Consider the following 144179-nt stretch of genomic DNA (forward strand, 5'->3'; position numbering starts at 1 on the left):
ATCAGGTGTCAGTCAGTTCAGACCGCCAGGCCCTCCTCAAAGGCATCCTTTTCCACCAAGGCAGTCTGAGCTCCCAGAGCAAAGTAGCTGCCTGAAGTCCCGTCCCTCCTAGCTTGCCTGTCCTTCATAGCACTGATGGTCTGAGGTGACAGTGTCACTCTCTTGCATGTTTCATCTCTTCTTCCTGTCCTGCTCACTGTCAGGTTCAGGTTAGAGTCCCAGAACAATGCTGTACCAGACGTGAGATGATGTGCAATCCCTCCCCCGTCAGAACCCCACCTCTAAAGGGGAGCGTGAGGTACCCGGCATTCCACATGCAGTTCCCACTCAGCTGGGCTGCTTTCTCGCATGCTCCGAAAATATCCCCAGCTTGTTCATGCTCGTGGCTCACTCCCTAGCCGAGCCAACGCCTCCTTTTGGAAAAGGGCTGGGTCTTATACCTCTCCCTCCTCACAACCCAATGCTAGGTAGGTTTTGGGAAATCACTATTTACCATGGAAGAAATTAGGAAACAAGCTAATAAAGTGGTTTAAAAAAAGAAAAAGAAACAGTATTCCAGGCTCCTTAGGGGTTAGGTTTATATAGTCTTCACTCTTTAATGCTTTGGCTATAGCAGATGCTCAATAAAAGACCTGGGTTGCCCTAAAAGGAGCTCTCCTCAGGTCTTGATACTTATAACAGAACATTAATCTTCACAAGCTCTCAGACAGCTTCCCCCAACCTTAGTAAAGTGAGGTTATATAAGTCAGTCAGAAGGTGAAGCACAAAGACTATGTTGACAATTTGAAGTGCCACAGAAATAGATAATTTTAATGGATACAGTATTTCTATAGAAATGAAATACTATGATTGAGATAGAGGCCAGGGGTTTCAGTTGGAACATAGTGAAATTTAATTTGGATCAATGAGAGAGGTCTACAAGTCAATTACCTCTCATTTCACTACTGCGCAGTAAATGAAAGTTTAGGGCCGATAGCACAAGTACCTTGGAAAGGAACATTTTACGATTCATCCATTCATCCATCACCATCACCACCACCACAAATATTCTATATAAAATGCTTTCATATTTATTAGCTCACAGGGCTTAATTCACTCTCCATTTAAAGTTCATTGTGAGTTAAGCACATCAGTGGGTTTAGCTCCATTATCATTCCCATTTTACAGCCGAGAAAAAGGAATCTTAGTGAATTTGTGCATCATGGCCAGAGTCACTCTAGTAAAGGCAGGGCCTGAATTTGAAATGAGATTTTTTTTAACCCTCCCATGACCTTTGCACAAAACCATATTTACTCAAGGAACCAAGGGAAAAAGGGGTGGTGTAAAGATCTTGGGAAAAGAATAGAAGGCTAGCCACCAGGATCCAGGTAACTCAGAGGCCTCTGTGTGTGTCTCTAAAGAGGTGATTCCACCCCTTGTGAGTGCCCCTAAAACAGGAAAGTGCCTAAGAGCTAAGGTTTCAGACTCTGCCCAGGGACTGTGAAGGGAAATGTTTTCTCGGCACAGTGGAGGGAGGCAATTTTTCAGAGCACTAATGGCAGCCCCGGAACCTGATGACAGAAGCATAGGGAGTTATTCGAAAACCTCCTTAGCAAGATGTCTCTTCCCTGGTTTTTTGGAAACCAAAACATTTCTCTTTCAGACCCATCCAACATAGAGCAGAACTTCTGTTGCAATGGCCTCAGTTCAGCAGTGATGGGAGAAATCTCTCCAAGAGTATCAAATTTTTGCTAAGAACCTCTGATACCCCACCTCGGCCAGAGGGACACAGAACCCTTGTTTGGTGGGAGACAGCACATTACATAGTAAACAAAAGACCTGAGGAGCTATGATAAAAAGTGACTTTGAGCAGGGGGAGGGGTAGGTAGACAGGAGGACTTCTTCATGTTGGGGAGGATGGTCAAGGAAGACTTCCAGGAGGAGGTGACACTTGCATGAAGTCCTGGCTAGCTAGAGGAAGCTAGTCATGCAAAGACCTAGGGGCCTAGCACTTCAGTGCAACTCCAAAGTCCTGAGGGAGGAAGTCCAAAGTACTGGTTTTTTACAGTAACAGTATGAAGGTCAGTGTATGGGAGGCCAGGTTAACAGGGGAGAGCAGGCAATGAGATCAGAAGTTGGCAAGACAGGTGAGTAAGCTGTGTAGGGCTCAGTAAAGAGTTGGGTTTTTATTCTGAGTATTCCTGGAAGCCACAGGAAGGTTTTACAGAAAGGAGTGACAGGAGCTGATTTACATTTTTTCAAGCTCTCTCCAGCTGCCTTGTAGGGAATGCATAGTAGAAGGGCCAGGGGGGCTGAGTAGCACCTGCTGAGTAAGAGATGAAAGTGGTTTAAGCTCAAATGGTAGAAATGAAAATAGAGCGAAGTGGAAAGATTCAGGTAACAGAGTGCTGGTAAATGTTTAATGTGCGGCTCTCAGGGTAAAAAAGTCCTCCTTGCTGATTTCCGTGGTGTAAATACTCCCACCATGGCTGATTTCCATGTGATATCAATGATGGCAAAACTGGAGAGACTTGTGCACAATTGACTTTCAAATGCTGCCAGGAGCCCACTGGAGCACACCTAAGCTCTTGACAGACCTTGCGAGTGAACAGGCCGTGGGGTGAGGGAAATGAAAGAATGAAAGGTGACTTTCAGAATTTGGGCTCATGTCATGGGAAGAATGAAGAAGTCCCTTCCTGAGTCACTGGCCTTTGTCCATTCCCCAGCCCCTGATTTCCTGGAAGGAAAGGCTGGAGGCTACTGGAACAAAGTAGCTCCACCATATTCTGGGTTCCCTGAGAGCTGACCCAGGCCTCCTGCTCCATGTTTTGAGCCCAACACTCAGCCTGGTGCACAGGTGGGACTAATAACAGGCAGATGCCAGAAATGGTGACCGACCTCACCTTCTTCATCTGCAAAATGGTACCATAACATGCTTCTAGGGAAACTATGAGAACCAAATGGGATATAATGTCTCAGGTGCCAGAGTTAGGAGCTAAGGGTCCCACAAACATCATGATTCTCACACGAACCCCGTGATGTGCTGACTCCCCTATTTGACAGCTGAAGAAATGAAGCTCAGACCTCTGAAGCCACGTTTTCACATGCACATGTGCACTCACCTAATTGGAGTCAGGGTCGGGATTCAGACAGCCCTGGGCAGTCAGACCAAACTCTCTGCTGCTGGGACCCCCCCAGCCAAGGGCAAGTCAGATTCTGCTCTCTTGCCAGGAACAGTGGCTGCCACACAGAGTCAGTTGGACCCAACAGCCACCCCTGCTCTGTCAATTCTTCAGGTAAAGCAGCAAAAAATAAAAAAAAAAAAAATCGAGTAGGCAAAAGTGGGGAAGCAGACCTCTCCTTCTTCTACCAGTCAGGCGAGCAGAGGCCCACCCAGAGCAGAGGCACATACGCTTGCACCGGCTAGGATAAAAGATTCAGAGGGAGAGAAAGTGCAGGGATGGAGGCAGGCTGCCCTGGTGGTTGACAAAAGCCATGATTGTGCTCAGCACAAAGGCCGGTGTGTTTCCCTGATGGAGACAGGCTGACTTGTCCCTGACTGATAAGTGGATGTTTTTTACCCCTTTGCAAGGTCAACATTTTTCCCCTGGGTTGACAGAGACTTATGAGCCCGGGCTATGGGGTCAGAGTTCTGAGTGTGGACTCTGCTCTTGCGACTCATGGACTGTGAGTGCCTCCCATAAGCTAGCTTCCTGCACCTCTACTTTCTCATCTGTAAAATGGGGGCACAACAGAGCCCTTGCTTCAGAGTCGTGGTGAAGACAGAGGGTCCACACACCTGCCTAAAAGGAGAGTTGGGGTGCAAACCACATCAAGAGTTACTCCCTCACACCCTAATGCTGAAAGCACGCAGTCAGTAGATGAGTAGGAAGGAAAAAAGGAGAGAAAAATCCCATCAAATCACTTCTGAATGTTATGCTAGTATAAATGACACATTAGTTTTCTCAGCCTGTGCGGCTACAAATTGTCAGATGCCAAAGGAAGCCTAATGGTTCTGGTAAAACACAGCCCTTCCTGCAACCAGCAGGCAGGGGCCTTCCACCAGGAGGAGCCCAGCCAAACCTCTGGGTGGGGGCGCCAGCAGAACGCCTGCTTTGCCTTGCAACTGCTCCCCTTCCAGCAGCCTCTGCTATTCATGCAGAAAGGATACATGTTCTGAAGTCATTGTTGTCGGGGAATTTGCTGGGTTTTGGTGCTCAGATGCGCCGTGGTAAACACCAATCAGCCTGAGGAGAGGATGACTCGCATTACAAAAGGATGCCTGACTTCAGCAGGCATGGATGCCACTTACTTTCTGTGCCAGGCACACATTTGATGGTCACACAATCTGTAACGTAGTTCTGATTATTAATTCCATTTTATAACTGAAGAAACTGAGACCAGAGAGACTGAGGAAGCACCAGGATCAGCACAACAAGCAACTAGTAGAGCTGGGATTTGACTTCAGGCAGCTCAACACCAGGAAGCAAATCCTCACGCTGCCTTTCCAGCTCCTGTGGTGCTTGGCTGGTTTATTCCCAGGTTATAGTCCAAGTTTCAAGGCAAAAAGCTCAGACTGACTGAGAGGACACAAACCAAATGGAGCAGAGGCCAGAAAGTCAGTCTGGTCTCAGTTCCAAAGAGACAAGAGGAAGTGATTCTTTAGGTGGTCAGTTTCCAGGTCTTACTCGTACCCTGACTTGTTAGCCACTAATCAACAAGTAAGGTATGAACCAACATCTGTATTACAGCTATTGCTCAGAATGGAGGCAATCTTTGAACAGAGCCAGGATAAGCATGTGTCTAGGAGAGTTCCCCCTGACGAGACTCTCTCCTTTTATTGATGGAGCCAACTGTCGAGCCCCATTATAGCTCAGCTCCACTCAGGTGAAAACAAGGGCCCAATTACCATACCTTCTATCTTTTTTTCTTTCAAAATAAGTTAAACAAAACTTGAAGTTTCATATGAAATTTCTAGAAAACCATTTTGTTGGCCCATCAAAATCTACTCGGGGCCTGGTTGTGACCACAAAGAAGCAGTGTCTGATTTCTGGTGTTCCTTTATAGCTTCTTAGAACACTTCACACCATTGCTTCATTTTGCTTGGATAGCCAATGTTATTGTTCCCCCATTTCACAGATGGATAAACTGAGATTAAGAATTTAGAAATCATTGAATAGTAGAGACCATGAAGATATGGTCTGTTTGCTGTCCCAGTTTAGAATCCTACGCCACTCACACACCTCCAGTGCCAGTGAGCTCTCTCCAGCAACCTGGACCATTTTTAAATTGCTAGCCTTGAGAAGATTACCTGAAATTTGACCTGCCTGTCACACTCCAGAACTCTGAAAGTATATCCAATCCCCCTTCCATGTGACCAGCTTTGGACCCACCAACCTGACAAAGTGACCATGACAGGAGAACAAAGGCAGTAAGATCACTGTTTGGGAGTTAACATACATGTTCTCACTGAGTCTCTAGGAAAACACAACAGAGTAGACTTCCCCATCCCTGAGTAACTTTGGGGTAGAGCTGCTGAATACCATCTCCAAGTCACAATCAGTAACCGATGGGGAGGTGAGTCATAGTGAGGTCTGCCTGATTTCCTCATCATCTATGCATCTATCCACTCATTTATCCATTCATCTATATACCCATCCAACCACCCACCCACCCATCCATCCATTCATCTATCATCCATCCACCCATCCACCCATCCATCCATTCATCCATCCACCCATCCATCCATTCATCCGTCTGTCCATACGTCCATCTGTCCATCCATCCATCTATCCATCCATCCATCCATCCATCCATCCATCCATCCATCCATCCATCCATCCGTCTGTCCATCCATCTGTCTGTCCATCCATCCATCCATCCATCCATCCATCCATCCATCCATCCATCCATCCATCCATCCATCCAGTAAATATTTCTTAACAACCTACTATGTATCCGGCTCCACTCTGGATACAATAAATCCCCTGAACTCTTTCATCTGATTTTTATGTGGTCTTTCTCCTACCCTGACTTTTTGGTATGAACCAACATCTCTATTACAATTGTTGCTCAGAATGGAGGCAATCTTTGAACAAGCCTGGATAAACGTGTCTAGAAAAGTCTCCCCTGGACTAGACTCACTCCTTTTATTGATGGAGCCTAGGCTCTTATCAGTTTTCCTGGCAGCCTTCCCACAAACAATTTTTCCACCAAAACCATGAAAATTGTTTTCACAGCTGCTGTTACTAAACCATGTCTGGTCTTGGGATATTGGGCGTAAGATCTAAGAAAAACTGAACTATACCTACATCTATTAAGTAGACTCAACATGTTAAACATCTTATGAACATTTTAAAATTTGTACTACTACTTCCATTTTCCAGTAATAAAAATTAGGCTCAGAGAGGTTAAGTAACTTGACTTTGATTATCCATCCAGTCAGTCATAGATCAGGGATATGAACCTGTTTATGGCTGTGTGAGCCCTGAGCCCAGAGCTTATGGTTTTTCCAATTCACAGTCATACCTGTTCAGCTTTCTCTCTTTTGAACAGGACTGTTGCTTTAGACTATTGTCTTTGATCTAATATCCTGGTGACTCTTTCCACCTTTCTTAACACAAAGAATGATCCGTCTAAGTCAGCTATAGTTCCTGAGCCCATCAACGCTGAGCTTGGCAAACACCATTGACTACCTAACTGGGCTTGTGGCGGAAAGTAAACAGAATGACAGCTCTAACAAAAACAAGCACCAGAACCAACGAAGAGATCCCAGCCACCTTCTGAGTAAAGAACTGCTGCCGAGCAGGGGAAAACCTCGCAGCATATACACAGTCCAAGAGGACTCAGCTAAACCCCAATGTGGGCCTGTCTAGTAAAAATATCTTTGAATATGACTGCCCTGGGTTGGGGCTGAACCCCTATCTTAGGCCAGGAGCCAGGACCCAGGACCCAGGAGATGTGTACATCCATAGCAGGAGAGACCAAAGACAGCCTTCAACCTGGCATCCCATGGCCCAGTCTCACCTTGTACCCTGAGTATTTTTTTTTTACATAAGAACTGGGGTACAGGCCAGATGTGTGTCTCTGTTTCACCAGAGACAGAGTGGGGAACAGAATAGGCCGACTGACGAAATACACTGCTGAGGGGAGCAGCGAATGAGACAGGAGAGGTCTGCTTCGCCATGTGGGATTTTTGCCTGCCAGCCAGGATCAAACCCACACTGCAGAGGCTGTGGACAGCTTTACAGTGTGGCGCTCAACCACCTGTGCCACCAGGGAGGCCCTGCCCTGAGTATTTTTTAACACTAGACTCTGTTGGAAATCTTTCCCTGGCTGTCCATCACCTTCAACAGAAAATCCCATCCTCACTTTGGGCTATGAGAGACCACTCAAGCACAGGTTTTCTTGCCTACCTCCCACCACCCCCAGTTAACAGCCCTACTCTAGAATTTACCTTTTTTCTAGGTAGGTTCCCAGGAACCCTACTCTTAAAAGATAGCCTAAGTGTTCTGAGAAATCAGTGAGCCTAGGAAATGCTGCAAACAATTACATGATCTTGAAAAATCACAATAAAGAGTAACTTGTTGCCTAGGGCTGAGAATTCCTTTCATAAAGAGATCAATTTCATTTCAAGTCTCAATTTCTTATTGGTTAACAGACCCCCCTTATCTGAATAACACTCATTAACATCCCAAGGGAACGACTTTTGGATTAGCTGATGATGTCACCAACTTCCTACTGTTCCTTTCATGCTTTAGGGTACAGAATTACTCTATACCCGCCAACAAATACCTTATTCTTCTTTTACCACCTACAAAACTCTTATTCTTACTTCAAAGCCTGGTTCAACTTACAACTCCTTTGAAAAATATTCCTGTCAACTCCAGGCTTGTTTTGTTCTTGCATGAATGATATGCTCTTATCACAGAGCTTGTTACAAGTCTCTCCCCATGACAGGAACCAAGCCTGATTTTTCTCTAAAAGTCAGTGTTTGGCACAGTTTCTGGAAAAGTGACTCAAGTCTGTGTGTGATAGGACATAGAAGTCCATGAAAAAGCATGACAGAGGATGAGTCACATTCATTATAGGTACACACATCACCTGCAGAGCACCACCAGGTCCCGGCCGCCATGACTGGAGGAAACCCTCTCCCCTTAGCAAAGCAACATGATCAAGGCAATAACTGCCACTCTCTAAAAGAGTCAGTGGGTCACTTCAGGAAGATTCAAAATAGATGCCATCCTGCTACCTCGCTTGGCGTTGCTAGGAAACAGCTACTTTGCTACAAGGCAGGTTGATTAACATTTCGAAAAAGACACAAACTAAGAAATGGCTGCATCTCCTCACCCTGCCCAAACCAGCCATGAGCACTTTGGCTTCAATTTCTTATTGTGCTGGGTGGAAAGGCAACATTGGAAGTGAGGAATAAAGACATACAGAATCTTCTCCAAGGTCTCTGGGCCACTTCTGAAGTGTGACAGTGAGTCTGTAAAGCACTGAGGCCACAAAGGAAAACACTTAATCTCACTCCAGTGTTTCACTGAGGGTCTGTGCACTTCTTGGCCTAGAAGGAGCCTGGAGGAGACACAGTCTATGCAGAAAGAAGGGAGCTCTCACTACCTTTTGCCCCCTCCCCGACTGACTCTTGATTACAGAAACCCAGCCTCATTACAGAAACCCAGTCACTCATGGAGTGACTCATCCCGCCTAGAAGATTGGCAGAGGCATCCCAGGGCTTTGAAAGAGTATGAAGGATCACCAGACTATTATGGGATGAAGTCCTACAGGGAGCAGACTACTGGTTCCCTTCCAAGGGGGCCAGCATAGGAAGCTCTTACTCCAAGAAGCCCTCTTTGCTGACTCCCTGTCTAAACTCCAGGGCAGTGTGCGAGGTGTTGCCAGTTTACAGAGGAGGACCCAGAGCTCAGAGTGGTCACACTAAGAGCAATTATCAGGCTAGGACTTGAGCCCAAGGCTGACTCACTTATGAGTTGAAATAAACAGGAAGCATACAAATGCAATTTTTAAATTTGGGGTTATTTTCCTCTTTCGATTTGGAAGAGTGACTTGTGGGATGGGAGGGGCGCATGGCTGGGTCTACAGAGCCCCACATGGGAAGTCACGGGATCTGCCCATGACTAAAGAGCAGTGTTACCTTGAACAAACCCTTCTCTTCTGCTCTACCTCTAGCTTCCGGTCTGTTAAATAGGGACAGAAAGAGCCATCTTTTATGCTTGCCTCCCTGAGTAGTGGATGATAAATAGAATAAGAGCTTTAAAAAGAATACATACTATGCAATACTCAGTGTAGAGGATGTGCTGAGACAGAATTGGCTGGTTGAGTGCTTGTAAGCGATTACTGCAGCGCACTGAGGAGCCCAGAGAGCTGGGATCTAGGTCCCAACTGGTTTCCACCACTTTGAACAAATGACTTAATCTCTCTAAGCCTCATTACCTCCATCTGTAAAATGGGGGATTATAATGCCCCATTGGTAATATTGCTATGAAGATGCAATAAGTTAAGGTTTGTAAAGACCCAGGCTCAAGAGAGATTCAACATATTTGAGTTTCCCTCTACCCTTCTGCCCTCTCTCTTGAGCCACTGAAAGGCAGAGGGGTCTGCTAGCTGCCTGTCACTACTGCTGGCCGGCTGCCCAGGAGGCCCCAGCTGCTGGGATTGGCCAGTGTGCACGATGGCACTTACTCAATGGTGCCCAGCAGGATGAGACAAACTGTAATTTCCAAGGCTGAGCCCTAGCCCCACTCAGGGGCACAGCATGGAGCCACCTTGAGAAATCCACTTTCAAGGCACAGTCTCCCCAGACCCCAAGGAAATGCAACAGCTGAGAGAACAAGGAGGTTACCAAGTTAATCGTTCCCCGATTAAAGCAACTGGCCTCACATCAGCCAGGCCAGTCTTTGTAAAGTTCAAGTTCTGTCAGTAGGTAAGGTGATTCTCACACCTCACATCTGCACAGCACCTTACAATTTACCAAAGGCCTCTGCAAACAAGTATTCATTCAATAAATCTTTGCAGTGTACAGGAATCAGCAGGCTAGATGTTTTTTCACAAGACCTTATTTAATTGGTGAGGGCAGTCTGGGGGGAGCAGGTGTGTACCAGATGTTTTATGGTGACTACACACCACTTCCACCTTGTAAGAGAAACTGTGCCAGTCCCAGCCAGCCGTGTTTGTACCATGTGACCTGCAGCAGCCATGTTTTTATCATGTGACCATGTCCCATTAAGATCACCGCTGATTGAACCAAGGGTGGCATTGGTCATGGGACATCAGCCTGGGTCTCCACCTGGGCTGTCCGGGAACCTGCCATTTGTCTCACTTAGATTCCTCCGCTGAGGAGTTGGAACTGGAATTGGGAAGCGAGAGACAGACAGGTAACTAGCAGAGGAGAGAAAAATGAGGTGTTACTAAGTTACTGTCAGGTTATTGAGGCCAGGATGGGGGCCTTGTCAAGTCAAAGCTGGATGGGATGAAAATCTATGGAGAAGCAAAGGAAATGGGTGAACAGTGAGGAAAACAGAAATAGGGCCTCCCAGGGACAGAAGGGCCTTTCCTGACCTGGGGCCAGCCTGGTTCTCAGAACACCAGCTCTGCTGTCTCTGCACTGGACCTCACTACTTTTCAGACCATGAGGCTGTGTAACTCCCCACTGAGTCTCAGTGGAGAGAAGAGGTGGTACTGGAAGGACAAAACTGTGCAATCTGTTTCTCATCGGTCTCTTCCCCTGGAATGTGAGATCTGAGCGGGTGGGGACAGCATTATCTTGTTTACTGTTGTCTCCACAGCCTAGAGGATGGCTTGCTGCAGAAGGGATGCTTGAAATTGTTTGTCAGATGAGCACTGAATGAATTCATCAGTCCCAGAGCTTTCCGGTCAGGATGAGAACCAAAGGGTTTGCATAACCTCACCCACAGACAGCAGTAAGTGCTGCTTCACTGGAGATTCCAGATGCTTCTGGGGAAAAGCTTTTACTTCCTTCTCCCTTGGGAATTGTTTGTGGGAACTAGATGAGGTCACCTTGGGTTCAACACCTGGTCAGCACTAGGAGTATGAGACAGCTTTGGCACTGGCTGGCCCCTGACCACCACCTAGACAGCAGATGCAGTGGTTCCACCCACAGCATCCCTAACAAGTGACCTTTGCCGCTGCCCAAATTACCTGTGTCGAGAGCAAATGGCCCACTGTCATCCCTACTACCCCAGAGCCACCCCGGCAGGTGGATAGCTGACTAAACTAACTAACTCCATTTGCCTTGGTCCTGGCCTTAGGTCTCACAGTCTCACACAGCTGCCTAAAGTGTCGTGAGAAAAGCATGAAATAAAAATGCTCCGGAATGGGGTCTAGGGAGACATGAATTTCAAATTTGCTCAGCGACTTTGAACCGGTCACTTAGCATCCATGAAAGCAAAAGGTCTGAAGTCTTTGGTCAGACATAGGTCCATGTCCCGGCTGAATCATGGGCAAGTAACTTTAGCTCAGCTCCTCAAGCCTCAAAGAGAATAACATCACCCAGCTGAGAGTAAAACTGGCCTGCCAGGAGCATTCAAATTGGCTGCTGGTTCAAGGCAGGCAGGGCGGTCTGGTTTTCTCAGTTTACTTGTGAGCCATAGGCCCAGGCTGAATCTTGAAGTGGGAGATGATAGAGCCCAGATTGCAGCCCCTTCTGACATCTCACACATATCACAGTGACACAGCGTGGGCTCTGAGTGCAGGGAAGATCTGTATGAGCTGGTTTTCCCCAAGACTTCAACTCTAGTATCAGCAGAGAGGCAGGAGACCAAGTGAGAGAGAGGGAAGGGGCTGTCCTTGCCATTCCATTCCATCATCCAGCAGGGAGAAGCACGCAGTCGCATCAGGAACAGGATGCAGGTGCCCACGTGGGTAACAAGGGACAAATCACTCATATTATCTGAGTTTCCGTTTCCTCATCTGAAGACCAGAAGGGGATACTGGCTCTACCTCCAGCAAGCCATTGCAAATCGAGACCAAAGATGATATTAGGGGCCTCCCTGCTGGCCTAGGGGTTGAATCTCAGTGCTATCACCACGATGGCTTACTGCAGAGAACTGAGTTCATCCCCAGCCAGGGAGCTAACACACATGGAGCAGCAGACCTCTCCTGACTCGCCCGCTGTTCCCCTCAGCAGTGTTTTTCAGTGAATCTGCCTGTTCTGCTCCCCGCTCTGTTTCTGGTGAATCCTCTCACCCTCCCCTCCCCGCCCCCCACACCTATGGCCTATATCCCAGTTCTTCTATGCAAAAATGAATAAATAAAATAAAATAAAAAGAGATGGCATTAGCTCAGAAAAATCTTGGTAAATTGAAAAGCGCTATTCTTTTGGAAAATGTCACCTTACCTCAAAGTCTGGAGGCAGCTCTGTGCCCTCCTCACCCTGTGCCAAGGTAAGGGGTTTATAACAAAGCCAGCGGCTGCCCGCACCCCTCTGCATATCCCTCTGTCTTGTGTCTATTAACACCAAACAGTGGAATCCTTCCCTCAACCCTGGGAAACATATGCTTATTCCCATTTTACAGATCAAGAGCGGAGCACCGGGAGACACTGTCACGTGGTGGCTGAGTGATTGCTGAGTGATTGCTCTCACCCCAGGAAAGAAATCATGGGTGGAAGAAAAGAAAGAGGGACAAAAAATGGAAGGAAGCCAATATCAAAAGTGAAGGAGTGGTGAGGAGCCAGGGGGTTGGTAATAGAGAGCAAAAAATATATATGCACCCGCTCATGTTGGGGGCCGGAGGGGATGCTGCTAGGAAGCTGACAAGATACACCCCGCGGTGAGGTGTGAGGTTTAAGGTACCCGGACCCCTCCCCTGGGCCTGAGGAGAAAGTGACAGGTCAGCAGAGTCATTCAGCTGAGCTACAAAAGCCTTCTGCCAGGGTGGTGAAAAATATTAAAGGAGACTTCCTCGGGCTTTAGAAATTGCTGAAATACAGAGGCCGCAATGGAAGATGAAGTGTCCTACAAAGGGAGCTCCGAATGGAATCAATTTCCCTGGGCCGACTTTTATGTCCTATTATAAGAAATTGAAAAATTATTTCTGTGGGAATGTCGCTTTGCCAGTCTTCCTCTCCAGAAGATATTGGGAAGGAAAATGGCCTCCAATAAAGGGGCCTCGGGCCTTGTCCTCCATCATTGGAGTTGATCCTCTGCTTTGTGACTTGGGGACCAGGGAGCAGGGTCCGGGAGAGTCTGGAGGCTAGAGGGGAAGGTCATGAAACAAGACAAATGTGACAGCCCCAGGGACCACCAGCTCCCGACTGCCAGACACACACGCCACCGACTAGAAACTGATATGCTTGAGGCTGGCCAGACAGGCCAGAGTGGAATGTCAGGCTTCCCTGGGCAGGACGCCACATGGCAGAGGGGACTCGCAGCTGCTGCCTGGCCACACGTGTTTGCTTCTAGGGTCGCAGCATGAAAGGCCTGCCCACTCATCGTTCCTCTCCTCACACCCGCGTCTTGGCCTCCCATGAACTTCTCACCTCTCTATAAGCCTGACAGGCCTTTCTTCCATGCCTTGGTGTCTCAGCTGGAGCTTTCCTCTCTCTGCTTTGCTCTAGGTCAGACTGCAAACTCCTCATTCTTCAAGAGCTGGCTCATATGTGCCTCCTTAGGAAGCCATCCTGAACTTGCTCCCCTGGTTTATTAGTTCTCTGCCCCCTGATACAACAGCCTGAATAAACAGGGGCCTCCAAGGCCAAAGCCCTCACCCCCAGTACCTACGACTATATTACTTTCTGTTGCAGAAGGGACTTTGCAGAAGTCAGTCATGACTAAATTAAGGATCTCAAGATGTATTTTGCCAGTGGGCCAAGGTCATCCAAGGGTCCTTATCAAGAAGGAGGCAGGAGGGCAAAACTTAGTAGTAGGAGATGTGAAGCAAGAGGTAGACGTGACAGCAGGAAGCAGCCACAGACTAGGGATTGCAGGTAGCCTCTAGATGACAAAGACCAGACAGTGGTTCTCTTTCCAGAGCCTCCAGAAGGAAACTGCCCTGCCCATGCCTGGACTTCGGTCCAGTGAGATGAATGTGGATTTCTTACCTCCAGAACTATAAAGTGAGTACATTTGTGTGGCTGTAAGCCACTCAGTTTGTGGCAACGTGTTACAGCAGGTATAGGAAGCGAATACACTGGCAGGCTTCCTCCTGCCTTCTCTGAGCCCCCCAGAACTAACTCCATGTCCATTCCCCCTGGAGCTCACGTTCCTCGCCTATCGAAGTGCACTCATTACAAACTCACTCACTCCACCCCACTTCTGAAAGTGCTATGTCCCCATTTTACAGATGAAGAAAGTAAAGCCCAGAGAGATTAGGCAACTTATCAAAAGAAAATAGCATAGGGGGAAGGTGACAGAACTGAGTTTGAACCCAGGACACACAGTACGGTAATTATGTCTGAGTGGTGGTCTTTTCCACCAAAAAAATGGGGTTACAAGGTAGATGTTGGATTGTCCCTGGGTCCCGTGTCCTGGTCCAGCCCTTGTCTGACTGAGCCTCCAACAACCACGGAATAAGTCAGCCTCTGAATCGAGGTTTTCCAGGTCCTAGCTGAGTTATTTTTGTGCAGGAAGCCCTGTTCTACATCATGTGACAGATGTAGAAAATGAAAGTTCTGCCCCTGAAAACTAAAACTTCTAATACAACTAGGTTATTTGTACCAACATTGTAAAGTGCTTTATTGTACAATTTCTATGTGCTTTCTTTGTGTACAGCACAATAAGGTGGAAGGACTCAAGAAACTTCTGGGTGAGTTCCCTCAGGTGCATTCACCTCAATTTCTTCATCTATAGAATGGACTCTATCATCCCCTGGCAGAAGCGAGCAGGTGAGAATAAGTGAGGATATGCACTCAGAACAGAATGTGGGGAACAAGCTCCTCTTCCAAGCCTTGAACAAGATCGGGCAGCACACTGGGCAGGGGGTGGGGGCCTTACTCCCCATTACAGAGGAGGCTACAGACCCCACAGAGTCTACGGGACCTAAGTGCTATCCAAGTGGGGTCACAGTGTAGATGTGGCAAAGGCCATCTTGCGCTAGGGTGGAGGGACCATGTCCCAGGGAAGCCAGTCTCGACGGTCACAGGCAGATCTGACCTGGCGGGACCATGGTGAGGGCAGGGCTATGCACAGGAACCCAGGACAGACGGCCCCAGGGAAGGGGATCTGAGAACAGGGCAAAGGCCATTTGGTCCTATGAGACCTGACAGCTGCATTGAGTAGGAGGGAGGAACAGGGTGGATGCCCGTGAGCACGGTGGGGCCACACGGGAACGGGGCTTAGGAAGACTAGCATGCTCCTCCAGGACCACAGCAGAAAGTCGAAAGGACTCCCAGCCATAGCTGCACAGAGGAATCATTTGGGGACTTGGTGAGTTTTTGAAATCCTGATGCCCAGGCTGCATTCAGGTCCAGTTCACTAAAGACTCCATGGGTGGGGCCCACCATAGGTATTTGTCCAAACCCCAGGTATTTGCAAAGTCCAGGCCAGGCTGAAGCTCTCCTCTAGGCCTTGTATCCAGATCCAGCATGCCGGGCTGCAGTTGTCAGGATTCCCCTTTGGCTGATTACCTTCAGCCTTTGCCTGTGCTGTTCAAACTCCCCTGTCCCCTGCTCAGGCCCTGCAATCTTGCAGCTCTGCCTGAATACAGCGCTGCACTTCCTGTCTTTGGCCTGTGCTAGGCCTTTGGCAGGGTATCAGCACTGCTGTTTGAGGATTCAGTTCTAAAGGCCTCAGCTCCTGTATGTGCTGCAAGGAGTCTCATTCCTTGCAGGGTAGTGCGGTGGCCCTACCCTGGGAGCCCCAGAACTTGATGGGACTGAGGAGGGGTGGGCTCGGCCCTAGTGCTCCCAGCTCACCTCCATCATCACTAAGGCTTCTCTGCAGAGGTGACCCCAAGCATAAGTGGTCTGGGGACAAGGGACAGGAATGGGATGCTTCTTCCTACTGGCCCTGAAGAAAGAAAGAAATAGCACATATTCCAGCCTGCCCCTGCATAGGCATTTTATATGGAACCCAATTAATTTATTCTGAAGCAAATATTTGAAATCCTCCCATTTTACAAACGAGAACACGGAGGCTCAGGGAGGTTTGAAGTGACTTAGCCTGAGTTTTTTCAAAAAGGAAATGTGACAGTTGGCTGTCGTTGCTAGGGTCTGAGCCTTAATTCCCAGGCCTCAGTTCCCTCCTTTAGAATGGGACTCACAGTCTCTTTCATAGGGTACTTATGAGCATGAAAATCTAATTCTATTTAAATACCCAAATCTGTAACATCATCCCATACCTCACCATGTTTTAAATTAAAGAGGTTGACAGTAAATCAAGAAACAACTAAAAAAAAAATTTAGAATGATAGCCTACATAAAGGAGCAAATCAAATGTTTAGAATTCAGCCGATGCTTGATAAAAATAGCCCCGATTGCCTTTTTACAACAGGACGCCATACTAATGTGTTTGTGGTTTGAAGAAACAGTGAGTAAATTTCAAAAGGAAAAAAATGAATCAAGACCAGATTCTTTTTTCCCATCTCCACTTTCTTCTCTTTGCTCTCTGAAAAAACTAATGAGCTCATTACCAATGCTAATTAGCTCTTGTCCTGGCACCCAATCAACAAGACAATGTCTCATGTTAGCCACCTGAGGTCCTCTGGGTAAATGGTGAGGTATGGGATGATGTTACCGATTTGGGTATTTAAATAGAATTAGATTTTCATGCTCATAAGTACCCTATGAAAAAAGACTGTGAGTCCCATTCTAAAGGAGGGAACTGAGGCCTGCTTCCCCAGGGGGCCTCCCTCCTGGAGGGCAGAGAACACCCTGAGGTCCTGTGCACCTCAGACAATGCGCTACAGCTTTCTGAGACATGCTGCGTATCCTTCCTCACCACCAAGCTTCCCTTCCTGTTTTCAGTCCGTCTTCCATCAGTGAGGCGTATCAAACCCGCGGAGGGTTTATATAGTTACTTGGCACTGAGGACGCACTTAGTAGCTGCTGAATGAACATGTTTAAATTGACAGTCATGGGTCCCTTAACAAGGGGGGTACTGGAATACGTCCTAAGAAATGCGAGGCTGGAGGTTTTCATTGTGAGACTGTCATTGAGTGTCATTCTATAGACCTACATGGCAAAGGCTCCTTCACACCCAGGCTATATTTATAAATGGATCCATTGCTGTCCATCAATGACTGAAACATCGTTATGTTATGGTTATGCGGCACACGACCATAGATGGCCTTAGTCTTCCAATTTCCAGATTAAGTACGCCTGAGTTTTTTCATCCGTGACTCACAAGGGTGACAAGAAGGGCTGCTCAGCTTATGAGGTTCCATGGACCTGACACAGAGGAAGAAACATCTCTTCCCAAGAGGTGGTGGAGGTGGTGCACACAGGTCAGCACTTAGCAGAGGGGAGTGGGTTAATTAAGCCGGGGAATGAAAAGGACAGGAACCTTGGAGAAGGTCTCTACCTGCATGACTGCCCTGGCTGAGCTGCCTGCAACCAGAGTGCACTCAGGAACAGATGGCTTGATGTCTTAACAGCTGCATCAGACCCCCACAGAGAGGGGCTTGTGAGTGCCCCCACTGGCAGACTGTCTCTAGTCTTTGAAAATGAAAACTTCTTGACCAATACTCAAGAGTGCAGGTCACTCAGAGTCTCAAAATCTTTCTCTACTTACTCCCATTCCCCTTTAGCCCTTCCTTTGGACCCTTCTAGAATGGCAGAATTTCATTTTTCCAAGAAAAACCATTGGCCCAAGGCAGGAAGCAGAGTAGATAGGCCACCTTCACAACTCTACCTACATTTTCGACTAAATTACCAAGACAAATATGTCAGGAAACAGAACTTGGCTGGAATGGCTGGGTAATTCATTTTATTTACCATCTAAACGCACTTGAGAGCTGAGACAGATTCATTCAAGTTGCGGCTTCTTAGTCAGATACAATTCACAGTAGAAATCGCTGCCATCCAAAGCTTCCATAACTTCCAAAGGGTAATGGATTTTTTTCAGCCCATCCTTCTTCCCTGCTCATATTTGCTTGAGAATTCCAAATGGATTCTATTTACTGTAATTACTGTTCTAACTGCAGCTCACTTGCAATGCATCAGGTTAATGTTAACAAGATACCCAACTGATGCTGGTAATGTGTATTCATTGTTCAAGCTCTTACCCACCCCCTTTGGTGTTGTCTCAATTCTATTTTCTGAACCCAAAGGGGAGGAAGCAAAGCCAAGTAAGGGGTGTTTTTTTTTTTTTTTCTGCTTCATTCTTCTCTAATGCCACGGGCTTTTTTCTCAATGGATATTCATTGTTCTTGGGTTATCCTACTCTTGTATTTACAGGGCATTATTACAAATAGTATGCTTTACTTAAATACTGATTTACATGCCTGCCTCAAATTTTTTAAGGTATTTGTATCATTAAATTTCCTACTAATATTTGAGTTAAGATCAACAAAGATCCTGACTAATATGCAAGACATATTTCTCCCATGTAGCTCTATGGCCTAGTCTCCATCTCTCAATTATTGGGTACCTTCTATTCATAATTTGGGTCTCTGGAGAAATCAGAGTGAGGAAGACTAAGTTCCACCACTTATTAGCTGTAAGAATTTAAGCGAGTTTCTTTCTCGGAAACTTTAACAGTTTCCTCAGCTGTTAAAGGACAAAACTAATACAAAATTAATCATATGTTGTGAAGGTCCTTACACATTGTACGTGTTTAAAAATTATGTTATTATATGGAGGGGCAAGTGTCCCATACCAGGCAAGCTTATTGTTGATTTGGGCAAAAAGATAAAGGATCTTGGAGCTTCCTATAGATTTGACAGGACTTTAATGCTGAAGCAGGGGACTGGACACACAGACCATCAGGCAGGGGAGCTGGGAGGCAGGAAGCAACAGAGCCTCTAAGTCTCTAAGCCTCCTGGCCACCCTCCCACATCCCACGGCCCCATCTCCATGCTCTCTCCCCGCCTTCTTCCTGATTTCTCTCCCTATCCCCCACCCCATCACCAACCTCTTCACCCAGGGCTCTGTATTTATGTATGCACATGCCTGTGCCCTCTGCCTTCTCCGCCCTGTGTCCATAATCATAGGTGCGAGTGCCCCATGCTTGGGCTCCCAAGTGCTTTTTTTTTTTTTTTAAAGATTTATGTATTTATTTATACAAGCACTGGGTACAGTCAGAAGTGCGGGAGGGTGAGAGAATTCACCAGAGCCAGAGCGGGGAGCAGAGCGACCGAAGTACACCGCTGAGTGGAGCAGCGGGCGGCAGGAGAGGTCTGCGCGCCATGTAGGACCCTCGCCGGCAGCCAGGGATCGAACTGGCACTGCAGAGGCTGCAGGCAACTTGGCAACCCAGCACTCAACCGCTGTGCCACCAGGGGAGGCCCTCCCAAGTGCTTTTGACAATAACTCATGTGTGGGTAATGAAACCTAGGGGGGAAAGCAAAACCACAGGTGGCAGCCGTGGAGGCTAGTGGTGGAAGGTGAAAAAGAGTCTGAGTAACTCCATTTTCCTTATATATACCTTGTCAAGAATTCTAACCGCGCAGTCACTCTAAGGCTCCAGCACCCACATATGAGGGTACTTTAATGGGGTCTACTTAGGACTTCCAAATGGATTTACAGAGTTGGAACGGTTTGAAGAATGAATCCTCACTACTCACAGTGGTTCACAAACCAACAAATCAGCATTATCTAGGAACTTACTGAAGTGCAGACTCTCAGATCCTTTAGTGTGGAGGGGAAATACAACTCCAAGGAGTTGATAGAAAAAGAGGAGATATTCCCAATAAAACCCCAAATCCTTTCTGACTTATTATGCAAGCAGCTGTAATCCCCCAGAGAACATTCTACCCTCCTCCCAATAGTGACACTCATTAAGCATGATGTAAACAAATGTCAAGTGTTGATTCAGGTATACAAAGACCTGCACCAGTTTGACATAACCCAGTGTAGGGTAAGCGAAAAAGTATCAGGCTTTTCACCGTTCTGCATTAGCGTTGATGATGGATCCCTGCGATCCTGCGTGCATGCCTGATGGCGGACACCTGGAGTAGGGTGTGGGGCATGCATAGGTGGGCACACCTAGGCAGAGACGGGGCTTTTAAGGGTGGCGTCTTGGGAACGGAACCAGGAGAAGGAACCAGGAGAGAACCAGCAGAGCAGCAAAAGGAGAAGGAGACCACAAGAGAAGGCCAGAGAGCCCAGAAAGTGAAGATTTGCCAGAGGCTGGGAGGCCTGCCAGCCTCCCGGCCCCCTTGCATCCTTGCCTGCCATGGACCTGGTGAAAGCTCAATAAAAGCCTGAAAAGCAACTGAGGGCTCAGGACTCTCCTTTACCCATCCGCTCAGATCATAGAGATCCTGCTCTGGGCCTTCCTGGCACTCCACTCAGGCAGCTAATCAAACTAGCAGTAAGTCTCTTCTTTTTCCACCTAGGTTACCAAATCTATAAAATGGGTTAACAAAACCTCCCTCCAGGGTTGTTTGAAAGTGCAAGCAGATGCCACGTGCTTAGCATGACTGGAATTCATAGGCACCCACTGCAGCTGTAGCAGCAGCAGCAGCAGCAGTGGCCTCAGCAATAATGTGTGTGTATGGGGAGGGGAGAGGTAGGACTTGGAGTTGCCACCATTTCTGCTATGTCTGCCAAAGGAACTCCCACGGCCCCGTTCCTAGAGCTAAATCCTCAGAGTCCGTCACCTCCTGTCATTGGGGGAGGCAAAGGAGAAGTGGAGTCAGAATAAAATAATTCAGCTTTTCTTCCTGTCTCCTGTTAACTTTCCTAGGAAAGCTACTTAACCACGGACAATATCACTTTCTTCATCTATGAAATGGACATAATACTATTTCCCCTCACTGCCCCAAGGTTGACATGAAGAGCTCATGAAATAAAGCACCTGAAAGTGACTTGCAAGCAGAGGATGTCAGTGGAATAAATGTGAAAGATCCCTGTGATCCTGCTTCCTCCAAAGGCCCGAGTCCTGATGTCGTGACAGTTCTCAGCTGCTTGGGCTCATGCTTCTTTCTCTCCCTTCCCACCCAGCCACCTGCCCCTGTGGCTGCTCCATCACCATGCAGATCCCCTTCGATCTCTATCCCCAGTTTCATTCTCTCCCTTTTATGATGAATTTTCTATCCCTAAGGATGAGTCTCTCTGAGAAACTGATTTCTCCTCCAACATCAAAGGTGGCATTATCATGAGGTGAGGGGGTGCTTTAGCGCCGATAAACTCCACTAGTCCCTACTCCCCCCGCCCCCGCTGCCAGCAACAATGGAGCCTCTCTGGGGTGCTACAGAGAGAGTCTAGGGCTACCTGGTTCCAAAAACTCATGGCATCCACCCCATTTTCTGAACAACTATTTAAGGAACTCCTAATAACCTAGGTGTGAGGACAAGGGAAGAAGGATGACTTTGATTCATCGCTTCCCCATGATGAACTTAAAGATAATGACAGAACAACTGAATGACTAATTTAGAGCTGGGTTCTTGTTCCCACTAATGGAGATGCAGGGGTGTAGGGTAAGTGATTATCAGGCTTTTCTGCCCTCCTGCCATTAGAATTGATGATGGATCCCTGCAGTCCTGCATGCATGCCTGATGGCGGGCACCTGGAGTAGGGTGTGGGTGTACGTAAGTGGGTATACTTGGGCTGAGACTGGGCTTATAAGGGCAGCGTCACAGGGACACCAGCAGAAGAATGAAGAGAAAGAACAAGACCACAAGAGAACGCCAGAGAGCCCAGGAAGAGTGAAGATTCGCCTCCAGGCTCCCCAGAGCTCCTACCTGCCATGTATCTGGTAAACTCAATAAAAGCCTGAAAAAGCCACTGAAGGCTCCAAACTCTCCTTTACCCATCTGCTAGGATCATAGAGATCCTGCATCTGTGCCCTTCTTGCCCCTACAAGGGGGTTGGAAGCCAACCTCAGTACCTCCCCCAAGGAGGCACTCACTCTCATTTGGCACCACTCTGTGGGCTGGTGGGGCCTGCAGATACCCATGCTTTCCAGATGTCTGTGTGACCTTTGCCAAGTTACTTCTCTGCTCCCTGTATTCCTTTCAGCCCGTTTCCCTCTCTATAAAGAGGAATTTAGCTCATGGTTGTTGCGAGGCTTCAGTGAAGTAAAATATGTGAAAAGGACCTGGAAGAATGTGGCATATATCAGCTGTTTAGTTACTGCTATTGTCCTCCCTTCCCAGGCCACCTGGACAAAGGCATGAGCTTTTGGTACCCAGCCACTATCATCAGTCTTTAAGAGAATCATTTATGTAGTAAATATTCATTGGCTATCTCTGATGTTCTGGTGCAAAGCTAAGGAGAAGGTGTTGAGCAATAGTCCCATGTCTCCAGTCTCACAGAAGCTGTGTTCTAACACCATAAACTAGTTGTCTCCTAAAGGACTCTTCCAACATCATGGAATCTGATGGTATTTGAAAATGGAGGCTTTGGGAAGCAATTAAGTTTATACATCATCAGGGTGGGACCTTCATGATGAGATTAGAGGCCTTAAAAGAGGAGCAGAAAAAGATCTTTCTGCACACATAGATGAATTGCTGCATGAGGACAACATGACAGTGACGACCTGCAAGCAAGAGAGAGAGTCTTTACCTAAAACTAAAGTAGTCAGCACCTTAGCCTTGGGCTTCCCCGCCTCTAGTACTGTGAGAAATAAGTGTCTGTTGCTTAGCTCAAGCTAATAGAGTGGCTGTAAGGGCAGGAATAGACACAGGGCAGGTTTTCTATGATCCACCAGACCGGGTAAAGGAGGAGTCAGAGTCCTGGAGTCCTCAGTGGTTTTTCGCAGGCTTTTATTGGGGTTTACCAGGTACTCGGCAGGCAGGGGCGCTGCGGGGCCGGGAGGCTGGCAGGCCTCCCAGCCCCCAGCAAGTCTTCACTCTATCTGGGCTCTCCGGCCTTCTCTCACATTCTCTCTGCTCTTCTCATGGCTCTGCTTCTCTCTTGGCTTCTGCTGGCGTCCCCGTGACGCCGCCCTTAAAAGCCCAGTCTCAGCCCAGGTGAATCCCATCTACCTATGCCCACACCCTACTCCAGGTGCCCGCCATCTGGCATGCATTCAGGACCGCAAGGATCCATCATCTATCCTGATGGTGGGAGGGCAAAAAAGCCTGACATTTTTCCTTACTCTACAGTGGCTTTGGTTATTTATCTTCTATAGGCACATTTCCTCGCTGGGAAAATGGGGATAATTACCACCCAAACTACAGACCGAAGTGAGGATTAGAAGAAATTATAATAGAACATACTTAGCACAAGGACTTGTACAATAGAGGGTGGTCACTGTTCCAGTCTGCCCACTAGAGCTGTAAATCAGAGGGCACTCGAGCCAGCAGGATCTGCCAGACCCTCCCTGTGTCAAGGAAACCAACTGAGAGGAGAAGGGCTTGTTGGGACCATGCAGTGAGGGAGCACCTGCTCTGGGGTCCCTCGCTCCTGCTGCAGGTCCTGTCCCTTCCACTGCCCGGCAGAGTGTTCTCCTCCCTCCTTGTCACTCATCTCAACATTGTGCGCGTCCCTGACGCTCAACACACCCACTTACATTGTCACCTCTCTCACATGGTGAGTGGCTCCTGTGTGAGGTTGCTAGGAGATGAGGAGCCACTACTGAATTCCACACCTGGAAACGTTCTTAAATTAGATGTTGGAATTCTTCTCTTTGAAAAAACCCCAATTAGAAAAAAATATGCTCACCCATGTTTGCCCTGAGAAATGCTGTGGGAGGAGTTAGAACTAGAGTTTGAAGCACATTTATAATAAAAACTTGACACTGTCATTGACTTTGTTATTGGTGGTTGAGCTGGGTTTCCTCATTCATTCATTCATTCATTCATTCAACAATATATATTTAGCATCCTCCATGCACCAAGTGCTGTGGGTTTCTCAGCGAAAAAGACACTGCTTCCTGGGCTTTTTGATCCAGCAGGGGAGACAAACAACATACAAGTAAATAAATAACATGCTTTTAGATACCGACAGTGTCATAAAAAAATTAAGCCACGGAAGGGAAGAGAAGGCTGAAGGAATTGTCTTGAGTGGCCAGGGAATCATCCTTTCGTGTCATTCTGGGAGAGATTATTGCTGTTGCTGACTGATAACTGGGCCCTCACTTTATAGACATGGAAATGTGACCCAGAACCACACAGCACACAGATGGGAGAATCCAGAGAAGCATTCATTTTCTCTCCACCACAGGTGTGACGGTGCTAAGGCCACAGTAACATCCACATCTGGACCCGTATTTGGATGGGTCAGGAAAGATCAGCTTCTCTGTCACATCCAATCACACCACCTGCTGTCATTCTGTGCTGGGCCCTGGCTGATCTCCGGGGCTATAGTGATGAAGAAGAAGGGGTCCTTGCCCTCAGGGGGCTTCTAGTCTAGAGAAAACCAGCAGGCAAGGTCACAGGTAATGGCATCTCATGTTAGAAGGCTCATGTCCAACCAGGGCCTGCAGAATGGGGCTTCCTCTCCAGCATACACTAAGCAAAAGTTCTTCAGTCTCCTGGATTTTCATCTCTAATCAATGAACATGAATTAGATGCTCACTGCAGGTTGACCACTGCCAGGGATCACCTGTGCCAGTCTTTAGCACATAAGCCCCTCGAGTACAACTTCCAATCACCTTTACCAACACCCCACTCCATGCCACCAACTCTTGCCTGTAACAGCCTTCTGCTTCTGCCCTTGACTCAGGCCAAAACACCCCTTGGTGTATGTTCAACACAGCAGCCAGAGTGATCCTTTTAAAACAGAGGCATCTGGGCATTTCTCTGCTCAGAAGCCTCCAAGAGTGCCCTACTCATTTTAATATAAAGCCTTCCATAGCCCACAAGGCCTTACATGATCTGCTCTGTCTCCTTTCTAGGACTCTGTCCCTGCTCACTGCTCTTCTCCTCACTCCCTTTCTTCAACCACACTCACTCCCTGCTCTTCTTCACATGTGTCAGCTGTTATAGTTGCTAATCTCTCTTTCTGGAATGCTCTTCCTGCAGATATCACAAAATGTGTCTTTATTCAAATCTCACTCAATTTTAATTTGCAGCCTTCACCCCACCCCCATCTCATTTTTTATTCCTTGTTTTTTCTCCCTCTCATTTAGCACCTTTTCATATATGGTATCATTTACTCAGTGATCTAGCTTACTGCCTGTCATCGACTGTCCTTGATAGTTGATCTAGGTCTCCTCATTCATTCAATCATCATTCATTCATTCATTCATCCACTCATTCACCAATGCACATGCAACACCTTCCATGTACCAAGCACTATTCCAAGTGCCATGGGTTTATCAGTAAATGACACAGACAAAAAACTCTGTTTTTAGAATGTAAGCTCTAAGAAGACAGAGGCAGTTATATGATTGAGTCTCTTGGGCATACAGAGTTGAGTTACCTGTTGAGTAACTAAACATCTAGACAAATCACCCTCCCCATCCCAAGCCTGTTTCCCTCCTGACATCCTTTTTTCTCCATTAATGGCATGATCACCTTCCTTGTTCCCCTGACTCCCTGCAATTGTTCAACCAGCCTTGACAGGCACCAAGGAGGGGGTGACTGATGCCAGCACCATGGCAGCAAAGAGAAACCTGGGAGGCACTTCTAGCGCCTCTTTTTTCCCACCCCTCAAATCCAAACTAAGCCTCAGTTTTCTATAATCAAAACAAATTAATATTACCTACTTCATAAAATTTAAAGAGATAATGGGCATAAAGTGTCCGGGAAAAATATGTGCTATACAACAGATGCTTAATAAAAAATAAGACAGCTAGCACAGAATTCTAGAGAATCTTACTCCTGGGTATCTCCAAAATATGTCAATTTTGTCCCCTCTTTCCCAGCCCGGCTGCTGCTAGGATGAATTAGGAGGCTAAAGGCCTAAGGAGTGGAAAGGAGAGGCAGCTGGTCAGGGGTGACCTTGACTGTCAGCAAGCCCTTGACTTTCCAACCCAAACACGACCCCCTCATGTGCACAAGGGATAAGACTTTGATTCTCTAAGGCCTAAGAGCCCAAGGGCGCCCTCAGAACTAAAGGTGCCTCTTCCTTCTCTCTCCTCTGCCCTAATCAACCCAGCCTCCCCCAACAGGCCTCTTCCCTTCCAGTGGGGCTCCTCTCACTGCTGCCCAGGTGACATCTGTGGGAACAGAAAGAACCACGCAGTGTGACTGCCTACAGCTAATTGATTTGTGCAAGTTGCTGACAGAAGGATGTGCTAGGAAGGGGGGGAGGAGTAGGTGGGGGAGGGGAAGAAAGGGGGCAGTGGGGGGGGAGTTGCCCATTTCTCTCTCTCTCTGCCAGGCAGTCTCTCAGCAGTCTCTCAGTATGATGAGCAGAGGAAGAACAGGAAGAGATGGGAGAGAGAGAGAGAGAGAGAGAGAGAAAGACAGAGATAGAGACAGAGACACAGAAAAATTAAGGTTTTTGAGCAGTGACATGTGCACCAGCTCAAGTTTTCACTAAAGAAGAAGCAAAGGAGAAGCAATGCCAGGGAGAGGAATGTGGCCCAGAGACAAAGGCAGCCATGACCCCACAGATAGCTGCCCTCTCTGACGGCCAGTTGGCGATGGGCCTCTAGATATTGGCAAACACCTGTCTCTCAGTTAGGGATTGCGTGAGAGGGAAAGAACTTGGAGCACTTTGGGCCCGACATAGTTTTCCTCAGTGGGAGAGGAAAAGAAGGCGTCAGCATGAGGACACACGTGAGCAAGGCCTCCGGGGCAAGAGAAAACAGGGAGAATGCCCCACCTCTTCCCTCCTGGGCCAGAGCCTCTCTGACTCCCCATGCCCCTAGGTTTCAGCTCAATTTAGTTTACTTAATTTTTTTTTCTTCCAGGGTCTTCCTTCCCTTCAAATCTATCTGATAAAACAGATTGTGCAGGGAAGGCTTCTGGTTGCTAAGTTGTAGGGAGGGAGAGTCTTCATTCCAATGGTCAAGCCCTGGAAAGGTTTTCTGTTCTAAGCAATCTTGTTCCTGGACTGACTTTTAATGTGGTTATTGAAGAAAAAATAATCTTTTCCTTGAACTTGACACACCAGGCTCTGAATTGCTTAGACTTCCTAAGCCTCATCTGTCACTTCACAAACGTGCCATCCTGAAGGTGTGACGATTTCTAATGCATCATGGTTTATAAATGAGTCTGACATGTTGCCTGGTACATGAAAAACACTTACAATCAATCAGGTAAATCAAAGATGCTGGAAAAAGAGCTTGTGTATCTACTGCCAAGGAAAGCAATGCAAGAAATACTCATCATCAACCGGACAGTGACATGCAAGTGAAAGAAAAGATTAAGAAAAAGAGAGGGTGAAAGGGTAGCACAATGCAGTGAGCGGCATACAGCAGGGTGAGCAGACACTGGCCCTTGGGTCAAACCCAGCTAGCTGGTCTTTGTGAATAAAGTTTTATTGGCACACGGCCATGCCCATTGGTTTATATACCATCTGTGGACCATTTTCTCAACAAGGCAGAGTTGAGCAGTAGTGACAGGAACTGTGTGACCTGCAAAATCTTAAACATTTACTGCCTGGGCATTTCCAGAAGAAGCTTATCGATATTAAGGATGCTAGCATGTAGACTGAGAGGCACCCAGGGACCTCCAAACCTTGACACTTTAAAGGAATTCTGCTATCTGCCTCATAAAAACAAACCATCCGCTTAGTGTGTAAGGTCTTAATAGAATAACTGAACATAGAGAGAGAAGAGAAGGGGCATAGTTTCCCAATGAAACACCCACAGTCACCCATCCCCTCATGGGTAAATACCCAGCCAAACAGGGTTGAACCAAAGCAGGATTGCTGAGGTCCAAAACCTTGTTCAGGGAAGGCAGAGGACTTGGCAATCTGTACCTAGTGTCCTGATAAAAGAATTCCAGGGACTCTGGAAGGAAGGTGAGGTAAATGAACCTGTAGCGAGTGGCAATCTAGGGCAACTTCACATTAGTTCAACTCTATTTCTCATAAAAATTTGGTGCCATATAACAAGGGAGATAGCGAGACACAGAGAGGTCACACTAAGTTACACAGAGCCAAGCTGCACAAGCCCAGCTCTGCCTGCTTCAAAGCTGAAGTCCATTGTTCTGTGCAGTTGAAGAAGCTGTTGGTATTTTACTTAGAAAAAGAATTAGAGCTGAGACAGGAGCCTCTCCAAATACTTCAGGGTTTCCATGTACAAAAGGGCCCTGATTTTCCGTAGTCTTGGAGGACAAAGCCAAGATCATGGATCTGTACCTTTTCTGATTGCACATTGCTGAAAATTAAGAATTCAAGGATACAGGGTGATTTTCAATATGAATTATGCATACTACAACAACAACAAAAGCACACAAACAAAACAAAGGCTCTGAAGTTCAAAAGGCTTAAGTCTATTCTAAGCTAAGCCAATATGAAGAAAATAATATTCTATGTGGGCAGAGTTTGGTGAGTTATGAAAATTTCCATATATAGGATTTTCCAAATCACTTAATTTTTCCCCAAAATCATTTCAGATGACCAATGTTAACAATACTGTGCTCTGCACTTATAAATTGCTGAGAGGATAGATCTCAAATTTTCTCACCCCCCCACACACATACACACGCACACTATGTATATATATATATATATATATATATATATATATATAGAGAGAGAGAGAGAGAGAGAGAGAGGTGATGAAGATGTTAATTAGCTTGATTGTGGTGATCAGCTCACACGATGTATATGTATGTCAAAATATCAAGTTGTATATCATAAATATATACAATGTTATATCAGTGATGCCTCAGTAAAGCTGTTATAATAATTTATGATGCAAATGTATAATAATAGACATTTAAAATAAAAATGTAAATGCCACATAAAAATAATAAAAATTTCATAGAATATAAAAACAATCACATGAGGCAGATAAAACACATGTCATATCCTTCCATTTTGCAAAGAAGGAAAGAAAATCAAGACCTAGGAAAGTAAGGCTGATCTCTGAGATATACAAAGAACACATACAATGCAACAAATAGAAAACAAATAACCCAATCAAAAAATGGATAGAAAAGCTAGTCAATTCTCAAAAGAAGACAAAAAAGTGGCTGACAGGCACATGAAAAAAAAAGTTCATCATTGCTTATTACCTTCTCCAGCCCCTCTGGAAAGCAGTATGAATGTTTTTCAAAAAATTAAAAATGGATCTACCATATGACGCACCCATTCCACTCCTAAACAATCTGCCCAAATAACACAAAAACATTAATTTGAAGGGACACCTGCACTTTTATAATGATTACAGAACTATTTACAATAGCCAAACCACAGAAACAACTTCAGTGCTCAAAACACATGACTGGATTAAGAAGATGTGGTACCTACACAATGGAATACTACTCAGCCATCAAGAAGATAAACTCATGTCATTTACAGCAACATGGATGCAGCTGGAAGGGATTATGCTAGGTGAAATAAGTCAGAAGGAAAAAAGACAAATACCAAATGGTATCACTTCTATGTGGGATACAGAGAAACCAGACAAAGGGTTGGATAAAGTCAAACTCAGAAATTAGCTCTTGAAAGCAGATGAATGAACTGAGACACTCAGAAGGGGAGGGAAGAAGAGCGGCAAGCTCGAAGTAGGGATGGAGCACAGTGGCCTGCGGTGGTGGACTATGGGTGCTTCGATGGTGGGTGTGCTATCGTAACGACTCCAGAAGCGGGTGGGGAATCCTGGCTTCAAAATACAAACAACAAGGTAAACTAATGCTACCTCGATTAAAAAAAATAATAACAACAAAAAACAGCGCGTGTGGTCGCCAAAGTCACACAGCTAGCCGGCTATAATCAGAGCTCTGACTTTTACCTAGGCTATCTGAGACAAGAATGATGAATCTCAGGGCCTCAGCAGAACAAATTTAAACCATTCAGTATTTGTGAAGATGAGCAAGGAAAATTACTCTGATCCTAGCAGCTAGAGCCCAAATCTTGCAGGGAAAAAATAAAGAAGCATTTTCCATCCTGGGGGACCTGAGCAGCCCAAGTCTGGCAAAACCTCTCTTATATTCTTTACAGCTACAGCTTTTGCAGCCCACAGAGCAACCCAGGTGGGGGCGCTGGAAGCCCCTGGGCGGTGGGTCTCATCAGTGGGCAGGGGCATCTGAACAAGATGAGTGCAAGATAAGGACCAGTCAGCAGCAACCTGCGTGGCATCTAGAAATGGATACAGGAGAGGAAGGGGCGTCTTTCCCTGCTGTATTTATTGTACCTACTTTGCAAAAGTGTGGGCTAGTAGTTATTAAGGAGCTCTGGTGTCCTAGATTCAAATTCCCTTACTAGTTGGGTAAACTTTTAAGCAAGTGACAATCTCTATCCTCAAGTTTGTCACCTGCAAAAGTGGGAGACTAATTATTCCTACTTCTTAGGTTGCTATATGGACCAAGCAAGCAAATGCATGTGAAATGTGTGTGCAAGTGCCTGCTGTAGGGTCAGTAACAACATGTGTCACTATCAGCACCAGTACCACCACCACCACCACCACCACCCTTACCACCAGTCCCACTAGCACCACCATCACCATGACTACCACTACCATCACCACCACACAGCAGCACAGGGCTACACCGTCACACAGTGTAAGAGAAAGTCTATCTCTGGGGCTGCTCCCAGTCTGACTCTACTCACTATTTGACCCTAGTTAAGCCACATAAGCCCTCTGAGCTTTAGTTTTCTCTCCTGTCAAATTGAAATAATAAGTCCTCTAATATCTGTCTAGTGGGATCATAGGAAGCATAGGAAGATTAAGTAAGATAACAGATACAAAAGATCTTTGTAAATAGTCAAGTGGTATTCACAAATGAAGCAAGGTCATTATCATTATCACTATTATTAGTCCTGAATGATGGAAGTTTTATTGTACTGGGTAAGGAACATCATCTGCAGAACCATTCTGCTTATTTTTATTCAGGTTTTACACAGGACAATTTTTTTTTTTTTTGGTCCTTTGTTTCATGATCTGAGTACTTGCTTTCAAGCAACCAATTCTACACTGTGTGTCCAAAACGGGTTTGGGATGAGAGCTATCTTCTATTTCTTTTTCAGGCCTACAGTATCCCATGAAGAGTATCTCTTTCTGTGACACCAGAATGCTACTTGGGGCAGGTGTTACCCTCATTTTTTAGTCCAGAAAAAGCTGCTCCAGGCCCCAGGCAGAGACAGCCCCCCACCCCGCTTCTCCTCCCTCTTCCCTGCCCCCATAATAAGGCAGAAGGCAGAGCAGATGAGGGGCTGGTTCCACATGGTGGGAGACCTCATCATGTGACTCTGGGCATTCACCTTTAAAATGTTCCACTCAGGCCTTCCCGGTGGCGCAGCGGTTGAGCGCTGGGTTGCGAAGCTGCCCGCAGCCTCTGCAGCACTGGTTCGATCCCCAGCTGCTCCCCGACCACTGGGTGAGGGTCCCACATGGCGCGCAGACCTCTCCTGCCGCCCGCTGCTCCCCTCAGCAGTGTACTTCGGTCCTTCTGCCTGCTCTGCTCTCCCCTCTGGCTCTGGTGAATTCTCTCACCCTCCCATGCTTCTGACTGTACTCAGTGCTTGTATAAACAAACAAACAAATAAATAAATCTTTAAAAAAAAAATGTTCCACTCAACAAGATAGTAACTAACACACATCTTGACTGAAGACTACAGTCTCTACCTAGAAGTTCCCAAAGAAATGGCATGCTCTCAAAGGCTACACACTCTTGTAAGTGTTCTCAAAAGTGCACATTGTACAGATTCAATTCAGGATATTTCTCCCTCTGTTCTGAGGCTACTGTTATGGCCATCTCTGAAATCAGTCCAAATTTAGAAATGTCTCTATTGATAAAGATGTGCAAAAGATGTGCACAGCCTGGTGGGGGTTCTGCGGGGGGGTAATTCCAACCAGGTTAAAAGAAATTGCTTGAGGTCATTCTAAACAACACCTGGAAATGTCTTCCACTTCCAGGTAGTGTCCTGGCTCCTCCCAACTTTGAGGACCCAGGGGCTTCCACACTGAGGTTTGTCAGGAGTTGATTATTCCTGCTCATGATCACTCAGACTGCCCATGCTGACCATAGGTCACTGACGTGGCAATGGCAGAAGCATGTGTAAGGGGGAAATTTTATTTTATTTTTTAATTAATATTTTATTTTATATAATTCTTACATCATTTTTCATTTTTGCACAATGTATGCATTTTCATTTAGGTTATAGTCCCCATACAATTGCACCCCCCCTTATTTTGACTCTCGTCCTTCCTCTCCCCTTCCCTACCCCCCCCACCCCATAGTGTCTCTGGTTTATAGTTGCTTGTTGATTTTGATTTTCACTTTGTATTAGTCTTTTTCCTGGTCCCTTATTTAGGTTTTCTAGATTCCTGCTATGAGTGAGACCATCCGGTATTTTTCTTTTTCTTTCTGACTTATTTTGCTGAGCATGATCTAAGGGGGAAATTTCAAATGGCTAAGTGACCACTGACACATCATAATCACAAAGTGCTGTCCATGGTACAGCAGGTATTACATCACTTCCAGAAACAATACTTTATACCAATTCTCCCACTCCTCCAAAAGAAAAAGGGGAGAAATAAGTGTAATTGATACCATTTTTTGGGGGGGTCAAATGAATACTTTGGGTTGATAACCCTGAAAATACCTTGTTCACTGCTACACCCACTGTCAGAGTCCAATGTATTCAAGTGTGGACAGGTGTTTATAGGTAAATAAGCATGGTAAGGCATAGACAACACTCAATTCCTGGAATACCAAAATAGCTCCTCCATCACTATGCATTAGATGAACTGAGAGATGGAAATAGACTAAATGGAATGGAAATGTTTCCACTTTGAACTGTTAACACTGTAATTACCATGTTCAGAGTCCAATTCACCATGATCTGGGGCTACCCCCAGCAATAGCAGTCTCACAGCACTCCCACCCCAAAATATGGCCTCTGGGCTTGTGCTTAATCAGGGCTAGAAGAAGAATCCTCTAAATATCTTGGAATTTGTAGCTCTACATCCATTTAGCAAACTACTACCCTCTCTCTCCCCAAACACAGGGTTGACAATTTTAGGAAATTAAAGGATAAATATTTTAAAAATGACCTTTAGCTAAGTGCAGGCTGCATAAATGCCAGTATTACATTGTTGCTCAGAAGTCTGCAGAGACATTGCCATGGCCAGTCTGGGAGGTTGAGACCTCTCTTGGGGAGATCTCAGCCTATGGGAAGGGGCTATGATAAGAGCTGGGGGCTCTCAGGACAGGGAGCAGAGCAGAAAGCTCTGTCCATCACCCAAGGGCCCAGAGGAAGATGCTCGCACCACCCTGTGGGGAAGGCTGCACTGTCCCACAGAAGCTTGCAAGAGCACAGGCTACGGATGCACCTGTGAGAAACTGCTCTCAAAATACTGACGTGGCTGAAGCACAGGTTCTTGTCCTTCCTTCCTTCTTCTCTCCACTGCCCTCCCTTACCTCCCTGCCGGCCCTTCCTCCTTCCCGCCCTCTCCCCCCTCCCCCATTTCTTCCTTCCCTTTCCTATTTTCCATCCTAACTTTCTCTCTCCCTCCTTCCTTCCTTCTATTCAACAAACACTAAGTGAACACTCACTATGCGCTAGGCACTGCCTAGATTCTGATGATCACGTAGCAAAAATGAAAAGACTAAACCCTTTAACTTTCATTGAACTTTTATGTATTTTTGCAGGTTGGAATTTTTTTTTTAATAACAACAAGCTATATGTTTTTTTTTTGACATGTCAAATATAGGTTTTATTAGAAGTGGCTATGGGGCCTCCCTGGTGGCGCAAGGGGTTAAGATGCAACCTGTGAAGCTGTCCGCAGCCACTGCAGCATGAGTTGGCTTCCCAGTTAGGGAGCTACCCACATGGTGCAGCAGACCTCTCCTGACTCACCCGCTGCTCCCCTCAGCAGTGTACTTTGGTCTGCCTGTTCTGTTCCCCACTCTGTCTCTGGTGAATCTCCTCTCCGCTCACATCTCTGGTCTGCATACCAGTTCTTGTATGCATAAATAAATGTGACAAAACTCTATAAGACAATCTAGGAAATAAGAATATTAACTGACCAGCTGATGCTTTTAAGGATTCATTGGCAATTTGTCACCAATAATCATGGTGTTTTTGTTTTTGCATTTTTATTAATTTTTTATAGCCCTGGAATGAATTTTTTAATCTTTTTTTATTTTAACATTTATCATGATTTTAATTTTTTTAAACAATATTTGCTCCTGGAGTGAATTATTTATAGATGAAATAATAGGATACGTAGGGTTTTGACCCAAAGCAATCCAGTGGCCTGGTATTACTAGTTGTTGAAGCTGGGTGGTGAGTACATTGGGGATAATTACACTAGCTTCTAGGTTTGCATAAGTTTGAGTATTTACAAAATAAAAACGAAGCAAAACAAAAATTTGAAATATCATGCAAAAATAAATGGAACAAGTCTAGTGGGAAGGGCTGGGGGCCTGGGTGCTGCAGTTGGGGGAAGTAGGCTCAGTACCTAAGATAAGGAAGAGACGACAGATCAGACTAAACACCTTGACCTCCCTTTCTTTCCTTATTTAAATAAAAATGATCAGCACCATCAAATTTTCTTCAAGTACAAAAAGCTTCACTTTTCTATTCAAATTTTTCCCCACAGATCCACAGCCTCTTCTTCACTCTGGGTCCCCACAGTAGTTTTTGCAGTTCCATGATGGCATTTATTCGGCCACAGTCTCACCCATGTCTGAATCTGACTTCTGTTCGCTCTCGGAGGCAGACTCTCCAGCTTGTCCCTCTGGAACCCCCAGTGCCTCACACAGGGCAGGGCATGTAGTGAATGCTTTGTTAAAGTGATTTCCAAAAACTGGTGCAAATCCTCAGTTTTAAAACATCTCCTGTAAATTCTAGTAATTTATGCCATAAGTCGGAAAGAAAGGATACAGAAGAGAAATGTGAGGCATGTTGGCCTTGCTCTCCAGTTCAGATCAGAATGTGGATTCTCTTTTTTTTTTTTTTTAATTATTTATTTATTGATACAAGCACTGGGTACAGTCAGAAGCGCGGGAGGGTGAGAGAATTCACCAGAGCCAGAGTGGGGAGCAGAGCAGGCAGAAGGACCGAAGGACACTGCTGAGGGGAGCAGCGGGTGGCAGGAGAGGTCTGCGCGCCATGTGGGACCCTCCTTTGGTGGCCGGGGAGCAGCTGGGGATCAAACCGGCGCTGCAGAGGCGGCGGGCAGCTTTGCAACCCAGCGCTCAACCGCTGCACCACCGGGGAGGCCCAGAATGTGGATTCTAAGCACACAAAGAGTAGGAATTTGTCTTTGGCCAGGTTTGCTATCTGTGGAATTATGGAGGAGCCTGGAGAACTGAGCCTCGTCATCAATCTAGTCCCCAAACCAAGGAAATGAAGTAAGGCTGCTGACTGGGCTCTCATGCCAGGAGAAGTTCTTCCACTACAAAAGCAAAGCCCAATACAGTAGCCAACAGAATACCTCTGGTTTGGGATTTGAGTGGCTGGATGCACTGTCAGATTTTTAGCCATGAAGGCCCCATTCTCTTGAGACTTTAAGGCTAAATATCATAAATAAACAGGCTATAAATGAGACCTTTTTATTTGCTCTGAGAAAGCATCTCAAAGCGAGGAAGGGCATTTCTTAAATTTAACCCGCTCATACCTGGGTTGCAGAATGTATTTTAGACTCACAAATCCATGCACTCCAACATAAACTAAAATCTGTCCCCAGGTGTTCTCTTCTTCCTGTAAGCTTTTCCATGCCAGGGAGCAACAACAATATTTTAAAAATGACCTTTAGGGTGGTAGCCCTTGCCAGGCCTGCCCTGCCCGGTACCTTTAGCCTTGGGATGTAGCCAACTCAGTACCACGCCTGCCAGTCTGATGGCATTGCAGAGCAGCCTGTGGCTGTGCTCTAGGATGCTCAGCAAAGGTCACACAAGCTGTGACTATGTGGCAAGATGGCATTGGGGGTTGATGCCAGAACCCAGGTGTCAGATCCAGATGATTTCCAGATGTTTAAGGCAATTGGGCTGCACTTTCGAAAGAACACGGGTGAAGGTGTACGATCCAAGAGGCACAGCATCAGTACCTCCCTGGGAGGAAAGTGGGGAAGGTCTAGAAGTTGAACTCAACCACCAGACTCTGGTACCTTTAGCTGAAAAGGGATCTTGCATCTATTTCAGTAAAATGTAAATTGTATCAAATGTATATGTTGAGAATGCTTGTTTTCACCCAGTCTCAAAGCCAGTACTTTGCCAGGTGAGCTCTCATGCCCACCACAAGGTCAGAGCGATATCTGTGAAATAGGAACCAAACTGTGCCATCGTCAGTTTCAAATCCTTCAAAACAGCATCCACTGAGCTATTTTCTCTGGGTTGCAGCACTCATGTTCCCCCTTGAGAACTTAGGCTCAGCAGGTAATGGTTCCCTGGTGCTGCCACTTTCTGGGCACTTCCCCATAGCCTGACAGGTGCCTGGCCTTGTCCACACTGCAATGAGTGGTCCATTCATGAAGTTCTCTTTGGCTGCCCCCCTTTTTTTTAAGTTGACACTTTTTATTAAAAAGCACTTTGATTTTTTTATTTAATCTTTTATTTTATTTTTTATTTAAATTTTATTTTTATATTCCCCATACAATTAAAACCCCCTTATTTTGGCCGCCCCTTTTAAATATGCTGTCTAATTCCTCTGTGATATGACTGCCAAGAATAGAAGCCTTTAAAAAACAAAAATAAAGAAGAGGTAGTTGGTCTTCCAGATATCAAGTTATGTTACTTAAACAGCATGGTGTGGATGGGAAGGTAAAAGCATGTGCCCACAGAGAAGAAACGGGGGCTTTGCTATGGTGGGATCTGATAAATGCTGGGAGTGACAAATCAAATCAAATGAATGGACCATCAATAAATGCGGTCATGGCAACTGATTAGCCAAGTAAGACCTGTCCCATATACACAGGATATAAACCTCTTCACAAGTCAAGTGCAGTAACTAGGCACCAGGGTTCCTCAGCACTTAGCACACAGGCAAAGATGCAAAGACTCACAGAAGGTGGAGCAAAAACACATGTATATCGAGAGATCTTCTAGACCAGGTGTCTGCATGCAGTTAGGAAGAAGGGTTATTCCCATTCAAAAGAGGAAGAAACCATGACCCAGACTGAATAGGTTTTACCTAATAAGTAGCAGAGGGGCCACGTCAGTGGGACCTGGTCCCACACGTCTTTGAACTTGAAGGCAAGGTCTGTAACTGCTGAGTTTTTACCATTTCCCTGCTGTTCCAGCTTCAGGTGCAGAGACTTGAACACAATGAGTGCAGACAGCTGCTGCATGTCAGCAGAGGGGGGAATAATACCTGTTCATCAGGGAGCAGATTCTGCAAAGTGCACCATCTAATAGGCACCATAAACACGTAAATAGGATGCTCTAATCAGCAGGAAGGCATAAACTGCAATCTATCCCTCACGGACCCAAAATATAATGGAGCAAAATTGAAGGTTTTACGATGCACAAAGCACTTTACTTGGGAGTCTGATGTTTTTCCAGGCTAGGTGTTCATATCCAGAACAAGTTCTCACACTGACATCCAATCCTCGGAACAATGGGCACCAAACAAAGAAATGTCTGGGCCAGCCCTTCCATATGTGTAGTCCATGGGAGAGAGTAGGGCGCAGGAGTGAAGAGCACAGATCTAGAAGCCAGGCAGATGGAAGTTCATGTCCCGCTCTGATATTTCATAACTCTGTGGCACTGGATAAATCGCTTAATCTCTCTAAGCCTGCTCTCTCACCGATAAGAGGATACTTACATTCATAGGAATGTTGGGGTAGCAAATGAAATAATGGAGGTAAAATAAAGCAGAGTTGTCAAGCTACAACCATCAGTAGCAGGCTCTCTTGTGCCAATGAACATTCCCAGGGAGAGTTCAAAAATGTCAGCAACGACAACACTGCTGAATTGGGCATTTTGCCACTCAGGACTACTACCCTGGCATGTTTTGTTGCCTCTGCACTTTTTTTTTTCTTCCTTTAAGTCAAATTAATTGACAATAAAATTCCAGTTCCTTCTGTATGGTGACAAGATAAGTACACTTCCTTTTGGCCATAATGAGCTGGAGTTGAACGGTGGTTGTGCTCTTTATAAAAGCCACTGGGCAGTCTCCACTGCCATAATCCCCACCCAGCCCACTTGCACCTGATCTCTGTAGATATACTGAGTCTGGAACTCATCCTGATCTGAAGTTTTCTTCCCAAAACTGAATGTGAAAAATGTGAATTGGGGAAATATAAAATTTTAATCAGAAAACAATGTGTGTTGTGAGGACCATGGATTTGGGGATGGCCGGAGCTTGACTGTGGCTCTGACAAATCCCAGCTTCATGGCCCAACTTAGCTTTGAAACTAGGTTGTCTTTGAAACTTTCCCCGAAATTCACATTTATGAATCTGCAACATGGGGACCAGACATTTCTCTCCCTGTGTTGATATGGGAATGAGATGAGACAATGGGTCTAAAATGTCTGGCACATAGCAGACTCTCAGGAAGATGTAATTACTGAAATAATTATTTGAGAAAAAATGGAGCTGGGGGACCAAGATTATGAGTAGACATAAGAAATCTCTCCATGTTGTTTAAACAAGTAATACTAGATAGCACATCCTTATAAAAAGGCAATTTTATGATATCTTATTTTTCACTTTCACACTTTCATAATACCAGGCTGATATTGAGAAACACCTCATGATCTTCATTGTTTCCAAGAGATCTTTGTGGCTTAGTTTGCTCAGTTGCAAATAATACATAGGTCGAGGAATTATTGTCTGAGTATGGGCCTTCATCTTTTTTTTTTTAAGGATTTATTTATGCATACAAGAACTGGGATATAGCCAGAGGTGCAGAGCTTGGGGCAGGGGGTGCAGTGAGATGATTCACCAGAGACAGAGTGGGGGGCAGAACAGGCATATCTACTGAACTTTACTGCTGAGGGGAGATCAGGCAAGACAGAGAGGCCTGCGGCGCCATGTGGGTAGCTCCCTGGGCGGGGATTGAACTCCTGCTGCAGTGGCTGCTGATAGCTTCATAGTGCTGAGACTGAACCCCTTGCACCACCAGGGAGGCCCAAGTGTGAGCCTTCATCTTAATGATTGGGAGCCCTTGGTTCCCACTTCCAAATTCCATTGTGTCCCCAGAGATGAAAGGATATTTTTCTGGTTGGGACTGAATATGTTTAATGGGGGCCCCTTATTTTACCTAAGTAACATAGCAGCAGATGGATTTTTCAAACACCACCTATGAAACAAGGCTATGTAACCTTCGCTGTGGCCATGGAAACCCGAGTCACTAAACACAGGTGTGGTCCTCAACTGCACAGACCAGTCCCTGCGCTGGCTGTAAGTGCTGGTGAAGCCGAGGGTGGGATAGCATGGTCCCTGTGCCCCAGGATCATGTGCACTCGCCAGAGCACATCAGAACCTGGCCACCTTCCTTAAATCCAGCACTCTCTATCTGCCCTGGGATGACAAGGGGCCTTCCTGGGATAACAAGGCCTTGGAAGTGTGGGCCAGTGATTCTTACTAGATTACTTCTAATGCTCCCTTATCAACTCATCAACTGTAATTTTGTCCCAATCTCTCTTACTTTCTGGTTAACTCCATCAAGGGTGACATCGAGATTCATATATATCCATCCAAATACAATCCTCACTTACACAGCAAAGGTATTGTAAAAAATATGAATTTTATTATATCTTTTTCTTTTAACTGATGGACAATGACTGACTACATGCCAACATTATTAATGATGACAAAAGTAATGAGCACTTATTGAACTGCTATTACTAGGCAGGTGCTATACTAGCTCATTCTATGCAGCAAGAACTTCTCCAGGTAAGTATTATAAACCCAGTTTTACAAATAAGGAAACTCAGGTTCAGATTACACAGCTGTAAAGACAGAGGGAGGGTCTAATCTCAGAGCGAGAGGGCCTGGCCCTCCTCCGAGAGACCCTGTCTACTATACTAATTGTCCTAGATTTGCTTTAAAAATCACTATTTGTAATTTACTGCCTGGTAAAGCTCTTTTCTCAAGTGGATTTAATAGGGATACTCAAAATTACTCAGTCAGAGACATTTAGAATACTATAGAGTATTGCTTTTTCTTTAAAATTTAGCTGTTTTTAAGAGGAAAACAAAAACCTTTGGGAGACATGTTTCAAAATCTTCCTAATGAGGTATTTAGCTGATAATCCACAATGGCTTTGATTGTGGGATAAATATGGGATTGCCACTCAGACTTTTGGGAAAATATATGTAATTATAAAGATTTAGCAAAGTATGAATAACAAATTGTTTTTCAACTCCTGGCACGGAAAATTGCAGCATCAAGAGGCTTAGGGCTGGGATGTTAAGCATTATATCTGCCCCTAAATATCCATTAGACTTTAAGTAAGTACCTCTCTGTTGTGACAACTTTCTTCCTGAAGATTTGGGACAAGGTGTTCACATGGTCTTGGATGAAGCTAAAAGCCGGCTATTGGCCTTTCCTGCCTCTTAGGCTCATCACAAACTCACAGCTGCCAGAAGCAATTATATTGTAAATGATTTCAGGTTCGTGTTATTGGGAGGATTTTGAAATCATGAGATTTTAAAGCAAACAAGACTCTTGGTGTTTAAAATCTGCCAGATGGGCGGAAACTTCCAGAGGTGATGAATATCTGTATGGCATAAATAGGGATGACGGTTTCACGGATTTATAGTTATATCCAAACACAAGCCAGTCATATGCATTAAATATCTACAGCTTTCTGTATGTCAATCATTTTAATAAAGTGGTTAAAAATATTTTCATTGACTAATTACTTAATGTGTATAAAGTACCAAATATCCTTCAAGACCACTTCTCTGTCCTAAAGAAGATTTTGTTTGCAGGATATTTATGATTGTTTTACTTCTTCCCTGTGGCTGACACAAAAACTGACCCAAACTGTTTCCCTGAAAACATATTCTAGGCTGTTAAAAATAATACTGTCAGAAAATTCAAATGTTTGAGTGAGACTGAGTCCTGTTGTCCACGATCCAGGCCTCTCCAAGTTCTCCAACCTACACCAGAAACAATTTTGCCATGCTCTGTGACAGGTGGTGAGAACTCAAGGATGAACAGGGCAGCCACAACTTATAGCCCAGTGGGGAGACACACATTATCAACCAACCATGGGGCTAACAACTCATCCACCACAATAACAACACACACAGAGAAGTAGGAGGCGCTAAGAAAGCATAAGAACAAGAGCAGCTCCTCCAGATCAGGATGGTTTGGGAAGGTCTGTGGAGGAAGTGACCAGGTAAGTGTAAGAGTGTGAGAATGCTCAGTGGGGGTGGCGGAGAAGACTGTGGTGGGGATAAGGTTGGTGAGGCAACAAGAGCTGGATCATGGAAGATTTGAAAATGTGTTAAGGAATTTGAACTTATTTTAAGATGGATGAGAATAACTGATGGACACCAAACAGGGAGTCCATTGTCAAAGGTCAGCCAGGCAGTTGAGTGGACAAAGGTCAGCAAGGCTGTTGAGTGGACAATGTCACAGTCATGTCGCATGACCTGTTTAAGAGAGGCATTATGTGTCTACCTTCCCAACTCCATGTTCTGTAACATCATGGTGGTTGCATGAAATCAGCCTTGATGGGAATATTTACACCACAGGAAGTAGCAAGCACTACAAATCTGAGTTGCCCCTCCCTCTCTGCTTCAGAGAGCCAGTTGTTAAATATTTACCAGGGGACCAGAGGAAGAACAGGACAAGGCTAGTGATGCGAACAGTTATCTAGGCATGAGAGGACTGTGGCTGGCACCAGGGGGATGGCAGCGCGGATGAAGAGAGGGAGGTGATGAGTATGTCGATTGTATACAATGACAAGGAGAGAATGAGGCCTATGTGGCAAATATTTCCTCAGCATCCCCTCCAGGCTGAGGGCTCATCGCGAAGGGTATTCTGCATGTCCTCGAAAAGAGCAACACTGGGACAGAATGATTTTAGTTCATGGTAGGACATGGCAACTTCCAGAGTGGATTACATTCTGTCAGTTACATCCAGGGAGTGATAATGGCAACTGGAGTCCCAGCAGCTACACTACTTACTGGGTGTGATGGGCACAGCACATTGTTTAATCCCCACTGTTACTCACTGTAGCTGTTGTAGTCATGTCTGGAGTTGGTGTGCCCTGAGTAAGAGAGCCATTTTGTGTCTACCTTCCTAACTCCATGTTCTGTAACATATGGTTGTTGCATGAAAGCAGCCTTACCATTCCTGTTTTATAGATCAGAGTATCAAGGTTTACAAAGGCTAACTCTCCCCAAGTAATTATTGGTGTTGGGAGCACCCAGTGTCAGGCACCATTTCCTATCCTGCTCTGAAGGATGGAAAGGGTTGGGACATAGGGAGATGCAGGCAGAGGAGACAGTGTGAGCAAAGAAGATGAGAAACAGGACTCCCAGGGCAGCTGAGTGCTTCTAGTCTGTGTAACAACTCCACAACTCTGCATAAAAATAGCCATAGACAAGACAGAAGCTGATAAGCAGAGCTGTGCTCCAATAGAACTTTTTTTTTTTTTAAGATTTATTTATTTATACAAGAACTGGGGCACAGGCCAGATGCACTGGAAGGTAAGAGGATTCACCAGAGACAGAGCGGGGAGCAGAACAGGCAGACTGATGAAGCACCCTGCTGAGGGGAGCAGCAGGCAAGACAGGAGAGGTCTGCTTTGGCATGTGGGATTCTCGCCAGCTGGCCGGGATCAAACCTGCACTGCAGAGGCTGCGGACAGCCTCACAGAGCAGCACTCAACCACCTGCGCCACCAGGAAGGCCCTCCAATAGAACTTTATGGATAGATTCTAGAATTTGAATTTCATATAATTTTCACAAGTCACAAATATTATTCTTTCCTTGATTCTTCCTAACCATTTAAAATATAAAAACTAATCTTAGTGCAGGGGCCACATAAAAATAGGTGGTGGGGTCAGATTTGGCCCTTGAGCTGTAATTTGTAATCCTTGCCTAGCCTGGAGTGCTGCCTAAGAAAAATAAAACACAAGCTGTATCAGGAAACTAAACTTTTCTAGTAGTTACATCTAAAAATAAATTTTAAAAAAAAGTGAAATTAATTTTAATAAACTATCTTTTTAAACTGAATATACCTAAAATTTTATTATTTAAAATATGCATTCACTGTGGGCCTCCCTTGGTGGCACAGGAGGTTGAGCGCCACACTGTGAAGCTGTCTGCAGCCTCTGCAGGTTTGATTCCCAGCCAGCCAGCGAGGATCCTACATGGCACAGCAGACCTCTCCTGTCTTGCCCGCTGCTCCCCTCAGCTCTGTATTTTGTCAGCATGCCTGTTCTCTTCCCCGCTCTGTCTCTAGTGAATCCTCTCAACCTCCCGCGCATCTGGCCTATACCCTGGTTCTTGTATAAATAAGAAAATCTTTAAAAAAAAAAATATGCAATCACTGTGAGAATTTTCATTGCGATATAAATAATACATCTTCAAAACAAAAAGGGTGCTTCATCTTTGAAACCTACTGTGTATTTTATGCTTACAGAACACCTCAGTTTGGACAAGCCACACTGCCAATGCTTACAGGCCACAGAAAGTTAGTGGCTGTCATTAGGAAGGTAGTGGCTGTCATCTTAGCACAGACCTTAGCATAGGTCTTTAAACTCCTTGCTCGTTCAGTCTTTAAAAAATCCTGTGCAACAGGTGCAAAACATACCCATTTTACAGACCAGGCTTTTCCTACCAGACCTCCCCACAACTGTTCCACCCCTTATTAGCTGCCAGAAGGATCCCTGCTGGAGACTCAGGACAGCACGGTGGAGTGCAGAGCTTTGCAGTCACTGCCCAGGGCACTGCTTAGGAGCTGCCTGCCCAAGGTCACCTTCCTGAGGAGGCTCAGGCTGCCCAGGCTGAGGGTTCCCACTGCTCCTCAGGGTAACCTCCCCCCTGCATAGGGGAGCTGTGTGCAGGAGCATATTTCTTATGCAACTCAACCACAGAGTTGGAGGGGAGGTGTTTGTGGGAGGTGGGGGTGTAGAGAGAGAGAGAGCCAGTATACAGTCACCGGATTGAGGGGGCTCCCTGGAGTGATGTGATAGGAAGTGTAAACCCCTCTTTCAAGTTTGTTGTGGTGTGACCATCTCTCTTCTTCAAGGACAGCTTAAGGTTGTTTTATGGATAACATAAGCTACAGGCAATTTTTACCTCTGGCCCTGCTATTAGATGTTAATCCCACCCCTAGGACTCCACTGAAATGTGGCCGATGGCCAACTTCCTTGCCTCCCCCACATTCACCGGATGCTGCTGAGGACAAGGAATGTTTCTTTCCCCTGCCCCCTCCCCACTTCTAGGTCCAGTAAGGTAGCCAGCAACTGAAATATATCTAAACACAAGGGGGAAATCATCTGATGGTAAATGGGTCATAGATGAATGAATGACACAGTTGCTACAGAAAGCCTCGATTATTCATTCCACAGCTCTATCAGAGGGCACAGGGTCACAGAGCAGTCAGCACTAGACAGAGCTCTCCTTTGAGACTTAGCAACATTTTTTTTCTCCTTTGGATCACAAAATAATTAGATAGGTGCAATATGCGAAGCTTGGGGGAAAGAAGGTACTCCAACATATGAAAATAAAGCTTTGGAATTATTTAAACCGGGGTCACATTCAGATCCTAATTCAATCAGATCGGATAACCTTAGCGGGTCTGTCCTTGAGACTTGGCCTCCAGCTCCTGAGGAATTGAGGTCCAACTAGCTTGGCAAAATAGGGAGCATCAAATGAACACATCTATGCAAGACCATCTGCAAAGGAATCCCAGCTCAACAAATGGGTTTTTTTTCTCTTTCCTTCTAACCTTAATACATGCATGTCTGCTAGAAGCCCCACGCTCCCATTGGAGGGATTCTTCACAAGCAGCGACTTCAATGAGTCACCCAGCGAGAGGGCACTGGCACAGGATGGTGCTAGATTATTTTTGTTTTCTCTCTCTCCCACCCACCACCTTGTTCTCTGCCTCCTTCTCTCTCCAGGAGAGTCTAAGGAAATGGTTCTTTTAAACATCTATTATTCCTGCCAGGAGTTAATACATATCACACCTTCCTTGATATACATCTGTTATTGATTAGGTACAATGGAAGAACTGCCATCATTATGTCAATAGCTACTTGTGAAAAAATATATATCTATATAATTATTTATTTGCTTATAATTTTCTTGGCTATATGAATTGGGGCTTTGGAAGTAACTTATTTATGCTAATTTAATGTGTCAATGGCCTGCTGAAATCACCTAAAAGTGGAGCAATTTTAGCCTCATTTTGATCCAAATTCTTCAAAGAAAAGAAAAAGGAGACAGAACAAATGAGACATTCAGATGGCCTGCTTTGACTGAAAAAAAAAAAATCCAACCTATAACTTCTTCCTTGAAGCCTTCAGAAAGCAACAATTTGGATGGTTATTGATCTTTCCCTTTTTTGGGGGGTGGGGATGTCTTTTATTTCTTGGTCTCAAAAATTTCAAACCTTCTTTGTGTCAGATTAATAGCAATAATAACATAGTCCTTTGCTATAACTAGATCTGACTAAAGTAGTTAGGGGCTGCTGCTTTTTTGCTCAAAAGAGATTGGTGTGGAGAGAGGAAAAATCCTACAATTTCTAGCATCCTATGTGCCTTAGGGGGAGAGAGGAGGTGGCACAAGGCCAGACCCCTTACCCCTACAGGACTAGGGCCTTCCCCAGGACAGGACTGCTGAGTAGCAATCATCTCTGGCCCCCAGCACCAAGCCTCACCCCAGCAGCCAAGCGCAGCCACTGAATGTATGTTGCACCACTGTTCCTTCAACAATCCAGCCTCCAGGAATGGCTTTATAAATGTAATGAAATGAGCCAACAAGTGAAACCATCTAGAAAGTGGCCCAGAGCCACAATTAGTGAGAGCTTGGGCAGATATTTCGACCTCACTGAGCTTCAGTCTCCACCTACCTCCACGAGAGACAGTGAGAATCAAATCCACAGCAATGAGAAACAACAACTGTAGTGCCCCTCTCGGCCAGTATGGACCACATGGTGGGTGGCGATATTATTCATAATAGTATCATCCTCATCAAGGACAGGCTGGCAGGGTGGCATTAAAAGGACAAAGATTTTTAGCGTACGTCGGACCTGCTTTCCAACTTCTATCCTAGTGGTTAAAAGAAGGGGTTTTGGAGCCAATCTGTGTGTGTTTAAACCCCAGTTCTACCATTTACTAATTGAAGACAGGATATGCAACCTTCCCATGCCTCAATATCCTCATCTGAAAGCTATAGATCATAACAGCACCTACCCTACGGATTATGGCGAGGATTAAATCAGCTAATGCATGGCAAGAGCTTAGAATAATGTTTGGCACGTAAATATCAATGCTGTCATCATCACGTCACTGGGAAAGTAAATTAGCCCAATGTCCCCACCTGTAAAATGGAAATGACAACATTTGTCTCACAGAGATGTGAGAAGTCATAAATTCAGGGGCAACAGGTGGCTAGTGCATAGTAAATGTCAGATAAATGTTAGTTTTTTCCCCTCCTTCCTCTCCAACTGCAGTAACAAGCAAGCTTTGTCAAGGGGGCTGCAGCGTCTGTAATGCACACAAGGCCATTTTTGCTGCTTTTGTTTCTTGGCAGAATCTCTTCCATTCTTTTTTTTTTCCCCTTCTTAACAATATCAGGTCCTCCAACAACAAAGGAAGAGGCTGCAGCATAGCCGTGAATGAAATCTATTATTTCTGGGGGACTGGAAACTGTCCCTGAGGTGGCAGGGCCAGGAGTCACTCAAATCCACACCACCAAATTACCAAACCGCCTCAGAGGTTTCCGAGAGAGGCTTAAGAACCTGGGCAAGGGCTTGCAGCACTTAACCGCTGGAGCCTCTTCAATGGCAGCCTCTCACCCCCGAGCTAAGTAGTGGATGAAATCAGCATGCATAATTTCTCATCTTCCCAGGTTCTTTTCAGAGTGATTAACACTGCTTTCCCTCTTTTTCTTTTTCTTTGCATTTTCCCTTCCTGAGGACCAGTGATAGGGTTCAAAGAAGCGGATAGGGACAGAGGTGAGTACTTCAATAGATCAGGTGCTTGGCTTTAAGTGAAACACTCGAAGCACTGCTAGTCAGGGAAGGAAAGACCTTCCTTTCCTTGCGCATTGCCAAATTTAGCAATTTCCCAGCAGGCAGCCCTGGGCAGAGAGAGGGAAAGAACAGGGAGGGGAAACAACCAACCTCTTAAACTTATGTCCACTGTCAGCCATACATTCACACATTCATTCATTCATTCATTCATTCACCCATCCATTCAATAAGCTCTTCCCTCTCTACCATGTTAACCTGGAGTCATCTGTATATTTCAGCCCGTTTTCTTTGAGAACTTTTTTTGGTCCAAGACTGGATCAAATCCCTTCAAGATCTCACCCTCTGCATAGATCTCCTTTGAAGCACTGACCGCAGTGGCAAACACAACATTGATTTATACCTTATTAAGTGAATAGCTGTTAGAACTAGGTTCAAACCCGGGACTATCTGTCTCTAAATCCTGGGATCTTTCCAGCTGGAGCACTCTGAGCTCTGGCTGAGGATTCAGAAGGCTGGTTCTAGCCTTGTGTCTCCAGCCTACAAGCTGTGTGATGTTCCCTTAGCTATTTTCTCACTCTGAGTGGCAGTAAGAGAAAGAGGCCAGAATACCCCAGTACTGGTTGATTTCTAGGATTTGTTGGCATGTTAAACTGACATGTCTAAGGAGTGGCGCCTGGAAGCAGAGTAACAAAGGCCCTTTGATGCTGGCGCCTGGCTCCAGTTCACATTGCACTCTTGCCCTTCCATCCAAATGGACCCACGAAGATGGAAGCCTGGGCCCCACCCGCCATCAAGATGGTACAGCCTGTCTCCTGCCTCTTTTCCCACTGATTTTGAATCTTGCAAGCGCCTCTGTGCCTGACACCAGGGTTCATCAGACTTGGGTGAAAATGTGGGTACAGTCACCCTCATCTCAAGATGTTAGAGCAGCAGAGCTCTTGGAGGCCACCTCTGCTCACTAACTATTGCCTCCATGATGTGAGAGATGAGCACCCCTGAAGTTCAGAAAAATTAAAAACTGGAAAATTTAATTAAAGCCCTCTCTGCCTAATTGCCTTCCTGTTGGCTTATGGGGTTCTCTGAAGGGAAGAAAATAAAACTCTTTACTCTCCATGTCAACCTGGGATTCATAAACTTGAGCCTTTCACTGGCAGGAACATGAGGCTGATGCTCCCTCTTCCTCCAGGAGTTATTAAAGAAAATACAGGAGAATCTCTTTGTGATCTGCAGGTGGAAATGGACTTTTCAACCCCCCCCAAATACATGCATTCTAAAATGAAAAAAATAATGAATTTGATAATCTCACCATGAAAGTTTTTATTTAACAGAATTGAGAGGAATATAGTTTGGAATATAGTTTGGAAGAAGATACTTGTGTAAGAGGAACAAGGGGTTAATATTGAGAATACCCAAGCAACTCTTTGCAGTGAACAAGAAAATGGAAGAAGCTTGAACTGACAAATGGACAAAAAATATGGAAAAGTAATTCAAAGAAGAAAAACCCCAAAGGTCAATGTAGATACTCAGAGTCGAATAAATGAAAACATATTTTCAAAAGTAATAAAATATGTCGTACCCATTAGATTGACAAACATAGAAAGTTCTGCTCCAAATCACAGAGACTTTGAGATGGTAGAGGAAGTGTTGGGGCAGAGCGAGCAGACGGGGGCAGCCCTGGTGGAGAACACTCTGGACGTACTCAGTCAAGTCCTCGTGTGTTCTCGATCCCAGCTGCAGTCCTGGGCAGGTGACCAATTCCCACCCAGGTCTGTTAGGTCATTCAGGAGAACACCCGTGGCCGTGTGGCTCATCGTGACAGGGAATTGGAGACCGCCCTGCTGTCCCTCTCTGGGGGAAGCCATATGTAAAATGGTACTGACTATTGTGCAGCAGTTAGAAACAATGGGCTAAAGTGTATACAAAGCAACAGGGAGGGATCTTAAAACAAAGTATCAAAAGGGAAAAGCAGGGAACAAGGAGGACTACATAGCATCACCCATGTAGACTTACTATATGGGAACACAAGACCTGCTTCAATGGATACACATAAACAAAGGGCTTCCCTTCAAATATATGGGGGAGGGGAATAAGACTGAGGGATGGAGCTAGAAAGGAATCAACAATTCAACCAAAAGCAGGCTTTGTAAGGCCCTATAATGATAATGTTTTATAACAGGAAGAGAATGATTAATTCAACCTTCAGCACCCGAAGTCCAAAAACAGCAACAGCTTTGACACAACTCCCGATGGTGTCCCTTTCGCCACAGAGACACAGACTTCTACAGAGAGAGCTGCAAGGCCTGGCTCCAAGAGGCCAACAGTCCCAGTGGGTTTGCTTCAAAGTAGCTCCTGGGACCCAGGGGGATGTGACAGACCCGGAATCAGAATAGCTGGGTGTCAAATCCCCTCCTGTCATAAGGCAACTGTGGGGCTCAGGCAAGCTACGGTATCTAAGCCTCAGATTCCTCCTTGTGAAATGGGGGTCCTAATCCCATCCTTCTTTGAGTGCCTGAGAGGTTTTGACTGGGTTCCATTGCAGCTCCCGAGCCACGGGTCACTCCCAGTCCATAGTAGGTGCTCAATTAGTGGTAGTTTCTCTTCTGTCTCTTCTACTGTCTTCACTGTCCTTCTAATGTTCACCCCATGCCCCACGACTAGTAAACCCTCCTCTCAATAAAGATGTAAATCCCCTATAACCCCCATTATGGTTAGGCCAGTCACTGTTCTAAGTAGCAAAAATGTGGTAGTCCCCTTTTTGCTCTGTGGTTCAGGAAACCAGCTTGAAGTAGTGAACTCACAGACTTATTTGGGCTTTACAGTTAAACACGTCTGTAGCTCATGACGACAGTACATTTTCCAGATTAAATGCCAAGAAGTCTGTCTGTTTGCTACTGCATCATTTTCTCTCTCAAAGTGGGTCTACATAATGTGGGCAGAACCATAACGCTTGCCAAGTACCTGCTGTCTATAGCAGGTGTGGTTCTGGGCATGGGTGATGTAGCAGTGGACTAATGAGATAACACACTTGCTCTTAGATCCCTGACATTCGAATAGGGTAAGACCATGAATGACAGAAGTACAGCACTGAGGAGTGAGGACTGTTATGAAAAGTCAGGTAGAGAGAGAGAGAGACTAAGAATCATGGGTGATGAGTACTATTTTAAAAATTAGGACTAAACTCTGGGCAGGGTAGCTGGAGATGGGAAGGACGTGGTGACTAGATACCCCAACTGACTTAATTTAGTAGTAAGTCTTGCAGGGGGCAATACAAGCACCTTGACATTTTCTGTCAAGAGTGCATAGATAAAGCTCTACGATTTGCTAAGCACTTTCACACCCATCTTCTAGCCTGATCCAAACAGAAACCCCCAGAGTGAAGCTGGTTTCTATCTTACAGATGCAGGAATAGAGCTCAGAACAGGGTGTTCTGAATCCTCAAGATCACCCAGAAGCTAAGAATCAGTGGCAGGACTTAAACCCTATCCCAGGACCCCTGCTCCAGTGCCCAGGCCATGTAACTTGATTTGCTGATCCATAAAACAAGGCGGGTTTCTCTCCCCTCACCACCAAGAATAAGAGTGCAAGGTTAATGATCACCTTCTGGTTTTGAGCTGCTTTCATGGCACCAGTGCACTGAATACTATGGCCAGGCTTGCATTGGGTTATGTGGCTGGAAGTGCCAAAGTGCCATGGGCTCAGTCTAGGGGTCTGAGGTGTAGAAACTACCACCTTTACCAGCATGGCAGTAACCTTGCTGCCAAGACCAGACCTCAGCAAGCTTTCAACCAGTACTTGCAATTGGATTTGGGTTCTCCTAAGACTCAGAGCCCCTCATGGGTTGCTTAGTGCTTGTTCTAGAAGGAGAAATCCTGCATGGAGTTAGTTTCTTCCCAGTAGCCCAGACCTCTTTGCTCCCCCTCTCCTACAATGTCCCTTCCCTGAGGTGTGTTTTCAGGCAAGCAAGGAAATTGGGTCCTCAATTTATAGTGCTCATTGAGAGAAGGCACAAAGGAAATATGAGCCATTGCCTACAAGGCGATGGTTATTACAGGCAAAGATAAGAAACCTCCTGGCATTGTACACAGCGAATGTGAGCCCATATCCTGAAGCCCTGTAATTCTGAAGAGACTTCGTTTTACTTTCTGAGCTCAGAGGTGCACTTTTGTCCTGATGAATGGGGCAAATAGTCCCTAAATAGCATTTAGAAAGTGTGTGGTGATGCGATATGACTGGAATAGCTGCTGTCATTAACTGAGGAAGAACCCCAAGATGTCAAGGCTAGAACTTGAACTTGGAAATTACCAGACTCTTAGAGAGCCCACACAACAGGGTCCTGCTCTGATTCTGCCTCCCTCATGCCCAGATGAACTTCCTGGACTTTCATTGGGGTCACAAAATGTTTGGTGTAGACGATTGATTTTTGTTATCCCAGTTTACAAAATATGTTTTCAGTGGTGATTTTATTTTTATTTTTCCAATTTGAGTCTTGAAAGATCAATCCAATACTTAACAGATGGACATCCCAGGCCTGGTAATAAAGGCAGGACCCACATGATGGGACTTGGATGCCAGGACCTTTTTCTGTTGCAGTACAATGAAATACAAGAATCTTTAAGAAGAGGGGTTTATGATTATATGTTGAAGGTAGTGGGTAACTGTGGTATGTCAGAACCACAAAAGCCCACTCCAGAGTTCCTACAGTAAATCTGCGTGGGTGTGAGGTAGGGAGACAGGGGCATGCTCTCAGCTGCTAATTATACACATGCGGAACCAGAAATGAATCTTTTGCACAGAGATGATGATGTAAACAGAGCAGATGCAACAGAGTCAGGTATATCTGGTATGAATCCTAGTCTTCAATCAGCAGCTTGTAGGACTTGGGCAAGTCACTGGTCCTCACTAAGACTCAGTTTCCTCAGCTATAAAATGGGAACAAAGTATTTTTTAGGCAGACTACTTAAGTTTATGAAAATATGGGGTCTAGCATAGAGCAGGTACTCAGTAAATGTCAAGTTCCACATTATTCCCCATCCTTATGGCAAATGCACTCACAGCATTATACATCAGGGACACAGATGGAGAGCCTGGGCAGTGTGACTCCAAATGGACTCAGGCAAGGGTCCTGCTCCGACATTCCTGAGGGGAGTCAGCCATGAAGTCAGTCAAGTATATTAATGGAGGTATTTTCAAAACATAGAGGAAAGAGTTAAATATTTAGAAGAGGAAGTTTTTGCCTGTTTTATTCATTGGGGCAGTTTTTTTTTTAATTATGAGAAAATGCATATATAACAAAAGACATTTGAAAAGTATAAGGAAGAGATATTTGTCATTTTCATTCACTGTCATATCTGCGGTGGTTAGAATAGTACATACATAGTAGATGCTCAATAAACACCCAATGGATGGGTGGGTGAATGAATGGATAGATGATTGGGTGGGTAGCTGGATGGTCAGGGAGCATTTTGCAAGGTGAGGTGAGAAGGAAATCAGTTGGCAGACACAGTGAAGGAAAAAGAAGGAAGTAGGGCGAATGTACGAGATTACCAAATGCCTGCACTGTCTCCAGCACTCTACATCACTATCCTTTAAAAAAGTAAAAACCATTTTGTTAAATCTTAAAGGTAAAATATGGTGAGGTGGTTGATTCCTGAAACAGTTGTTTTGTATAAAGTTCCAACTCACCATGTGTTCAAAGTAATCTCCAAGAAACAAATTAAGTTAAAGGCAAAGATACTTATTTCAAATCTCAAGGGCCTGATTTCTAGCAATTACTTTCAATTCCCTGCGTTCCCAAAGAGGGGAAAGCAAATATTCCAGAACATTCGGGGTAGAGAGCTGTTCTAGATGACAGCATGGGGCAGGTGGGAAAAGAGCCACGCAGGCAAGCAAATGGGGCCGGGGGGTGGGAGGGTCTCCAGGAGAGATCAGTGTCCACTCAGTGAGGTGAGAGATGACAATTTCTCTGCATTCGACCCCAAGCTAAGGGTCCTCTGATGATTTACCAAAGGATGAAATGCAGAGAATGATGGGCACTCCTTAAGAACTGAAGTCTTCAAAGATTTCTACTCTTTGACCACAATGGTCTCTCCGACTTACTTCTGATACTGCGGCTGATGCTACAATCACCCTCCAACAGAGATGTCAGCAGCAGGGGCCCAGGTGAACCTCCGTGGGGATAAAAGAGGATACAGAGAGGACATCTATGTCCTTATGTGCTAAAGCCACTTGTCACATAAGTCTCTCTACATAAATTTACATACACCCCCACACCAATGTAGAAACTGAATCTAAGGTGATAAACATTTTATATATAGTCTCCTGCTATTTAAAACCACCCTTTCAAGTGGCTGCCTTTAGCCCATTGAGTAAAGGCAATTACTGGAAAATCCATTTGCTACTGTCAAGAGATTTATTTCATCTGTTTTCAACTTTTCTCTGAGATACACACACACACACACACACACACACACATACTATGTATACTACCTAAAGGTATAACAATCTTATTTTTCTTACCTTGGATCACATCCTTAATGCAAGAGTTCAAAAATGGCAAGAGTCAAGGGTATTGAGCTTTGTCAGCAAGTTTTCTGAAAGGGTTGGGAAATGTGCTTTATAGGAGGACTCCAGCTTTGCCACGGACTCACTCATATAGAAACAATGACTAAAATGTTCCTCTAGGAGTTTAATAGGAAAAATGATGACAGGTTAATTTCTAAAGTAGCTGTAGTATAGAGAAAGGCATAGCACTGAAGTTTTACCAAAGTCTAATGCGCGTGACAAAGGAGGTGCACGCAGCTGAAAGCCGGGGATAATTAGTAAACACACACACTCCATGGGAATTCCGCTCGGCTGCCACGCTGGGCATGCCTTAAGCTCATTCTTCTTTCAAAGACTCTAATGCCACTTTGCCCTTTTTTTCTGGGCATTAGTCCCTGTGGGAATTCCATGAGAAAGGCTGGAAAGGAATGAGAGAGAGAGATTTCAAATATTCCCTTTGTCCAGTCTACAATAAGGATTATTCTAAATCTTTTGTCCGGCACCTATAAGATAGCATGGCAGTTAATGAATAAGTTAATTGGTTAAATCATTCTAGCGGGGACCTCCAATTCATTCCCAGTAAGCCCGTAATGTGTGTATAAAAGATTAGGACTGCTTAGGAGGAAGGACCACGACAGCAGATGGCTTGAAGGACCCTCATCAATATTTTTTTTTTTTTACAAAAGTGCTGTGCTTCTTTCATCAAAGAAAACTCAGAAAATTAAAATCAAACTGCTTGAGAGCATCACGATCCATAGCCAATATTTTGATAGGTTTTTAAAGCAAATATCCAAGAATTTTATAAAATTGAGATTAGACTATTGATTTTTATCTTGCTTCTTCCATTCAAAATGATAAGCTTTTCTAGTAAAAGGAAATTCTTCCCAAACACATTCAAGGCTGAAGACTATGGCTAACATAGGTGTATCATGGACATTTGATCATTCTCTTCATTACATATTTCTGAAGTTTTCTTTGATTTTGTTATAATTCTTTTATTCACTCAACATACATTTATAGGATAGGAACTAAGTGGTAGGAACTGAGTCAACAAAATAGACTCTTGTCCTCAGGAAGAAACACAGAAAGCAGAGATCACACACATGTTTAATCAAAGATGCATAAGCACAGTGAGGGAGATGACCAGTAGGCCGAGACTGGACGGCTAGTAGGGAAGGCAGGTAGGGAAGGCTAGTAGGGAAGGTAGGGAGGCTAGTAGGGCTAGTAGAGAGCAGCAGCAAGTGGCCCAGCAGAGGGAAATGCTGGTGCAAAGACTCAGGCCACTGCGATCTGGGGCCCGGACTGTGGGTGGGGGACCACTGGGTATTGTGGGGGCGCTGTGAGGAGAGGAAAGCCACACCCTGTCACTCTACCTAGCACACTGAAAAGCCACTCACTCTCTGCAAAACACAGGATGTGCTTTAACATTTTAAAAGAAAAGGTGTGTTAACACTGAGAATACCCTGAGACTAGATTTCTTGAACCTGACAAGCCTCTAATTAGCAGCCAGTTTGTGTTTGGATTTCATGGATGGCCAGTCTGTCCGTCTGCCCACTATGGGCCACCTGGACAGGACAGCAGGGCAGGCATACAACCAGAGCCCACCCCCACCCCGTCACCCCACAGAGACTTGAGGACTTGTCCTTTCTCTTTTGGTGGATTTTGCCCAGAAGGAGAGCTGTGAGGAGGGAAATACAGGGATGCACAAAACAAAAGGACAGTATGAAAAATCTAGCTCTAGTTCTCATCCAAGATTCATCTCAGTCCTACGATCACCACTAGGCAAGAAGGCAGTACAGTCTTGACCACAAAGCTCTGTAAATGTTGCTTTGCTAAAATACCCTTTTCCTGTCTTGGATCGGGCTATCTCTTGAAGTCTCCATTCAAACATTGCCTCTCCCTGGAAGCTTGAAGTGGGGCTGAAACTACCTTATCGGTGGCAGATTCCTTTTCCCCAGCTCTTGCCACAGTACACGTCACAGATTCTGGAACTGTTCCCTTGCCTGGAATGTGAGTTCCAAAAGGCTGAGTGTAGAATATCCGTTCAATAACTTCTTTACAAATGTATGAACAAATGAACCATGGTCCCAGCATGTCAAATTTAATTCTCATTCAAAACTGACCAAAGTGTACCCCACTCCCTGAGACCAACAATGCCCTGCTAACTGCCTGTCCTGCTCCTGCTGCCATTTGCCATGCACTCAGAAGGGGATGGTACATATTCCCTGTGAAGTCTGTAGAGCTGGCTTGGGAGGCTGAACGGCCCTGCGAGATAACATTCCTAACCCTTGGCAGCAATGAATGCCATCCTATTTAGAAAAAGGTCTTTGCAGATGTAGTCAGAAGTCTTAAAATGGGAAGGTTATCCTGGATTATGTGAGTGAGCACTAAATGTCATCACAAATGCCTTTATAAGAGTGCCGAGGGAGGTTTGATATATACATGAGAAGATGATATGAAGATGGAGTGATGTGTCCACAGGCCAAGGGCAGCAGGCACACATAGCACATCAGAGGGTGGAAGGTACAAGGAGGGGCTCCTCCCTGTAGCCCCCAGAGGGAGCACAGTGCTGTTGAAGCCTTGAATTCAGCCACTGGGCCAGGGATACTGACTCCTGAAGTCCAGAACTCTGAGAGAATAAATTTCTGTTGTTTTAAGCCACTAGGTATGGCTGTTTGCTATAGTTGCCACACAAAACTAAAACATCCAAGTGGTGGATGGTTCTGGGGTCAAAATACCTCAAACTCACTGAGCAACTCCTTTGGAGTTGGGAACCTTACCCAACGCTTCCTCCTGACTTGCAGCTCACCTTGGACCTGCCTTTCCCCTCCTGGTCTTTAGTTTCCTAGACAGTACATGGGACAGTGAGTCAACAGCTGGCAGTGTTGCTGGGGGCCTGCGGGGGACAGAGGTATAAACTCTGCACCAGCATAAGGGTTGGCAAGAGCAGCATTCCCTGAGGACCACTTCTGTTCTCCCTTCATTATTATGAAATCATAGCTCTGGAAGTTTACTTGAGCAGGAGGTAAGGAACAGCATTTCTAAGAGGGGAGCCAGAGGGTTAAATGTGCCTCTACCTGGAGGCATTTTGAGGTCCTGACAAGTGCAGTGACCAAATGGGATTTATTGAAAAGGTAAAATGTCCCAGAAAGAAGTGCAAGTCAGAAACAAGCAGGCAAAACAAAAAAAAATCCTCAGGAAACGCATAATTCTTTTACTCTTCCAGGTGCCCCATCCCCCTCTTCTTGTCACCTGCCAGGACGCCTGCCCAGCAAGTGTGTCTTTCCCACAGCACTGAGGTCAGGCTCAACCACTGCACACAGATGAACAGCTTTTCATTTTGTCATCTCTACTCTTTGTGCCTTGCTTGAGAATTGACTTTTCTAAACCCACTAATCTAAAATTAAAAAACAAAAAGTCAATAAAAAAAGAAAGCAGCTGGTCTCACCTACCAATTTGGGGGTTAAAAGAATGACTGTTTCTCCCTAGGCCCGAATACTGCATTCTCTCGTGAGAACCCTCACCCGTGCCCTGGATCCTAAAGGCGCAGAGAAAACCTGTGAAAATCCCAGTTCAAGCCTGAGCCTTTGGGGCAACTCTAGGTTGGGCGAAGAGGCCGCTGCCTGCTTCCCTGTCTGTTTCCTCAGGGCGTCCTCACAGTCTGGATGTGGGATCAAACCCAGGCTCTCCCTACAGGCAACTAGGGAAGACCAGTAGTAGAGGAATGTGAATACGTAAGATAGGAGAAGCACAACCTTTCACTGCCCCCTGAGTGGGGGTGGGAGGAAGAACCTGGTCCTTTCTTCTGGACTTCCAGTTCACCGTGGACAGGCCTGCTCCCAACGGTTTCCTCACCTCACCTCACCTTACACTCAGATTCTGCTTCCACTGAAAGCAGGCAAAAGAGTGTGGTGGTCCAAGGGTGGGCACAGGACCCGCTCCCTGGGGTTGAGCCCTAGTCCCAACACTCATGAACTGGGAGATTTTGAGAGAGGTTCTTAACCCCATCAACCAAATGGGGATAATGAAAGTAAGATGGGGAAAGTGTGACTCAGCCAGGTCCTCACTTTGCGCCTCTAATCTCTCCTCTGCAGTCATTCTGGGAGCATAGCAGTAAACAAGGTCCCTATCGTCCCGAGAGTGCCCAGGGCTCAGAGGGGTGCAGGGCAGAACACAGGAACATTCCTAGCAGATAGGAATGAGCTGGGCACCCTAGAACGAGGTAGAAATTCTCCTCTACAGCAAATGGCCACCGGGGCTGCAGGAAGTGGGATTGACCAGTGTTCCTGGAAACAGCACAAGGAAAGAGAGGAAGAGCAAAGCGCTGCCTCATATGTCAGGTCTGAATTGTTAAATCGCACTTTCTGTTGATAAACCTACTTTGAAGGCTTCTATGCAGCCGAGGGATGTTGTGCTAACTATGCTGTCAACAGATCACTCTGGCTGCTGTGTAGAGAGGGAAGAGGACCCCATTTGGAGATGGAGATACAATGGACCAGACCAGCGTGTGTCCAGTCAAAATGGAAAGAGGGCAGATGGATCCAGAGAGCGCTGATCATAGCTTACATTTACTCAAGCACCGAGCAGGACTGTATGAAGCACTGAGCACTCAGAGCTCATGTGGTCCAGTGAAATCCAGGTGGGAAAACTGAGGACCAGAGAGGTTAGGTGACTTCCCCAGGACCACCCAGTTAGGAAGTAGTGGAAGCACAACTTGAAGCAAGGCCCTGGGGTTTCAGATCCCACACAGCACACTGTTCTTCCTCCAGCAGTGCATGGGCAAGAGGGTGGGGAGGGAGTGGAGCATAGAGGTGGCTGCTAGGGTTGAAGCATGAGCCACTGCACCATTGTTTACAGTTGGGGCTGAGTTGAGGAAGAGAATAGCTTGTGTGAGCAGCATATGGACACTGGGCATAGAGGGGCTCATGCTAGCATCAAGAGCTGGTTTCAGTGCATTGACCTAAGTTCCCTTCATTTGCTTCTGTTTGCACAATCAGAGGTGGAGGGCAGTTGGGGGCCGGGCAGAGGGAGAATGATCCTCCCCTTGACATATACAGGTGTGAGCCTCCAGGGATCCTTCTGTATTAGGAGGTCTGATGGCAAACATGTTCAGAAATGCTAGAAACACTTGAGGAGAAATGTAGAACAAGACTGTCCAAACGAGTTCTATTTTTTCAAGTGTTCGCCTAAGTTATCAGTAATTCTTGGGAGTTGCATGCATGGACACTTTCCACATTAAGGCAGTGTGAAAAAAAAAGGAATGAGTGACAATACAGGGCTGCACTGTGTCTCTGAATCCTGGAGGCGGGAACCCACGGGCTATTTCAGGGACCAGACTGCGTCATGGGAGGATCCCCGTCCTCGGAGGCCCACTTGCTAAGTCGGGGCTTGGGAACAAGGCTGACTCATGTATTTACTGGGCTCTGAAGGATGTTCATAAACACGAGTGAAACAAAGGCTCTTGGTCACACGGGCTTGGGAAAAGCTGGCTGCAAGGGCTTCCTCATTGCAGGACTGCTAGGGCCTTGAGCCTGGAAATGCGCATTGTGACTCTCCAACAGGATTTGATCACAGAATGCTTTTGTAGCCACACATGTCATGGGCCAGGAGTTCCAAGGAAGAGATTTGGGGAAAAATCCATCTAATCTTTTTTTATTTTTAAGGGAAAGGCAATCAGCAGACCCTTTACAGAGTTGAATGTTAGCAGTTCCTCTGTGTGTGTGTTGCCGCAGCCGGGTAGGCAGTGCCAAGTCTCAGAGAAGGGAGGGGAGCCAGGGGCAGGACGCATGCTGTGTGACCATGACTGGGCTAATGAGCCATTCTGAGTCTTAGTTTTTCAACTGTCTGGTGAGGATAAGAATAATCCAGAACAGAGAGCTCTGTGACAATGAAAGGCGACTAACATATGCAGAGGCCCAGCTGCAGGAGGCCAGCACAAGATAGGGCTTTAGCTGCTCTCAGATGTTAGGCAGCTCCTTGCAGCCCTGACTCCCCCTTGCATGCAGCCCCATGGGCTTCCCTGCTCCACCAGCCCCACCTTCTCTGGGAACAGCCTCCTCAGGTGGCCCAATTCCCAGCCTTTACCAAGGTTCTCAAGTGGTCAGTTGGGGGGCAGTTGAGTACAACCAGAACTCCAAAACTAGCCCCCCTCAGACATGTGGTAATCACAGTCAAGGAGGCAATCATGCCCCATAGCTTAAATGTCCTGAAGGAACTCCGGGCTGGTGTGCTCAGTTTGAAATGCATCAGGCTTTAGAATGCTCCAGGATTTCCTGTCTTCTGTAGCTGTGGCTTCTGCAGTGGCTCAAATATACAATATTACTACTCAATCATTCTTGCCTCTTCCCATTTTTGGACCCAGGAATTAGGTTACCAAATGCCTGTCGGGCTAGTGGGGAAAGTGCAGATGAATGCTGGAAAACACTGGGGCAGACTCACGGAATTGTACGAGAACAGGAAGGATGAATATTTGGCCCATTCCAAACAGTGGCTTCAAAATCAACTTGCATTTAGGGAGTATTTGTATGTGTCACTTAATGGAAAAGAAGATTTTTTACACAAGTCACTTCATTTTTTACACAGGCACAGTGATGGCACCATCTTACAGAACAAAAATAGAGAAGGTGCTAAGGAATTGCCCGAGGCCACACTGCTCAGTCAGGGAGAGAGGTTCAAACTGCATAGTGAGCCTGGACACCCTTCAGCAGGCAAGCCCAGAGCCTGTTCCACTGAGCAGAGTCCACGCCAGGGGGTTCTCTGAAAATTAGAGGAGATGTCTCTGTGGACATCTTTCCTTAAGGTGGGAGCTTCAAACATGCTTTTTTGTTTACTCTGCCTGGTTTCTTTGCTCTGCCTTGTCTAGGCTTTGCTTTTGGTGGAATAAAAACCTCTTAGTTATGCACATGCCATTCTTGGGCCAGAGTTTAGTCAAAATGAGCAAACAAGAAGTTCCAAAGAAGTTTTACTGCATCCACATTTCCCCACACCCTGAAAGACCAGCTTCAGCAACCACTGCCAGAGCCTTCCTGAAAGAGGCTTACAGGAGGCAGACTCCAAGGGACTGCGAGGTTCAAGACACCTGGAGAAAGGGGCCCATGTGCCTGAGACCTCAGTGGAACTGATGGGGCACGGAGGGTGCCATTACAGGATTTCCTCCCCAGAAGAGGTTGGGAGCCTCATCTCCAAAGGCTGGGGTCTGGCCCCAGGCCTAGAGAACAAAACTAGCCCTCTCCTGGGGGGAGAATCCTTAGAGGAATATTTATGAGACATGAAAGCCACTACCATCGACTCCATATAAAATTCTTGTACATGTAATTAGGATGCGCTTCCTAGATGTGGTAATAATTACTTCCCTGAAGCACATGTTCCCTGGGGACTGAGAGTCGGAACTACCTGCAGACCTGCTTGTGGTCTCCTGGGTCTCCCTCTGCCCTCGAGGATCCTCCCTCCACCAGGTGTTGCTGCTTTTTCACTGCCACCCCTCGCCTCTCTCCACCTTTCTCTGCCCTGCTCAGAGTCAGGGAAGGTGGCTGTAGGGTAAAACAAGATTGTTCAGGCTTTTGCAGCATTGGTCTCTGTGGCTATCTCGCCTGTGGCCTTGAATGCAGGAGGAGCTTGGGAGCCTGGGCTAGCGGGGAAAGTGCCCAATGGTGGGCACCTGGAGGATGGTGTGGGTGTGTGTAAGTGGGCACACCTGAGCCGAGAGCCTGGGCCTATAAGGGATGTGTCACAGATGATGGAGGGCAGCAGAGGACTTTGCAGCGGAGAGCACTGGGGGGTTGCCGACGGGAGCAGGAGGCAAATGGCCAGTAGAGGAAAGAGTGTACAGAGTGTGCTGTCTCCCTGCTGGTTTGTTTTCCCTATGGACTATTTGAAAACCCTTGATGCCAAGGGTTCCAAGGTTCTCTTTTAAACTACCTGAACCAATGATTAAACTACCCGGCTGGAATGGTTGCAGAACAGTGGCTCAGCGCATGAACCAGCCAGGGCCCTTGAGGCCAGTACTAGAACCTTGTTGACATTGGCCAATGAAAGGCCCTAGCACAAGATCAAGAAGAGATGAGGGATTTCTCACCTGCTCCTTCTCTGCTTTGGTGCTGCAGGGAGCACCACTTGAGAGTCTCTTCAACAGGGTTGTGGGGTAAGTGATTATCGGGCTTTTCTGCCATCCCGCCATTAGCATTAATGATGGATCCCTGGGATCCTAGATGCATGCCTGATGGCAGACACCCGGAGTAGGGTGTGGGCATACGTAGGTGGGTACACCTGGGCCGAGAGACTGGGCTCATGAGCGTGGCGTCATGTCATGGGGACGCCGGGAGAGAACAGAATAGCAGAAAGAGAGGGACAGCAGAACCACCAGCAGAGAACACGAGAGAGAAGCAAAGGCCACAAGACAATGCTGGAGAGCCAAGGAAGAGTGAAGACTGGCTGGGGGCTGGGAGGCCTGCCAGTCTTCCAACCCCCCCGCACCCCTGCCTCCTGCCTGCTGTGTACCTGGTAAAATCCCAATGAAAGTCTGCAAAAGTCACTGGGAGCTCCAGGACTCTCTCCTTTCCCTGTCTGCTGAAATCATAGAGAAACCTGCTCTGGGCCATCCTACCGCTACACCATGCTACCCATATCCTAGGTCAACAAAATGTTAGAAAGAGAGCTTTTTAAATGTATCACTCATTCGCCAGACCGTGTGTGTGTGTCAAGCCCTGCACAAGAAGCAGTGCTACAGCTACAGAAGGCCTGGGCCCTGCCCTCAGCACTGGCTCCTGAACCTCACATGCCTATGGAGCCATTAAGGAAAGCTTCCAGGGTCTCCCTGTTGGTGCAGGGGGTTAAGCACAGTGCTGTGAAGCTGTCGGCAGCCTCTGCAGCATGAGTTCGATTCCAGCCGGCCAGCGAGCTACCGACATGGTGAGCAGACCTCTCCTGTCTCGCCCGCTGCTCCCCTCAGCAGTGTATTTTGGTCAATCTGCCTGTTTTGTTCCCCACTCTGTCTCTGTTGAATCCTCTCACCCGCACCTCTGGCCTACACCCCAGTTCTTGTATGCCTAAATAAAATTAAAAAAAGAAAAGGTAACCTTCTAAACTGGAACATATATAACCTGCCTTCATCATTCCCTCCACACTGGTTTGTGTGACAGGACACAGGCAGCCGGGGACACACACACACACACACACACACACACAGAGGCTACAGTGGGATGACTGATAATCACTCCCTCCCCCCCGTCACAGCTATACTCATCTGCAGTGTGCTGGACCCAGGCTAGGTGGTGACAATGAGGATGTGCACCTTGCAGAGCACCCCAGGGCACACAATTCTTTCTCTTTCCTCAGGAGAACCTGGTCAGTGTTCCTCTGACCGGTGGAAAGTAACAACATAATAGAAATAACATGGGCTCTGCAGATATAACATGGGCTCTGCCGCGTGATTTGTTCAATGTCAGTCATGCACCATTTAGTTGAGTCCAGCCTTGCACTTGCTCCTCAGGCTGCAGAACTTCTCCATTCGGTGTCCTGTCCAGTTGGGGCACCCACTTCCCTGGCTGATTTGTTATCCTAGCCCTCTGCCAGAATGTGAGCACCTGTCTGGGACTCGGGCCACCTGGGTACCCATCTCAGCCCACCACAACTCACCTGCTATAAGGTTGCATATAAACCACTCTCTCTGATGCTGAGATTGCCCACCTGCTTGATGAGGCTTTGGGATAGAAGGTCAGGAACAGTTCCTCAGTGAAAACATTACCGCATGTCCAAAGCCAGTTGTCACTGAGCAATAAGGGGCAGGAAGAACAAACTGCCTAAAGTCACAACAGGGTACCACTGCCCAAAGTGGCAGAACGAGTGGAAGGCTAAAGGGAATTGACTCCATCTTGTCCAGGGGGCATCATCTTGGCTGCACATTATAATCACCTGAGGAGTTTCAAGCCTCTTTATGTTCAGGCCTTATGTCCCAAGACCATCAACTCAGAATCCCTGGGGCTGTAATGCAGGCATTGGTGTTTTTCCAAAGTTCTCTTTGTGATTCAGATGTGCAGGCAAGATTGAGAATCATGGATATACATTCACTATCCATATTTTAAGCAACTTCCACGAGATGGTCAATAATGTCCATTTAGAATATAGATTTTAGATTCAGAGGGTAAGGAGTTTTACAATCATAGAAAAGGAAGGAAGCTAGGTTATTAAATAATCTTTATTTACTTGTGCCTCATCTACAAAAATATAATCCCCTACTAAGGAGAGAACATATATGGATTAACTTCTATAATCAAAAAATGTAATTAATAACCCAGTTAGAACAAGATTTTGAAGAGCTAATAATCCCTAAGTACAAATTATGTAACTCTCATTAATTAAAACCTGTTACAAATTCCACTTATTCAACAAATAAGTATTTGTCTGACAATTTCTTTTTCCTTTTGCCTATAGAAATACATACTATTTTCCCTGTTCTTTGGGATTACCCTCTAGAGCTTTGCAAAGGTCCTGGTTTTTTCAGCCTGTGGCTAGCTCGTGTCCAAAAGCCTACCTCTTACTCCATAAATACATGCTCTAAGTCCCCTCCCTCCAGGATACCCAAGTCTCCACCCAGCCAAACCCCATTTGCCACTTGGGACTTTGAGAACTGGCTCTATCTCTTTTAGATAGGACAGAACAACCCCATTCAAAGACAGCATTTTATGTCCTTTCATCCTTAGCTTGCTTCCCAAATTACTCAAATTCTTTACAGAATAATGAAAAGAAGATTTTGGAGCCAAATAACTCTGGCCTAAAAAATTGACTCTCGGAGTCCAGGAGCAGGCCCACAAAATGTGTAGCCACCTCATAGTGGACAAAGGTGACACTGGAGTGTGTCGTGGGAGTAAGATGGTCTTTTCAGCAGCTGTTGCTAAGTCAAAGGGTTATCCGTAGAAAAAAATAAATGAACCTTGACCTTTATGTAACACTATACAGAAAAATCAATTACAGATGGATGGCATAGCTAAATGTAAAAGGCAGAATAATAAAATCTTTCACAAAAAAACAGGAGAACATCTTCATGAACTTGGAGTAAGCAAAGTTTTCTTAGGACATAAAATGTGCTAACCACAGTGGACAAAAATGGCTATCTGAACTTTATTAAAGTCAAGAACACCTGTTTATCAAATAATACCATTAAAAGAGTAAAAATACAAACCACAAAATAGAAGATAATGACAATATCTGACAAAGAACTTGTGCCAGAATATATAAAGAATTCTTACAAATAAATAAGAAAAAAAAGCAAGCTTGTTTAAAAAAATCTTGAACAGACAATTCACAGAACAAGATTTCCAAATGTCCAATAAGCACATTACAGTAACTTTGATTCAGTCCATGCTAGGAAAATGCAAATAAGCTACCATAGGATACAATTCTACAACCTCCAGAAAGGCTAAGATGGAAAGGAGAATTGTTGGGGGAATCTATAAAACAGTCAGGACTGTCAGACTCTTCTGGTGTGAGCATAAGTCAGTTCAACCACTTTGGAAAACTGTCTGGCAGTACCTACTAAATCAGAACATACATATATCCACATAGAAACTCCAATCCTAAGACCAAATGAATGCCAAAGACGTAAAAAATAGTCATTGAAGCACCATTTTGTAATAGCTCCAAACTGAAAAATAACCAAAGGTTCGCCAGCAGTGGAATACATAAATATCATCTATCCTCACACTAGGCACCAGTTAGAGAGTGGTGAAATGAATGAAGCACAACTCAGTGGGAAAACAATGATAAATCTTACAAACATAATGCTGAGTAAAAGAAGCAGACACAAAAGAGCACGTGCTCTGTAACACCATTTACATTAGATTGCAAAACAGGCAAAACCAATCTAGTTGACATGTCAGAATAGCAGCTGTCCTTGCGGTGACTGAGGAGGAAATAGAGAGAGGGGTGGGGGCTGGGGGGAATCACAGGGAGCTCAGGAGGTGGTTATGTTCTGTTTCATGATGAAGATTCTAGTTACAAGAGTATGTTCACTGTGTGAATAAAAGCCACTTTTCTTTTAGTATATTCTATATCAAAAAGTTTACACATATACACACACACACACAATACTTGGCTGTTCGACCTTTTAACCATGTATGACCTTGAGCAAATCACTTAATCTGTCTGATACTGTTTCCTCTTTTGTAAAAATTGGATTTTTTTATATAAATAAAAATAATACTGCCTCCCTTGCATGGTTATTACAAGGGTAAAATGGAAAAAAAGACATACAGTTGACCCTCAATAAGATAGTCTGGCACTGAGTGGGTGCGATTATATTTGGACTTTCTTGTAAGCAACAGTGTAAATTTATGGTGTTGATATAGCTCAGTACTATAAATGTATTTTCTCTCCCTCAAGATTTTCCTAATAACATTTTCTTCTGTTTCTTTTTTTTTTTTTTCCCAGTGGAGATAACACTGTTTTACAGCACTGTATATGATACAGAGGTACAGGTTTACACTCTTCAGATATACCATAGCACACCCACCACCAACTCACCGGAGTCCTTCACCATACTTGACTATAAGAACACAGCATATAATCCACATGACACCCAAAATATGTGTTAAATGACTATGTTATTAGTGAAGCATCTGGTCAACCACAGGCTGTTAGTAGTGTTTGGGGAGTCCAAAGTTACATGTGGGTTTTTGACCAAGGTGTAGGGGGAGGGATCAGTTCAAAGTTCAACTGTCCACCTATTCAGCGCCTGCCCAGCAAGCATGTACCTCACAATTATTTCCCCTCCCGCCCGTTTGGAGGGCTGTGATGGCTTCTGGGACCTAAAAGGATCCTCCTCTTTCTCTTTTGTACATGTAAATTAAGCAAACCCAAGACAAACCAAGAGCAAAAGAAGAGATGTTTGCAGCATGAAAGGTGGCACAAGGCCTAGCAAGAGAGTCTGAAAATGTTTGGAGAGTGTGGGTAAAGAAAATCCCCACCTCTACGGAGACTAGAACCAGGCCTGGACCACAGGTACAGGAGAGTAAGTTAAAGCAAGAATCTCCCCCAGTCTGGATTAATCCAGAGGCAGGGATAGTAGGGACTGGGCTAAGAGACAGGAAGAATGCACTATGACACTCCTGCCAATATAGTTAAAAGAACTTCTTTTCTTTAACCACATATGGGCTGAGTTTTCCAGCAGCAAAATTCTTCACAGAAAAAAATCAAGGAAAAAACACTGTTTCCTTAAAACAAGTGCCAAGTCATAATGTGAGAAAGTACAAGTTACAGAAAACATAAGATTCCCAGAAAATAGACTTGTGATTAACAGGAGTTGAAACCAACCACTGCCACACCTTCATCGCCACCCCAGCAGCCCCGCTTCTTGGGGGGAGTCCTCTCACCTACATTCCAGTGGGCTGCTGAGTTTATTTCTTAATTCTTGCATTTGTCCAGCAAACATTTACTGAGCATGGGTGGACAGGGAGGGCGGGCATTCAGCCTCATGCTGGCTGGACTCAAGGCATCCAGAGAAAATTGAGCCATGAACCCTGCCCTCTTGGAGCTTAAGGTCTGTGTGGAGGACCCAGGAGCTCAATGGGCAATTATAATGAGGGGATGTGCATCCTAAAGTGCAGAGAAATACAAGGAACTTGGACTGAGAGGAGAAGCAACACCTGAGCTAAAGTTTAAGGATCAAAAGTAAGACATGGGGACAGTGTGAGCAAAACCCAGAAGTAAGCAATTGCCTTTGGTGTTGGCACGAGCAGAGGAGCGAGGAGTTGGCAGGAAAAGAGGCTGGAAGCGGGTGGCTGCACCAGAGGGAGGAGGTCTTCCATGACTCTGGCCTGTGGAGCAGTCCTGGCTGCACATCAGAGTCACTGAGCAGCTTCCCAACCACACTGATGTCCAGCGCCTTGAGCCTGGGGAGGCTGGTGTCACGGGCCTGGGCTGGGGTCTCACAGCGGTGTGTGAGAAGAGGCACGTCGAAGTGCCCCGGGGGGTTCCAGCAGACAGTGCTGAAATGCATTGCTGGAGTCCCGGGTCTGCAAACTGTGCCCGGAGCAAATCCATTTCCTTGTGGCTTGAGAACTAAGAAAAAGTTTTACAGATAAATATTTGTGATCCATTCTGTGGGAAGGAACTCTAACTCCAATAGCGCAAACCCCAATTTGAATTCCAATTAAGGAACCCATCCAAAATCCAAAATTCCATTCTTCTCATTTGCAGACTTGTATTACCAAAAAAAAAAAAATAAAAAAAATATTCAATAGAATTATATTCTGAATGTCAATAAAAATTTTGTGAAAATTTGTGTTTTATTACACAATATCTGCAGTCTTGCCTCTTGGCCTGAAAAGCCTAAAATATTTACTATCTGGCATTTTACAGAAAACATTTTCTTACACCTGCTTTGCTGATGGGGGGGATAGAACCATTTTGGGAGAGTATAACAGGGTGGGTTTGTGTTTAAAAGAGGACTCACCAGCTGTGCGGGCACAGACTTGGGAAGGGCCTGCAGAGAGGGAGGCCAGGGAAGTGGCAACTGCTTTCTTAGCCTTGGCCAGGAAAATGCAGCTGACCCAAAGCAGGTGACGGAGTAGGAGGAGGGGACAAGTCCGGATCTCAGGGCTAGGAGAGTAGGTTGATAGCTGTGTGAGCAAAACCTCTGTGAGGACAGACAGAGGTCCAGAGGATGTCCCTGGGGTCACCAAAGACCACACAGAACTGCGAGCACCACCATGCCCCCATTCTGGAGGGCGAGAGGGTCCCTGAGGCCTGTCCCAGCACATTTGGAGAGATAGGGCAACTCTCCATCATATGGAAAGGGATTCCATATGAGCTTTGTAGCCCTTGGAGACAGTTCCCAAGGCTGCTGGTACATGCGTAAGTAGAAAAAAATGTTCAAAGAAACATCACAGGGCAGAATAAGGGACACCCCAGGCCCCCAAAACTGCATGCTCTAAATGGGTACTGGATCCACTGCATAAGGACAAAATATACTCTAGTACATAAGATCTTCAATAGAAAAGAACTTAAATACAATTGAGAGAAGAGAAAGAATATAGTTTAAAATAATTTCCAATTAAATACCCAAAGTTACGCATCCCCTCTTGGGTAAATGCCCAGCCCAACAGGGTTGGCCAAAGCAGGGCCACTGAGGCCCAAAAGCTTGTCACAAGTCTAAGGCACCTTCTGGTGGGGTCCACAGGACAGGGGCAGAAGGAGCCAGGCAAATCTGGAAGGAAAAGAGCAAAATCAAATACCCAAGTCAAGATGAATTCCGCCTTTGTCAGCCTCCCCAATGGTCTCTCAGCCACCAGTCTCTCTTTTAAGTGTCTCTTTCAAGTCCCCTCTAGACCCTGATAAAAGTCCAAGGCCGAGACGCAAGCACAGCATCTTCTTCACGTGTCTCTTCTCCGTGTGCCTCCTCTAAGTCTTCTCTTTCTAGTCTTCGCTTCCCCTCCCAGCTCAGCCCCACGCTTCCTTGCATGGGCAGAGAACCTGGAGCCTCCCTTTGTATGGACATTACACTGTCACAGGGCCAAATTGTGCCTTTAATTTCTTTGACTATTGAAGCCCAAGTACCACCCAGCGTGGCCGGCGAGTAGGGGTTATGGAAGCTGGGGCCTTGGCCAATGTAGAGTGTCTATTGTCCTTCAAGTGCTGACATGCAACCTGGGCCACGTGTCTGACCCTCTTTATTGTCAGAATCTTCTCCTTGTCTCTGTCCCATAAGTCTCCAGGTTCCCATGTGGACTCCCAGAGGTCAGCACCTGCAGCCTCTCACCCTGAGGCCCTCAGCTCTAGTGCCATCCAGTCCTGGTTTCAAGTCTTAGACCCACTATATCCTTCCCTACCCTGAGACCTGGTTCTTTTACCTAGATGTGGGGAGTAAAGACTTTTCCTTAAGGGTATGTGAGCTTAAGTAGGATGATGCTAGGCACACGGTAAGTGCTCAGTAATGCAGTGTTTTCTTAAGATGGTTCCTTATTTGATTGTCTTCATTCCCGCTTGCTTGAGTCCTACTTGGATATAACCAGAGAGGCAGCGTAGTTACATGCGTCAACTCAGGAGCCAAAATACTGGGGTCCCAAGTCCAGCTCTGCCACTTACTAGCCATGTGATCTTAGGTGAGTCACTTTCAAAAATTATTTTAGTGTAGTGTAGCGTAACTAAACTCATGTTGGCGTGGTGGTGAGAATTCAGGGAATTACATAGGGCAGGCATTTGGAGCAGCACTGGACAATAGTAATAGCAATGTTCTAGAAGTGTAAAATTATGGTTACTGTTTTATAGTTATTTTTATTTTCCAAGATAATTTTAACATTAGGTCAGTTACATGGATGCAACAAACTTGCATCAACAATAAACCTGGAGGTGCATTTGTTCACCAGGTACTTCTGTCTTCACTGCCTCAATGCCTGCCTCCGCGAACCTTTGGGATGACAATTTGTTGTTTTTGTTTTTTAGAGATTTATTTGTGCATACAAGAACTGGGGTGTAGGCCAGAGGTGTGGGGTGAGAGGATTCACCAGAGACAGAGTGGGGAACAGAACAGGCAGACTGACTGAAATACACTGCTGAGGGGAGCAGCGGGCGAGGCAGGAGAGGTCTGCTGCACCATGTGGGTAGCTCGCTGGCTAGGGATCGAACTTGTTCTGCAGTGGCTGCAGATAGCTTTGTGGTGTTGCATCTTAACCCCCTGTACCACCAGGGAGGCCCTGGGATGCCAATTTGAATGAGGTACCCCCAGCACACCTGAGGTCTTTCCATCCTTGTGAACTACTGAAAACTGATTTACACAACCTCATGCAGGCACTCACCATCTCTGTATGAATTTGTAAGTGCAGTAGTAAATGTTCATCATGTAGAGCCACAGGCTCTTACCAATCCTGTCCCTCAAAAAATTCTACAACCAAAAGATTTTTCTTTTTTTTAATAACTCATCCGGTGACAAAACCTGACCTGAAGTGTTGTGAAACTATTTATTGTCTTTATTTTTCCCACTTAGTGTGAACAGTCAAGCCTTTCACTGCAGAAAAAAATTAATGGGTTTGATTAAGGAGCGCTGCTCCTGACCCCACCGTTGTGAACATCGCATTCCCAATGTACAGCTGAACTCCTTTGTAAAATCTGAAAGCGCACCCCATCCAGAACACGTCTGACCCCAGGGGCTTCAGGGTTGGACTGCGGACGTGCACCTGTTATTCCTACAGGCCAGGAGCAATCATTCCTGCCGTTCCCTCCAACCGAAAGATGCTGAAAATTCGTGTTTGCCCATAACCAAATGACTTTTTATTTCTCTTCAAAAAAGAAATTGATAGGGGGTGTTTTCAAAAGTGATGCAAAGAATAAATTAGCTTTTCTCTTTTTATGCAGTTGGTATTTTAAAAAGACATTTACTTTATAAGCGATGCGGACTCCCGCAGACAGTTCTCTGACAGGAAAATCGAGGTCTGAGGTTGAGGACAGGCAGCTTCTCAGTAACTGAGTCCAGGGGGCCAGTGCAGAATGGGCTGGAAGGTGGAGGAGGTGCTCTCAGAACAGGAGCCTGAATCTTCTGCCTCACAACCCCAGAGAACATTTCCTTAGGCTGTCTGCACACTGGGAAATTCTGGGAGGAGGTAAGAGCCTCGCGCAGAATCAGAGTAGGAGCGCCGACTGTGAACTTGGAGGCAGAAGGAGCAAGGCAAATGGAACCATTACTTCATAGGCTAATTAGGAGATACCCACTTTGTAAATTGCTAATAGCCTTGGGGTATTGAGTGACAGGCTAAATTAGCAGGCAGGATGTCTGGGTTGCTTGCCAGGGAGAGCCCTCCTTGGTAAAGGAAAGTCTCCAAAGGAAATGCACCCATATGTTTCTCTGTGCGCGCCGATTGCAAAGGTTTGGAATATGAGGAGCAGGAAGCAGCCAAGCAACCTACAGGGTCCTCATTTCCCAAAGCAATCTGTCTGGGTAGAGCCCTCCCTCCCCCTCTCCCCGCAGCACCCATGGATAAAGGGTGCTAAACTGGCAATGGGAAACAAGGGTGCTGATGTCTACTGTCTGCTTGCCGAGCCGCTGAGGGTAAGCCTGTGCGGCTTTCCAGACTCATGAAGCCTGAGTCATAGATCTTTAAGGTTTTGATTCTTGGGATGATTCAGTCACTCTGCCCTTTCTTTCTCCCATTTCTCTCCCCTCACCCAAAATGAAATGTGGAGTTCCCAGCCTCTTAACACTGAGAAGGGACAGAGCGATACACACAGTCAGGGAGTAGAGGCGACTAAGAATTGGGTGAAAAAATCCATGAGGCTCTATCATTCTCTACCCATTGCTGTTCAGTGTGGGACCCCGACTTCATCTCTCCCTGCTAGAGTTTCCCCAAATCGCCTCACCCTCATTTTCCTCACCTGCCAGCATCCTGATCTCCTTTCCTTGTCACCATTTTTTCTCATGGACCCCTCCCTCCTTTGTCTGAAATCCAGCTGTGATGCACTGCAGGCCTACTGTGGGCTAGGGAAGTCATCACAGAGATGGCTCAGTTTAGGCCTCCAAAAAGCCTCTTGGAAGAGACAGATCACCACTCTTTAGAGAAGGGGAGGCTGAGGCTGGGAGATGAAGAAACTCATCCTGAGTGACATGACATGACCAACGATGTGTATGTGAACTCAGACCCCCAGGAAGTCGCTAGGAATCTCTGGGACATCTTGCTCCGCATACCCAGCTAACACTGCCTTCCTCAGTAGACCCCATGTCAGGAAGCCACCCGTCTGCTCTCGGTGGCTAGAAGACTGTCATTCTACCCCTAGGAGGAGGGAAGGCCCAGCTTCCGCTCCCGTTTGCGCTGTCTGCAGCCCAGGCCCCCAGCAGCCCAGGCCACTGGTATCCACTCCCCTGAGTGAGTGAGGTAGAAATGACAGAAGGGCAGGCCAAGGGAATGGGAACAAGGGTGAGCTCCCCCGAAGGAGAAGGGGTTGGGGCTCCAAGATGTGTATGGAACAAGAGCTGAGTTGCACTGTGGAACAGAGTGGGAGGGAGTGTTCTAGAAGTGGGTGGACCAGGGGCGTGTGGACGTTGCCTTGGGTGGTGGGAGCTGTAAGGAGTGAGGAGCAGGCGTCCAACTCTGGTGGTCATGGATAGTGGAGGGGCTGGGGGCAGGTGGGCCTGAGGGGAGAGTGAGGCTGAAGGAGGGGGTGAGGGGGCCAAGCCAGAGGGGAAGAGACAACTGAGGCCTCAGGCTTGTTATCTGAAAGGAAAAGAATGAGAATCGTGGGCCTCCCTGGTGGTGCCGGGGTTAAGTCTCAACACTGTGAAGCTCTTGGTAGCCTCTGCTGCATGAGTTCAATCTCTGGCCAGGGAGCTACACATGGCGCAGCAGACCTCTCCTGTCTCACCAGCTGCTCCCCTCAGCAGTGCATTTCAGTCCGTCTGCCTGTTCTGCTCCCCACTCTGTCTCTGGTAACTCCCCGCACCTCTGACCTACACCCCAGTTCTTGTATGCATAAAAAAAAAATAAAATAAATCTTTAAAAAAATTAAGAAGAATGAGAATTGCAACTTTGGCTCCCTCACATCCCACCCCAACCCAGAGTGAAACTGGTGTCTCACCTACAGAAAAGTCTGCAGACTCACTAAACCCTAGTTCTCCCTGGTTGCCTTATACCTTCTGCCATCCAGCAATCATGTACACCAGCCATGATGGTTCTCTCCAGAGCAAGAGGGAGCTTCCACATGCACCTGGAGCCAGTAAACATTCCCAAAGTGCAGCTCTCCTTGAGCACCCTGTGGGCCCAGGGACTCCCACACCTGCCCCGGGGGCCCAGAAGCCGCCAGGGCCACACACACAGCAGGAAAGGAGCAGGTTCGAGTCCAAAGCGCCAGCTTCAGGTCCTTCTTCTGTCACTTCCTGGCTGCGTGCCTTTGAGCAGATTGCTTTCGAACCTTGGTTTCTGCTTCTCTAATAGGGTTGATGATGTCACCATTCTTCAGATTTTTTGTGAGAGTTTATTGTAATCATCACTGTTTCACAAGCTATAAAACACCATAAGTGAACTATTCTGTTCACCACTATCAACTACTGGGGGTTCCATTTGTCCCCCCCAAAAAGAGTGTTGAGTTCCTACTCGCTAGTACCTATGAACATGATCTTCTTTGGAAATAGGCTTGTTGCAGATTTGTAACCAAGATGTAAATTTAGATGAGGTCATGCTACATTAGAGTGAGCCCCTAAACCAGTGTGATCGGTGAGCTGATAGGAAGAGGAGAGATACACGGAGAGAGGAGAGGACCATGTGAGGGCAGATGCAGAGAGAAGGCCACGGAAAGACAAAGTGATGAGCTGCAAGCCAAGGTCAAGGGCTGTGGATGAGCACCAGAAGCCAGGAGAGGGGCATGGGACACATTCTCCCCTGCACCTACTGTGACGCTCCTAAGAAGAACCAGGCCTGAGGACACCATGATTTTGAATTTCTAGGCCCGAACAGTGGACAATACATTTCTGTTGTTTTAAGCTACTCAGTTTGCAATACTTTTTTTACAGCAGCGCTAGCCAACTAAGACATCAACCACAGCAGCATGTGGAAAGTACCCTACATGAGAACACAGTGTTGCAGCACAGAGAAAGAAGCAATTGCTCCCCGAATGCTTGCATCTGTTACCATGTCTTATAGTCAGCCTAAATGCCTTCCAATCCAGTGGCCAATCAGTTCTGACTTCTTGTGAGGACGTGATCTCCAAAAATGAGCCCAACTGACTGGCCAGAAATGACTCCAACTGACTGGCCACTGAGCCCACTGGCCAAAATTTTCTAAAATAGCTACATGAGCTACTACTACTACATCACAGGGCCAGGCACTGAGGAAGGAGAGGAACGCACAGGACCCCATTCCTGTCTGCATGGAGTTTGCAACCTAGAGGGACTCGTGCTGAACAAGAAATTGTGAGCAGCACGCAGGCGCTGAAGGCGCGGCCTGCCTGGGCTCTGAGGGAGGGCAGTAGAATAAATGTGACCAACCATGTCTGCCAGTAGCTCAGTGACAAACTCACACAAGTTCTAACAGGCCACGGGCCTCAGCTCACTCTTCCATGCAGGGACTGTCACTGGCCCTCAGTGGTTCAAGCTTCAAAAATCTCCCATCCTTCACTTACTGTCCAACCAGATTTTCACACACTTTATAGCCACTTGAGCCAACAGACTGGCAACATGGGCTTTGGGGAATCCCGTATTAAACCCCTGGCTCTGCTGTCAGCCCTGCAGTGTCATTTATGCCCTTCGATATCACAGGATAGTCATCAGAGGTCTGTTTTGGAGCCCTGTCCTCAGAGCACAAGGTTAGGGGACACAGAGCATGCTTAGAATAAGACATCATTCGAAAGAGCTAGCTGGCGCTCCCTGGCCTCAGTTTGCTCATCTGCAAAATGGATGCATAAATCTACCCCTACCTTACCATTGACATGAGAGTTTATATGGGTAACATATCAGCATGTAATAAACCTCAGACCCTTTTTCCTGCCTGTGTCTATGCTCAGATCTCCCCTTGCCAATGGCCTCTCCTTTCATCTTTACTTCTCAGTGGCCAATACATGTTAAGACTCAGAAGAAATTCTGGTAGTTCCATAAGCTTTTCTTGACCAGCTTAATCTAACTCCTCAGAACTCTGACCTCTGCAGTTGTACAAGGCTCCTCCCCTGTGGTATAGTCCAAGTAGGCATCTCTTCTTTTGTTTGTCTTATTCCTGTAGCTTCTTGCCTCTTCCAGTTCTTTGTATCAGTCTTGCCTACTTCCAGTTCGAGGAATAAATGTAGACTGGTGTGCTTATTGCTTCATCACTGAAAATATCAGAGAAAAAGTCATACAGCCTTCCCTGGCTCCCCCCGCACCCTTCCAGAGTACTGGGTGGCCCAGGAGCCAGGCTGCATAAGAACTGAAACAAGCAAACCATCCTCAATCAAAGCCTGTGATCCCCAGGCCTGAAAGGCCACGTCATTTGTGCTTTCCTGGTGCTCAAAGCTCAGCTGTTGGAGCCGTTGCAGGGGCCCCTCTACACAGGGTCGAGGTGGTGTTTGCCAAATTGCAGCCCTAATTGGGAGGCAGGCAGGGGAATGACTGCGGACACAATAGCCTGTGGAGAGGCAGCTGAAGCATCTGCTTCCCCCTTTCTTGTGTTTCCAGCCCATTGTCACACAGTTCCCTCTGACCTTCAGGCATGGAGGCTGCTGGGTACCCCCTCACCCACCCCCAACCCCCCCACCCCCGTTTCGCTCCCCTCAGGGGGTCACACTCCATGGGACTGTCTAATCTCCCAGAGGTGGAGAAGGGAGAGTGGCTTGAATAACTTCATGAGTCGCTGGAGCCCAGCAAGACTCTCTGAGAAGCTGCTCTTGACACCTGCGGGAACAATGCTTGAGGGCCACTGGACCATGCATGGAGGGCACTTTCCTCTCACTTCTTCTTGGCATGAGTTTTCCCAATGATGCCCCAAGAGGCTTCAGAGCCAAGTCAAGGGCACAGGGATTTTAGCAGGGGTTTTAGATTCAGAGGGCAGACCTATGGGACACAGGGGAGGAAGTCACCTACTGGGCTTGTTAGGGGAGGGTCAAAGGGCTGCAATTCCAGGATAAGCAGGAGCTCAGAAGGCCAAAGCCTTGGAACTAGCCATGGGCAGGGGACTTGAGATTCATGGCTCCTGCTGTGCCCATTGATTTTTATGCATGCCTTTATGTCACCCTCAAAATGGCCCTATGGTGTAGGCATTATTGTTCTTGACACCTCTGAGTTGCAAATGAAGGAACCCAAGTGCCAGTTACCACAAATCCTGGAAGGGGCAGAATTAAGATTCTAACCTGGGTCTGAGGGACCCTCTCACTGCATGGCGGTGTCCTAGCCCTGCATCTTCTCTGGACACCATTTCCTGAGTTAATCTGCTATTCTCAAACACTTGGCCTCTGGTAGTTCCTGTCCAGGCCAGAGGTAGCTGTCACCAGCAGGCAGCAGGGAAGGACATCCCACTAAGTACAAACAGCATCAGAGGAGTGGGCGGGTGCAGCAGCCTAGGGCTTGGGGAGCCTGGAAGGCAGAAGCAGCAGGGTCATTCAGCCTCAGGTCTGAAGCTTACAGGACTTCCCTGGAGGGCGGCCCTCTTAGAATATTTAGGGAGGGCTGGCTCCTCAGTGGTTCGATACTTGGACAGGGGAGGGGGATAATCTGTTTTTTTTCCTCCCTTCTGGGGCTTGCAAGCAATCAGTAAACCAATCTACAGACACTGTCAAGGGGAGGCTTAGAAAGAAAACAGTCTAGCATTTAAAAATGCCAACTCTGTGCCGCCACGCAAGGCCCATTTATTTGCGGTTTCTCATTAAATCTGCATGACAACCTTGCACAGAAGGTATTATCGTTATCATTCCTACTCAAGAAAAATTAAAGCTCAGAAAGACAATTTTTTAAATTAATAAATTTATACATGTGTGTTTATTTACATTTACCTCAACTTGTGCAAGAAAAATTATAAAGAGTCCTGTGCAGATCGACAGTATAAAATCTGAGATGTGGTCCAGGTTGCTGCTTGTTCTAGGCTTTTCTCTTTCTTGTGCCTTGCACCACCCCACCACATGTATCCTTTAACCTCTGCCCCTCACCCTCCTCTGGGTTCAAAACAGGATTCAACATGCAAAGTTGGATTGCCCAAGAATTTTCAGAAGCAGCAGATAACGGGGGCGAGGAGTCTCTCCTGAGTTGAAAGTTAGGTCAGGTGCTTCAGAAAGCCAGCCATGTCCACCCAGCCAGACCTCTCTGGTGCTGAGAGCGATCTGGACTTGAGGCTACTGCAGCATTTACAAACCACAAGACCCTGGGTGGATTACTTAATCTCTTTGTAATTTTGGGTTTGTTTTTTTTTTCCACCCACATCATGAGACTATATATAGCACTTGCAACTGCCCACTGACAGAGCTGTTGAGGAAAGTGAGTGGGGCAGAGGGATGTAAACACACTTGGTGAGCCAGACACTGTGTACAGATGTGAGGGCTGTACAGAGGTGACTTCCACGCCCACCCAGGCTATGCACTCCATAATACAGACCCGCTGCAACTTAACCTGAAGTAGAACATGCTCAGGGAGCATTGCAGCACTGTTCAACAGACATATTGGAGTACTTGGCTCTGTGATGAAAGACAAAAGACAGACATTGGTTTTAAAAAAAAAAAAAAAAAAAAGAGCCCAGAGTGAGTTAAGTTCTAGAACTGAGTTGGGGGCTCAGTGTGGAAGCTGATAGAGGGGACCTAGGATAGACAAGAAAGCGGCTATTGATGAAAGGATTTGGAGACAGAATCCTGAAGGCTTGGTGAAGGGGACCCAGACTTGACATTCCAAGCAGGGGCAGCAGCACAGCAAAGACACAGAGGCCCGAGTAGGATGGTGCATGGAGGAAAGCGGTGGAGTTATTCACCAGAGAGTTTGAGAAGTCTCTGGGGTACCACATGGGCCCAGCATGCCTAGCCCCCATCCTTTATCAGAAAGGAACAGGATTTATCAGTGGAACATCATTGCAATGCCCTGCATGATTTTCATAGTCAGATGCAAGACAGCCCCCAATCTCACAAACCCAAATGACGGCCAGCATTTCTTCTGCCATCTCTTACCCTGATTTGCTAACAATTTTCTGAAGTCAAGCCAATCCACTGGACACATCACTTCCAACTGTTTTAGTAAGCAGAAATCTATTGGCTCCTTATTCTTCTGGGGAAAGTAGGGGAAATGAAGTAGTTGTTTCCCATATTTACATGGTTGATTTTTCTTGTTTGAAAGGACTTACGGACGAGGGTTAATCTAGTTAAGACAGGGAAAATTTGTCACCTCTGACCCCATGGCCAGGGAGGAAGGGCTGGGGGTGGAAGGCAATAATTTCTGCTTTGCCAGAACAATTAAAGATTCTGATTCTTTGAAACCGAGAGGAAAACTTACAGTTAGAATTGACCTTGGAGGTGATCTAGGTCTGCTCTAGAGTCAGGGTTCAAGACTTCCCTATAAAACACCTGGGCCAACTAGCAGACACCACATCTCTGCTTGAATAACTTTTATTAATTTGATAACTTGATGGATGTTACTTCTGGTAGAAACACACACATTGTGCCTCAAGAATGACAAAAGGGGAAAATGTGGATTTTGAGAAATAGACTTAGAGTCAAATGGGACCCCTCTACTTACTTACATTAAGCTTCCATGGCTTATTCAAGACATTCAAACTCTGAGTTCCCTCTCTGCAGAGAGTGGTTATAAAACCTTCCTTGCTGGGGCTGTGAGGGTTAAGTGGACTGGTGGATATAAAGTGCCCAGCAGAGTTGCCTGGCACACAGCCAGCACTCAATAAATGGTAATTATTATTATTATCTCATTAGCCCAAACTCCCACCCAAGGCAGAAATCCTTCTTTAAACAACCCCAACAAACTAAAGAGCCATCAGATCTTTACTTGAATAAATATTTGTTGATTGATTTGGTAAATGGTTGTTCTAAATATCCAGGGACACACACACACATACACACACACACACATACACGGATTATGTCTCCAAGTTCTCAAAGATGCTTTGTTTACCAGACCGCATCCTTTTCCATTGGGTGGTAATTAATGGTTAAACCCTCTTAGCTATGGAGTAGACTCTGGTCATGCCAACTCTTCTTGAGTTCATGGTGTGCTTTCTTAGCCATTTTTTTTTTAAACTACACATATTCTGATAAAGAATTTCCCAGAAAACCAAACATAACATCGAAGCAACTGCCTACAACTTCAGGGTGTCTCAGACTTGGTGAAGGACCTTGTGCATTGCAAGCTAAGCCCTGCTGTTACAGAACATCACCAAACAGGCACTGATTGAGCAGACAAGTTTCCCAACCTCGCCAAGCCCCTCCCACAACCTCTCTGCCCTGCACTCGCCCTCAACTTCAGAAGAGGAAAGCAGTGCTGGGTTCAAGCTCTGCAATCCGCAGACCACAGTTCACATCCCAGTTTCCCCAGGGAGTACATTGTTAAGCCTCAGTTTGCTCATCTGCAAAATGGGAATAATAATAGGACCCACCTCAGAGGACTACTGTGAGAGTTGAAGGGGATAATGCATGTTGATGCTTAGCACAGTGCCTGGCACAGAGTAAACACACAAAATAAGTTGGTTATTGTTATTTTTCCTCATATCTGTTCCCTTGCCCTCCCACACCTATGAGTACTGCAGTTGTCATTATTCCACCTTAAAAAGATGCTCCAGAACATACTGTCTGTCATCTCCAGAAGGATTCCGGACAGTCCTGGTGTCCTATCCTGGATGTCAGGCAGGGGGCTCTGCCCTACCCACCTCAGGACAGCAGCTAAAATGTGCCGAATTCTGCCGTTGGGAAGCTCTGACTGAAATGACTATGGTCTTTGATTAATAAAAATGAGAAAAATTTGAATCACTGATTTTAAAAATGCATTGGTTCAGCAGAATAAAAACTTAAAGGACAACGGGCCTCAAAGAAGAGAAAAAACAAGGAGGACCCAAAGATATAAAAAAAACAAAAAAAACAAAAATGAGAATTCCAATGTCCCTTTCTTTTCATTCTCCTACCTCATGTCCTCCCTTCCTTTAAACAAATAAACAAGTATTGAGTGGTTACCTGTGTTAGGCTTGTGCTAGGCATGTGATACAAGATGAATAAGCCATGGGTTCTGCCCTCAAGGGGCTCACAGTCTAGAGGGAGAGCAGACTTAGACAGAGAACACCGTGACTACACCCTACAGGAGAAGTACAGGTGCTGAGGCTGTCAGACTGGTGGGACAAAAGGAATAAGGGAGGGTGACATTCAAATCGAGACCTTTTAACCATTTTATTAGACATCCTTGCTGGTTATGTAAGTAAGATATATGTCATTGCAGGAGATTTCGAAAGCACAACAGTGCCAGAAAAAGAAAACAACCATCATCTCACCATTAGAGATAACCAACGACACATTCTAGAACATCTCTCCATTTTTCAATCCATATATTTAACAGAAATGTGATCATTATAGCAATACAATTTGATAGGCTTCCCTTTTTACTTAACATTGAAACATAGGCATTTTTCCATAAAGTTTAGTCCATAAAATTTGGGGGACAGAGCCCCAGAGCCTGGGAGCCAGCACTGGCCCAAGGACTTGCTGGCAAGCTGGGTTTCAGTGAGCAGTGGACTCAGCAGAGGTGTGGCGCATCCCATGTCCCACAACTCCGATGGCTGGAGAGCTGGGGTGGCGCTTAGGAGACAGTTCAGGCCTAGTGGGTCCTCGGCACACAGGTGGTGGTTGACGCCATGGGATGGATGAGCTCCCTCAGGGAGGGTGTGCAGGGTGAGAAGAGAGATGACTAGGGTGAGGTCCCTGCCCTCTAGAAGCTCACAGTCTAGTTGCGTTCAAGTGCAAGTCGTTCACCCCCAGCTAGATTGTAAGCTCCTTGAGGGCAGTTACCATTTCACACACAGCAGTCCCTCGCCAAGCATGGGGCTTAGGTTTCTGAAAACCCCTGGGGCAGAAGACAGGCTTGAGGAATTTAGGACCTTATTGGGGAAAAAATAGGGTTAGGGGAATGAAGTCACGTGTGAACTTATGAAATCATCATACTTTGACATAAAGAGAAACAAGGACAGCATATTCAAAACATCATGTAGCACTTAAATTAAGAACATACACTGTACAATTTGTTTTCATAGATCACCCATCCCTCCAGTAGAATGCTCCCTCTTCACACTTGTAACATTATCTACATCCAATTTTTTCATTGCTGGAAAAAATTTGTGCTCAAGAGACATTTTCTTTCGTATATTTCCCCATGCAAATGTTCAATGCCTTTTGGAATTGATAACTGAGCTATTGAGTCCTAGTTCTCGGTCCCACCGGAAAGTGCACACCCACATCCCGAAAGGCAGGAGCGAGCTTCTGAAATCTGAGGGACTCTCTCCCCTTCTTCTCTCTCCTTAGATTCACCCTAGACCCCATTCTCTAGCCTACATTCTCCTCACCTAATTCCCTTTCCCCACTCTCTGAAGAGTCCATCATCATTATGGGAATGACAGGTTCCCCAGGATTTCTGAAAGAACTGTCAATATTAGGATTTGCTCTTTTTTCTGTAGACCCTAGCGCATCATCCACTTGCTAACTCACAGTAGGTGCTCAAAGAATTCTTGCTGAACTGAGCAATTTCTTAGCCCAAAGTAAGAATGTGGATTTTTCTCTCTCCACTCACTTCTCCCAGTGAATAGTAAAACTTGCACACAGCATAAATATTGAAATATTTGTAGGCACATTTAATTTTCCCTTCTGACAGGTCATGATGACAAGAAGGAACTAATAGATGCAATCTATCTGCATTCACGCAGGCAATTTTGAGTTCCACATGACATGCTGTCAATAGACCCAAAAGATATGACCCTTTAGTGAAGGAATTCTCCATCTTTCCCAGCTCAGATACCACTTGGATAAAGCAAAACACTACTAACCAGTGAGTCCCCCATGCACATTCATGACATAAAAAGTTAACACCCTGACGAAGTGGGAGGGCAAGCACTGTTTGTGATGAGGCACCAACAAAACAATGTCTTTGACGTGAAAAAATAATCAGTTATATTTACACAGCACTTTACAGTTTATAAAATGCTTTCATGTACATACTTTTTAATCTCATTTGTTCCTCACAGCTACTCTATGAGGTGGTCTGAGAAGGCATGGATATCCCCGTTTTGCTGATGAAGAAACTGAGGCTTACCCTTAAAAAAGGGTCCAAAGGCAGGCCAATTACTAATTCTATATGCGCCTCGCCCAACTCCCATTGCTATTGCTAGTTGAATCACAAATAAAAAACAGAACAGAATTGCAATACTGTTTCAATGTCTTGTAATTGCCAGTAGAATTGCCCAAGAGGGAGCCTTCCCCCCAATTCCCTTCACCCCAAGGAGCTTCCCCATTGTCATTCACTTGCCACCAGACAAGTTAATTAGTCAGCCTGGCCCAAGAAGACACTCCAATGCATGACCTATGGGCAAGGCTGTGAACACACGTTCACATGCATAGTACCAGAAAAGGTGCTCAGCACATCACATGCACCCACACACCAGTCTGCTTTTCCCATCTTGTAGACAAGGAGGTTGTGAGAACTTAGATAACTGCCCAATTCACAGTGCTTGAGAGGAATAAGCTGGACTGATGGGAATCTGCCCATCTCTAGCCTTCTCTTCCACTGTTGTCCTTATGCCCATAATTGGTAAGTGAAAGACTAGAACTTAAACCCAAGTCATTTGATTCTAGATTCTTGGACAAGCTTTCTCACACATTCCTCTGCTTCCAGGAAAACAAATCAAAGGTATGATGTTCATCGATCTTCAGGAGCCTCCCACAGTCCTTATCTCATTTAATCCTCTATAAAAACTCACAATGATCACTCCTTTAGAGAAAAAGAAGCTCAGGTTCTGTGAATACATTAACTTGACCAAGGTCACATGTCTAGAGGGTGACAGAGCTGGGACTGGAACTCGGTACAGTTCCTGGCCAGGCTCGTGGGCAGTCTCCTGCAGCACGTCAGCGGCTGGAGAGTCTGATGAGCAGCCTCCAGCTCCCAGCTCCGGATTTACAAAGCATGGAATATCCTAGACTCTCAGAGGAGATGGTACCAAAGGCAAAGCATTGCCAAAGGACCCTCATGTTGACAAAATCACATGATATGATTAAGTCCTTCCTCTGGAAAAGGAAAAAAAAAAAAAAAACCCTCTGTGAGGAAAAAAAAATTCTGTTATAAGTAAATTCACAGGGATATTTTGGTTTCAAAGAAATGGTGGTTGAGTCCACCGGGGGTTCATTTCACTGGGGAATCTTTATCCAGCTGATAAAAGACCGACAAACACAATGTTCACCTTTTACACGTGGTTCTAAGGCAAATAAGAAGTGATGCCAAGAGACCCTAAGTACACCAGTAGTTGCCAGGTGCTGGGGAGGGGAGGTCACTGCTTAGTGGATTTAGTTCTCCATTTGGGGTGATGAAAACATCTTGGAACCCGATCGAGGTGAAGGTTGCACAACACTGTGAAGCCACTAAATGCCAGTGAATTTCACACTTTACAATGGTTAATGGTGAATTTTGTCTCGATTTAAAAAAGAGAGGCTGGGAGGATACTGCACATACTGAGTACAGGGTCTGTCTGATTCCTCTGAGAGTATGTGTTGGCAGAACCTGGTCCTCAACATGGAAAATTCCCACACTGAGTGCTATGCATGATTCAAGGTGCACCTAGTCACTTAACATAAGTGCGTGCACGCGTAAGTGTTTCTTCAATGAGCAGAGAAGATGGCCTTCAGAGTTATATTTTCCCAACTTAATTCTCCAGCTCTTTAGCACTGCACCTTTCAAATGTACCAGCAGTGATAGTATTTCTAAGATCAACAATGGCAACGATAATGTTGGAGGGACTGTGGCTATTATGAAATAATGACGGTATGAGCCAGGCACCCCAATAAATGTCTTCTGGGTATCATCTCACTATCAGCTCACTACTACCCCTGAGAAAATCATTCACTCCATATTTCAGGTGAGGAAACTGAGGCTTACAAAGGTAAATACTTGACCAAGGTCACACAATAGTAAAGTCAAAGTCAGGCTTCTAATTGGTTCCATCTAACTGATACCTATGATTTGAGGGGAGACAGAGAGTATATTCAATATTTTTAGTTATTAAAAAAATTTAAATACTTAAAGGAGATGGTACAATCTTTAAAAGACATACAATCCTCTTTGCCAAAAATAACTGCTATTCACACTTTAACATATATATCTCCGATAGTTTCTATGTCTTTTATATAGTTAAAATAACGCTAAAGAGGCAATTGTGGGTGCTATTTCTGACCCCTTTCCTTTGCTATAAATATTTCCCCACATCCCTGCAAGTCCCACACAGATGACACTGAGTAGTTCTATATGTTCTGTCCCAGATGCTGTCACTAACTCACATCCGTGTGTCAAGCAGGTGAGTGCTTTTCAGTCAACTGTGAGTATAATGCTATTGCCCATCCACTTTCCCTTCGTCGTGGATTCTTTCCTAAAAATTTTTGGATTCTAGGGGCCTCCCTGGTGGCCTAGCGGTTAAGACTCAGCGGTATGACCCTTACAGCCAGAGTTCAATCCCCTGCCAAGGAGCCAACCCGGACTCCTGTCCTGCCCGCTGTTCCCCTTAGCAGTGTATTTGTGCTAAGGGGAGAGAAATACACTGCCTGTTCTGCTCCCCATTCTGTCTCTGGTGCATCCTCTCACCCCCTGCATCTCTGGCCTACACCCCAGTTCTTCAATGCAAAAAATGCTAAAAAAAAAAAAAAAGAAAGATTTTGGGGGGTTCTAATGAAGCTCGGTACATTATGCTGGAGCGCAATATGAGGAGCTTTATATTGTTACATACTCCGGGCTCCACCTTTGAGCTTTGGCCAAGCTCTCCAGGGAGGACAAGGGCTCACTTTGGAGACTGTGGGCTCACCCTCTAGTTTAGGAACCTCGTGCCCCCCTCTTCCTGGCCCTCCCACACAGATAAGCAGTCCTGACCCAGGAGGAGGCTTCCCTCCTCCCTAAACTCCTGGCTGGGAGAATCCCAGTTCCAGCTTCCAAGCTTCCTACTCCAACTCCCAGATTTCCACCACAGGCAACCTACTCTATTATTTACACAATTTTCTCACTCAACTAACTTTTTGTTTTTAATTCAATTTATTCAAAAAGAAAAATGCATCTCTTTATTCTAAGTTCAAATAAAACCATCTCTTCTTGAGAGAAGAAAAAGATTGTTAAAAGTACAATAACGGGCCTCCCTGGTGGCGCAAAGGGTTAAGCATCGCACTTTGAAGAAATCTGCAGCCTCTGCAGCACAAGTTCGATCCCTGCTGGCCAGGGAGCAACCCACATGGTGCAGCAGACCTCTCCTGACTCACCCGCTGCTCCCCTTGGCAGTGTACTTTGGTCATTCTGCCTGTTCTGCTCCCCACTCTGTCTCTGGTGAATCCTCTCACCCCTGCATCTCTGGCCTGTACCCCAGCTCTTTTATGCATAAATAAATAAATCTTTAAAAAAAAAGTACAATAACAACAGAACAGGGTAAATAAATACTGCTGCCTCCTTATTCAGGCACAGACTTTTGTTAAAATGGGAGATTAGCAAGCATCACCAAGGTATTAAATGCCTAGTAGCACTGCCATCAGGCTCTCTCATAGGCTAAATCACAAAGATTGAAAAGGAATTGAAACAGGACTTGCTCACCATGTGAGTCGATGTCATTTAACACTCTGCTCAGGTAACACACCATTTGGTACCAGTCCCCAGGTGGCAAACACTGATCTAGTCCAACCTTCTCCATTTACACACGACTAAAAGAGACTGAGAGTTAAGTGACAGACTTGTGTCCCATCCAAGCCTGGCAGCAAAGTACAACCAAGAATCCAGGCCCCTGGCTCCTAAGTCTTACTTGATTGTGCTTTGAAAACTTCATTTAAAAAAAAAAATGATGGGCAGTTGTGCATACAGGGAGAGAACTATCCTTTTTCTGTGATCTTTGTTTATGTGATGTGAGAGCATGTATTTAAAAAATTTAATCAACAGCTAATTATTGAATAACTTACTTCTGTACCGGACCCTCTGCTGTGTGTTGGGCCTACATTAGAGAAAGAGACAGCACCCATCCCCCAACCCAACACGATCCACTTCAGACTGAAATTGACATCTGTGGAGGAATCATCATTCATTACTTTGCAAACATATATGAGCACCTACTATGTGTCAGATTTCCATAAAAGATTTTTTTATTATCACTAATGATGTCTTCTAGATAGTTAACATAATAACTATACTTACTGCAAGTTCCAACATTAAGAATGGCTGAGTTTAAAAATATCAGTCAAATCAGTTGTAGAAAATTGCTTTATCACACTTATACTGAATTTCTTAATGAAGGAGACAATTGTAAAAGAAGCATTGCACAGCATAGATACTGTCATAAATATAGCTCGAAGAAGTAGGCAATCATATAATTATTAATAATTAGCTAATATTTATTGGGTTCTATGATACACTTGGCATTATGCTCAACACTTTCACACTGACTCACTTAATCCTCACAAGAATCCTATAAAGGATTATTATTATCTGCAATATACAGACTTGGAAACCAAGATTTACAGAGGTTAAACAACTTTCCCAAGATCACACAGCTAATACATAGTGAGACCAAGATACAACTCCAGATAGCTGGATGAAAGTTTAAACCTTTCCAAATTTGAAAGGCATTCTTAATAGAGGAAAAATAAATGTTTAATGGCATGTCTTCATTTTAATTATACTCACAAAGAAGAAGGGACCTCTTAATCTCCTCCAAAGTTTAATCTCTAGTCTCCTCCAAAGTTTAACCTCTAGTCTCACCACTAGTTGGTATATCCTAGATGACAAGATTCCCAGACATTGGGAAACTCCTGGGGGGGCTTGTTACAATACAGAGCTCCACCCCAAGTTTCCCACTCAGTGGGCTGAGGGGAGCCAGAGAACATGCATTTCTAAGCCTTCGGTGGTACTGCTCTGGCGAACACACTTTGAGGATCATGTGCTATCCTGTTGCATTTTGGATCTAAGACTTGATATTTCCACTTGGATCATGCATGACCCTGGGCAAGTCAGAAGCTGAGCTCCTCATCTAGAAAGGAGAATGTCACTCCTCAGTAAGGTCATTGTGAGGATGACAGTACATGAATTTATGTGTATAATCTGACAAGTAGCTGGCATATCGATGGGATTGAATCAGTTGGCTCCATCAACATCACTGATAAATCATCCACGAGAGGGAACGCACGCTCATTTTCCCACTGAATGTCCTAATAGAAAGAAAGAAATGCAAGTGTACTTTCGAGGGAGAGTGATATTTCATCCCAAACAGTCATAATTGTCCCTTCTATGCATACAGATGCTAGAAAGGAGTGGCCGACACAAAGAGTGGAGGAAAGCCAAGTGTGGCAGGTTAAGAAGGGCCGGTCCTGCCAGCAGTGGTGGTGGATGGCTGTGTGGCACTGCAGAGAAGATGCACAGATAACAGATAGCTTGGAGGCAAAACCAGGAGTGCTTGGTGGCATCTGGGCTTTTTTGGAAGCTCACTGCAGAATTAATAATTATTAAAAAAAAACAATATAATTGCATGGGCTTTGTAAAGCACTTTGCTGTCAAATGGGATAAATGGAAAGTATTAAGTAGTCCTTTTTATCTTCCTCTGCTTGATTTATAAAGTGTTGTCTGTGGGGGATATTGTGTGTGAGTATGTGCGTGCGTGTGTCTGTGTGTGTATGTGTGTGTGTGTGTTGTTTGTTGTTGGTTTTAAAATAAGCTGCAGAGACAAATCGTGTTGTGAGCTTCTCTTCCAGAAAAAGCAGACCATATTCAGGGCTGGAAATTGGCCTTGGGGCTAAATATAGCTGTGTGGTAGAGTGGTGGGTGTATTGGGGCACATTTTCAAGCTGATTGCCAGTATTTGAAGCATTTAAAGGTGGCTCCTGGTGTGACTGAGTAGGACTTAAATCGCCTAAGGAGGGATGCATTTCTAAGGCTATTTGTAAGTGTTCTGGCTGAAGAAGAAGGCATGTGTGTGCCCCAGAGAAGAGGAACCAAGGCAGGAAGGAGGATGGCAGAGATCCAGCTTGGCTCTCGAGGTGCACCCCGCCTTGGCTGACAAGTTTTTCTTCCCGGAGCCTTGTTCCCACAGAGGAGGACAGAAGGATGACTCCTCAGGACCATTCTGACTTTAATTGTCCTGGCACCTGCATAGCTGTCCCTTCTCTTTCAGATCTCAGCTCAAACGCTGTCTCTGACCATGCCATCTGTAACCAGACTCTCAACTTCCTGTGGCTTCTATGGACAATCGCCACACCATGCAGGCTTTCCACTAAAGTCATGACTGCGTTTGGCTCTTCCTGGAACTTCCCGGCAGTGGAAACCCTTGTGGGGAGCAGGGTGGAAGCATCTGGAAGTTAGCATTCCCAGAATCTACATCCAGTGAGGCACTGAAGTTGGTGGACAGAGGCCCCACCTTTCTTGTCCCCAAGGAACAACTGTCCCCATCAAATGCTTCAGTGTCTCTCAGAGGGTCCCCACAGGTCTGAGTCTGTGGCCTACAGTGGTGACTCAGTCACTAATGCACCTTCTGCTAGCTTATTCCCCCCTTCTTCTCCCCCCCCCTTCCCCCTCACATGCCTCCTGGGGTCACTTCTTATATAAGCTACCTACATCCAAATTCTTTTCTCCAGGTCTGTTTTGAGAAGAAGCCCAGTTAAGATTCTTTTTGGCTCCTGCAGCTCCTCTAGCCCTTCTACCACACTCTTCTGTTTAATTTCCTTTCTGACTGCTCTCCCACCTTTGTTTTCTCTTCGTACTTCTCTGCAAGGGCAGGGTCTGTGGCTGCTCCCTTCCCACCATCTGGAACTGTGCCTTAAGAATGCCTAACAAGGGCCTCCCTGGTGGTGCAGTGGTTGAGCGCTGGGCTGAGAAGCTTCCCGCAGCCTCTGCAGCGCTGGTTCGATCCCCGGCCCCCAGCGAGGGTCCCACATGGTATGCAGACCTCTCCTGCTGCCCGCTGCTCCCCTTAGCAGTGTACCTCGTCAGTCTGTCTGTTCTGTTCCCCGCTCTGGCTCTGGTGAATTCTCTCACCCTCCCGCGCTTCTGACTGTACCCAGTGCTTGTATAAATAAAAAAAAAAAAAAAAAGATTGCCTAACAAGGGCCTCCCTGGTGGCGCAAAAGGTTGAGCTCAGTGCTGTGAAGCTGTCGGCAGCCTCTGCAGAGTGTGTTTGATCTCGGCCAGCCAGTGAGGGTCCTACATGGCGTGGCAGACCTCTCCTTCCTCTCCCACTGCTCCCCTCAGCACTGTCTTCAGTCCATCTGCCTGTTCTGCTCCCCGCTCTATCTCTGGTGAATTCCCTCACCCTCCCATGCCTCTGACTGTACCCCAGTTCTTGTATAAATAAATAAATCTTTAAAAAAAAATGCCTAACAAATAGTCATTGGATAAATGAGTTGGAGTTGGCCAATTGGAAATTATTTCCCCCTAAAACCATTTATATAAACAGGGACTGTACTTCTGTGCCTCTTCATATCAACTGCCTTTCTTTCTCAAAGTACAATCCTGCCCTAACACACATCTATGGATAGGCAAAGAGGTTTAATGAGAAGAGTTTTTCGGAATTCAGAAAGCTGTGTGACTTTGGGTAAATTATTTGCCTTCCCTGATCTTCCTTGCAATTACCTCAACACTAGGGCTGGCATGCCTACCTAGTGGGTTTATTGCAAAGACTAGGAGCCTAGAGATGCAAAGTGCTTCTTACATGGCAGGAATTCAGCAAGTGTGAATTCCTTCCTCCTTATCTCTTCTCTCAATCTCCGCAGTAAGTCATACATAGTATAGAAAGGGGATTCTTGGGCCTCCCTGGTGGTGCAGGTGGTTGAGCGCAGCACTGTGAAGCTGTCTGCAGCCTCTGCAGTGCCCATTAGATCCCTGCTCGCCAAGGAGCAACCCACATGGTGCAGCAGACCTCTCCTGTCTCACCCGCTGCTCCCCTCAGCAGTGTATTTCAGTTGGTCTGCCTGTTCTGTTCCCTGCTCTGTCTCTGGTGAATCCTCTCACCCTCCTGCACATCTGGCCTGTACCCTAGTTCTTGTATAAAATAAGTAAAAATTAAAAACAAAAAACAAAAGAAAAGGGGATTCTTGGAGCACTTCTCTCCATGCTGGGCCTGCCTCTGTGCCCTAACCTCTTGCTAATTATCCCCAACTATATGCACACACGTGCATGGGGTCATGACACTACATAGGCAGTGCCCATATTTTGTATCATTTTCAACTTCTGACTCCATTGTAATAAGCCCTTATAGGCAGTGCTGACTTCCCTCTGGCCTGTTGGCCATTTCACAGATAGAGAAAGGAAGACTCAGCGCGGAGGTGACTGTTCAAAGCCTGAGCAATAGCAGGATGCAGAGCTTGTATGATTTCCTTAGCCCTCTGCAAGCCACATAACCTCAGGAGCACCCCTGGTGAACTCCAGACACCCCATAACTCTTATTGAGAAATGAACTAAGGGCCTGCTGTGGTTTGCAGCAATATCTGCCCCTGGCAATCTGGCCCTCCTCTTACTTTAGTCTCGTGATGATTGATGTGATGTCCTGGGCACTGTCCTAGGCAAACCCTTGGAGGTAGGTATTACTAACCCATTTTACAGTTGAGGAAACTGAGACTCAGAAAGAATAAGTAGTAGAACCAAGAATCCAACCGAGGCGTGCATGTCTGCTGCAGGGCCTGAACACTCCTCAAAAGGCGTGTCCTTCCAGGGTCTATTACGCCAGCCTCGTTCTCTCTCATCCCTTGGTCCTCATTGTGGCTTTCCAGCTGCTCTCCCTCTCAGTCTTTATTTTCACAAAAGGCAGGAAATAAGAGCATCCACTGGATTGCAAACTCCCTGAGGCTTTCTTTCTCTCATCTGCAGGCACTGTTATGAGCTCAGGAAAGATTTGTTCAGTTGAAGTGATCAAAGCCTCCCCAGGAGTTGATTAGCTGTTTTAGCTCCCTTCCAACACTGGAAGGCTACTCCTGTAACTGTCCTACAAGTCAGCTCTGCCAATATATAAGATCAAGCATTTGCAGCTTCTCAACCACTGAATGGTGTTATTAAACACCACCAAAGGCTCACCTTCAAGAGGGTATCCATGACAGTGGGAGACGATGCCTCAAACTCTTCCACTCTGCAGGGGCACCTGGTGGGGGAGCAGACACAATAGAGCTTCACAGGTGAGCTCAGCCTTCCTGCCCTCCAGTGAGATCCTCTGAGCAGGCCAGGTTATGAAGAGGAACGGATGGGCTGTGTGCGGCCGCCAGGATAGCTCAAGAGCTCTCCTGCGCTTCCAGAGAAGACACTGCCTTCCAGCTCTACTTGCAACATAGCTGATCAGTAACATCAAGGGCATTCTCAAAAGCATCCCCACTCACTGAAATCCTGCCTAGCAAAGGCACTCGATAGGTGCTGGGTATCAAGGCCCTGGATCCTGGTTCCCTTACAATGGCCAAGTAGATGACAGACTCCCTGTCCTGTCCGGTCACCAGGACGGCCCTCAGAAAATGCTCTAGGTTCATCAGTTCCTCAAGTGAGCTCTGCTCTTGAAACACCGAACCCTACTGCAACATAGTAAGGCAGCTGGAAGTGTATACTGGAGCCGGATTATCTGGGTCAGGTTCTGGCTTTGCTAATTACAACCCACATGACCTTGAAAAAGTCATTTAACCTTTCTATGTCTTAGTTATCTCAAACATAAGGTAGGAAAAATAACCTTCCTTCCCTGGTAGTGTTGTAAAAACAATTAAATGAGTTATTTACACAGCACTTAAAGCGGTGCTATTGCATAAGCACTCTAAAATGTTTATCGCATAAACAAACACTCATCACATCTCCCAGTAACTTCCTAGTACTAACCCCTGAGCAAACATACCTAGTTCTATGTTTCCCTACATGCACCCATTCACTTATTTATTCTTCTCTTAATTGTTCCCAAGATGTGCTACAGGATCACAGCTGTCAAAGTTCTGGGCCATCGTGGTGCCCATCTATTCCATGAACATCTCTGCACCACAGCCAGACACTGCATTGGCATGAAGGATACAGCCCCAGACGACACTCAGCTCAGAGGAGACGAGGATATGAGTGAGGGTGACTATGCAACAAAGGTGAGGGTAGAGAGCTAGAAGTGTTAGGGGGAAATGATGTCCTGAGCTAATCCCATACAGGCTTTGTGGACTCCACTCCCAGTCCAGACTAAAGCCATCAAGACATTGGGAAAGACAAATCCTATCACCACCAAAGGGAAGGTGGCTGGGACCTGAGGGTAAAGTTAAGCAGCCAGGTTGGATATAAAAACCAGACACGTGGGCCTTGGGCTCGATCGCTCTGTCGCTCGCCTCCTGGCTTCACGGCTCCTGGCTTGCGGCCAGCTCTCAGAGTGCCATTTGGGATTTCAAATCGGTGGATTGGGAAGGACTCATTTAAAACTTTGTCTCCCATTTTTCTCCCTGAGCTGTACATTTCCTCACTTGCCCTTCCCTTGTAAATAAACCTTTCATTAACCTTTCGCGTGTGCCTGCAGTAGAGTATTGATAAGTCCTTTTAAGCGTGCGGGTGAGGACCCACAGTCAGGCACCCCGGTTTTATATCGGGGCTGCCCTATAACAGAAGCATCAGAGGTGAAATATCAGTTATACTGGATCTTAGTGATGTTGGAATAATTAAGAGCCAACCAATTTTTTTGAAGTCTACAAATGTCCACAATGCCATGTTCATACAGGAATAATCAAAAATGGAAATGAGAAGCAGAAAAAGAGAGAAAACACCTCCTATTTCACTTCAGCTACCTAAACCTCCCAGCAACTGTCTTCAGTTCCAAGGTCAGCCACCACGGGCACCCCATTTAGGTGGCCTGCAACTCTGCTGGCTACTCCCAGCTTTCTGGTAACTGGTCATAGATTGAGGTCACTCTGTTTTCAGACGCTGTGGAAAGCCGCAATCTTTCTGGCTGGAAGCCAGGTCACTCTGCCTCTCCCACCTCCTGAAGACTCTCAATCTTGACCATGATTGCAGCTCCTCCTCCTAATTGGTCAGCAGACACCAGAGCGACAGCATGCGTATTCCCAGGAGGACTTCGAGGCCAGCCCTTAACAGCTGCCTCAGCTGGAGAGGGCTTTTCCACTCTAATTTGGAGATGATGCCAGCTCATGAAGACTGCTTATTAAGAATGTTGGTTCAACATACCAACCAAACGCAGTGCATAAATTTTGTTCGGATCCCCGTTAAGGAGAATAAAAAGATGATCAAGACATTTTTTGGGTAATTGGGGCAATCTGAATATGGACTAGATATTAGATGACAATTGCAAATTATTATTACTTTTCTTAGGTGTAAACATCATATCACAGTTATGCAGAAGAATGTCCTTATTTTTAGAAGATGTGCTAAAGTACACGGGAAAAAAGAATCACGTCTACAGAAAATGAAGAAAACATCTATCGATAGATAGCTCTATGTACACCCACACATAAGCATGTATGGCAAATATGCTTTTTTTTAAAAAAGATCAATTCCCTGGGCCTCCCCTGGTGGCACAGCGGTTGAGCGCTGGCTGCGAGGCTACCCGCAGCCTCTGCAGCGCTGGTTCATTCCCCAGCCACTGGCAAGGGTCCCACAAAAAAAAAAAAAAGATCAATTCCTTGATGCACTATAGAGCTCATTCTACAGCCTATATTGAGAACTAAGAAAAGAGATACAGAAATACAAGTATGTATAATTTCTCTTCATAATTTAAAATTCATCTTGACTTTGGCCTCACTGGGGAAAAATTACTTGGCCCTGTTCTGCACCCCTGACAGGCACATGCATGCATGCACACACACACACACAAACAAAAACTCATGCACACATGCACACACATGCGTACAGATGCACCCCATACCTACACTGGAAGGCGCTTCCTTTTGACCCAAAATCCTAAGGGAAGTCTCAAAAGAGCTGTCCAGGAAGAGCAAAGAGTTGGAATTTCACATCAAACATGGGTTTACTCACTGCTGCACAGGAACTGGTAATCACAAGAAGATGCTGAGCCTCTCTGAGGCTCATGTTCCTCATCATCTCCAAGGAATATAATAATCTAGCCTTTCGATACCACAGGGCTAGCCCAAGGACAAGGAGAAAGAACGGCTATAAAGACAATTTCTGAACATTTTTTTTTTTTACTCCTATGTTTGCATGAAACACCGAGGCTAAAACACCTAGTAGGGTGCCTATACGTCATCCAAAGTTTCCTGTGTCAATCTTCTGAAACTGGGCCTCAAAGAATTTACTTTTCTGAGTTACTACCAGAAACATATATAACTCTTTTAGTCCACATGTTATGGCCAAAGCAATAAAAACTCAACTTACTTTTCAATTTTTTTTAAGACAGGCATTCAAAAAGCAATCTTATATAAATGGTTCTGAAACAGGAGGCAGACAAAGGTGATGAGTAGACAGATGGAACCCAACCAACGAGTCCTGGCTGGTTCATGAGTGAAGAACGTCAAAACCCTGGCCTGGAGCCTACTGCACTGGACTCTAAGACTTGGGCAGAAAACCTCATTCGTTCAGAATCCATTAATTCTGATCATGTGGACATGGCCTCAGCTGACCTTGCCATGGCTGTATGTGTGAAATGCAGGCTGGTTTGGAGGGAGGGCCCTGTGGTGACAGGCAAGCCTGCTAACTGGGTGGCCAGGAGACCTGCTTCACTCTGATCCAACCACTTGGTAACTTTGGACACGGCACCTGCCTTCTCCAGCCGCAACGGTCGTCTCTGTAAAATGACAGTGCTGGATTAGAGGCTGTTCCTGTCTCATCTGATTCTTAGATTCTGTGATTAGTCACTTCCTTTGGGAAGTCCTCCCAATCCTCAAAGAATGTTTGCTGAATGGAATTGGTATCTGTGAAATTAAAGCATGCTTAATCAACCAAAGGGAACAAACTGTTTTAGACCATGTCGGAAGCATTCATTTCTATGCCCCAAGGAAATACAAAGCAATTCAGTTTTACTCAGATTGGTTCACAAGAACATTCATGTTTGTAGTTTGTTTGGGGCACCTAAGTAGACTACATTCCTGAAATAAAGAATACTATCATTACAGAAAGCAACTTGGGGCATCCACTGTATGTCAGATTTTATACTGTGAGCTTTATATATGTTAACTTCCTCAGGGACCACAGAACTGGTGTGATGTAGGTTTACCATCTCTGCCTTCCTATGGAAAACTGCCTATGAAATTCAGAAAGATTAAGTAACTTGCCCAAGGTGACACAGTAAATTGTGGAGCTATTTGTCCAACTCCATTTCCTTTGGTAGCATCTGGAGCTAGCCATATATGAGTATGCTATTTGTATCTCCTTATCATGGACGTTAACTTTTTAAAAAGTTTACTGAGTTGTAACTGAGATACAAACTGTACATTGTACAAACTGATGAGTTTTGGTATTATTATATGAGGGTATCATCACCACAGCGAAGATAGTTAAATATGCGTCCATCACCATCAAAAGTTTCCCCAAACCCCCCTCCCATCTCTTATCTGACAACCACTGATCTGCTTTCTATCACAATATATTACTTTGCATTTTGTTGAATTTATATAAGTGACATTAGCACATATTCCTTTTTGTCTGCCCTTTTCTATTCAGTATAATTATTTGTGAATTGATCCATGTTATTGGGTTTCTCAAGAATTCGTCCCTTTTTATTGCTCAGTAGTATTCCATTACATGGGTATGGACATGCCACTATTTGTACCTATTGATGGATATTTGGATAATTTACTGTTTTGGGCTTTTATAAATAAAGTTGCTGTGAATGGGGCATAGCAGCTGTTTGTATGTATAGTCATATATCACATGAGGATTATTTCCTGAGAAATGTGTCCTTAGGCTATTTAATCATGATGTGAATATCATAGCAGGAATTATATAAACCAAGATGGCATGGCCTTTTACTCCTCTAGCCTATCTGGAACAGTCTGTTGGAACCACCATAGTGGGGGCTGAAAATTCCTTATGTGATACACAAATGTAAATATACTTTCATTTTTCTTGGGTTAAGTGCCTAAGATGGAATGGCTAGATCAAATGCTAAGTGCATATTTAACTTTTTAGGGAGCTACCAAATTTTTCCAAAGTAGTTACTATTACTTTTATCCTTTTACACATTTATCCTTTTACATTTCTGTTACTCCACATCCTCACCAACACTTACATGCTCAGTCTTTTAATTTTAGGTATTCAAGTGGGTTTATAGTCCTATCTCATTTTGGTGGTTTTAATTTTCATTTTCTTAATGACTAATGAGGCCAAGCTTCCTCTCATGGGTTTGTCTATTTTTTTAATCGTTAGTTATGACATGAAAATTGGACAAAAATAATAGTGTTACCATTTAATAAACCACTTCCTATACTATGTCACAAATAAGATGCTCAGAGTTTTACATTTATTATATCCTTTCTCCCTCATAACAACCTAGCAAGGATGGAGTAAGAGCCTGCTTTATAAATGGGGAAACTGAGATTCAACGTGGTCTGGAAATTGTCCTGTGTCACACAGTTAGTGGCAGGGCCAAGTTCCACTCCAGGCCACTCCTCTATATGCCAGAGGGTGTGCCTGCCAGTAACACGGCTCTTGTGCAAGGCTTGTATCTTCTATCTCAGGCAAAGTCAGGAGAGTGGGGCCTAACCGGATAACAGTGACAAATGTAACAGCGATGCTGTCTCGCCACTCACACAGTCATTCCCTATTTGCTAAGAACATGGGAAAGTTTAGTCAAGATACAGTAGCTGAGACCCTGATCAATAGATCAATACCATATAGCATTAAAGGCAAAACAGATATCTAGAATGCAGTTAACTGAGAGTCTCGAATCTAAGGGCTGGCAAAAGAATGTCAATGTTTAACACATTTATGTTGTGCAGAAGAAATCACTTAAAAGAGATTTTTTTTTTTTTGCTCTTTAAAGGAAGGTGTATTTCAAGTTGTTGACTCTTAGGCAAGAGTTAGAAATGTGTCTCAAGTTTTCTTTAGCCCAGAGACTGTGTCCCAGCACCCAGGGCAAAGCTGTGAGGTGTCAGGGGATGCTGAGCAGCTGAGAGCAGGCCTGTCAGCCTCTCTGGGGACAGCCCCTTGATACAGTTTCTGTAGCAAGGATGCTTTTGTTCATATGTAAAGATTTGCAGAAAACACCAGAGTGGGTGTAAATGTGACAACATAAGGAGCATTCTACCTCAGTAAAGTTTCAACTTTGCATTTTGACTTTCAAATGTTGGCTTTGAATTGTGTTTACATTCCATGACTATAGAATTATATAGTTCTGCAAAGAACAGCATTCATGTTCAAAGAACAGCATTTGGGTGTCCTGCCCCCATTGATGAAGCTCTTGACTTTCCTACTGCTACTCACAATGTGACAGCATCTGTATTTCTTGCACCATCAGAATAAAGGCCAAGATCCTAGTGACCTCCCTTCTTCCTGAGGTCACTGCATGGACACACTTTTCCAGAGCCTTCACCTGTTTGTTCAGGTTCTTTCCTCTACAAGAGGAGTCCTTTTTTTCCCACTTGGACATCTTCTAATCTCTCAGGGCCCATTAAGAAGGTTTCTCTTCTCTGATCCCATGCAGGCACTGAAGGTCAAAGCTGCTTCTTATGAACCTCTCCAATCGATTCCCCTTCATACCTATCCCTTATTCCCTATCACTTAATACAACATTCTCTGATTGAGTTCAACTGAAGTAATTCGAATGCCCATTTTGCTTTGTTTAGCTGTTCCTCCAACTTGAAATGTCCTCTCCTGTTACCCAGGCTCTCTTTGGTCACTCACTAACACAGTGCAAGCTCCCCCTCCTCTGTGATGCCTGCCCTGACTGTTTCTGTGTAGAGGTGGCCTCTTAAATGCCCCATGTACCTGTGCACCCCTATTCAATCATCCTTCACATGGCTGTGTCTTCCAACACCATGACCCCCTTGAAGGCAGGGGGTTGTCTTGTCCCTGACTGTCTGGCAAATTGGACACTCTGATGAATATTAATTAAAAGATTTTGTGAATGAAGCACTTAATTTCTAAATTTCCAAAGAGGAGTCTAGCAATCGCAACATGACCTGAGTAAATGTGTGGCCTCTCCAGACTCACATCTTAAGGAAGCCAAACTCATTGGCTTGTTTATATTCCAGACCATATTTATAATAAGCTTAGTTTATGAACATCTGAACAGGATGGAAAGAACCCCATGGATGGCAGCTGAGTCATTCCCAAGCCTGCAGACAAATTCACATCTAAAGTGGTCAAGGAGATAAAAACCTGCCTGGCTTTCTAAATTATCCCAAGCCACCCCTGTCAAGCCAGGCTGAATGAAGAACCAAGGGCCCCTCCCTCTTGGGCTGAGTCAATGGCCTTTGTCAGCTCTGTGACTCACCCTGCTGCTCACAAACCCCCTAAGCAGTTGGGAACACAGCCCAGGTGTGTGATCTGTTCCTCTCTTTCACGTTCGGAATGGCACCCATGGCAACCACAGCACAGGGGTGGGTGTGATTCTTCCTGCCTCTTTAGAAGGCAACTGGGTCAACCCTGACTCTTTCCTGTGGCTCTGAGGTGGGAACTGGATGTGACAGTCAAAAGAGACTTGCAGTCAAGAAACTCGAACTCCAGACTTGACATGTGCTCTGGCTGTCACAGAGGGTTCAAGTCCCACCCTATAGCCAGTGACCAGCCTTGGGCCATGTCACTGCACATTTCCCAGACTCGTCTCCTTAGCGTGAAATGAAGCTAACACTCATCTCCTGGGTTGGTTATGAAGAGACAAAAAGATTAGACTCTCTGTCACGTAGTAGGAGCTCAAGATCTGTTAGACACTCTGTCACTGCCCCTCAGAGGGACGGTCCTTGAGGTGAGACCCTTCCTTCGCTGAGTCTTCAGTTTCTCCAGGTACATAGTGGGCAAACCTATGCCTAATTTCTCTTCTAGACCCAAGGTATGAGGGTGAGGGTGAGGGTGAGTGTGTGTGTGTGTGTGTGTGTGTGTGTGTGAGAGAGAGAGAGAGAGAGAGAGAGAGAGAGAATAAAGAGAAACCTTTTTATATTAGTTCCCTTATTGGAATAACACAGGTTTAAATATTTTGATCCCAACCTACTGTGTTCCATGTATTATTTTAAGAGCTTATCTTTGTCTTTGAAGTCTTTCTATAACGCAAATCCTGCTCACAATACAAGGAAAAGGTTTTCTCCCTCCTGATGATGGAATGCACGCAAAAATGTTAAATCCTATTCTTTGTATTGCAATTCTTTGATGTTTCCGATAAAATAGATTGGCAAGGGCTGGAACAGAAAACCATTCTATGTGCCTAAGTGACTAACACCTCCTAAGAGATGCCAGGCTTGCAGTTTCCTGACAAGGGCAGTGACAGGAGCCCGGGCAGGGCAGCCTTCTGCCTGGGGCTTGAAGACGGGACAGCGATCAAGTCATCATTCGGGCAGTCAGCACTTCCCAAAGAGTGTTTGAAGGAACACTACTTGTAGGAGGTGTTCTGCAAGCAATTTTTAGAAACCTCTCCTGTTGGAAGTTTGGAAACTCCTAAGTGCTATTTACCTCTCTTGCAGATTTGCATTGGCATAGTTAAGGCTCTCATTGTGAGAACACGTTTAACCTGTCTAATTTGGCATTTCTCAAACTTATTTGGACACAAACCAGGTTTTTTGTGGAGTTCAGGAGAAAAAAACAGCTTTTATGCCACATCACGCACCCATGTACCTCCTCCCCCCTCTGCAACACACACACACAATCAGGAAAGAATACCTGAAACCCATTTATAGGAGTCAGTGTAGAGCAAAGATGACAGTGCACAGTGCAGGGTAAATCCTCATGCCACCAGTCATGTACCCCTGGTGATATTCCTGAACCTCCCAGAAACTTCCAGAGCCATATCCTTGCCATAAGCGAAAATGGGACTGCCAATGCCCTCTTCTGCAGGGGCTGTGTGTGTGCCAGCTGAGAAGAGACACACACAAGAGCATCGGGCACATGGCAGTGATTTTTAAAATTTGATTCTCCCTCCACTGGCCTCTTTGCAAAATCACAAGTATAGATGTTTGAAAACACACTGGTCTTTTTTTTTTTTAATGCTCATAAAACTGTAAATCAAATTATTTTGCATAAGAAGCTATCTTGGATATCATGCCATTACCTAGTCTGCACGTTTTCATAAATAGAGTCATCCAGGAAAAAAATGGCAGCGCTGCTTTAATACATATCTATGTGAACGAGACTGAGGATTTCATACAGCTATCTGGAATTTAATATCAAGGAATTTTCCCGTGTCAAATATTACTTTATTTAACGGAATGTGATATCACTTGATACAGGCATAAAGTGCATTCCTATCAAAATACAGCTGTTATTAACATTACTAACAACTGCTTTATCCCAGTGAATTTTATTGAAACCATAACGATGGGCACTTTTGAAATAAATGTCCCTGCCTAATTTTCAGAGGCCTGTCTCCCACAGAGAGTTCAGACGATAATTCCACCGGGGTTTGCACACAAGGTAAAATGAGGAGTTTTAAAACGCTTGAAAGAGAGTCATCTCGAGGTCACTAATAATTAAATAGCAGCTAAAGGAACAGAATACAGAAATGTGTAATCTTTCCTGGCTGTGGGGTAAAAACAGACACCGGTGAGGCAGCACCTCTGCGGGGGCACCTGATCTCAATCTGCAGCAGGAGTCCCTTCAAGCCGAATGTCTATTTCAAAACACCCATTAAAAGTCTATGATGGACTTTAATTATGAGAGGCAGATGATAAGAGTCTAGTTCATTCCCTCCCGTTGTCTGGGGTGGTTTAGAGCTGCCAATCATCACCCCCTTCAAAGAGGCCCAAGGTGCAGATACGGCTTTAAAGAGGCTGACAGGACAGAGAGGGCAGGGCTTCTAGCCCACAGGTGGTATAGACTGAAGCGTGTTAAATAGGTGTTAAATCAGCTCAGGGGCCTGAAAAGTGCACTGAAGGGACCTCTTGCTGAAAGCTGGTCCTAGTAGTTGGACCAAGAGAATTCCTCACTGCTACACCTCCTCCTTCTGTTCCTGAGGCCCTCTGCCACCTCCACACACCTCTGCTCTCCCTGGGGTGATTTTATATGTTACCCCTGAGCAAGAAGGAGACATTAGCCTACACACACACACACACACACACCACAGAGAGAGAGAGAGACAGAGAGAGAGAGAGAGAGAGAGAAGGACAGCAGAGGGAGGAGCCCACCTTACTGGAAGTAAGTAGCACCAGGTCTAGAGTCAGAAAGACTTGAGTTTGAATCTTAACTCCCTCACTTCCTGCTGCATGGTCTTAGGCAAGTTACTTAAACTCTGAGCCTACATTTTCTGTCTGTAAAGTGGAGATAACAATAGCTGTCACCCAAGCTTCACGTGAGGCTCCTGGCTCATAAAAGGGTCTAATAATGCCATTCCCCCCATAGGAAGGCAGAAGCCCCACAGCCAATGTTTGTCTGCCTGCATTGTTTCCTAATAACAACTCCCTCTACCCCAAGAGAGAGACTTGCTAGAGATTCCAGCTGAGAAAGAAAAATGTTAAATAATTCAGAAGCACTAACATCAGGTCTGAGGTAGGTATAAAAATAGTCACAAAACACCACACTCCTCTTGTTTTCATTACAGCAAGCCTGGCTCCCTGGTAGGAACAGGAGGAGCTAGTGTCTGCCTGCGGCTGGGGCTGGGCCTCAGGCAGGGGACTTCATCGGGCTGCTGTTTAGGCTCTTGTACTAACTCAGCTTTGTGCAAAGGCAAGCAGGCATCTGCTTGTCACCTCTAGATTCTAAACCAGCTTGCGGTCGGCTGGCTTATTTTGGATTTGACAGTACACTCAGCGAGGACATTGGAGCAGAACTCTCTATGTCCTGCCTTCTGCAGGGCACCAGCTGGTGAGCTCCCCTAGAAGGCTGAGTCTGATCCTTTTAAAGCTCAGGTTCAAAAAAGAAGGCTGGTGGGCTGCGCAGAGCCCAGTTCCTCAGGAGTCCCAGACCAGTGGCTTGCGTCACCCAGAAGGACTATATATTGACCCTGAAAGTCCATTCTGGAATGAGAACAGTCCAACCAGAGAGCTAACATTATTAAACAACTACTATGTGCCAGGTGCTCTGCTGGGTAATTTACCTATAAATGACTCTCACAACAAACCCCAAATGAATTGACAACCTCTGTGTTTCACAGATGAGGAGATGGAGAATCAGGGAACTTAAGAGCCGGTCCTCCGAGTTCTACCAGAGGGATGGTCTGGCTTCCAAACCTGTGCCTCTCATCGTGCTCTCCACGGGCGCAGAGCGTGTGGTAGCAAAAGCCCTTCATGAAATATTCAGATGCATTTGTAGCTCCTGTCTCCTGATTGGAACGCTTACTCAGTGTATTCTTTCTTGCAAGGACGCTGCACGGAAACAAATTTCCAAATCATACTTAATAAGACAGGGAGGCCGGGCCTGTGGTTGGCTGGCTCCAGGTATGGGGGCGAGTCTGTGCACGTGCTGGGAGCAGTAGGCTCAGGGAGAGTTAAATGGGAGACTCCCCCCCCCCCCAACACCCACACAGAGACCTCGGCTTCCAGCCCCTGAGGGGCTCAGAGTCTCTCTGTCTGCCTTCATGGGAGAAGAGAGGTGGGATCGGCAAGTGAGAGGGAAAGAGGAGGAATAATCAGGATCATCATATTTCTTATCCTTTTGTTCTCATACTTCAAGTCTGACACCAAAAAAGCATCTTTCTTTTCGAAGCTTTCCTCGCCTCTCCGTCGACCTGGAGAGTTTTCTCAGATGTGTGCAGGCTCAGTGCTAGAAGCTTCATGAAGGTTATTCCATTCACCCCGAGAGCAGGTATTGCTACTCCATTTTAAAGAGGATGGAACTAAGACCAAGAGGTATTTAATCTGCCAAAGGTCATCTAAGCTCACACAGTAAATCTCAACCAGAGGCAGCTCCCCACCACACAGAATTAGCTAGTCAGTGGTGCCAAAGTTGCAAATGCCCAGGATGCACACACATGGCCCAGCCAGGACTTAAACTCAGGTCAGTCTGACTCTGCAGTTCATGAGGTAATGTGATACTCTTAATGTGATACTCTTACTCGAATCATAAGGACCCTGAGGACTGAGTGGACCTGCCAGCTCTTCTCTCCTGCATGGCACCTAGTACAGGGCACAGCTCAGTCAGCAAAGCCTTGCTGACTGATTACTGATTAAGCGATAAGCTTAATAATGGTGCCTGAGATCAAGATGAGCAGCCCCACCAAAGGCAGCTAGTCACTCTGTACCTGAATCTTTAAAGAAGACACTGAGTCCAACTTTCTAGTCTCTCTATATCCTGCCAGTCTCTGCTGATCCTTCTCACCCGACAAAGAATTCACGCCCTCCATGGATGGTCTAATAACTACAGAATATTCTTCCTGAGGTTGAACCGAAGACTCTTTCCTTGGGGAAAGTCTGCTGGTTAGCTCCTAAGAGCCCAGCCCCCTAAATCCTGATTCCATTGTCCTAAATCTTGGAATGGTGAAGTCAAGAAGCAGGATCTTGAGTCTGTGTTCCAGAAAGATCCAGATTTAAATCTTAGCTACTTTGCTTATAAAGTTGATGAGGGACCATAGCAAGTCTCCTCAGACGAGCTTTCAACAGCAGCAGGGGGGTTCCTGTGCATCTTAAGACTCAGATGGCCTAAGTCTCTCAGCTGGCAGGGTCTTTTCAAGTGGCAGTTGTACTCTGGCATGAGCGCCATGACATCTGCTGGCCTTACCCACATCACACCCTCTCTTTGGCCTCTGCCTGCCTGTCCCTGGGGTCCACTTCTGAACAAGTGAATTTCATTCCATGAGATGGGTGACAACAACAAATCAGGAAATGACAACCATGAGAGTTACCATAGCAACACTTGAACTTGAAAATTTCCAAGAATGTGCTGTAAATTATAAACACACACACACATGCACACACATGAATGTGGGAGTCTTAGCAACCTGCTATGATGCCTGAGACCATCACCCATAAGCTATTGTAGAAATAATTTCCCCACCCTGTTTTCCACCTCCAGAGGTGGGTTATGAAGGGAATCCTTCTAGGAACCCAAATTAATTCTTGCTACAAGGCGTCACTCAGCAATGCGGGCAGGTGTGGGGAAAAGCTAAACATCTTATATTAAAAGTTTTGGCTGAGTATTCAGACTTCTGAAGATGGTGCCTATCTCGCTCCTGCCACAGTCGATGGGCAAGTTGCCCACCCCTGCCTTTGCTAGAACTAATTATAAAGGCTCATGGGGAGGGATGCTGGCTTTATGACCAGGCGGGTTCAAGCAGGAACCCCGCTCCCTGACTCACTGGTGGGAGGGCAGTGGGAAGAACGTCAAACCTCTGGGCACCCCCTTTCTTCATCTGTAAAAATGGAAATAATATGGCCTCTGCATGCTGTGAGGACTAAATGCGGCAGATGACGCTAAGTGGCTAAGTGTTGCACACGATTCAGTGGAGATGGAGCACACGTTCTAGGCACTGGGGTTACTCACTGCACAGAAGTCATGGGAGAATAGACAAATGGGCACCAGCCAAACCATGCGTGAAGACAGAACTCTGCCCCAGCTGGTGAAATCCTAGTCAATAACCAGCCAGCTCTCCTGGCGTTCGCCCCTACTTCCACCTCAGGACCGACGAGAGAGCCGAGTTTGCTTCCCACACCAACCACACAAGACGCTTTCCTTCCAGGCAGCCCATCTTCAGCTTCCTCAGGCCTGTAGCCTCCAATCCCAGCAGCTCTAAAGGCCCCTTTTTTTTTCACTGTGATGTTTTCCCACTCCTTGCCTGCCCGTGCTTGTTACAGGAGGCGAAGGATGTAGGCTGACTCCCAGGGAATAGCAAGCTCTGAATAGATAGACTCTGTTTGTTCTCCTTTGGGTGCTCTTTATTTATTCCCACAGTCAATAAGCATAATAAAGAAGCAAATTATATAGCATGCCCTGACTTTGACCTCCCCCCACCCTCGGATTATTCTTAATGCAGCCAGTGTGATTTGTTAAAATCATAAAACACAGTATTGAGCACCATGGTGGGTCTTATGGAGCAGGTAACCGGTAAAGCAGCTAGCCTGTGAGTGTCCAGAGGGGTGGTGTCCCAGGCAGCGAACAGCCCTGTGGCAGGAGTGAGCCTGGGAAGTGAGGAAGAAAGGGCAGGACAGAGATGCTGGGGACACTTGGCCATGGAGAAGGGCTCTGAGAGTGGTATAAGGACCTTGAACTCTACTCTGAAGCAAATGGGGAGCCGCGACAGGCTTCTGAACAGGAGAGCGACATGTTCTCATTTATGTCTTGACATGATCACTTGGCTGCTGTGCCAAGAATAATCTTCAAGGAGATGAGGACAGAAGCAGGAGCCCAAGGCAAGAAGCAAGGCCAACATCCAGGATAGACAGGGTGGGAGAAGGGGAGAAGTGGGCAGCGTCCAGATACGCAGTTGACCCTTAAACAATGTGGGCATTAGAGGCATCAACTCCTCCTCCCAGTTAAAAATCACTATATAAATTCTGACTCCCCCAAACATTTGCCTATAGTCATCCCTGGGTCTTCAGCAGGGACTGGTCTCTGGACCCCTATCGATACCAAAATCCAAGGGCACCCAAGTCCCCACGTCATCCCTCCACATCCGAGGGTCACACATCCATGGATTCAACCAACAACAGTGTTTGGTAAATCTATGCACAGGAAACCGTGGATAGAGAAGAAATCTGCATGTAAGTGGATTCGGGAAGTTGAAACCCTTGCTGCTCAAGGATCAACTGTATTTGGATGATGAGTTTGACGTTTGGGAAACCCTGTGTTAGTAACTTTCTTCTCCTTTTTTCTCTTTCCCTTATAAGTACAAATGCTATTACAGATCCCCAAAGCAAAACGGGATCTGGGTCAACCCGAATGGCCTAAAGACCATCATGTTGAGCATGATGTGTTCAACTGGCCAGCAGTTGGGCAGCCAGTGAAGGGCTCGCTGCCCTGGACTCCTCCATGATAGCCTGGTACTCCTGGTGAGTGATGATCCCCCACATGAGAATGAGGATAACTTTCCTGACCAAACTTTTGCCAGAGTGGAGGAATCTTCTGGCTCTATCTTTCCATAAGGCAATCTAGCAAGACACATGAAAAGCTTTAAAAAGCCACATGAGGGGCCCTTCTGGTAGCCTAGGGGTTAAGGCTCAGCACTATCACCCCTATGGCCTGAGTTGGATCCCCAGCCAGGGAGCTAACCCACTTGGCGCGGCAGACCTCTCCTGCCTCACCAGCTACTCTTCTCAGCAGTAGATCTGCCTGTTCTGCTCCCCACTCTGTCTCTTGTGAATCCTCTCACCCCTCTACCCTGCACCTCTGGCCTACACACCTAGTTCCTCTCCACAAAAACTAAAAAAAAAAATAAAATAAAAAGCTACATGATCCTTGACCTAGCAATTTTCTTTTCCATCGGAAAAGAAACCGACGGAAGGGAATAGATAAGTACATTAAAATACTGATGATCTTGATATTATTTACAATGTTAAAAACTCAAAACAACAATAGGAAATTAGTTAAACAAATGACAACATATCCTAATGGTGGAATACTATGCAGCTATTGAAAGTTATGCTGGAGAGAAAAAATGCAACGGGATGGGGAAATGATCCTCATATCTTAACATTATATCTTAATGTTAAAATTGTATCTTAACATTACAAAATAATGTGCACAAGCTGCTTCAAACAGTGGTGGGAAGCAGGACCGTATGCAGATAAAATACTGGGGAGAAAACCAAACTACCTCTACATGGCAGGATTATGGGTTGTTTTATTTTTCTTCTGGGTTGCCTTGGGCTTTTAAGATTTTCTATTGCTGTGCCTCCTTGGTGGTGCAGTGGGTTGAGCACAGCACTGTGAAGCTGTCTGTAGCCTCTGCAGTGCCGGTTCGATTCCCAGCCAGCCAGGGAGATTCCCACATGACGCGGCAGACCTCTCCTGTCTTGCCCGTTGCTCCCCTCAGCAGTGTATTTTGGTCCTTTTGCCTGTTCTGTTCCCTGCTCTGTCTCTGGTGAATTCTCTCACCCTCCTGCGCCTCTGGCCTATACCCCCAGTGCTTGTATAAATAAATAAATCTTAAAATAATATAAAATTTTCTATTGTTGTCACGTATTATTGATATAATCGGAGGAAACAACATTAAGTAAAAACATGACTGACATTAGAAAACTTTCAAAGTAATACATAGCCTAGTAATAAAGAGCACTCCCTATTCTAGAATGTGCCATGAGACTGGATGAGTTAAGGATGTGAGTACAACATAACACCTGCCACTGACACCCCTCTGTGACACCATGACAATGGCCTCTACTTACTACATGCACTGTCACCCTGCAGCTGCCACCACTGAGGCCACCACAACACTGGTTCATTTGCTCTGTGACCCTCCATCTGGTACTCCTGAACTGGGGAGGAAGAGGGGGGAGGAGAGAAGAAGCAGGAAAAAAAAATCAATTAGCCCCACCAGCATCTCCTGAGACTTGAAGAAATGTGGGCTCAGGCCTACCCTCCAAGTGATTGCACCTGAACCTGCATCTTAACAAGTCCCCACGTGGAGACATGTAAGTTCAAAAGGCTCTCTCCAGAACACAAAACATCTTCCCAGTATGTGAACTTGAGGTGTTTTCAAGAAAAAAAAAAAAAAGCAGCCCACTAAGAGAAAGGATTGCTCAAGCAAATATTAATTATGTAAACAATGTAAAGTCATCCAAACTATCCAGAAGTGCTGTGCCTTGGGCACCGTCAAGTCTCCGGAACAAACTCTGGAAAGCTGCTACTGCCTGGTCAGCCTTTTAGAGGAGGCAGATGGAGAGCAGGTATTCCCTCTTCTACCAGGAATCCTGAGGCCTGCCGGCTGGGTGGCGACTGGCACATGAATGGTTAATAGGGCTCTGCCTAGAAGTGAACATGAAAGGCGCAAAACCAGGTCAAAGGAACATCACAGCATCTCCAGGCAGGATTCAGCCTGGTTCCTCACTCGAAGGCAACCATGTTGAAAGGAGGAGAGGCCAGGCGGAATGAGAAGCCCGCTGTGCCAAGCCAGATGCCCCAGTTTGCCAGAGGGGGAGGAGGGGTGGGAAAGATGCCCTGAGTACTATATCTGTAGTCCCGTGGCTCAAATAAATCAGGTCACCTCCGTCAGACATAAATTACTCAACATGGGATCCCTATACCTCCTTGGAAGGAGGGAGCAAGCACTTCATAAGGCTTCCTCTAGGCACCGTTTCTCAACCCTGCTCGCCCCATAGCATCAGCTGGGCAGCTTCACGAGTTCTGATGCCTGGGGCCCACCCACAGCCCTTGTGGGGCTCTCTGGGGTAGGGTCTGGGTGCTGCTCTTTGCCAGAGCTCCCTGTGATCCTAGAGTCTGGCCAGGCCTGGATCCACTGTGTTGGGTACTGTGCTGAACTCTCTAAATCTAGCACCAAGCCGCTCAGGGAAGCAGGTAGAGAAATATTATGACTAAGCTGTGCAGGAAGGCCAAGGCACAGAGCGGAAGTTAGAACCAGGATCTACGGGTCCACATCTATAGCCCTTTGGCTCCCCTATTTCTACAGGTACCTCTGCTTTCAGGTGGTAGAGATGCTAGTGTCAGTCTCTGAGTCTGACCTGCTCAAACCTGGGACATTCCCTTCAGAACACCAACCCTTCCCCCTGCCCCTGCCACACACACACCCGTGTCCACCACTGAACTGTACTGACAGCCAGGCCGCACTCTAGAGGCAAGAATCAGAGGGCCAGGAGCCACGTGGGTGAGGAGTGAACAGGAAAACCGCAATGCCGGGAGCTGCCTGTGAGGTATCCTGCAAGTCACATCACCAATCCCACACCAATCCTCTGACGCAGACGCTTCTATTTTATAAATGAAAGGGAAAAAATGATGGACGTTCAAAGACTCTAAGTAACTTGCTTGAATTCATATAATTACCAGGAAACAAAGCAGAGAATGCAACCCAAAATCTGCTGGCATTCCCCGCAGCTGAAGCACTTAGAAAGCACATAAGTGAGTACAAAGGAGAAGCATCCACTGTACAGCAAAGGGAAGCCAGGACTTGGCTGGCCCTCAGTAAGGTCCTTGGAAATAATGATGCTGATTCAACAATGACAATGACTCACAAAACTCTCACCAACATCCTTTCATGATATTCCTCCCAATAACGCTTCCACTCACTCATTACTGTCCCCACTCTACGGCGGAGGAAGGCCAGGCAAGGAGGCATTAAGGAACTTGCCCACGGTGCCGCAGTGGGTGCCACAGCTGCAAAGTGTCAGAACTGGGAATGGTGGCAGCCCACAGATTTGGGGCCTCTTTCAAGCTGCCCAAGAGGTGAACAACAGGAGCTGTCTCAGGGTGGCAAAAGTGAGCTAGGCTCAAGGTTCTGCAGACTTCCCCAGCCATGGTTTTAGAGGGTTTCCCTGTGCTGCTATTAGGCAGTTTAGAGCTACTTTTTAACTAGGTGGGTGTAGGGGCAGGAATACACTGAGCAGGTTTTCTGATCCAGCAGACCAGGTGAAGGATTGAGAGAGTCCTGGAGCTCTCAGTGGATTTTGCAGGCTTTTATTTAGATTTACCGGGCACATGGCAGGCGGGGATGCTGGGGGGCCATGAGGCTGGCAGGCCTCCCAGCCCCCAGAGAGTCTTCACTTTATCTGGGCTCTCCCGCCTTCTCTCCTGTTTTCTCTGCTTCTCCGCTCTCCTGCTTCTGTTCGTTCTCGGCTTCTGCTGGTGTCCCCGTGATGCCGCCCTTATAAACTCAGTCTCTCAGCCCAGGTGCACCCACTTCAGGGGCCCGCCATCAGGCATGCATTCAGGACCACAGGGTTCCTTCATCTATCCTAATGACGGGAGGGCAGAAAAGTCTGATACTTTTACCTTACCCTACAGTGGGTTTTTGTTTTAATCATTCAACCTGCAAAAAATGAATGTCCACTTTGTTTATTCCTTGAGCGGGATGAGAAGCATGCCTGCCAATGTTGAGGCATTTCCACAGCATTATATTGAAGTGCATTCCAGGGAAATGATAGAGAGGAAAAAAGCCTATGTAGCAATAGGTCTTCTGCTACTGTAACAGACCAGGCACAAGATGGAGCCCCAAATGGGCCCACTCGCAGCTCTGCCATTCACAAGCCCTGTGACAGGACTCGAATGGTGCAACCATGGGATGCCCTGTTCCTTCCTCTGGAAAGGAGGGATCCTGCCAGTCTCAAGAGTGCATCCTAGAGAATAAATCAGCATATATTCTAGATGGCACCCCAGGCCCTAAAACCACTTGCATCTTTATTTATACACATAGGTAGCAGATTTTCTACTAAAGTAAACACTTAATCCTCACAACCATGTGGCCTGAGATGGGATCTATAGCTTCGCTGATTTCACAGAGGAGGGCACTGAGGCAGAGACGTGTTGCCCAAGGTAGCAAAGAATTGAGGGTCAGGGTCTGAGCCAGTTCTTTTGCATTCAAAAGCTGATGGATATTCTTCCTAGTACTCCACACTACATCACCTCAGAGTTTGTGGTAGAGAGTGGACCTACTGTCCAGAAAGAGGAATTAACGTTCAACATTAGAAAGTACACCCTGGCCTCAAAGACAGACAAACACTACACTGGATAAGCTATAAAATCCAAATTGTTAGGATACTATTAGCAGCTGGGAGTTTCTTTTTTAAGTATTATAAAGAACACTGTGATGGACACAACATAGAAGAGCACTCAGAGCCCCAGTGGGACATGTGGCTGTCAACCCATTCAAAAAACAGAAGAAAAAGATAAAATGTTCAACTTAATAAAGGAAAAAGCCAAAATGACCCTCCCCAAACCACCAAAAATTCTGTTAATTCACTGATTACCCCCCTTTAATACTTTGTCTATTTCTTCTTCAATACATGCCTGCTTTCAAAATTATATTTGGAATTTGATAGCCCTGTGTTCAGGATCTTTTCTTAAACATAAATGTTACTGTTGCCTTTTCTCCAGGTCACAAAAGCTCCATTTCAAAAACAACATCTAATCTTGGTATAATATTTCACTGTTTGACTCTGACATACTTTATTTATCCAGTCAGTTGTTTATCTTTTTTTAATATTATAAATAACACTGCAATGGACATTCATATTCCTAAATCTTTTCTGCCCATCTCTGATTATTTTCTTTGGTGAGATTCCTAGAATTGGCATACTGGACTAAAGGGAGCGTTTCTAGGACTACTATCAGTTGTGCCAAATTACTTTCCTAAAGGGTGTATTAATATGCAGCTCTACCAGCAGCAAAGGAGAGTACCTGCCTCCCAGCACCCTCTCCTGGATCTAACACTGTCTCAGAATTAATCTTGTCTAATAAGAGAAGTGAAAAATAGTAGCATGCATCTGTGAAGAGGCATGGAGTGTTTAAACAACCTACCTCTCGTCATACAACTGGTAGGTGCCAGAATTAGGATCTGGAATCCAGTCATGTCTCTCCAGGTGTTGGGTCCCAACCACTACCCCAAAGTATTTTGTCGCAGCTTGGATTATGCGGCTGTTACCATGGGTCAGTCATTGTTCTTGAAACTGCCCTGAGCTTTCCAGGAGGGCGGGGATCTCGATCTGATTCTCTGATTACCCCACACGTCTTGACCAACAAGGCCCTATGGAACTTCCTGCAATGATAAAAAATGTTCCATATTCACACTGTCTAACAGCAGCCACAGGATGCTACCGGGTGCTCGAATCTGTCCAATGCAACCGAGGAACTAAATTATTAATTTTATATCATTTTAATTTAAGACTAAGTGACCACCATGTTACATAACTTAGCTCTAGTTATATAACACGTCATACAATAAATATTAAGTGACAAACTCATGCCATCTTTTATTTCCAATATATTTCCTACAAGGCAAGAGTTTGTTTCTCCCCCCTCTTACTTCCATGTGTCCATTTGTTCTCTCAAATACATGGTTAATGCTATTTATCTGCCATGGGGTGGTGACATAAAGATCAGCTAATTACTGTGTGCAAAGAGCTGCTGTTGCGCCTGGTTCTCAGAATAAATGCAAGTTAATACAATCCTTAAATGACTAATTCTCATTCCGAGGCCACTGCAGGGCGGGGTTTATTTAGTTAAAAAGCTGATTTCTCTAACTCATCTTGAACTGGACCCTTCCACCGTGGAGCTCATCAACAAAAATACCCTTTATTTGAAAGGTTCCACAAATGAGAAGATACTGAAATTTACCTTTGCAATGGTTTTGATGTCACAGTTTGATGAGTAAATTAATAATACAAACAAGATTGGGGAGGGTGGATATTTAACCAACTTGAACAAATTGCTTTTAAGCTCTTAAGCACTTTAATTGCTTGCATGATAATGATGCAAATTTTTAAATGTCTTGATCCACTTTCAAACTAGGCTTGGTGAAAGGATCTCTAAAAGCCAACACTTTGGTAAGCACTCAGCCTTGGCATTCTAGTAAAGTGCTATTCCAGGGAAAACAAGGGTTTGGGAGCCAGAGAAAGACCTATGATCAAAGACCAGTTCTCGATGTGTGACCTGGCCCAAGGGTCTTGCCTTACGGAGCCTAGTTCCTGCATGTGGAACACAGGGATATAGCAGCTACCTGACACACAGAAGCTCCAGACATGCTTGTTTTGCTCTTGCCCTGCTCTGCTACCTCTCTTTAACCACTCTAACCGTGTGGGATGAGAGAATTGACAATGTCCCTCCCCACTCTGATGAAATGAAGTATCAATTCTCAAAATCCAACAGGAAACATATCCCTTTATAGTGGCAATGTGCAAATGTAAGACAGCTCCTTTTGATGTCTACTGGCCATTATTATCACTTTCTGAAATAATGTCAGAGTAGGAAGCAGCCTGAAACCATGCTATTCCAAGAGTGGATCAAGCACAAAAGCACCGCATCACCTGGGAGCTAGGCCACACCTACTAATTCAGGACCTGCATTTTAACGAATCTTGGGTGATGTGTATTAAAGTGTGAAGAGCACTACCTTCCAAAACATCAAATCCACTGGGCCTCCCTGGTGGTGTACGGGTTAAAGTCTCAGCACTATCAAGCTATGCCAGCCACTGTAGCATGAATTGGATCCCTAGCCAGGGAGCTGATCCACATGGCACAGCAGACCTCTCCTGTCTCACCCACTGCTCCCCTCAGCAGTGTGTTTCAGTAGATCCACCTGCTCTGCTCCCCATTTTGTGTCTTACTGAGTCCTCTCACCTCCTGTACCTCTGGCCTGCACCCCAGTTCTTATATGCATAAATAAATAAAATAAATCTTAAAAAAAATGAAATCCACTCTCCTCTCCCAACCTAACTTTATAGAGAGGAAAACTGATTCCAGGAATGGATGAGTTTCACGAAAATCCACCATGCATTAACTGCAACCCTTCTGCTTAACTCTCAAGGGATTCAAACACATCCTTAAAATATAACATTCTCCAGGATCTTGATCAACTGATTGCATTTGATACCCTCTCCCACTCAAGGCCCAGGCTCCAGCACTACCATCTCCAAAGCAAAGGCAGGACTCCAGGGGACAGGTAGTAGGAGGTACTAGACCACTGGTGGCTTTTGGCATACAGGTTCATTTATGTCCTGCTTCCTTTTTGTTTTCCAAATGAAAGAAGAACCTTGATTTGATGTTCCAAACATGACAAAAGACAGAATATTTCCTCACCTGCCTTAGTGGAGGTATCAAAGGCATAACCTGAACACTTGTGTGGATTCAGTGTTGGTGACCAGTGGTGTAGGTTTCCTCTGTGGTGACCTCTCTATGGAATCTAAAGGAATGCCTGATGTCTCCTGCAGTGCATGGGGACACCTTGAAATCAGGAGGCCTGGCCTTCCCCCACTGGCTCCACTGAATTCTCTGTCAAATGGAGATTCATCTAACCACCAGGAATAAATCTTTTCTGGGTCACTGAAATCTGACACCTGTGAGAGTGAGAAGGACAAATGCACTTTCTGATTGAACAGGTTCTTGCAAAGATGGGGTGAGATGGCCACCTACTTCCACTCTGGAAATGGTATGAAAACGAGTTGATTTTATTTATTTATAGTATCCTGGGACCTTTCAGACTTGGGTTGATCTTCTCAGTAAAATGCCATGAGGCAGGGAAGGATAAGTTCATGGTGAGGAATTCTCAAATGTTTCCTTTGTAAGATCTCTAAGGCCACCTAACTAACGAAAATGGAGAGGGCAGGGAGGGGGAATCACATCATCAGCAAATGCTGAAGACACACTAACACACACCCCACACCCCACCCCCCCACCCCCCAGGAACTGTTTGTCATTCACCAGAATGCTGAGGAACATATTTACATATTTCAACTCCATCCTGGCTGAAGCGCTACAGAGAGTGATGATTCGATGATTCCAAGACAGCCAGGGAAGAAAAATGTTCTTGGAAAAAGGATCTGCCCATCAGTACAGCAGAATGGCTCAAAGTTATGCAAATTCCCTGCTAGACCTTTGATTGTCTCCCCTCTAGCCCTCCACTACCTCCACTCCTAAGCTTGCAAGGGCTTGCAAAGGACAGTCATATTCTAGAGAAAAGATGAAGTAGAAGTCTCAGTTACCCTGCCGCCTGCCATGGGTGACAGTCTCGGCAAGCCATCTGCCTTTGACCCTAAAATGTCACCGTAAATTTATCTTAAGGAAATACCAAACTTGTACAGTGTGCATTTTACTTTTGCTTTGTAATAATAAAAGACTAAAAATAAACAAAAACATCAAAATGTGGGTACTGTTTTATATAAAGTATGCCATATTGGGACTGTGCATAGCCATTACAAATGTTGCCTTGGGGGACGTTATAACACAGACAGATGCAGCATTAAATGAAAATAAGCTTTCAAAAACTCTAACTATGATCCCAGTCTTCTACAGTCATAAGGAAAAATCACAAGGTACAATCAAATGTGGTGAGACTTGCCTTCTTTTTGCCTTTCTCTATATCGTCTAACTTTGTTACAGTGAACATACATGCCTTTGGTAAGCGGAATAATAGAAATTAAATAAAAAGCTGATGTAGTAATAATAAATATGTAACACACAGATATCTACATGTATATGTTTACATCTTTTGATTAGAAACTTGTCTTACTGATAACTATAAGTTCCAAGATCCAACTTTGTTTGATTCCCTGGGAACTGGGGCATATGTGACTTACAAAGTGGCCCCCATAGCAGCCTGTCAACACAAAGCATAGATGGAGTGATTCAGATTTCAGTTACAATAAGCCAGGCTGATAGACCATGTAAGAAAGCAGGTAAAAATCAGCCCCTTAGATGTGGAATTGACATTGATTTACCCTGCTAGGCTCTTGGAATCAAATCTGCAAGTGGGTGATTTAAGTTTCATTGTTCTTTCATTTCACGTTTTGATTTATGGATGTAGGATCATGTCCTGGGACATGAACAGCAGCAGGTTTGGGACCCAGGCAGCCTAAATGTTAGAGCAGAACAGGCCACTGTGTGCCCAGGGTGAGGATTTGTAACATGTGCATATTCAACCCCCTCTTTCTTCAAGCATTATGACAGTTGAAGTGTGTGAACTGGCATTTTAAATTAAGTCCCCTTGCTTGTGTTGCCCAACAATCTGAATCTTAAATTCCTAATCACCTTCTTTCCCATATTTGTAGCTTTTGATCTGGAAATATCAGGTTATACAACATGTCAATCTGCAAGAGGATGTAATTCTGTGAGAAAAAAAAGGACTTGATGAAGCAGAAATTCTAACAAAACTGGAAATGACTTTTCTAAGAAAAGGGAAGATATTTTTGTTGCAAGCATTGGAGCTGGTTTTAAATAGACTTTGGATACATTATAAGCTGGTTCTTTGAGGGTTGCTTTCCCTGCCCAACCCCCTCCCAACAAAAGCACAAAGTTGCAAAGGGAAAGGGATGTGGGACATGGGAGGGGAAGGTTCATCTGTGACCTGCTCACTAGGTGCCAAGGGTTTCATGGCTGTTAATCCTTACAGTGCTTTAAACTAGACATTAGCTTCCCACTTTAAAGGCTGGAGAACTGAGGTGCCAAAGGTAATTTGCCTAAAGCCAGAGGCAATGATTTCTACCAATAAGGGATTAAAGTCCTATCCCACCAATTTACTCCCACAAAACCACAAAAGACTGAGATTGTACCACACAGTCAGATCTACTGGAGTCAAGTTTTTGGAGATCCAAACTGGCCACTAGCACAGCACCCAGCCTTCTGCTTCAACACCTGCTTCCTCCGGAGCTCACAACTTCATATTCCAGGTCATTTCGTTTGCTGTTGGACCATCCTCTGATGGTTCCTTAGGCTGAGCACTGATTTTGCCCCATGGAACTGCATGGGCCCATCCTCCCCACAGTGCCTTAGGGTGGTTTACTGACTTACTGTCCCCACACTACCCTATCCCCAGAGACCTTGACGACAGGAGGATGCAGTTTTCCAGAAATTTCTCTGAAACACTGAACCTCCCCATTCCAACACCTTCCCCACCCCAGAAAAAGTGGCATTCACACGCCAACGCACACCTCGTCGTGGCTCACACATACTGGGAATAAACCTTCCATGAATGAGTCCCGTCAAACAACAGAGCCACTGGCATCTAAGTCTCGCCTGAAGAACCTGGAGGCATTCAGTTACCTCAAATATTCGAAAGGCCCTACTGCATACAAGACACCTCCAGGAGCCAGGCGCTCACCCCAGGAAAGCAGCTCTGACTGGTGGGAGGACTTAAATCCCCCTCTTCAAGAGAAAGGGGTTCCCTCTCATCATTCCCTGAGAATGTCTGCTAAGAGAGGAATCGGGTTGTTTCCCCCATTCCAATGTCTGACCTCCCTGCATCGCTCCTCTCCCCAGCACCCCAACACACACACACACACACACACACACACACACACGCACAACTTGTTCCCCCCTCCACCACCTGTGAAAACATGCCCAAGTAACTTTGGCGCGGGGAGCTCACCGGCCCAGCTCGGCTGCGGGGCGCCGGGCGGCGCGGGGGCGCGGCGGGGAGCGGAGGGGTGCGCACTGGGGGCCCAGAGTGGCTGGGGGCGCAGCGGTCTCCCCGCGGCTGCCCCGCCAGGCCCCGCCCACCCGGCGGCCAGGCTCGCACCGAGCAGTCTGCGGGCTCCGGGGCCCTGGAGGCTGCTGCGGTCCGGTGCCCAGGCGGGGTTGCGGGGACGCGCCGCCCCGCGCGCCTGGAAACAGGTTGCCGCCGAGGCGGGTCCCTCCCCGCCGCCCAGACACAACCCTGCGCAGCTCCGCCCTGGGGGCGCCCCCAGCCCCTCCTGGGCGTCCTCCTTCGGGGACCCCGCAGCCAGCCGGGCCAGAGCCCCCCAGGCAGCCGCTTAAAGAAGCCTCCAGCAAGGTCAAGGCGCGGTCGCACAGCACCTGGGGAGTCTCCCCAGCCGGAGCGGAGCGGGAGCCAGCCCTCGCTGAGCTGGCGCATTGTTCAGGATCATGGCAGCGGCAAGAACCCCAAGGCCCCGCAGCTCTGCGCGGGCGAGGGTTTATTTTACGGCGCAGACACACTCGGACAGACCTGGGGTCTCAGGGGGAGGGGGATGCGGAGTTTCGGGGCGCCGGAATGTGGCAAAAACAACACACACCCCGCCCGTCCACACCCCAACCTCCAGACTGCAGGATGGGGGTTGGGGAGGAGTTCGGCGCCCCAATCTGGAGCTTTCCACGAGGCGCTGTCAGGTCCGCGGCGGCTTATTCCTCCCCAGGAGAAGAATTTGAAAAACACTCTACTCCTGTGGTGTCTCCATCCAAGCCCGTCGGCGTGCTGCGCGGGCTGCGGCGGGGAAGGGAGGCAGAGATGAGGGGAAGAAACTCAACAGCAGCAAACTGGTCCGCGGAGGGGAAAAGGGACAGAAGCCATAGCTGGCACCTATCCGCAGCCCCTTCCCATCCGTGCAGGGCTCGCCCAGGAAATTCGAAACAGGCCCAGAGGGGGGCTGACCCCGGCAGGGTCCAGCTGGCCCTCCTCACCTCCCGCCAGCGAGCGTGGGCCCGGGGGCTGGGATGCTTGGCACCTTCCAGGGGGACTAGGTATCGCGCGCAGGTTTCTAAACAGGTGAGGGGCACTGAGCGTGAAAGATGGGGAGGGGGCGCTGGGAGACAGGGAAGGGGGGCTTTGTATTCCCAGGTCACAGAATCAGTTTTCCAAAACAGCATTTCCTGGAGGGCCCCCCAACACCCCCAAGAGGGAGGTTCAGGGCTCCGAGGACTCCATGGACCCTGGGTTCTGACCGGCTTCCACTCTCTGATCAATCCTGGGTCTTACACCCAGTCCCTGCCTCGACAACCAGTTCTTAGGGGGCAGCAGCAGCAGCAGCAGCGCCCGACGCCCGCGGCGGAAGTGAGCGCAGCAGCGCGCGGGGCTGCCCGCTCCGCGTCCCGGGGTGGGAGCGCCCCGGTACTTACATTCCCCACGCAGGCAAACTTTCAGGCTGTGTTTCGCAGACGGAGTGCTCGCGCCACAGTGCTGGGTAGTCACTGAGGCAGTTTATGTAATTGCCGCGATGCCTTTCGGCAGATCTCCGCGCGCGCGCGCGCGGCCGCACGGCTCAGCACATGGACACCCTCTCGCCCTGACTCTGGGGTGCCGAGCTGTCCCCGCAGCCGCCTTCACGGAGCAGCAGGGCGAGCCCGTGGGCCAGGCTAACACCAAGCGCGCCAGCAGGATCCGCCAAAACCCAGGCTTCCTCTCGGCTCCCCTTTCGCTGCATTGGTGGCTTTTGGGTAACTGCGTCTCCACAAACCTCTCCAGGGCTGGGGATGGGAGGGGGTTAGGGACCGGGCGGGGGCTGGGGGCGGTTCTGTGGGGGGCTCAGCACCCCTGTGCGTAATAATACCCTCCTCCACGAGGACCCGGGTACACAAATCGCCTTTGCGTCCCTCCCTGAAAGGGGAGCCGATTTCCAAAGTTAGAGATCACGCAGCTGAATTTCCAGTACTTTCCAACCTCTCCTAGGCGGGGGCAGGGCAGAGAAGGGGCGGGCAGCGGCCAGCGAAGCCCACCCTGCTGCCCGGCCAACGGAGACTCACCGGCTGAAGCTCCCCGCCCCCCGTAGTTGGCTGTATATTCCCTAGTTGTGTGTACACACACACACACACACACACACACACACACACACCCGCAATACCACCTTCCCTTCTGCGCCTCCAATATAGACTGCATTTTTAAATCACGAGGAAAATGACTAAGGAGGTCGGGGATCACATTTCCATCCAGAGTGCATTCCCCCAAGCCTGGGTGCTCGGTCTCTCTTACACAAACACACACACATGCACACGCACACGGAGCGTCCACCCAGGGGCTGCAGCCTGCACCCGCCCGGGAGCACGTCCACTCGGCGGCGGGCGGCCGGCGACCCGAGGCGAGCGCCGCGTGGGCTGCCTGGGGCGCGGGGCTGGAGCCGCGTCTTGGGGTTCTCGGCTCCGAGCGCCCCGCGCCGAGCCGCCGCAACCACGCTCACCCTGAAGGGCAGACCGCGGCCGCTGGAGCCCGGCGCCGCCTCGCGGGCTCCTCCTGCGCTCGCCGGGGCCCCGGGCTGGCCGGTCTGCAGCGGGGCTGCGGGCGCCGCCAGCGCAGGACGCGGATCCCGGCGCTGAGAGGAACCGGGGCGCGCCGCCTGCCTCCCAGCCGCGGCCCCGGGTCCCGAGCCGGCGCCCACCATGCTCTCTGCCCCGGCCCTCGCTCCAGACCCAGCCCGCCGCGGGCTCCGGGGGCTGCGGCGGCCGAGGCGCGGGGCTCCCGCCCGGCTCGCCTCCCCGGCAACCAGCGCCCCAGCCTCTCTCCCTCCCTTCCTCCCACCGTGCGGGCCGGGGGAGCGGGCGAGCGTCTCCCGGAGCCCACGGCACCCCGCGTGCCGCCCGCACCCGCCAGGGCTCCGAGCGCAGAGCGGCGAGAGGGCGGCCGAGACGCCGCCGCGGTCCCCAAGGCGCTTCTCCGCGGGGCGGGTCGCGCCGCCTTACCGTGGCTGCAGGCTGCGCCCGGGGACGCGGGCGGAGGGCGCAGGAGGCGAGGCGCGCGCCGGTGGCTCCTCGGCTTCTCCGCGGCGCGGCGCGGCGGCTGCACGGGCTGGAGCGGGGCGCGGGGAAGGAGCGGGTCGGGGCTCTGCGCTCAGCTCCGGCGACACCAACAATAGCTCCCGCGGGGAGCGGAGCCCCAGCGAGCCTCCAGCCGCGCTCGCGCGCCCGGCTCCCGCTCCCGGCCGCTCCCGGCCGGCGTCCCTGCCGGCACTGCTGCCCCACATGAAACAGCTGCAATCCCGAGGCTCCGGGGGGGCTGGGACGGGTGTGCGCGCGCGTGTGAGTGTGTGCGTGTGTGTGCGAGTGTGTTTAATAGCTTCCCTCCTCGTCCTCCCCTCCCCGCCGGCTCGCCCGCCTGCCTCCGGCCCCCACCCGCGCTCTCTTACACACAGGCAGAGCGCGGGCGCCGGAGCCACACACTCGCGCGCACGCACATGCAGGTTACATGAATGGGAGGCGGGAGCCAGCCCTGCCCGGCCGCGAGCCGCGGGCTGGGGCGCAGTACCGCACCACGGCACGCGGGGGCGCCACGCGGGGGAGGCGCGTCCCCCACCGCACCCCCACCTCCCCCGGCCGCCCGCCCGCCCGCCTCGCCCACCAGCCTCCCGGGCCTGCCCACCAGCCTCCCCGGCCTCTCCACCAGCCTCCTCTCGCCCCCTTCCTGCTTTCTCCAGCTCCTCTTCTTACTGCCTCCCTCTCTCCAATCCTCCGAGGTGTCTGGCTCAGTATCTTGCTTGGCCTCTTCTTTTACCTCCCTAGCTTTTTTCCTAGCCCCTTTCTCAGACTTTTTCTTCCCTGGCCAGACTTTTCCCTACTTCCTCTCCTTTTGCCTTTTGTTCTGATCTCCCTCCTAGCTCGCTCCACCCTCTCTCTGCAGCGCTGTCTGGTCTTCCCACCCGCCCCCCTTCGCCTGTCCGCGGTCTCAGAGGCCCTGGGCCTCGCTCCAGTTCTGCCCTCCTGATGTTATTTCACACCCTCCACACTTTGCCAGGCTTGGTCTCTCTCGCGTTGCCTTCGCTGCACAGCTAGAGGTAATTAAGAGCTGAGAACTTGAGTTCCTTCCGTCCTCCAGCACACGAGATGCCCAATGAAAGGTCCTCCCTTCCCTCGGACAACTTCCCTAAAACCATGGTAACAGCTACTGAGTCGTGATAACAATCATTTAAAAAAAATAACTGCAGTGAGCCTGGTCCAAGAGATTTTTGTCCTTCACATGTCTGGGTTTTGATTGCCAGCACATTAGTGAGAGAGGAACATTTTTTTATAGGATGGAAGGAGGCAGCCTAGTGGAGTGGCAACTTGCAAGGGCTAGAGAGACAATTCCCAGCCCAGCTGTATACTAGCTGTGTGACCTCAGTTTTCTCATCTGTAAAACTACCTCACAAGTTATGAGGATCAAAAGAGAATAAGGGAAAGAATGGGCATCTAGAAGATGCTCAATTAATGTGAATTTTCATCCCTCCCACCCTTTTTTAAAATTCCCTACATGATTTTCAGGTGTATTATATTTCTGTGCTCTAAAGTGCTTAATGAAGGAGGAAATTCGACCACATTAATGTCATATAAACATGAAACAGGTGTCAGATATTTTAAAATCTCTTTTGTGTGGCCAGGAGACTGTTTAGCCAGCCACTGATTACAGAGATAGCACAGAGGTTATAAACTTGAGGTTCTGGAATACTCCCTCAACATCTCCTTACGGAGGCACCCCAGAAAGGCAGGAATGGAGACAGGTGTGTGTGGGAGGTTTCCATGCACTGAAGCTAATCTGCTTTTAAAAATCTTCCTGATAGCTGAACACTGACCTGTGACAAAGCCCTCTGAGACCAACTGAAATGTCATGTCTCTGCCTTTGAGTAGTATTTATCAACAGTGTGTGCTCATCACTGCAGACATCAAATGCTGCATATAAGCTGTGACTGGAGTCAGTCAGTCCAATATTTGGCCACCTACTCTGTGGTCGGCACTGTGATTGGCTCCGGGGTCCAGTGGAGAGGCAACAGGCCCTGCCCTTGTGAGCCTGCAGTGCCATCAACAAGTCTGAGAATTGTAAAATCAGAAAATGAGTCACATATACCTTGAGAAATGCCATTTGTTTGATAGACCAAATCTTTCAAAATATGAAGTCCATGGCACAGAAGATAAAAAAGGGATTCCTGAGAATGAAAATTTTGGAATCCGCTGCCTAATTTATGCACCTCATTTGACTGAGAAAACAGAAGTCCAAATGCTTAAAGTGGTGGGTGGAAGTATGATGAGAAAACAAAATATTTTGCATAGTCTCAAAGTATCTTTGATTACTTTCAAAGGAGAGACAGTAACTTTACAGTTGAAAACCTGGCCTCCTCCACCTTAATAAGTATTGAATAAGTCAACATCACTGAGAATATGACCAATGGACATCCTGTGCCTCTTTTTTAAAAAAGGATTTATTTTTTATTTATTTATACATACAAGTACTAGGGTGTAGGCCAGAAGTGCAGGGGGTGGTGAGAGGACTCACCAGAGACAGAGTGGGGAGCAGAACCAACAGATTGACTGAAATACACTGCTGAGGGTGAGGCAGGAGAGGTCTGCTGCGCCATGTGGGTCAGCTCCCTGGCCCGGGGTGGAACTCATGCTGCAGTGGCTGGCGATAGCTTGATAACACTGCACCCTGCACCACCAGGGAGGACCTATCTCTTACCTCTTAATGTACTGAACTGAGGAGTACATAGCATCACTTCTGTGCCAGTATTCCAAGAATATGGAACAGTTCCATACAGCAACAATACAGTTGTCATAACAATAAATGCAACAAGTGGTCCTGGATTAGAACATTAATGGGAACATTGGTAAAATTAAAATAAGATCCTATAGATTATAGTGTCTGTAAAAATTTCCTGATTTTGATAGTTATTGTGGTCATGTAAGAGACATATCCTTGTTTTTAGGAGATACATAACTGAAGTATTGAGAGGCTAAACAAATGAACAAAGCTCACGCCCCAACTTTAAGAAGATATACAGTGTGTTGGGATAGACAGAGTGTGAGACCAGAAGAATGCCCAGTCAAATCCTTGAAAGAGAAGACTTCCTGTAGGAGGTGGCATCCTAGCTGAGTTTTGAAGGCAAGGAAGTTATCTAAACAATGAAGGGAGGGGAGGTAGTTTATAAGCAGAGGTAACACATTGAGAACATGGACAAAAGCACACGTATGACCACAAAATTGGCCATGGGAAGGGAGTACCTGGAGTGGAATCTAGCAGAGTAGATGGGGTTGGAGCTTGAAGATAGCTAGGTAACTCAAATATACTAAAACCCTAGGACGGAAGTATTACTAAAGACTTTTGAGTATAGGTGGTGAGGTTGAGTTTATTTTGTAATAGAGGATTTGGTTGCTATGTGGGGAGATGGATTTAAAGGCTTGGGAAGACCAGAGATGCTCAGTTAAATCATTTAGGTAAATTCACTAGGTCATGTAGGTAAACTAAGGCAATTGAAGTGAAGTTGGGAGGAGATGTGAGAAAATGTGGACGTAAATCAGATTTGGATAATTCCTTAGATAGGAGTGGGCAAGGAGTCCAAAGTTACTCCCAGTTCTCAACTTTGGGTATCACTTTGATGCTCAGAGAATTCGGGAGTGAGCGGAAGTTTTAGAATTAAAACTAAGGCCACTTTTACCATGTTGTCATTTATCTCTATAGACAGCGCGAGCGCCTCCTCTGTGACTGCTCTGTCCGTAGGAAACTCTGCTATAAAATTCAGCTTAATACAAAAGGCCAACACCATGTATTATCCAGAAAAAAACAGTGGTTAGATATGATAACAGTAATTATTTGTAACAATGAAATACATTGAGACCACCTAAATGGTCACGTAAGATCAGTAAATTGGAGGACAGTCTTGTTGGAGTATTGTTCAAGCAGTCTCACGTTTTTCTTTTTTGCAGTTGTTGATGCCATGAAAAGTGTCAGTGTGATATAAAACTTTTTAAAAACAGAATTCAAATTTGTTAAGGACACTAAAATCCTCATAGAGAAAGATCTGGAAAAAAGGAACATGCCAGATATTAACAAAGCTTGCTTCTGGGTGCTGAAATTATGAGAAAAAGGCATTTTCTTCTTGCTGCTTTTTTAGTACTCCTTAACTTTCCCACAATGAACATTCATTATTTTCATAACAAAAATTAAAAGCTGTCATTATAAAAAAAAAAAAGTGACTGTGATCCATCTTCCACTTTATCCCTTTCAATCCACCCTTCCTACTCCCCCTGGAAGACTAACTGCCTTTTAAGCTTCATCTTTGAGAGTGAAATAAGAAGGCATTTAACAAATCAGGGGAAATTATCAGCTGGGCTGGAGAAGGGGAGAGGTGTTTTTAAGCAGGCAGGTATGTTATTAGAGCTGTTGAAACTGTATGTATTAAAGATGTTTGCATCGCCCTTATTGATTCTGTGATGTGTTACAACGGAAAGAAAACCTATAGTGGGGCCAAGGAAATGTGAGCCTTTAAAGGGCAAGTTTTAATTAGGAAATGTATTTATTTGAAAATCACTTCATAGTCCAGCAGTTTCTGTAAAATTGCTTCACAAAACGGGCATTTCAGGTAAGCAGCCCCACAGGCCAAAGGGCAACGCTTGTATCTTTTGTCCGAAGCTACATCAAACTCCACACTGGCTATAGAGGATTTGGACACCCAGTGATAAGCTCCATCAAATGTTCATAATTAGAGGGCAACAAAAGTCTCCACTAGAAGGTGTTCTGAGGCTTTGGAAAGGTTGCTGTAGCTGGCTTCCCGGGAAGATTCCCCCGCAGCATCTGTGACTATTCATCTCAGAGATGTATGATGTGGAAAGGCTTCCCCAAAATATTAATAATAACGCCTTACAAAAGCTAATCCTTTTACCTTTTTAAAAAACCATCACCTCTGTTGATTGACTCAATCTTTGCACCTACCCTTTTACCTACCAGTTTGCACAGGAGAAATTGGGACCCCAGAGGCGCAGGACAACTGTTAGAATTTAAGAATAGGTAGGAGATAAGCTTGGGAGCATTTTATGGGGCCCTGGAGCCTCCACGCAATTTTATTTCACCAATTTCTCATGAGTGCTAGAGAGGGAGAGTGAGTAAACTGAGGCTTTGTGGTTCTAGTTCGACGTTATCAGAACCAGAACTCTGGATCCCCAGGCCAGTGCCTTTTCCAGCACAGCCCCAGATTTAAAAGTCAAGACATAGGCCAGGGGCCTCTCCGGTGGCGCAGCGGTTGAGCACTGGGTTACGAAGCTGCCCGCAGCCTCTGCAGCACCGGTTCGATCCCCGACCACTGGAGGAGGGTCCCACATGGCACGCAGACCTCTCCTGCCACCCGCTGCTCCCCTCAGCAGTGCATTTCGTCAGTCTGCCTGTTCTGTTCCCCGCTCTGGTTCTGGTGAATTCTCTCACTCTCCTGCGCTTCTAACTGTACCCAGTGCTTATATAAAGAAAGAAAGAAAGAAAGAAAGAAAGAAAGAAAGAAAGAAAGAAAGAAAGAAAGAAAGAAAGAAAGAAAGAAAGAAAGAAAGAAAGAAAGAAAGAAAGAAAGAAAGAAAGAAAGAAAGAAAGAAAGAAAGAAAGAAAGAAAGAAAGAAAGAAAGAAAGAAAGCTTTAAAAAAAAGAAAGAAAGAAAGAAACCACCATTAAAAAAAAAAAAAAAAAGACATAGGCCAAGTAGTATTTCCTGGTGGGTTACTCAGTGTAACCTGCAAACTATCTGTGAGGTTTGTCTATCTTGTGGGAATAAAATGCTGATGTTTGAGGGTAACAACTTTTGAATGTGTCTGCTAGAAAAGGAGGGGAAAGCTTTTGCAGCATTCACCATATTTTCTCTCTTAGAGAAATGGCTGAAGGGCCTCCCTGGTGGCATAAGGGTTTAAGTCTCAGCACTATGAAGCTATCCGCAGCCACTGCAGCATGAGTTCCATGTCAGGTTAGGGAGCTGCCCACATGGCTCAGCAGACCTCTCCCATCTCACGTCTCACCTGCTGCTCCCCTCAGCAGTGTATTTCAGTCAGTCTGCCTGTTCTGCTCGCCACTCAGTCTTGGGTAAATTCTCTCACCACCCCCCACCACCTCTGGCCTACATCCCAGCTTTTGCATGCATAAATAAATAAAATAAATCTTTAAAAAAGAGAGAGGAAAAAGGCTGAATGACTGAAGAAACAAATGCCAATAACAAAATAAGTGGCATATATTGAGCATTTGTGCCCAGTCCAGAGCAAAGGGTATTACTTTATTTAAAATTTAGAGCAACAACTTGTGGCAGATATGGTTACTATATTTTTTCCAAAGATGAAAAACCTGAGATTGAAGTAGGTGAACAATCTATTCAAGGCCATGTGACTAACAAGTGACAATGCCAGATTCCAACTTAGATTGTTCTGAGTCCAGGCTCTTAGCCATCATGCTGTATTGGATGGATAGATGGATGCATGGAGTGAATGATACTAGCAGTAATGTGGACTTTCCATAAACTTCAGTACATTGTATGGTGTGATTAATTCTCACCATATGCTTCACAAACATTTGTTTAACCTTATTTTTTTTTTTTGAATACCCACCAAGCTTGCAATTAAGATATAAGTTCTGGGCCTCCCCGGTGGCACAGCAGTTGAGCACTGGGTTGCGAAGCTGCCCGCAGACTCTGCAGCGCCGCTTCAATCCCCAGCTGCTCCCCGGCCACCAGGAGAGTCCCACATGGTGCACAGACCTCTCCTGCAGCCCGCTTCTCCCCTCAGCAGTGTGCTTCGGTCCTTCTGCCTGCTCTGCTCCCCGCTCTGGCTCTGGTGAATCCTCTCACCCTCCTGCGCTTCTGACTGTACCCAGTGCTTGTATAAATAAATAAATCTTTAAAAAATAAATAAATAAAAAATAAAACAGTCTGTGTCAGCACATGGGAACTATAGTTTGAGACACCTTTAAAAAAAAAAAGATATAAGTTCTTTGAGTGTCTTGGACTCTGTTGTGATCCCCAGCACCTGGCACAAAATAGATGCTCAATAAACATCTGCAAAGTGATTGAATGAATGTGGGTGTCTCTCTTAAGAGACAGAGCGCCTGTGAGTGTTTATACACATGCACTTATGAAAGATGGTATTTGAAAAAATTTACTTCATCCTATGCCAATACTATGCTTTCTGCCTTTGAGGGCATGCGGTTCAGGTAGGGGAGCTAGATTCAGATGAGCATGTAATGGTTCTGATTGAGCTCCTCCACTGACATTTGCTCCAGGATAGCAGGGAAAACACTGATGAGAAAATAGCAGCATCTGTTGTGGTCAAAGGTGACAAGCTGGCGAAATTCCATGGTGGAAGTATCCTCCTTGATTAGGTCAGCCCCATATTCACAGCAGACAAGCACTGTATCAGCTGACATCTCTTGCATAACGTTTTCTTTCAGAGGGCTGGTGGCAATGGTCTCCTCAAAGGGGCTCTCTAAGGTTTTTCTCCTGCATGCTTTATTTCATGTGATACTTTCCATAAAGTAAGTGTCTCAGCCAAGCCTCCTTTCTTGCCAGTTTCTGTCCTATCTCTTTTCTTATCTTTGCCTAACAGAGTGCTTTTCCACTTGATTTCCCTTTTTTAACTCAGGGTAGATCAGGTGGCAGATACTGCTCTTCTACAAAGCTAAACCAGATCCACTTTCGAGTCTTAGAAATCTGCAGCATTTATTAGAACTGTGCATTGGTCAGAGGACCATGGCTAAAATATATAATGAATGAAAAAGCATCAAGAAAGGCTCCCCTCCAAAGCCTCTCTAGGGGGATTCTAATGATTGTGACGCCAGGCACTGATTTAATGCTTTAGACATATGCATACAATTAATCCTTCTAACAGCTCTATAAAAATAAATTCTATTATAACTCCCAAATCAGATTGTAATCCAATATTTCTAGGTCTTAACAGTGATGGGACAAAGGAGTAACATTAATATTAATTACAAAAGAAGCACACACTCTTCTGTTCTGCATATTCTTTTATCCATTTAATAATATATCTCGGAAATTAGTGCCTACTCATCCTTTTTATGATTGTATGCTATTTTGTTATATGGACTACTATATGAATTTAACCATAAGGATCACAGTGATTAGAATGTATTTATTTACCTTAATTAAAAAATTGAAATGTTTGAATGTTTATAAAACAAGACAAAAATCAAAAGAATAACCTTAATACATAATAAAGTTTAACAAATGCATAAACAAAGACATCTCAACAGAGGAGTAGGCAAAGGATATTAACATCCAGTAACTCTAGGAAATACCAGATTCAAAAATACTGAGATTTTTTAAATTTTTGCTTATCAAATGAGAAAGCTACAAGAAAAAAATGGTATGTCTAGGAAAATACTTACTTTCCCTTCACAGCCAGTGATATCTATTGGTGCAAACTTTTTGAAAAGAGAATTGAGCAAAATTTACCAAAAACATGTCATGTGCTGAACTTTCAACTCAGGAGCCAATGTCTATATTACAAGGAAAATCACGGATAGACCCAAATAATTATGTAAAAAAAGACTTTATCAGTGGTTAGTAGTTACACTTACTTCCTTTTCCATTATGTTGAAGAAAATCCCAGACACCATTTTCATTTTGCTCATAAATATTTCAGAGCTATCTCTAAAATATATGAACTACCTTGTATGTATCCCAAATGCACCCCAAATCACCCATTTTTCACAGGTCCCCTGATACCTTCTAGTGTGAAATGGTATTTTGAAACTACTATCTTGACACTAGGAGTTTCTCATTGCTACTGGGTTGATATTGTTTCCAGCCCTTTTCAACTGGACAGTTTAGAAAATATGTAATTTTTTAAAATGGAAAATTTACTGTGAATATATATCAATAATTCTAATTCATTATTTTTGAAATCCATTAGTATTTTTTCTACATCTCCTTTTTTCATTATAAATAATAAATAATGCTATAGGAGAATATTGAATGATTGAGAAAAAGCTACTTAAGTGGGAAATATTCACATGTATATACATATACAAGTATATATAACATATATTAATTTATAATATATACATCATATATATCAAATATATGAAAGTTAACAATATTATTTCTTTTTTTTAATCTATTTCTTTAAAGATTTGTTTATTTATGCATACAAAAACTGGAGTACAGGCCAGAGATGTGGGGGGTGAGAGGATACACCAGAGACAAAGTGGGGAACAGAACAGGTAAATTGACTGAAATACACTGCTGAGGGGAGCAGCAGGCAAGTCAGGAGGGGTCTGCTGTGCCATGTGGGTAGCTCCATGGCCAGGGATCGAACTCATGCTGCAGTGGCTGTGGATAGCTTCATAGGTTTAGGTTGTGTCTTAACCCCTTGCACCACTAGGGAGGCCCAACAATATTATTTCTTGATGATGAAATTAATGGTAGTTTTTAGTTTTTCTTTGGTTGCCTGTTTTGAATTTTAGTATTTACAAAATTTCCATTATAAACTCATTTTATTTCTGCTATAAGAAAAAAATTACTAAAAAATATAAAACAGATGGTATAAATTATAATATAGTAAACTGTCTGCCAATCTTATATGTGGGTAGAATAATGATATTCTATTATATTTGTGGAGTACCTTACAATTTACAGAGCATTTTACATCTATTATCTTTCATGTTCTTTACAACAGCACCATGAAGTAGATGGGATAGGAATTTTGTCTTATAGGATAAAAAATTGATGTTTACAGGGATTACACAATGAAATCAAAGCCAGAGAAATCAAGGCTGCTGCTTCTTAGATCAGTGTTCTCTCTCTCTCTTTTTTTTTTTCATTAAAGATTTATTTATTTATTTATACAAGAACCACGGTACAGGCCAGATGCGCTGGAGAGTGAGAGGATTCACCAGAGACAGAATGGGGAACAGAACAGGCAGACTGATGAAATACACTGCTGAGGGGAGCAGTGGGAGAGACATGAGAGGTCTGCCCTTCCACGTGGGACCCTCGCTGGCCAGCCAGGATCGAACCGGCGCTGCAGAGGCTGCAGACAGCTCCACAGCGTGGCACTCAACCAACTGCCTGCGCCACCAGGGGAGGTCTGATCAGTGTTCTCTCTTGCATAGTATCTCTCTAGGTGATTATTATGCTCTCATTTTAGACCAAGAGAAGATTCTGCAGTGTCCTGCTTGCTGCTTAGAAGATTATCCTTAGTAAACTCTTTACCATGAAAATTGGGGTCCCATAAAAATGCCAATGCTTCTTTTTGCATTTAATTTTTATTTTTATCAGAGTGATTTATTAACATAATTAAAAGTCAGATATTCTACAAGTACTTTCCTGCAAAACAGCCTTCTTCTGCTAGAGAACGACCAAGAGTTGACCAAGCCAGATCGTTCTCCAAAACACCATCTGACTCCACCTAACATTTCCATTCCCAGAGGCAACCACTTTCAACTGCTTGAGATTGTTTCTCCTGAAATTTATTTCCATGTTACTTGAGAATCTGCTTCTACTACAATTTTTGGATTTTTAATTGTTAGATATTATCAATATACTTTCTATATTTGAAGAATGATAATTTAACTACTTCCTTTTCCTACAGCAATGCCCCTTTTTCTACTTTCTGATAGATATTTTCATTGTACTTACATCATAATTTTGGGTAAAGTTTCAGTTTATTATTATGCTTGTGCAAAAATTATTCTCAGCTGAGCCATGTAGTGTACTATGAGGTACTTTATAATCTTGATTTTTGTTTTCTCTTCAGTTAATTGTTGGCCCTTGTTTTCTCCATAGTTGCTTAGTGTTTTATCACTGTTTCACCCCCAGACTCCACCAAATTATAAATCTCTCTCCATACATTTCAGTCCATAAATAATCTGTCAATTTTTTCCTCTTGTAGTTGTGTCAATTTCCCTTTGTCCAAACTATTGCAACGTGAATTGCTTGCTTCCTTGGCTTGCTGCACAAGTCTTGTTCTAGGATTGCTTCCACCATAATTCCTGGAAATTTTATTGGCTCTCATTCCTCTGCTCTATGCTTTATTTCTAGAGGCCCACATACTCTTCCTCCTTTGTTGGCTGTTCAAACTGAGAGCCAATGTATGGGCTGTAAAGTTTCTGAGATCTGATTTGGTTGGATATAGAATTGTGGGTGGGAAATAAATTCCCTGTAATTTTAGGGATGGTTCCCTTTTCTTCTTTCCGTGTTATTGTTAAGAAGTCTGATGCCATTTTGGCTCTCTACCTTGTTTATCTGACCTTCCCCACATCCTTCCCAGAAAGTTTTAGCATCTTCTCTTTTCTTTTCATAATTTACATGATGATTGGTGTCAGTTCTCTTTCTTCCCACGTGCTGAAATGTTTCTGGGTTCTTTTATTCGGCAAAGAATGAGAGACGTGTTTGAAATACTTCATTGATGATTTCCTTTTCTATTTCCAAGTCTCTTTTTATTCACATATTAGACCTCTTAGACTATTTCTCATTTTTTAATCTTCTCTTTTCTATTTTGCATATTTTTGTCTTTTTGTTCTACTTTCTGGGAGATTTTCTCAGCTTTGCCTACCATCCCATCTGTTGACATTTTTATTTCTGCTGTCATATTTTTAATTTTCAGGAGCCTGTTTTGGTTGTTTGAATGCTTCTCTTTAAACAGCCTCCGGTTCTTGTTTCATGTGCCTGATATCTTTCTTTATCTCTCTAAAGATATTAATGATGTATTTTATATTTTATAGTGTTTTAAATTTTCTACAATCCCCTGCATTTTCTCTATGTTCTCTGAAGTTTTCAGAAGTTGTTATTTTATTTTTGTATTTATTTTTCACCGTAAGGACTTTGCTCAGGTATTCATGACATAAAACTATCAACCCTTCTTCAACTAAACACTGGAAAATTCCGGGTATACGTGACAGCCTGGTCACTTCCTTGTAGAACAATCTGGCTTGGTCAGCTCTTGGTCGTTCTCTAGCAGTGTCTGTAAGTCTTTTCTCAGTGGCCAATCAGCTGTGCCAGAAAAGTAGACTCCAGACTCTTCCTGGGGAGGACAAAATAGGTCGCTAAGGTTTTAAGAAGCCTTGTGGTGGAAGGGATTCGGCAGTCTCATCCTTTCTGTGGAGATTTCACTTATACCTTGTATTCATTCCTGTTTTCACCCTTAGCTGTGCTATTTTTCCCAAGTTCAGGGTTTCCCAGGCTTATGTGCTCTGGACAGTAGATCTGCAGTCATCTTGTTGGTGGAGCGGCAAGTTCCCAGATGAGCAGGGCAGAGGAGGAACCCTGTTGGTGTTCAACTGATCTTCCTGCTTTTAACTCCATCCACTGTGACCTCCTACCTGGAGCCTGAGTTCCCAATTCCAAACTTTGCTAGGGCTTTGGGGACAACAAGCAGATAGCTTCTGAGCTTTCACCATGGATAGCTTAGGTGTGACAGCCTGAGTCTGCTTAAGTGAAATATTTATTATCCATCTATGTTATAGGTTCCAAATACCATTGCCTCCTCTCTACAATTCTTTTTTCCCTGTGTGTGGCCATGTGCCTTTTAATATTCCTCTGTCATGTAGATGTTCAAGTGGGGGGTAAAAGTGTATGTCAAGCTTTCCAGGTGTAACTGAAGGCTAAACCCTCTTTAAGGCCAGCACTTTCCAGGCAGCCAGCTACTTCCGGTGTCCTGAGCACCTTCTCGAGGAACACAGTGGCTCTTCTGTGTACTAAGCCCTGGGCTCTGGGTGAATTTGGGGGCTTGAATTTCCTCATTTTTCAAAAGTAGAAATTAGCACTTGCTTTGTTGGCTATAGTGAGGATACGTGGCATGATCTCTGGTCTAGATTTTTAGTTCCTAGTCGCTTAAAGGATGTCAATAACCACCAGCTCTATTTCTTAATATTATGATTATGGTAAGCTGTGTTGGGAGTGAGAGGAGAGTTCCCTGGGCCACTGAGAGAGATGCTAAGGCAGAAGGAGCTAGAGAAGTCTGTTTTACAAATAAATGCTTTGGTGATAACTTCTGGATTATAAAAAGTAATAATAATGATGATGATGACTAATATTTACTAAGAACTGATATGCATCAATTAACATGCTTTACATGTGCTATTTTAATTAAACATCCTAACAATCCCATAAATGGGCGCCATTATTATGTTCATTTCAGAAATGAGCAAATAGAGCTGTGGGGATGTTGAATCACTTGGTCAATATCACAAAACAAAGATGAGGCAGATCTCAGGTTAGAATTTACAATGTTTTTTAAGAACATGAGAGTCTCCTTTAAAAAAAAATGTTTATTCTAGTAACTTTGACTTTCAAAATCATATGTGTGTGTGTGTATGTATGTATGTATGTATGTATACACACACATATATACACATACATACACAAATATATTGGGGGTATAGGGTCACACATTTGTCTAGAGTCCTTACTCATAATACTGAGACCAGAATTTCTCAAATGTTACCATGCTCACAAGTCAGCTGAGGATCCTGTTATGATGCAGATTCCAGTTCAGTAGTTCTGGTGTAAGGCTGAGTCTTCACTTTCCTACCATGTTCTCAGGTGACCCTGATGCTGCTGGTCCAGGGACCACACTTTGAGTAGTGAGGCCCCAGACACTATGGCAGCTGCAGCCTATGGCACTGGATTCCCTGGGGTACAAAGGGGAGCAGCACTGGTTCCCTTTCACTGTCACCCTTTACCATGCGTGGGAGCAGGATCACTTGATGCTCATTTACACCCATACTTTCCCCAGGAGTCTCTGGTGTGTCTTGTCCATGCTCACACGAAGTTTTCTCTACTGCTTTGGTTGAAGACAGACTTCTATTTACCACCTTTGAAGTCACTCAAGGTGACTTCACTGCTACCTCAAGTTCCAGTGCCTTCTCCCCACATGCCACGCCTGGAGTTCTAGCTCAAGGTGCCCTGGCACACAGAGTTGTGCCATATTCCTTACAGAAATAGGGAGAAGCCCCTCTCCCCTCTCTGAGTCATCTGTACCCCAAGGGGCAGCAGTGACTGTCCGATGCTGCCTGTGGGTTTACTGGGCAGGGAAATGTGACTTCTAGTCTCCTGTATCCCTGTTCCTCCCATTTGGGTCTGTTCCCAACTCACTTAGAACTCACCACTGGGAAAACAAATCAACTCAGGCCAATTTCCAACTTGGGTGGACGGGGTGATGATGGATCATTAACTTGCCAGACAAGACACAGTTATATGTAAATCTCAACCTAGATTCAGCTAGAGTCATCCTCTGTGTGTGGCACAAGCACAGGGAAGATTTCAGAGAGGCATCTCAAAGATTCAAGCACAGCATGGGGCCAGTGGAAAACACTGGAATAAGTCTCAGTCCTGAGATTGGAGACCCACCTTCATTCCTACTTAGCTATGTGATCTTGGGCAGTTCAGCAACCTTCTCTGATTATTTCTAAAACTATAAAATAAAAGGGAGAGGCCCCGGATGTCCTTTAAGCTGTGCCACTCAATTCTGTCTGATGTTCTGTCACCTACTTATGCATTTAGTGGTCTAGATTAGTCTAAAGAAATTATTTCAGCTTACCAGCTAGTCTAACAATTAGAAATCAGAGCAGTGTTCAGTAGAAAGATGCCAAAATGTAAAATCAGATGACTTACTCTGTGGTTTTAATCAAGTTACTCTTTCTCTCTAGCGCTCACTTTTCTTACTATAAAGTGAAGGGGTTAAAACTCATATTAACATGTAAAAAGTTTCAAACTGTATTCTCTGGGATCACATGCAGCCCACAAGCAGGTTTTGCTTAGTCCATATAGCATTAAAAACCAATGAACCAACCAACTAAACAAACAAACAAACAAACAAAACCCCTTTCAATCAGTTATCAGCCTTTAAAAACTACTAGGAGATTTTACATAAAAATCTCATTCCCTGGTTTCTCTTAAAGGATCAAAAAAAAAAAATGTCAATGTGGTCCCAGTTCTTGCAGAACCATCACTGGTCTGAAAGGCATGTGACTGTCCTTTAAAGGGGTGTGTGCCCCCTGCATTGTCACAGCACTCCTTTATATTAACTTAGTAGTTTCTTAAGTAGTTGCCTTTGTGACCCCTGGGTAAGAGGTACACTGACCAGCTGGCTGATAACGAGTAACTACTTTTCCTTTCTAAGATACAGCGTCCAAATTAGAGAATGGGGACTGGAAATGCACACATTATTCCATTGACTGTATTAATGAGAGAGAGCAGGGATCAGTAGGCTTTTCTCGAAATGCCCAGAGAGCAAATATTTTAAGCTTTGCAGGCCACTTAAGAGCTGTGTTGCATATTCCTGTCTCTTTTTCACAATCTTTTAAAAATGTAAACTCTATTAGCTCTCAGTCTGTGAAAAAACTTGCTCCTAGTGAATCTGGCCTGTGGGTCATAGTTTGCTGACCCCTAAAATAGAGCATGTGAAGTGCTTACAATAATGCTTAGCAAATAATGAGTATCGATAAATGTCCTTCTCGATAATGCGATTTCAGGCCTCTCATTCTCCGGCGGGGGGACATGGGTGGACTCCGCCGTGCCTATCAGAGCTCCCCGTGGCTGTTTTCATTCTCCTCTGACAGCACAGAGGGGAACAGCCTCTCTTCAGTGGAGACACGTCTTTCTAAATAGAAAGCCCTGCATGTGTATAAAGAGCTCCAAACTAGCATCGCAAATACAGTGCAACTGTGTCATCACCATGAAATCAAAGCTATTGTTTAAGCCATTTGCTGAACCACATCCCCATTCCAGTTATTTATCTGAAACGTTACTGAACAATCACAGCTGGACGAAGAGTTGGAGGTCCTTTAAAATCTGATTATAGGTTCTCTGTTCTCATAGCTTTCCTTCTTTGTTTTGATCCTTTAATTCCCCTCCTCACTGCCCCCCCAAACACCTTGTGCCATATTATTTATTATTTAACTTGAATGCCAGAGATGCGATGAAAGGCACTTGACAAAATAAAATTGCATTGCGTTGTATGACACTCATGCATGCGGCGTGGCATAATTAAAAAAAGAGAGACATGATATTATTTTCTCATTCAAAGAATGTGATAGCTGAATCTAAAGAAATGTCAGTTATTTTCTGCGGTGTCCAAGTAACCCGAGCAGAGCATGCATTTAAATAAAAGAGCCAAGGAGCACATCAAGAGATTGTCCAAAAAATACACTTGCTCCCCCAGCCCCTTACTGGTTATTCACCAAGAGATGGAACCACATCATACACAGGCACTTAAGCCAAGTTCTTACTCCAACTTTGACTGAAATGTCCTTGATCTTGGTCCAGTGCATCATGTTTAAGGAGACTTATGATCTCTCTATTCACTTAGCAAATACTGCACATGCTCCTACTGAGTGCCAAACCATGCGTTAGTGCTAGAAACGGAGGGATGACTAAATCAGTCATCTGAAATCCCAGTATTTATGGTCCACTGAGGAAGACAGATATGATCAACATACAATCCACATATAAAATATTAGTGTTGTTGTAAGAGTCCACACAATGAGCATTTACTACATACCATGCATTGTTTTAAGTGCTCTTTATATGATTAATGTATTTAATCCTCTCCATGTTTCTGAGGGTTATATACTATTATAAATTACCATTTTGCAGATGGCAAAACTGAGACCAGAGGCTAAGTAATTCTTAATTCTTTAAGGCCACAGAGCTAATAAGGAGTAGAGTTCTGACTCAAATCCAAGAATCCTGACTTCAGGGCCAGCGCCCTTAAAAGACACTAAGCAGTCTTAATAAAGAACTCAGACCAGGCTCTGGGAAGACCATGTAGAAGAGTTCCTGATTTTGCATTGGGCCCAGGATGTACAGGAGACCACATGATGTTTGTCTAAAAGGGCCCCTTCAAGAGGAAACTAGGCAGGATGTTCCAGGCAGAGAAGAAGCAAAACTTGGAAGATGATATTTGTCATAGACCCAAGAAAGAGAATATTCAAACTTCACTCTTATACTTGATGCTTTTATTTTCCTTTTAAATAACACTCAGCATTACCAGTAGTTGTTTGTTCAATACTGGTGTTCCCCACAGTTCTGGAGACATCAAGAGGGTAGGTGCCTATTTTGTTGACTGCTGTGTGCCTAATGCCCAACACATGCTTAATAAATACGTTTGGCGAAGAATAGTCAAGGTTGACCAGTAGGATGCGTATTATGTTAATATATCCACTATGAATAAGAGTTAATGTTCAGTTTTATTTTATACTCATATTAGCATTTCAAAATTCTCATTTCACACTGCTTTTTTAAGACAAGCCCATGGTATTCTTAAAAGGCTTTAAAAGCACAGTATTGTCAAAACTCCCATTACTATATGTATCAGTAACATTCTGTATGTATATTTGGAGCAATTATTCTGTGCATGGAATCCTAAGCATAACACTGCGCCTTCCCCATGACTGTCATTAATTAGATGGAACACAATGATGTTACAGTTGCAGCACATTTTAAAGTGCAAATCCGTGTGTGACAAGAAATGAACTTTCTTTTTTTTCTTCTGTGGAAGAAAACCATACCAAAGGCCAATGTCGAAGTCACTCAAATTTTCTTAGGGAAAATCAGCAGGACTAGTTAAGAAAATGTTCCCACATTAGTCTAGCACTGGGGGTGAAAGGGAAAAAAGTGGGATTTGTTTACCGAGGACTTTTGGGTAGGGCTCTAGGAGTTTTGGTCGCTTAATGATCTCCTTTAAAGATGTGTTCAATCAAATTGAGAACAGTATTATTTGTGGGGGAGGTTACTCCAACTCATAGGTATTGAAAGTGCAGGATTAAAACAGTTGTTTGAAGGGGAAATCTGTTCTGCTTTTCCAAAGTCTCTATGAAGCTGGATTTTTTTTTCCCACCAATAAAATTAAAATATTTTGATTAAGAAAATTATTGTAGGGCCTCCCCGGTGGCGCAGCAGTTGAGCGCTGGGTTGCAAAGCTGCCCGCAGCCTCTGCAGCACCGGTTCGATCCCCGGCTTCTCCCTGGCCACCAGAGGAGGGTCCCGCATGGCGCGCAGACCTCTCCTGACGCCCGCTGCTCCCCTCAGCAGTGTACTTCGGTCCTTCTGCCTGCTCTGCTCCCCGCTCTGGCTCTGGTGAATTCTCTCACCCTCCTGCGCTTCTGACTGTACCCAGTGCTTGTATAAATAAATAAATCAATCTTTAAAAAAAAAAAAGTCAATATTTAAAAAAAAAAACTTAAAAAAAGAAAATTATTGTAGAAGAATGGTTCAGATGTTTAAGTGAGGCTATTTGACTTTCACCTGAAATAATTTCTCAAGATTGGGCTACTGACAGATTTTTAGCTACAACCACGCAGAATAAAGCATAATCCTGTGCATCTAGGGTAAGCAGTGGCGCACCGAAAACCAAGAGCAGTGTCTATTTATGCCTCAGCAGGCACTGCCCTCATTAATGAAGGCAGAAGTTTCCTTCACCTACCCTGCAAATGACCTTCCTTTGGATAGCAGTGGATCTTTTGGCTATTAAATATATCCGTGCAAGTAGAAAAGAGGAGAGCTTTGAGTCAGCCTGACTTGAGTTCTACTTCTGGCTGTACTACTTAAAAGCCAAGTGAGACATAGAATGGTATTCCTGCCCCTTTCTGACTGCAACTCCAAGTCTGAGAGTGGAACAGAAATGGCAAAAGCAGCCACAGTTCAGTTAGAGATAAAACAATATAGGTTATGACAGCCTAGCCTTGAAATTAGAAAGAGATTTATAGATGGAAACACATATTCCCTGGTTCTGCACTGAGCTCTGAGACAATGTGAAACATGAACACCTTTTTGTCTTTAAAAGATGTATTTATTTATGCATACGAGAACTGGGGTGTAGGCCAGAGGGTGCAGGCCAGCAGTGAGGGGGACGGTGAGAAGATTCACCAGAGACAGAGTGGAGAGTAGAACAGGTGAATTGACTGAAATACACTGCTGAGGGGAGCAGCGGGAGAGACAGGAGAGATCTGCCTCTCCATGTGGGTAGCTCCCTGGCTAGGGCTCAAACCCGTGCTACAGTGGCTGCGGATAATGCTGATACTTAACCCTTTGCGCAACTAGGGAGGCCTGTGAACATCTTTTTTTCCTTACTTATGTATCTATTGTATGTTTACAATGTTCTGACAACTGTGCTAAGCACAGAGGATACCATGAAGAGCAAGGGCAGACCCTGCCCCTTTGGAGTGGTTTGCCCTGTACCAGATTCTTCTACATACCTTATTTCAGAGATGGGAAATATGCATTGTTGATGATCCCACATTACAAAAGAAATAGAAGCTAAGAACCAGGCAATCTGAATTTAACACATGAGCATGGAGTCAAGCATTATATTCCTGAAAGATCTTAGTGCTGTGCCACTGGCCACCCCATTTCTATTTCTTAACAGTAGCAGAGATGACTGTTTATTATTTATTTTTTATTAAAGATTTATTTATGCATACAAGAGCTGGGGTACAGGCCAGAGATGGGGGGGTGAGAGGATTCACCAGAGACAGAGTGGGGAGCAGAACAGTAGAATCTACTGAAATGCACTGTTGAGGGGAGCAGCGGGCGAGAAACAGGAGAGGTCTGCTGCACAATGTGGGTCGCCTTCCTGGCCGGGGATGAAACTCGGGCTGCAGTGGCTGCAGATAGTTTCAGATTGCTGTGATTTAACCCCTTGCCCCACCAGGGAGGCCCCACACATGTCTGTTTAATGTCAGGCAGTTGACAAAGCACTTTTGGTTGCTGGATTTCATGCATCATACAACAATTCTTTCATACAAGTACTATTATTATTATCTCCACACTGCCTTAACAACTTTGACCCAGAAAGCTCTGGTGGCCTGTCTAAGGTGATCCAGCTCATTATTGGCAGAGCAGATACTGGACTCCAAGACATTTCAAGTTCTGTCCACCCTATTTAAATATTTCTGTGTTCTGAATTCTTGAGCCATATTTTCACTGTTTTAGATTATTTCCATATCCTTTGTAAATTAATTAAATTCCTGTTAATAGGGCAATTTTGTGGCAAAAAATCAATAATCAGTGAGCCAAGACCTGAAGGCTTGAAAAGTTATTTATGGTTCACTTTGAGGACTGCTATTACTCAAACTTTGTGTGCTATAGCAAACTGTTTACTCGTATATGCAAGCTGGGCTCCTACATTACATTTTTTCTTTATTCCCCCTCAGCAAAAATGGAGAAACAGTTTCTAGCACATGGACGCATTTGTACACTGCTAGATTTTCTGATGAACATGGGGGTGGGATGGTGGATGCATAATTTGCAACTATGTGTCAGAAGAAATGCACAGTTTGGGATGAGGCTGATTTTCCAGATTCTGCCAGGTTCAGCCAGGCAGCGGTTGTCTCCAGTTAAGAACTTTTCCCTCCACTTTACCCCCACTTAACTTTCCATTTGTGAAAATAAGTGTTTCTGAATCTGATGAACACTTGTGAGGACACAAAATCCAAAATCTATTACATTAATGCCGATGTTTTCTTGGGGGGCTCAAGTTTCTGCCGGCTTCTCCTAAAGAGGGGAGAGGGGCACAGACAGGGGGCTGAGAATTTCCTTCGAGTTCAACAGCTTCATTTGTGACCACGTTACAGTTCTTCTCCCCCCCACCCCTTTAGGACATTAAATTACTAGATGTGTAATTACTAAATGTGTCTGAATAGATGGCACCTTTAAATTTAGAATGCCCAACATGATAATTTTATGAGTAAACCTATACATAATACATTACCCTATTCTCAAACTAACAAAGACTTCTAGGGCTGCAGAGGACAAGACAAACACTAAGGCACATTTTAAATGTTCTCAGAAATGGTCATTTTTCTTTTTCAAACAATGCTTTTCCTTTCAATTGAATGGAATTTTTTCATAGCACTGGTCTCCTACATCAGGTAAAAACCTCTCAAGTGAGCAGATCCTTTCTACCTAATTTGCTATTTTGAAACACACATCAAAATAAAGAAATTAGAGGGCCTCCCCGGTGGCGCAGCGGGTTGAGCATAGTGATGTGCAGCTGTCTGCAGCCTCTGCAGGGTGGATTCGATTCCTGGCCGGCCAGGGAGATTCCCACATGGCACAGGAGACCTCTCCTGTCTCGTCTGCTGCTCCCCTCATCAGTGTCTTCTGTTCATCTGCCTGTTCTGCTCCCCGCTCTGTCTCTGATGAATCTCTCACCCTCCCATGCCTCTGACTGTACCCCAGTTCTTGCATAAATAAATAAATCTTAAAAAAAAAGAAAGAAATGAGAGGCATCCCCAACATGCTTAGGAAGGATTGGTGAATTACTCTCACCAGAAGGTTTAACCTATTTTTCCTGCTTGTTGTTATAAGATGTCCAAAGAATGATTCAATTCATGACTCTCCTGGGCTTCCGAGAGCCCACACAGACATCCCTCATTTGTTCCTATCAGTATCCCTGGGACACATGCCATCTGGTGTTGCCATTATTCCCATTTTACTGATGAGAAAACTGAGGATCAGAGAGACCAATGAACTTCTTTGTGTTACACAAAGAGGAAGTGATTAGAACTTGGATTCTTTCTGACTCTCAGGTGACTCTCCACCCTTTGCTGGAGATGTGTGTGGTTGTCCAAGGTTGCTCTTCCCAGGGTTTGGAGAAAGGGCTACCCAGAAGTCAAGGGACAGAGCTATCTGCTCTGAATTTGCTGTGGGTCCTGAAGGTGCCAGAGACATCCTGGGAACCTCAGCTTCCTCATTTTTAGTGCAAGAAGACTGGGCTGGATCCGTAAGATTCCCCTCCTGCTCTGACAAGCCCTTATACTTCTCGGCAGTGACACAGAAGTTGTTTCCTTTTGAGTTTTAATTTTTTTTACTGCCTTTCAAATATGTCACATAAATCAAATTCATAATTATTGAAGGATCATAACACTATTTCTTATAGCATTCAGAAGGAAGTGGAGGATTGAAATTTTACTTAAATCTAACATTACCATTGAAATGTCCACATTTATATCTTATTCCCCAGGATAACTTGACTCCTCAACAGCAGAGCTGATGGACAGCACCTGACTTTGCTCGCTCCCTGCTGGCATTCCACATCACTCTTTTTCCCACCTTGCAGACTAGCACAGTGTCTGATGTCCAGTAGCCACTCAACAAAGGGCTGAAGTTTTTGTCCTTATTATGTTCTTACTTGATTCCACTTAATACATGATATTTAAGCGTTAATTTAAAGAAGTATTAATAATTGATGCCTCTCGCAATAAAGTAACTCTTTATGGTAATATACTGAATAAGTATTATCACAAGTGCAAGCTATACTCAGCTAATAATGCAGATAATTAAAAAGAGGGTCACCTAAACTCATTTATGACACAGGAACCAAGAATATATAATGGAGAAGGGATAGTCTCTTCAATAAGTGGAGCTGAGACACACACCTCCCAAATGAAATAGTTGTGTGGCATGAAAATATACCCCCCAAATGATATAGTTATGTAAAAACTGACAAATTAATAGCATTTGAGGAAAAATAAATGGTGCTGAGAAAACTAGACAGTCACATGTGAAAGAATGAAAGTAGAAACAGAAAAGTAGAAACAGAAAAGCAGAAAACAGAAAGATGAATTCAAAATGGATTAAAAATTGAATGTTGAACTAGAAACCTTAGAATAAAAACAAAATTCAAGCATTTCAACACTACCAACCTTAGTGGTGTCTTTGTGGGAGGGAAACAAAAGCAAAAATAAGCAAGTGGGACTATATCTGACTAAAAAGCTTCTGCACAGCAAAATAAAAAGGCATTCAACTGAGTGAGAGAAGATCTTTGCAAATCATCACTCCAACAAGGGGTTAATATCCAAAATATATAAGGAACTCATTTGACTCAACCTCGGAAAAACTAACAGCCTGATTTTAAAATCGGCAGAGGATCTAAATAGACATTTCACCAGGACAATTTATACAAATGGTCTGCAGGTATATGCAAAGATATTCACCCTCACTTATTATTAAGGAAATGTAAATCCAAACTGCAATGAGAAATCGCCTGTTAGAATGGCTATTATCAAAATGACAAGAAATTGGAAGAGTTGGCAAGGATGTGGAGAAGAAGGAAACCTGGTGCACTGTTGGTAGGCATGGAAATTGGTGCAGCCATTATCGAAAATAGTATGGAGAGTCCTCCAAGATTAAGGACAGAAATACTATATGATCCTGCTATTCCACTCCTGGATACTTACATGAGGAACATGAAAATGCTAATTCAAAAAGACATATACACCTCTATGTTCACTGCAGCACGATTTAAAATAGTCTGGATATGGAACCAAATGGATCCATAAGTGGATAAAGAAAATGGGGTATGCATGCACACTGAAATACTACTCAGCTATAAAACAAGATGAAATATTGTCATTTGCAACAACATGGAAGGACATGAGATGGAGAAAGACAAACACAGTATGACTTCACTAACGTGTGGCAAATAAACAAAGCAAACGAACAATCAAAACAAAATAAAAACTCTTAGATGCAGACAACAGATTGGAGGTTGCCAGCTGGGAAAAGGCTGGGGAAGAGTGAATGGGGTACAAGTGAGTCAACTGTATGATGATGGATAGACATTAAACGTTTGGTGCCGCTGATGATATAGGGTACACAGATCTCAAATTATAACACTGTATACCTGAAACTTACATAATACTAGAAATCAATGTCACCTCACTAAGTATTTATTTAAGGGCCTTCCTGGTGGCCTAGGGATTAAGTCTCAGCCCTGCCACTGCGATGCCCTCTGTGGTGACCTGAGTTTGATCCCCAGTGAGGGAGCTAACTAACACAC

This window comes from Talpa europaea, assembly GCF_964194135.1.
Source record: "Talpa europaea genome assembly, chromosome: 1".
NCBI classification, from domain to species: domain Eukaryota; kingdom Metazoa; phylum Chordata; class Mammalia; order Eulipotyphla; family Talpidae; genus Talpa; species Talpa europaea.